This window comes from Stigmatopora nigra, chromosome 12, assembly GCF_051989575.1.
Source record: "Stigmatopora nigra isolate UIUO_SnigA chromosome 12, RoL_Snig_1.1, whole genome shotgun sequence".
NCBI classification, from domain to species: Eukaryota; Metazoa; Chordata; class Actinopteri; order Syngnathiformes; family Syngnathidae; genus Stigmatopora; species Stigmatopora nigra.
Window position 1 is genome coordinate 6,049,952 of NC_135519.1, and position 137,379 is coordinate 6,187,330.

The following is a 137,379-nucleotide window of genomic DNA, read 5'->3' on the forward strand; positions in this document are numbered from 1 at the left end:
GGGTGTTTTTGCGAGGGCATGAAGGAAAGGTCTATAGGGTGACTGCACTTGTCAATAATAAAAAGGAGCCTGACAGACAGAGACTGTGGGAAGGCAGGGGCCATCCGGGGCCTTCATGGCATAACGTGGGGGTCTTTTATGGATTCATCAACTTGCTGACCTGTCATGTCACCCCATGTTCAGGAAGCACACTGACAGATGAATGGAGAGATCACATCAATGAGAATTATACAGCGGTGGGGGTTCATTGGTCATGATGATGAACTTCATGATTTTTGATGGGGATTTATGAAAGCAGTATGACATATAATCTGCCCGAGGGGCCTCTAGTTTGGAATCAGTAGCAAAGTAACTTCAACCATTCTAGCTATGGACTGATCAGTTAAATGTTTAGATTTCCAATTCATCCTCGAAAGGACAGAGCGAGCCTAGATGATGTCAGATGACATCAGCCTTTTTTCCCCCTTCCTCCCACGTAAAAAGTAGGGGCGCACACTAATTTGACTTGCAAATTAAATATTCAAATGTATTCCTTTTTCGTCTCATTACCAATACTTCAAGGATAAGTGCGCAAATTGCCATGTTTTAAATTAACATTTTATCGTGCAAGATTTGACACAGCACAAACACGAGTTCCATTTCGTACAATTTGGTGCAGTGGTCACGGTTTTCCCCCAAAAAGTAAATTTCCAGCGAAAACGTAATTTACAAAGACTCGTAAATGAAAAATATTTGACACCTTTTCCTGTATAGGATGTCATACTTCACGGTCTGGCAAGTGAAACACTGTTTGCACCAATATAAACAGAACATGTATGAGGCATTGAAAGAATGGCAGTAAAATGAGATGGACCAATGAAAAAAAAATGAGGCTGAAGGTTAACAACCGAAGGGAGAGATTTTGACACTAATATTGAGTTGAACCGTTGTCAACGGTTTTAGGAAAGAATGTCCTCCACTGACAGACAAATGATCTTCCATACTAAACTGAGTGTGGTCTGTGCATATCCAATTCCTAACACTGCAGTCAGCATTATCACGCAACGAAAAAAGCCTCCTAATCATAGTCAGACTTTGTGGCTCGTCACCACAAGCGTCTCCATGAATCTTTCGTAACTGTCCTGTCAAACAGCAATGCAACTGTCTACATTAGTCCCTCTTTGTTAGACAACCAAGACAATAGCATTAAACGTTCCTGTGGGGCCAAACAGGCTGCGCACATGTATATGGGGTTGACCTATAGCCTCTATAACTGGTGTTGAGGGCAGTGAAAGTGAGCTACTGAGTCGTGTCTGCATGTGTGTCTATCAAGGTTGTTCTGCTCCAAGATGGCTGTCTGGCCTCTATATGGCCCTTGTACTCTGCATCTGCATGTCTGGGATTGCTCGCTCTGCACTCTCAATTGCATCTAATTTTTATTTATGACTCGACTAGATCTGAGCCCAACTGTCTTAGTCAGAGACGAGGCTAAGCGGCGACATAACCGGCGACGAGTACATTCCTTTGCGCATGGCTGACAAAACAACTTGACGTTATTGGACGACTCTCAAGATTAATTTAACGAAAAGTGCTGATTCAACTGTTGGTTACCCCTTGGGACCCGACAGAGATAGTTAGGCAGGAGACACTCCTGATGCTGTGTCATCAATGTTTTTGCTGTGGACTTGTTTTTCTTCTTGAGTAAAAAATATATACTTGGCAGTAAGCCGCCTTGGTAATTGAGTGCAGAACAAGCAACACCCCCCACCCCCCTTCCAAAATATGAATAGTTACCTGATGCATGAAAAAAAAATTCAGATGAGGCCTAGAGAGAATGTAGAGAGTTAAAAAAAGCTTGCTGTCCATCAATTCTGCAAATTCCCCACAGACCATAAACAGTAAACAATTGTATTATTATAATTTTTATGCAACATAAAACGTATTCATCTTGTGCATTTTTATTCCTGCTAATGTCCTTCATTTGCTGATTATGTATATTGGGCGTGCAAAGGAGAAAAGAAGGATGAGTGTTTCATTGCACATCGTGCACTCGTTTTTAGATGCACTCCTACTTTTTGTGGTTAAATGCTGCGGAAAATTAGATGTCCTGGCAAAGCAGAGGTGGATGTTTTCCCCAAAGCAGAGTGCGGATGGAGCACATTCCAGGGGAAAGCTGTGTAAATCCCTCCATTGATTTGGTGCGAAACCCTCCTGACCTCTGGAATACATTAGCAGATTATCCATGGAGGCCATGTGCACACGGTTTTCCCGGCTCAACCGTCAGCCTATTCAAAAGCTATGGCAAGACTGGCCGTGGCCCCCCAAATACTGAGCCCGGATACCAAGGGCAGATGGGCCCACACCCACTTCTATACTCCAAACCCAATTCCACCTTTGTGTGTGAGTGTGTATTCATTCATGTGCTAGTAGCTTAAAAACATGTTTGTCTCATTCACCACCCATGAGCCACATTCCCTTCTTTTAGTTCCACATTGGTTAACACTTCATTAAAAAGATAATCTTAGCCCTCATAAAATATAAAAGTTTAGTTTTATTAAAACTTGAGGCTGATTTTCTTTTCTAAAAATTACTATTTTAAAAGTGCCACTGACTATAGCTGAACACAAACTTATTTTATTTACTGTTTTACTGCATTGTTGCAGCTGGTGTGTACATTTAGATATTCTCTGTATATCAGTTGAATTGAAATCTTACATTTTATGGTGTGTACTTGCAATTGTGCTCATCTTCCATCTTCACATAGTTTCTGACAATCCACCCTCTTACTAAAAAGTACTTCTGATAATGTTTTTTTTTCTCTACTTTTCTGTTGATGCTGAGATCATTCCATGGATTGTATTCAACCTTTACTCGCTTTACCTTTACTGCGTAGAAAGCTGTGCTTATCTTTACCATGGTATAAAGTAACAAGCCATTGTACGCGTGGTTTTGTGCTGCTATATCATATTCCACATTCCTTCCCCAAATGACGACAGGCAGTTAAATGCAGTTTAAAAACAGGTTGTAATCTCAGCATTGCTCGACAAAGACCGGTTTTATAATTCTACTATGAAGGACTGAGTCTGTGTTTGTAACCATAGCGTATGCATTAATATAACATCATTAAAAAATATTTTCCATGCTCATTTATAAGGAAAAGAACAGTAACAACAAGCATATACATGGAGCGATGATGGGAAAATGGGAAAGTAAGAGGACACAGTATGGAAGTTGACCCACCAGCTTCGTTTTCTCTGAAAACGGATAACACCACACCACTATCACTCACTGCCCTAGTTAATGTTTACACAAATCCACACCGTAGCCAAACAACAAGTGATCACCAGAAATCTTGGAATCAGATTATCTCCTCACTAAGCAGAAGCTGACTATTTTGATTATTGCCTAGAAAGCAATGCAGTGATCCTAGAGGCGTCATGTTCTCAGTCACCTGTGATTTATGCCTCATAGACCAACCAGCAGAGCCTTGGTTCATGTTTCTCATTCTTTTGCTCACCCTCTTTTGCACCATTCCTCCCTCCTCCCCCTTTCCAGGCATCGTTCCTATTTCTTTGCCTATTGGGTAGTCTCCCTTTTGCTACTCCCCCCCCTCACATTTTATTGTCTGCGCAACAAGCAGCCTCTCATGGAATAAGGAATTGCACAAACCCTCCATCCTAACTCTGCATTTGAGAAGGGGCGTGAAACTTAAACAACCCCTTCTCACCCTTATGCTGTCTTTTGTCTGTACCAAGGTGTCAGAGGTCACCAACCCTACTATTTCTCAAACTATCTTCTCCGATGACAGGAACGTATGAATTGTCAGGCTCATTTTTGTTGCTGTCTTTCAGTCTTTCACAATGGCAAATTGCAGCTTGTTTGAAAAGCTGACCTATCAAATTCTTAAGCATACAACAACCATTTTATTTACCATCCAAACTCTATACAACATGTGCATGCATTTATTTGGACTGGGGGGTTTGTAGGTGGCGCAAATAGTCCTATGCTCATGTAGAGGGGCAACAGCGACTAAATCTGGGTTTGCACAAGCAGGAAAGCCACCAGACAAGTGCAGCGGAAGTTTCTGTAAAGGGGATGAGGGGATTGTTTGGGGGGATTGTCTTCTGCCGCCAGAGTTTATCTGGGCAGTGGCAACAGGCGAGGAGTGCTCAGTGTGAACATTGGGATTCTCAGGGATCGACTTACAAGGTGTGTCTCACACTGCGACTTCCACTGTTAAAGTCATTCAAAAGCTGAATTTATACCCAGCAAAGATTTTTTTCCTACATTGCTAATACATTGAAATTATCACAAGCAATGATAGTTTTGGCAAATTGAGGATTTTAGGTGGGATTTATTGGGATTGTATACAGCAGGATTACATTATTCATCCATGCAGCTGTACCCAAGTCACCCCAAAGAGCCAATATGCCATGCTTAGGGCCCGTTACTATTGCTAATAATATTTTTATTTTTAAGTTTTGCACTTTTCAGGAAACTGAAACTCATTGGTTTTCTGCAGATATTGTGGTCTCAACCATTTAAAAAATGGCAATTTGAAGACTAAACATTTCTCACAAGTGTGTGTGTGTGGATTTGTTTGTCTATAACTGGTGGAAAATAAATAAATGAATGACTAAGAGCCAGTCACATACACACAACTCCACAATTTACACTACTTTGTGACACAATTCACAGTTAATCTTACTCACTTTGCTGAGATGTGCTCTTCTGGAACATTTGTGCGTGTTGGCCTAGTCCCATTTTTCCATCTTGACATGACGATGATTGATGGAATCTGCACTAACAGAGTATCCAAACTGCTTATAGTGCTTTGAAACCAAGTGGAGCATTGAACTTGATTAATTTATTTGCCCAGTCCTTTTTAGTTTTTTTTCCAACGAAGACATCCATTAGTCACCACATGTTCCGACATAAATGCCTGTTTACACAAGAGAGATTCCATAGATTTTCCTTGGCATGTTTAAGAGGCTTGTTTAACCTTAATCTTTTATATAAATGACTTGGACAAAAGTGTGTTTGTCTTGAGGTGGATGTATTCAGCTTTTCACAACAGTCTGTCCAGGTGTATCCACTGATGCTACCTAGTTTTCATGCCTGGAGGATATTTTAAAAAGGCATCCTGCTTTGTACGACTTACAGCTTCAGACATTGCTCAGGGCAAGGGGTGGTGGAAATAGAAGCTAGCGAATGCTGAGAGATGCCTTTTTAAGGAGACTACAGAAATCCAGAGCATGATTGGGACTTGCAAGATGTGGGACAGAACAATGTAAATCTGTCAGTCAGAGAAGCTATAGCGGGCGTGTTGGAACCTGAAGCACTACATCAAGTCAACTCACTTACAGTTGAGCCTTGTCAGGAAGTACAGGAAGCCATGTAAACATTAAGTAGAAACTTATAGTGGATTGTTTGGGCTAAGGAACTGTCATGTAGAAATAGAGATTGTCAAGGCATATGTAAGGAGCTAAAATTTCCGTAGAACCTGAAAAAAGAAAAGAAACTGAAATCATTTATCGTCTCAGTTCAACATTTATTGTGTACAACATGCAGAAAGTATTTTCTCTTCTCTCGTTTTAGAAAATACCTTTTTTATGTTTCGATTAATAATTGTATTTATTGTTTGTGTTCTTCGGTCTCAATTACTGGATGTAGTGCAGAGGTAACATGTGTCAAGGGGGTTAAAGGGCAGGGCCCTGGCGAGGGGGTCGTACCTCGGGAGACCGCTCATCTCAAATTAGGTTGTGGATTGGCGTTCACGGTCAAAATAGTTAACCTTAGCTCACCTTGCTATCCCTTAAGAAAACATATGCTTTGCCTCAATACCACACTTTCACTTTAGCCAGGACAAAAGTCTGCACATCCCCTTGGTTGTAATCACTTCAACAGTGCCTTTTTAGTAATTGCAATCGATGTAGGAAACATTGGGGGTGCTGGAGCCTACCCCAGCCAGTGTGAGTAGTCGAGGACCCCCTAAACTGGTTGCCAGTCAGTGTATGAACTAGTTTATTATTGCCTGTATAAATGACTGTTTCTTGTTTTCCTGTTGCTGGATAAGTGTCTATAAAGGTATATGACAATAATAGGCGGAATCTAATGTGTGAGTGGAGATCTGAAAACAGCACACTGCCAAGGTCAAGTCTATAAGTGCCACCCTGCACGGTAATTTAGATGCTGTGACCAGGGGGGCTCGTCCAATCGAGCGCCAGCCCAGTGAGTTAGGGTCTTACGCAGGAGGTGTTGAGAGCGTTGGTGGTAATGACTCGCTGATGACATCAGAACATAGAGCAGAGTCTTTTCCTGGCTGAGAGGTCGAAGGTCAGACAGCCCTTTGGCTGACCTTGTGATTTATTCCCTAGGCCCCCTCGATCTATAAACACAATGAGCGCAATGTGTATGCTGAGAATGTCCGTCTCTCTAAGGTGGCCATGTCAAAATGAACCTAAGTACACAAAGCTTGCTTCCACAAGCCTATTTAGCGCTCATTTTGTCACAAATAGAGTGAAAGATGGACAAACTGAGCTCATTAGCTGAAGGTGAAAAGACTCACAATTGCAAACAGATGCTTTGACGGCCGAGTGAAAACAAATCGCAAAAAACAAATAGTAGCACTTTTATTAGCAATAATGATTTGTCTTGTGAGTTCTCACATCCGTCTACTACACGAGGAGGACGAGCTGGTTTTGTGCTCCATTTAATGTTTAACCTGGCATCCTGCTGATCCCAGGAAAGAACCTCCCGGGACCATTGGAGTCAGCACAAATGTTTAACCGAAGACCCCGGTCCTTCCAAAAATTGACCATTTGGCAAATCACACCAGTTTCTCATAGTAATTTTATACTGCCACGTTTGTATTATGTGATAAACTAATGAGAGTCCATTGTATAACTTTTAAGTCAGCCATTATTTTGACAGTGACTGTAAGATTATTGAATGAAGTCCCAACCATGAATCTTTAGAATTTAGTCATTAGTCGATTAAAGTTACTTGCAATACATTAATTTTAAACCTGTTTATGTTTACATTTGCTTTATTTATCCCTAACCCTTACTGCTCTAGTTTATGAATATGAACTAACAAGACGGTGTCAGCCCAGGCTGACATCATCACAAACTATGAATCATAACCATAATGAGTGACATGTTTTTAACCCTAAATGAGCTGTGTAATGCGCTTATGTGGGTTTCTTTAATATCCCATGTTTACGAACCATAAAAACACACGAGGATAATATGTAGACAATAAAAATACATGGGAAGGATCGAAAATTCATGTTCATATTTCATGATATGAAACATAGAACGTTGCCAGGCCTGCTTTTTTTAGTTTCTCCTGGGAAAAATCCTGCATTACTTTTTAAGGACTCAAGACACACTGCATCAGTTCTCGCTGTTTCTCCAACACACTTTTCTTTTACTTCAACTTTAAACCATACAAATGTTCACTGGTTTACTGGAAACTATTAACTTCCCTCTTTGTGTTGTGTTCAAACTTTTAATGGAGTTGCAGCAGGCATCCCAACTATTTCAAACAATCTGAGCCGGTACTGAGGTGGAAACATTTAAAGAATCTTGAGACTTGACCCTCCTTTTCTCCTCAATCCATTCTTGCTGTCCATACATTCTTTTGCCTGCTGGTTAAAAAAAGGGACCCTCCTTTGCTACATAGAAGATGTTATTACAATAATATTCATTTCCTAATTTGACAGTAGCCTTAATTTGTCAATATAAGAATTAATAGGATAATCAGGAATAGTTCTTAATTTCCATTCCCATTTGTATGACGGTATTTAAATTGTACTTTTCAACAATTATAATAAGGTGTCATTCCCATGACTCATTTTGTCAAAATTTGAATAAGTCACAGATTGCAAATTGCACACTATTTCAGTAAAGACTGCGTTTTGTAGTACCCTTTTTTTCTCGCAAAAAAAACCCATTCTCACCTAAACATTCCCCCTGCAGAGAAGCTATATGGTTCAAATTAAATCCAAGGCATGCGTCTATTTACCTTCTAGTTGCATTTGGCCCATATCCCCTAGCCACACATAGCGCTGTACATTTGTTTCATACTATATTGCACAGGATGTGACTCACTTGTGTTTGATGTTTTAATTATACAGTCAGTGATATCTTAGCAGAGTAGGAAGGGGGTCCACTAAGAATGGGTGTAGTACACTTACAATAACATATTGCTGCCATTCATGATTTAAGAGCAGAACCTCAAGGTGGACAAGCCTGAAAAGGACAAGTGTGCGTTGTATTCTTTGAATATTTCTGTAAGGCCTTCATATAGGAAGACATGTTTTGCTTTTCTGGTTCACTTGATTGAAATAAAGTGGAATGCACCACTGCGGCAAAGGAGCTAACAGTGGTTGATTGGTTCAAATTAGACCACCTATAGTCACTACTTGTGGTTTTTATTGTAAGAGAAGTACAATTATTATTATTTTTTTAATCCTTACAGGGCCGTCATTCTATTAAATGTTAACAGTGTTGACCGGATTGTTGTCACTGAAACATACATGAGCATTCACAGCCAGTTCTTCCAGTTAAAATGGATTAGACGTCTACTGTCTCTACTAGAAGAAGAAAAAACACACACAACTGTAGATGTAATTTGGAATAAAGAATTAGGAATTATGGAAGTAGGAGTGGCACTGAATGTTGTGTTACATAATGTACTATTATACCCCCTTCCATCTCCATTGCTACAGCATCTCATTTTAGGGTGGGAGAAAGACGTCAAGCAGAGTCTCAAGGACTTTTCACTGCACACTACATGGAGTCAATGCCCGGCACTGTGGTATCCATCAACATGTCACTGATGTTCTTGTATAATGTTTTATTTGGTTCTCTTGCTTCCTCAGTCCTGCTGGTCCTCTGTTTGAAACAATGAAAGGCCATGAAAGGGAAAGAACGTGGCAGTGCAATCTGAGCAGCATCTGAGAGCAACACATTGATTCTCTATTATTGCTCCTGTGAGTGATTAATGGAAAACTTCATTGTAAGCATATTGGAAATTGCTTCAATTAAAAAAATTCAGCGCTGCAATACTCATTACTGGTAAGTTCTTTATATGCTATTGAATCATCCCTCCTGTAGCTCCACACATTAAAATGCTGTTTAAGTGAGCTAATCAACAACTAGTCTCTCTCTGTTTTATTTTTTTTGGGTGGAGCTAATTTATCCCCATTAACTTTTTGTTCTTGTTGAGCCAGTGATAATAACTTACTTGGTGCATGCTCTCAGTTTTTTTTTTATTTCAGGAAGTGTCCAACCCCTTTTGCCCATTAATGCCAATGCAAAAAAACAGATTTTAGCTCCCCCACTTCAAATAGATTGTTCAACTACTGCTGTTAATGGCAGCAAATTAGTTATTGACATAACTTTACTCTGAATTGGCCGGATGCCAATCTTTTAGTGTTTTATTATTCTAAAACGATTATGCTTTTGGTTAAGGTACGGTTATAATCTTGTATGCATTATGGCATGATTACATTTTAATGCGTCTTGCTTTGTTTGTGAGGCCATAAAAGCAACTTTTATTTCAAATGATGGCTATGCAGGGAGCAATTTCGTTTAGGCCCAAAACTTAGTCTGAACTTGTGTTGGGGTGCCGGAGCCTATCCCAGCTGACTTCGGGCCAGAGGCGGGGGAATTGCAAGGCATGAGGAGACGGGCAACCATTTAGTCTCCCACTCATACCTAGGGGCAATTTAGTGTCCAATCAGCCTACCATGCATGTTTTTTGAATGTGGGAGGAAACCGGAGTACCCGGACAAAACCCATGCAGGCCTGCGGAGTTCATGCAAACTCCACACAGGTGGACCAACCTGGATTTGAACCCAGAACCCCCAGAGCAAATATTAAAGTTTTCTTTCAATCATTTGAGCGTTATAGTAAATCATATAGTTTTAATTGTGTGTTTGACTCACAGTTTATTTTTTTGCCCTTTGTGTCTTACAGTTAACTCAAGAGTGGGCCAACTATTCCAAAAAGGGCTGCAGTGGGTGCAGGTTTTCATTCCAACTCATAAAGAGGACACCTTCTCATCAAGCTGGTGTCAATCAGTGGATTGCAATCAGGTGATTCTTGTTTTCTACAGAAATCTCATTGGTCAAATTGTCTGTGCTGGATCGGTTAGAATAAAAACCTGCAGCCACAGTGGCTCTCGAGGACAGGTTCCCCACCCCTGGTCTGACTTGTTTTCCAACCCTAGTCTAGTCTGAGTCAAATGGGGACTGTGGTATGACACACTTTGCACGCTAGAGGGCTCTCTAACTGCGGCTCGCGTTTAAAAGCAGTGGTTAGGTCTCTCACTTTGGAGCGAGTTGAATACGGTCACACACGCTTGGGTGCGCGCTTGCTTGCATGGGTGGAGGGAGGCGAGGCCCAAAAGCACTGCGGCCAGGAAGAAGCTCAAATTACAGCGAAAGGGGGGAGCGATCGAGGGAGGGAGGGAGGAGGAGGCCAATGTGTGGAGACGTAAGGAGGAGAAAAAGCGAGTAAACCTGACAAAGCGTCTGCGTAAAACACTGCGAGGAGCGTCAGCAAAGAGTAGAGAAGAGCGCACACGCTGATGGATTTTCACACATTTTGCATCGGACATCTGTGTGATCGTTCCTCTTAATTTCAAATCCACAAGACTTTCTTTTGACTTGTCAAGTGCACAGCTGGATTTTTCTTGCCCCTCTGGAAGAAGAAACTTGCTGGCGAGGACTAAAGTTTCGGGGTTTTTACTTCGCTGGGCTTTTTTTTTAAACTCAACGTTTACGGATAAAACGCGTAAAAAAGGGGGATTTCTTTGCATGGCAAACGAGTCAGGCTTGGAATATACGCTGTGATTTAATCGGAGTTTGGATGAGTTAACTCTAAAAAAGAAAGATTTTCTTTTCGGAGTGTTGAGGAGTTTGGGAGACATTCCTCCGTTTGGATCGAGCCCATGTTCTGTCCTCCTTTATTCCTGCATGCCAAAACACGACTACACGATTTTACTCCACTCTGGTAAGCCTTTTTTGTGTTTGTTTGTGATCCAAACCGGCAGGATAAACTTGTATGACGTGCATCGGTCTTAGTGCGTGTGTGTCATTTTCTGGTTTTCCACCTTTGACACTAATATACACACAGATGTGCATTTCTTATAAAGTTGCGTGTTGATCTCAATTTGAATAATGATAATAAGGATTTCTCCCCAAAAAAGAGAACCTTGTTTGTTTTTAGTGGACAAATGGCCGGCCACACAACACATTGCATCATCACTTTAGATCCCATTAATGTTTGGCCTGGTTATTTATCACTATGCTTAATTTTCTGCACGGTCTTTACTGTGGCAATTATCCCGTGACCGCAGTTGTTGTTTTAGAGCTCCGGTCCCGGGGCCCCTAAATCACTAAGAAGCTCCAAATGGCCCCCCATTGAGGAAAAGCCAACTGATTTGAATTTCAATGGGAATTTAACCCGCGCCTAGCAATTTCATTCAAAGTCTGCTTTAAATGAAGGCAGCACTCATTTTGGAGCTCAAGCAACTGGGTTTGACGTGGTTTTAAAGTGTCAAATGTAATGGAAAAAAATCATTTGTATATATTTGCGTATTTATAATGGGAATTATGGTATGTCCATTTACCCCCTCTTTCATTTTATGTCAATGTGACTGACAAAAAATTGGTACGGAAGAAAAATACAACTACAATGAAAGACTATAACACAAACTTTGGCTTTATGGAGCAATAAAGGCGTGATTGGTTTTAAATTCCTAAAAGTATTATAGTGAATTTGCACAATGGAGCGATGTAAATACACCAAGGTGTTCTGGTGCAAGCAACAGGTTGAGCGCATTCTTTGTATGCACAGCAATTATTAGTACACAGCCTAAAAAGTGTGATACAAACTGCATTTTGCATGGTAAAATTGTTGGTAAAAAGTGTTAGTTGTGTATTTAAAATAAAAGTAATATATTAAAACAAAAAAGTGCAATTTCTCCAAGTAACCATTGTGCTATTCTCTTTTCAGCCCAGGTGATCGGGTGAATTCCAGTGCTTGACAGCCCGACCTGGCAGCAGTTGATGGTTGGGCAGACCCCCGCAGATGGGATCAGTGTCCAGGGGGCGGCGGAGAAGGGGGGCATGGGGAGCATTGGCCCCCTCTAACGGGATGGCCTCGTGGGTCTGGCTGCTGGCTGCCGTCCTGCTTTCCCTGTTGACCGTGAGTGTGGCACGGCCCCCCATCACCACCACCAAGGAAGAGGAGGTCACTTTGGAACCCGAAGGTGAGTTGTCGTAACGGTAGAGTGTGGTTTGTGTGTTCCAAATGGATTTGTTTTTAGAGAGCAGGTGTATATATCAGGCTGGTTGGTGGTCCCAGGGAGGGTGGGACATTGTTTCTACTGGCAGGCTGGCAGTACTTTTGTGTCCTGCTTACTTGCCTGGAATTAAGTGAGATGGAAAAGTGGGGTTGAGGGTTGGAATGGTAGTGTATGCTTTTGTTGGAGTAGAAAAAAATGTGTATTGGATGATTGTATTTGGTTGAACTGTTTAAATGATACTGGTGACCTTTTTAACGCTAATATCAACTACTGTTTTTTTTTCCATCAACTGTGTGTACGTCCATGCTTGTATAAGTGTAGAAATCAGTTCTGGGTTTAGCAGAACAAACCTTTCAAATAACCCAACAGTTACAGATGGAAACCATGCGATCCAGCAATTGATAGTCATACAGTATAGCCTTGCTTCAATTATTTGACTTTGATGCTTGTCTTATTGTTCCATTGTTACTTTGAAGGCTTTTCGTGTCCATTCATGTTGTTTGTAAAGAAAGTGTTGACGTTCATATCTACTCTATAACATTCCAAAGCCCATTGTTGTGCTAAATATTTATCATGCAACTTGTTTGTTTAGCAAACAAATCACCCTTAAAGCCACACTTATAGAGTATTCATCCTACACCTTCTCTTGCCCTTTACTATTGACAAGAGGATGCCTTGCTTTTCTCTAGGGACACAATTTCTACAGATCAGGTGTGTTCTTAGACTTGTGCATATTTGGCTCATTCTCAGAATAACATAGCACAGCACAAAAATCATATGAATCCACTTCTAGAGGCTTTCAGTCATGCACAATTTATACTACCATATTGAAGCCACTGGCGTCTCCAGAAAGGCGTTAATGTTAGGGAGACACAGTGGCTGGTGGTCCCACCCTCTCTGTCCTAATAACACCCCCTTATGGAGATGTTTGGGATTCCCTCCAGCCCGCTCTGCCCTGCAGCAACGCTGTGAGTGCGCGTGGGAGTAAAATAACTTTAGATGCTTGAGATTGCATATCAGTGTAGTCTCACTAGAGCTCGTGTGGCCCTGCGAGTTTGTCTACCTGTAACAGTTATAGCCGAGCCGGTGTGCTAGTTAAGGCTCGACACAACAGAGCCTTTGTTGTCACTGAAGCCGCTGTGGTATCTGTGGGAGCGTGTTTACCTTGTCCAGGCGCACTCCGTTTGCACTCTGACAATGGCGGCAAACACAATCCATTACATTGGTTGACTCTAGTTCATTGGCCTTCTTCGCCTTTGCACATATAGAATAAAAGTGGCACACTGGAAGGCAGCCCATAAGCGAGTGCAGCTGACAAAAGTCAGTTCATGACTTGGCCCTTGTCCTATGCTCTCCCTGCCAAACTTTGTTCTTTAAAAAAACATTTTGCACTGCGTGTAGACCAACTCCAAATAGTTGAGTGGTTAGGTAATTAGAGACAGAAAAGTTGAGTCTCTAATGTGGAAACCGCCACCAGTAACATCGGGACGTTTTTCACGAAGGCGTCTTTGTCTCTTTTGTGTTGAATGCTGAACTTGCGTTCTTGGCACAGACTTGGGATCATTTTACTTTACACTCATTTTCAAAAAGGAACATGCCTGATTCCATAAGGAGTCATGGTCATGGCTGTCCAGTCTGTGAGAAGATATGTTGCTTGTTGGGTGTTTATTACCATTTTGTTACTCTGTGCAATCTCAATGGTAGTAGGGCAGCTGTAGAAGTATAAAAGTGTCAGATGGCTAGCTAATGACATAGAGAATGTGTGTGTTTGAGAGGGGGAGGGTCGTGTTGTTGACAATAGACCTGAACTCCAAACTAACACCTAATGTGTCATTGGTCCACAGCAGGAGGGAGAGATGATGATAGAGGAAAACAATAAGAAATCACTACTTTACAGCTGCGTAAATTACTATCTAATAGAGTTTGCTTTTAACACATACTTAACAATTTCCATGTGATTCATACCCTAAATTAGGATGTGTGATGATCAGCATGCTTAGCCTTCGAAATTTTCTTCAGATAAAATTAGGATGTAATTCAAACCTGAGTGTAATTCAAAATGAATTGATATTTCAATGGAAGTCGATGAGTTATAGGTTTGGACTTTTGATAAGGTTTCAATGCATGTGTTTATCTACCATTCAATTAACTGGTGACCAGTCCAGCATCTATCTGGTCTTGTGCATGATGTTATGAAAAACATAAAGATAAGGTGCATAGAAAATGAATGGAAAGGTAGATCTAATGTTACAACTATTCAGAGAAGTGAATATCACCCTGACCAATTATCTCTGAGCAGCTATGTAAGATAAAAATGAAAAACATTTTTAGGCCGGGCACATTAACCTAAAAAGAGATAAGAGAGAGAGTTAAAAGGGTCGGGAAAGGTTCAGGAAAAACCTTGATTGGGAGAAGAGGAGTGGGGTGGGTGAGGCAAAATGAAGGGGGCTGTTGCCATGGATGTTAGCTGGGGGCCAGTTCACGGAGCCGTTCCTTTGTCATAGCAAAGAAAGCAAAGGAGAGATTTGAATGTCAAAAGAGAAAAAAGAGAAGAAAAAAAAACAACGAGAGGAGAAAAAGGTCCGGGGATTTACCCTCGTGAGCAGGATGCAAAAGGATGAAGAGAGGAAAAAGAAGGGATAAGAGGAGTTGCACAGATAATTTGATTTGCTAATGTGTGTTGCTGTGGGTGCTGAGATGAAATGGCAGTCATTACATTTAGTCAATGAGAGTAGATATAGAAAGGAAGACTTTTAGCTGAATACGCTTTTCCGCACAAATAAAAGCACTACTACACTCTTTGGGTTAAGTTTTTTTTGCAATTTGACAGTTAACTACTTTTAATAGCAGCATTCTTTTAAATGAATCTTTATTTTGGCACGCATCCTTGTAGTGTTTGTGTATGTGTAATAGGAGGCGTCATTATTAACAACCCAAAATTGAAATATAGTTCATAGTTTATTGTAGTTGCTGATGTCATCTCAGTATGTTTCCGGTGTATTGACATACGACGAAGGTTCCCATGAACAGTCGGGTGTGCTGGAGGTGTCAACGGGGTCAGGTCAGCCGGGTCAGGGGTGACAGTGCGGAGGAGGGTGTCGGGGATGGGGGAAGAAGAGGGCAAAATGGAAAATGAGGTGAAAGAGAGAAATAGAGAGGCAGTGGGAGGTGGAGTTGATGGAGAGGGCCAGATGGACACAGCAGAGATAAAGCAAGTGATGAGGGCAGAACTAACACATCTATGCTTTCTTTAATTAAGCTTGCCATTTGGAAGCCCACTTCTCCCTGTTGTTTGTATTTATGTAACACAATCTGGGCCTCGGTAGTCCTTTATTTCAGATTTGTTTGTATTTGAGGGGAAAAAATCCCATTGGAAATCAGAGAAATAAAATCAATGCATCTATTCACAAGATAACTGTCATCAAAGTCACATATTAATACTGGCAGACAATATTAAGGTTGTAAAGAAAGCTAATATTGATAGGCAGTGATTCAGATTGTGTAGAAGCATCCGCTCACTTTTGTGCTTGTTATGATCATTGTACCACATGTTAACATCCAGGTGTTGTGTTACCATGCCAAGGAGGAGTGCCTTGGCAGTCTCAATATCTCCCTCAGAGCCAACAGGCTGGAAGCGTCACATCATAAAAGATCCCATTATATTCAGCCTAGACCCCTTGCTTATCAGACCACCCACAAAACATAGATTGATGAAGTAAGAATTGCTTATGTCCAACTCGTAGGCAAGCAGGAAAGAAAAAAAAAGACAATACAGGAACTGTACCTGTGTGTTTATACGCCCAGTGGGAACGTTTAGAGGCATGCACGCATGCCGTGGCTGCTGGCTCGCTGCAGAATTTCCTTTCCTGTTGAGGCTACAGTGTATACTTCACATTTAACACACACACACATGGCAGGACATCATGTGGGTGCAATGTGTTTGAAAAGATCTGCTTGTTGAGGCACAGGAAAGCTTAGGAGTGCCACAGACTTGGTAATTATACCAATCAACCTGTAACCAATGCTCAAAATATCCATTCATCATTATGCCACACCATTACTGCCATTTTCCACTTTCCCCCTCCCTGTGTGTAGCTTTAAAGACTTTATAACAATGCAGCTGGCTATATTTGAGAGTGTTGAATGTCCACTATTCTGTAGAAGTAGTTTCAACCTTAGAGTTATTGAAAGTTCACCTACTCCCAGGGTAGCTATCCTAGTATAATAAGGTCACGGTACACACACAAGCATTCACTGGCTGGTTTTTGATTTTCCCTTCTATTTGGAACAGAGCAGGGTCTTGATCCTCCTCCCCTGCCAGCTGATATTGTGCAGAAGTTGTAGATCTTCAATGGACAATTTATGGACTAGAATAAAAATGATGGAAGTGGAAAACGGGAGTGTCAGACCACTGCAAGCTAGAGAAAGAAACAAACAAAAAAGACAGAAAAAGTTCCCTTCTGCTTGTCAACTTCTACCATTGGCCTCTATGGCCCGCTGTCCTCTTGGCACAGACAGTTGAGATTTTGGGTTAGTTGTTGTTAACTCTACCTGCCGTGCCTTTAAATGCATGCTCTCCAACCAATAAACACAAGTCACACTGCACACTTATCTTTGTGACTATTTTCCAAGGGCTCTGTTTCAAATGACTCACTGGGATTTTGTTGGAATTTTACTCTGTCTGTATAATTTGATTCAAAGTGCATCCAGTTGGTGGTGTTTTGGTGTTTTTGTTTCTTACACTATGGCTTTTTTCTTCCTCTTTTCCACCTTCCTGTGCACCCCTTTCATCCACTTCATCTCCCCCTTCTTCCTCTGCCTCCTCCTCTTCCACCATTTGCTCTGCAGACGCATCGAATAAATACCAAATTTCTAAGCCCACGGTGTGCTCTGTGCACCCGGGGGAGGTGTTGAAGCTGAGCTGCCCGCTGCCGGCAAAGGGGACCATCACCTGGACCAAAGATGGCAGTTCACTGGGCATCAACAACCGCACTCTGATAGAGCAGGAGGTGCTGCAGATCCGTGATGCCACACCCAAGGATTCGGGGCTGTATGCCTGCACCAGTGTGGGCAAAGACACGGTCTGCTTCATAGTCAATGTAACAGGTGAGTCAGGGACCAGTCAGGATCAGGACAGGGCAGGATGAGGTTTAGCTTTTGGATGTGAATCCAACTAGTGGGGTCCTCTGGAAGTTTGAGTGGCACTGACAATAAGCATAGAGAAACATTTTGTGTTCTGAAGATAAAATTAGTAATCAGCTATCAAAAGTCATTTCGCCCCCAAGTCATGACTTAATACTTGGCACCTATGTACAGATGTGCCTCGCCTTAGAAAGTAGGGGGTTAGTAACCCTAGTTGATGTGTGCAGATGCCATCTCGTCGGGGGATGATGAAGACGATACAGATCGAACAGAAGATGCGGGGGCGGACGGAGAACAACTAAGTGAGTATGGGAGGAATTACCAACTAAAACATGACCCTACCTGAAACCAATAGAACCAGTCAATACTTTAGGGCACAGCAATGTTCATACCACCAAAAAACAGATTCGTCCACTCACATTCCGGTTTAGATCGTGCTTGGGAGTGTGTGTGCGAATTTTCTAGGCTCCAGAGAATACACAGATTCCTAAAATTCCTTCAGCTCGTGTCTTCCAGGTAGCCAAGCCTCATGGAGCCATCCTGCTAGCCATTTAGTCAGCTGGGCTCATCTATTACAAAAGACAAGCATCTGGACTCAGTTACCTACCTGACAGGCATACATGTTTGAGTGTGTCTGAACTATGTGTGCAAAGGGGTGGTTTTACCCAACTAATTCCAAGACTCGTGTCTTTGTGAAACGTATATTCACAGTAGTACACAACTCAAACACCAATCCTTGCTTGAAAACAAAAAATAAAATAGTTAAAAACCCAAGGACAGTCTTTCAAGTTACGCAGAGTTGCATTTTCTATATAACTACAATAAATTAAGGAAAACATAACAGGGAGGAGGATTGCTGCATGAAACTAGCTACTTATTTTGTGGAGCACTGGCCCCCAGCCCATGCCTGGAGCAAGGGAGGGGGAGGTTGTATATAGGCAAGGGTGGGAAAGAGCCAGCCTTTTCATATTCGCTGCTTTGAATAAACACAGAAAATATTGGGCATCAGGAGTGATTTACTTACACTGTTAGGAAGATTGAATGCCTCTGGTTGTTAGAAGGAATGGGCAGTGTGTGTGTGGTTGGCAGTGGTAGCCTAAAAGAGACACAGAAGTCTGTCCTTGTGCGGGAAGCTTTCTTTAAGTGAAGGCTGGGTAACGCTGATGTCATGATGAAGGCAAAGAGCCAAATTTTTGTCACAGTTGTTCTGGTTGACAGCTTTTCCCAGTATGGTTTAAATCACCAGTCACGGTTGACAGAGCTCCATTTCATAGAAACCTCGCAATGTAAGATTGTAAGAAAGAAATCTATCCAAGATGAAACAAAAGTCAACACTGCAGAAGAGTAAAATGGAAAACTTGTATTCATAATTTCAATTTAATATGACCTACGTTTTCACATGTTCAAAGATACAGCACATAATGTTTATTGAAAAAAGTGGAAAAAAATTGACACTGCAGCAGTGACTTGGATCGACGTCTTAATAGATATAGGATGTAACACTACTGGAATTCTAGTTTGGACCAAATGACTTATCTTTCAGGGTGACTATGTATGAGAAAAAAATATATCGTTTAGGAGGATAACCTCTGGTCACTGCAGGCCATCCTCAGATAAGATGCCATGACTGTCAATCCAGATGTGTTGTGCTTCAGAAGTGAAGGGCTTCATGTGGACCACAGCAGTTGGTCACTTCATCCGGAGAGAGGTTGGAGGGTCAACCTGCTTGAAAGCTTGCACCTCCAGATGAAGGGCATGGGAACAGCAATACTCACCTTTCATGACAAAGGCTCATCCTCCATCCTGGCTGCCACTTTGGGGTCAGAGGTTGACTTGGTGAGATGAGCTTGTAAGTGGACAGTCTTCGTCTAATCTGTCCGTGTGAATGCAGGCAAGGAGTGTGAGGGATAAAGATACCAAGGAAAAGGAACATAGATAGCGAGGGAGAAGGTCTATAACTGAAAGGACTAATTATAGTTTGAGAACTCAGTGTACAAATTCCTCCGAAATGAAAGTATGCCTTGTGGTATTGAGCAATAAAGCCAGAATATTGTCATTACTATACACATTTGAAGACAGTTGTGGTCTTATTAGTGGGAACTCCCTCTGTTGTTTGTCAGTTATACAAGAGAGGAAGTGATTGTGTGGAAGACCGTTTAGATCGCTGTTAAAACTTTTTCTTTCCCTCTGAGCTCCATCTGCTTCAGCAATCATGCTCCCAGGTGCAGAGAGAATGGGGCGGGAGGGCTGCTTGGAATTAAAGCTTGCTAGCTGCCTGCTAGGGAGAAATTTAGGGAAACTAGCACAAGGCAGTTTGGGAGGCAGGCGGTTTTTGTAGAGGGACTGGGTTTGGTGAACTAATGACATCTTTTTTTGGTAGCTTCAATTTTTCTATTCTGAAAGCATGTTAATAATAGTAATGGTTTTCCAAGGCTGATAAGCATCTGTGAGCCAGATGCATCTTGCCAAGGGACAACCGGAATAAGAGGGGAGTTTGGGGAATTTGAGGAAGTGGGGAAATAAAAGCTGCTAAGTTAAATGAAATGAAATTGATTGTAATGGTCCAGTTACCCTCTGGGCAAAAAACAAGTGCATCCCCATTAGAACTGAAGATTTTTCCACTCTTGGTACACACTTTTGTGTTTTTTCACATAAATTGACTTTTATTGTCCTGCGTGAGTGTGTCCCTTTGGGTTGGGGCATTTAGGCAACACGTGGATTGGTGTCGTTAAGGTTTTTGTTTGGGATTGTTGCTTTGTTTTTTTGGAGGATTGCCTGATTTTGGCTGTGCTGCATCTACAACAGTGGTTCTTAACTTGGGTTTGGTGAGTTGGTCTCAGGTATGATGGCATTTCTTGTCCAATTAGTGCTGTGACGAATTTATATATCTTAAATTTGAAAAAAAAATCATACTTTAAATTACACTAAAGTAGGATTCTGTGAATGCTCATATGGAACTGGTGGGTTTCGGTTGCTCCAACAAAGTTAAGAATCACTGACGGTTCTAACAGCAGTGAATTAAGACAAAAAAAGATGTTTCACCTAACTGAAAACAACAACCCTTTTGTCTTTGCAGGCGCCCCATACTGGACCTCGGCTGCAAAGATGGAGAAGAAGCTGCATGCAGTACCAGCTGCCAACACAGTCAAGTTCCGCTGTGCCGCGGGGGGCAATCCCCGGCCCAAGCTGCGCTGGCTTAAAAACAGCAGGCCATTCCATCAAGAGGACCGCATGGGTGGTTATAAGGTAGGACAAACAACAATAAATCATACAGTACTTCTGTTGGTATTTAATGTCAGACTTTCTAATATCTGGGCTAAAGTCATTGCAGCTATCCCGATAGAATACTTCAATTTGATTTGTTAATAATACTGAGTGTCCTTTCACCCCGTTTTCACGCTCCAATGAAGACGGAGGTAACGAGGGCATGGTTTCTGGTGCGAAATTGGAATTGCTCATCCTTGAGCATTTTCTCACCAGGATACTTTGCAGAGTCTCTCACTGTAACTCATTAGACCTCAGGCATGGGGCTTGTGGGTCAAATACCCCCACGGACAGTCAAGAAAAATAGTGACAGGATTGAATTGAAATGGGGCTGAGGTAACTCAATCAGGGAAAACATCCCTCTTACTTTGGTTTCTCGTTATTCTGTGGAATTTGCAAGATGATTAATGATTAAACTGGAGCAGGTTTCTGTTGAGATTGTGCATAATACAATTCGGTGTTATGTTTTGAACAGGATAAAATATATTAATCTCTATCTAATTCCACATAAAAAATAGAAAGTAGATGTTTTATTGTTGGTGAGAAACAATAGCCAATGCCTGACAGTTGCCCCACCAGCAGAGTTTAGGGTGGAGATGATGTTATTGTAGCTACTAAAATTGCATCCATTCTGCCTTTAGCAGGTTTGTTACAATACAAACAAAAACAGCCAGGCGAAAATGATACATTCAGCCTATCTGACACAACACCAGCAGCTCATTTCCTTTTTTCGTCAACAAATGTTAGACAAAAGCAGTATCTGAGCCCAACCCTGTAGCATAAGATCGCTTTTGTGGGAAAGGTTGGCTTGTCTTTCTCCAGTCCGTCTGAATATACATAGAAATTGTTAGTATTGTTGATTGTTCATGTGATCCCACACACACAAAGATAAGCCATGATGTACATTGAAATGATACAAATAATAGTCGGTATCTCACCCTAAATTCCAAAGTAATGGACACAATGTATTCTTCTAGTTTGCACAACAGCATTGAGAATATGTTGGCCATAATTTTTCATTTCAGTGACGCATGTTATCTGTAATAATCATGACTTTACTACTGACTATTAGATCCTTTTTCTTGTGTGAATGTCTAATTAATTTACTTGCTTTTAAAGGTACGAAGTCAGCACTGGACCCTCATTATGGAGAGTGTGGTTCCATCGGACAAAGGCAACTACACTTGTTTGGTGGAGAATGAGTTTGGATCCATTAGCCACACCTACACTTTGGATGTTGTCGGTAAGTTACGACACAATGCACAAATCTTAGTTTAGGCAAATTTTACTGCAGTGAATAATGGTGATGGGTAGGGGTCTTTTTCTTCATGAAGTCAATTAAAAGTAACAATTATGCAGTTTATTTTGTCGTATCCTAGTCCTTAAAACAAAGAGAATTAACCCGAAAGAGAGTTTTATATAGTTTCCATTAAAAGTTAATGCTATAAGTAAATGTATCAGATAGATTATAATTTAGTGTCACTTAATCAGAAGCACAAGGATTGCTTGGTCAGCACCACCGCACTCATCAAACTTGGTTAACGCTTTTTAATGACCTTTGGAATACACAACGCTATGTTTTTTTCTGCTGAGCTATCAGAATCAGCATTCAGCAGCAAAGCAGTGGGATAAGAATTCAGGATCAATGTAAGCATATATGTTAACGGTCTAGACTCTCCCTTATTTGGACTTGCTTGAATTGCTTACAAGTGGTAATCACATGGACTCACTTATCTGACCAAAAAGGTCAGAAATCCGCAATAGGACTGATGTTCAGCAGCAGATTTTTAAGGGTCCACTGGTCACTGCTGCGTGCAAATACACCAATGTTTCAAGTCATGTTTATGTCTGTGTTTTATCAAATGTCAATGGAATATCTCAGGGCCAAATGCAAATACTACATACACTCACAAATGTATATATATACTAAGCTCCTCTCCACTGTGCCGCGAAGTAAAGATCTGTTTTACACTGGACATTTCTGTTTTTGTTCAGTTTTATAGCCGAGCAGTAAAGCCTTTAAATGTCTGGCTCCACAGCCACTGCCCCCTGCAACCTCTTGCTTCATTTTACTCTTTTATAGTGTGCTGAACAAAGAGGGTTTGGAATCGAAAAGGGGGGGAACTAGAAAAGACTGCTGTTATCAGTGTTTTTTTTCCAGGATTAGTTGTTAAAACAAAGCAAAACCAGCGATTTCTGGCTCAAACTGGCCTTATGAAGTAAGCGCAGCGGTTGGAAAACCACAAGTGGACACGCGTGATGAGAGGTCACACATGGGGAGCCCAAACAGACGGCGGCACCCAGTGGCCCTTAGTTATTTGGAGCTTCTTTTTGGTATTCTGTTCTGTGCAGTTTTTCCCCCCATGGTAGCTCTAAGGCCTTAGTCTATGCAGAAAGTCTACTTAAACTACTACTCTGTCCAAATTTGCTCCCTTAATAATTAGAACTATTAAGAACTGAATAGAAGAGAGCAGAAGTTTCTCTTTAGATTGGAGTTCATGTCTGAGTTCACGTCCTCCCCTCCTTGACTATTGGTCTCCCGTGTGAGATGGGATGCCTCGCCAATGACTCCTGACAAGATTGTTCCAATATCGCGTACTTCCGAAGAACATTAAATGGTGACAGATTATACTGTTTTGCCAGTTACTTTTTATTGTCACTTGTAGTTTTACGTGAACATTGGGAGATCTAAGATTATAACATAGTTCCCCTTTCTGTGACTATAAAAAATATGCACATTTTGTGTTAGATATAAACCACTAGGAAAATACACAAAGGAGGTTATAGATGCAAGAGGGAAATCAGTCATCTGCAGATTTTCAAAAAAGATTGCAATACAATACTACATTAGCGGCATACTAAAAAAATACTATCGGAACAACAGTTCTCAATATATTTACTCCGTTTCGTTATTTCGGAAGTCAAGTTTTCGATGAACGTCCCCACACTCTGCCAATAGGACGCATGAATGAACCTAAATGAACATGCTCAACCAAAGTCAATTGAATGCTGCACTGCCCTTACCTTTAGGCATTGTTTGAAAAGGCAACGCAGTGCCTCAGGCTGAGTGATGTCATTCCCCGTGAATGTGTGTGTGTGTGTGTCTCATGGCGGCGGGTGGTTGCTGTCAGTGTGGGGGTTGGTGAGGCTCGTCAGTCCGCTTGTGGCGGCCCGGTGCGGTTTGAAAGGGAGCATTGTTCAACAGGTCTCGCTCTGTTTGGATTTGCAGTCCAAATGTTTGCCTGTAGAAGAATGCAGATAGCACGACATGTGGGGGTACTGTGAAAAAGATGTTTCACTTTCCAGGATACATGCAAGCATAAATCTCCAACTCCTATAGAATATAATACCAAATTTTATAGTGGTCTTATCCCTGCTTGAATTAAGAATATATGGCCATGTCTTTGTATTATCTTTGTATTGTGTGAGGACTCCAAAATATCCTGCGATAAGTGGAGACCAGTCATGTTTCTGCCTGTCCAAGTTTGCCGGGAAATCTTTGTAAGCTCAACTCAGAAAGTCCCAGAGATACTGTAATCGTTAAAATGAAATTGATGTTCAAAAGATGTTTACCATGTGGTCTCGAGACATTTGACTTTATGATAGGCATTCACATCAAGTTCAACTGTCCTACTGGCTTGTGTATTCGCTGCAGGCTGTGTAGGTGGGAACACTGACTACATGCGTGTATTTATTGTGACACCATGCCGTACTAGTGCGACACAGTCTAACCAACCCATTAATTATTGAACTAGAATGGTCATGAAAGACAGTTTTATGTTGGGTCTCATGCACTTAGTTCTTCTTTTATTTGTTTATCATGGGAAAACCAACACATTTGGGGATCATTTGGTGATTTAGGGCTTGATAAATAAACTTGACTTGACCTTTGGTTGCATGCGTGATTTTACATCAACCATAAATGAACTGATTTACTGTGGTTGCTCAGATAAAATGGTTCTATAGAGCCACTATTACAACATAGTGTAGATCTCAAACAGGTTGATCTGGGTTTTTTTTTTTAATTCATCAGGGTTAATTAATAAAAATGTCTAGACACTGCGCCAATGCATATATTTCATTTTGATCTGTTCCGAGTGTGGAAAGTGAAAAGAACCTTTTTTTCTGTACAGAACGGTCCCCTCACCGACCCATTCTACAAGCAGGCTTGCCCGCCAACACATCCGTCTACGTCGGGGAAGACGCCCGCTTCGTCTGCAAAGTATACAGTGACGCCCAACCTCATATCCAGTGGCTAAAGCACATAACCGAAAATGGCAGTCGCTTTGGTCCCGATGGGCATCCTTATGTCAAAGTGCTAAAGGTACATCACCTCTCATATTTTCCGAATAGGATTCCAACTATTCTCCCTTTCTTTCTAGTGTTTCCCCAGTGGTTGCAGCTCCATATTTTAATCAATATTTTCTCTACACTTCCATAGAGGGAGAGACCTTTCTGTGTCTTTTCTTTTATCCGTTTCAGACAAGCGGTTTTCATCGTTTTTGCGCATCTGCATGTTTCCCATTTTGATTTTGTCCTGTCATAATATGTGGATTCCAGCGTTCAGGCATTAACAGCTCCGACGTGGAGGTGCTCACCCTCACCAACGTGACACAGGATGATGCTGGGGAGTATATCTGTAAAGTCTCCAATTATATAGGGGAAGCTAACCAGTCGGGCTGGCTGACTGTCATGCCAGGTAACCCCAAGACTTGAGCAACCTTCCCTCCTTTCCCGGTGTGGTTTCCTGGGCTTCAACCCTGACCCGCTGTTTGTGGCGGTCCTAGTGGTGGTTTCTTGGTGGTCCCGGTTCCTCACAAACTTCCCGCCCTTAATGGTTCACCTTTGTGTTTCAGCTGCTGAATGTCTCAGCATTGGAAGCATTGAGCGGAGCTGTCTACCTAAACACTAAAATTGTCACAGCACATATATTTGTCACCTGTATGCCCTTATGCTGTGTCAATATAGTGGATGTAGCTGTTCTCTCGATGCTCTCTGTCTTTGTGTGTTGTTTAATGTCAACTCTGGAGTGGTTTCTAGTTTGTCTCTTTGTATGTATATGTAATGTCTTTGGGCTCTTTATTGGGATTTTGTTTTTTTCCACAACATCTTGGCGTTAGATGGGATTTTAACATTGAACATCACACTCTTACTATATCTTCTTTGGTGTTTTGGGTCTCATTTTTTTTTCTTCTCTTCTCTGTCTTCCCCCATCTTTCCTATATAACCTTGCTTCCAAATCCCCACCCCATGCCCCCTACTCTTATCATCTGCCCTCTCCTTCTTCTTTTCCACCTCCTCCTTCTTCCTCTCTCCAGACCGCGGGTGTAAACACCACAGATAAGGAGATAGAAGTTCTCTACTTGCCCAATGTAACATTTGAACATGCTGGGGAGTATACGTGCTTGGCGGGTAATTCTATTGGGATCTCCTATCACACTGCTTGGTTGACGGTGCTTCCAGGTAAATACACTGTTTGACTGTCCTCTCCATTTCTTCCTTAATCGCAGTCCACTATATTTGGATTGTGTGTGGTTTTATTAGTTTCGAGAAGGCAAGTCCTCCCACTGGAGCGCAAGGCACACTCAAGCTCAAATTTTCGATTACTTAGAGGAACTTACATGGTGTGAACTGAGATACCGTCATGCAAGAGCAACAAGGGGCATATATTTTTTAAGATGATCTGGACCGCAATGCTATTAAAAGCCCAAAGCAGATAAAGGAGGTCATTTGCAGACAAATTATTATAACTCGGGGACGGAAGTGGAGCTCCCAGTGCAGCTTGAGTGTCTCCAGACTCTAAAGGGAGGGGAAGATTTGTCTCTCACCTTCTACTCTGTCACATTTCTCATGTGGCATTTCAGTGCCAAGGATTTTAGACAACCTTTTGTCTCTACACATCTTTTTTTTTGGTTCATTTTCTCACATTTCCGGGCTCTGATAATTGTCATTATCAGTCTTTATTTCTTCTTGGAATAAAGTGGTAAAGATAAAGCTCAATTCATGCATGTAATTGGGCTTTACTTTCTCAATTATCAGAGCCCAAACTAAGCTTTTAACAATTTTATAGGTTTGCTTTCGATAATCTCGCACTTTTGTCATACTATTTTTGTACACTACTAAATGATAGGTCTGTAATTATAAGTACTAGAGGAAAAAACAAGTACTTTTTTATCGGTTTATCCTAGAATCGACGCTTCTTATTTAGATTTAGATGAAAACCTCATTGGCTGCATGTCATGATAATAATTTAATGAATGCCATATTTAGGCTTACTCAACTTTATTTTACAAAAAAAAGCGTATACGTATACTTCAATCACTATGGAGCAGTTCATCATTGAAGCACAAATACATCAAGGAATCCATACCTTGCACTCATTTGTGTGTGAAATCAAGTAAGGCATGTGTTGTCTTTTTCTTGGTGTGCTCACATTAGCTAGTCTCTCACGTGGTGCACTCGGCGTGCTGTAGAGGTCATTTAGTTCAGGGTTTAAAGTTACACCAGTCAGTGTGTCAACTTTGTCTATTTGTATCTTTCCTTTAATCAAACATCTCATAGTTCTTTCTTTATTTGACCAGCGGCAGAGAAAAATGTGGATCCCATTTCTCCCGATTATGTGGAGATCGCCATATACTGCGCGGGGGTCTTCCTCATCGCCTGCATGGTCGGCATCGTGGTGGTTTGCCGAATGAGGAACACGGCCAAGAAACCGGACTTTAGTGGCCAACCTGCAGTTCACAAACTGAGCAAACAGATCCCTCTGCGCCGCCAGGTAACAGAAAGTAGATAAAGAGTTCTAAGACATCTAACACCTCTAGAGGAAACAAAACATGACACAAACATGAGGGTTTTTTTTTTTTAAAGATGCATGGTTTTAAGATTTCAATACACATTAAAATAGTACATATTTAAAATGGTATATATTTTAAAACCATGGACCGCTACTGTAATATGGAGAGCAAGTCAACTCCTTGCAATTGTATGTTTGAGCTTTTCCCTTCAAGTGGAATAAAAACATGCATAAAATCTCAGACGCACGCTGCAAAGAGACTGAATCGTGTTTCGAGATAAGGTGAGGTTGGAAGAAAAAACACACACACACACACACACACACTCACAATGTTGCTTATCGCACATTCTTGGTGTTCATTTCACTGAAATCAACACTGATTCCTATCTGAATAGAAAACAGGAAATTCTGAAATCAGATTGATTAATTTGTTAAATGACTTCAGTCATGTGTGAAGGAACTGCACTAGTGATGTCTTGGAGCTTAGTCAGACGTGTTGCCTTGATAGTGGTGATCAGCCATTTTTTTTGGGTGGTACCTGTAGGTGTCGGCTGATTCCAGTTCATCAATGAATTCCAACACGCCACTTGTACGCATCACCACGCGGCGGAGTTCCGCTCATGATGACCCAATTCCTGAATATGAACTTCCCGAGGATCCACGTTGGGAGTTTTCCAGGGACAGGTGAGCAGACAGTTCATCTTTATCATAATCTTTCCAATAACAATGCTAGGCATGATGATAATTAATTATTGCCCTTCAATGGTTTAAATGAGATTTTATGGAAATTCATTCACTCTAGCTAATTTCATTTCTACATTGTATTAACGACCACATACCTGTAAACAAACAAGAAGGGGCTATTTATCATGACACATACTATTTATTTTCCGTTATATTTTAAGCAAATGAACAAAGAAAGCCTTTTTCGTCAGTCTGAATTAATGTCAGTGTATTTCTGATATACTGTGCTTGTCACCCAATAGTAGAGGATTCATGTCAGAATTCTGAGGAATGCAAACACTTGTGGCCCGTGCGTAGGGGGGAAAAAAATAACATCAATTATGTGTAGCCGTATGGGCTAGAATGGTGGCCATTGAGTGTGGCGAGTGTGTGGAGACAGATAGGGGATTGTGTTACTGTGGAAGGGTGCTGGCCTCAGGTCCTGGGAACTTGTTTCGGCCTGGAGTGAAAGTTTTCCTAACTGAGTTGGTTAAATTTAGAGGTGAGACTAACACTTGTCAATCAGAAAAAATAAGGGAAAAACAAAACAACACAAACAATCAAACACTACTAAAACACAACTAAAAGTAGATGCCCGATGGAGTCATTGAAAGTCTCTGTCAGCACCTCAAAAGCTGCCGTGTGTGCTATACTCCGCCGTGCTATCGTTTACATTTACAATATGGCATACCAAAAAGTTAATTACATTTCCATGTGGAGCTGTAGTTAGTCCCGCCAGTGTGGCAGCACTTTGGCAGCCGTCCACTCGTCACAAGTTAATGTGTCTGGGCTGTGTAATGGAACAACTAAGTGTATATTAGCACGTGCCAAAGCTTGGTAAACAGTTTAGAAGTTAAAGCCTTCAATGTTTTTGATTAGATTTTAACTTACTGGTCCAGTTTGCAGTCAAATCACTGTTTGATAGAAACTAGAACTGATGCAAAATGTAAAAAAGAAACAATGATGCTTTGAGAAAATGAGCATGATTGGGAATAAAAAGGCTTGATTTTCTGACGATTTTGTTTGGCGTCTGCAGGTTGACCCTGGGCAAACCACTCGGTGAAGGCTGCTTCGGCCAAGTTGTCATGGCAGAAGCTCTTGGCGTCGATAAAGACAAACCCAAAGAGGCTGTGACTGTTGCTGTCAAGATGCTGAAAGGTAAGTTGGTAACCCCCATAAAATTCTACAAGGATGCCACTGTGTGCCACTTTGTGGGCAATGAAGTACATTCTACATGTGATGTGATATATATAGTCCAGCGTTAGTTTATTACTAGACAAAGTTGAGCCTGGGGGAGTCATTATTATTTCTTATTGGTGGTTGGTGAATGACGCCTATGGGGACGGTAAGTCGGCTAGGTAAGACTTTAGGAGTGGTCACATAGTTGACCCCAAAGCAGCAGCTGGTTGGAGCTCATTCAGCACCCGCACAAAGACGCGAGTCAAACTGTTGGTATTAATGAAAGTAAGACTTGAGTGAGGAGGAGGGGGGGTTAGGTAGGATCAGGTATAGCAGCAGAAAAACTTTACAAATGGTCCCGTCAGTGAAGGAATTTGGGCAATGTGACCGACTACAGCAATGATAAAAGTGAGCTTGTGTACCAGAATTAATCTTTAAGTCATTCTGTTGCCCTCCCCTCAGCACTGAAAGGGTGCCGCTGCCGTCAGCGCGAGGATTTCCCCTCGGTGCTGTAACTTTATTCGTCCACATTGTCCGTCAGCTGCATTTAATCAAAACGTGCTACAAAACAAGGTGCTGTCTGACTGGTTGACATAGAGCTCTGAGTCAAGGCTTAGACGGATGGTCGGATGTGAGCTTGTTTCTTTTCCCTGAGCAATGTTGGATCATTCTTCTTCTTCTGCTCTCAGATGACGCCACCGAAAAAGACCTGTCTGACCTGGTGTCAGAAATGGAAATGATGAAAATGATCGGCAAACATAAAAACATCATTAATCTGTTGGGGGCCTGCACACAAGATGGTAAGCAAAATGTTTCTATTTGAACTTATTAGTTGCTTTTGATGGTGCTTTTGACTGGGAGGCCTGGTAGTGATTGGTCGCATGAATTAAATCTGTCTGACTTGCATTCCACAATTAACATTTTTTCAAAGCTGACTCAGTTGTATGTGAAAATAAATTACGTATTTATTTATTCAACACCTGCAGAATGAATGCAATCCATATCTATGTGATCTATATGTCATTCGATACATTTTCATTCCTATCAGGTTAATGTAAAATGATGACCTGAATTGATTTGATTCGGTAAGCGCATGACAATGTAGAAGCCAGCTTTAATAAAAAATAACTTGATTGAAAAATCTTTTTTTTTTCATGGATTGGCTCAGACTGCGAGTTGTAATCATAAAATATGGTAGTTATATGCTAAATTCTTCAAGTAATGGCAATCTTTCTTCCGATACAGGGCCTCTGTATGTGATCGTGGAGTATGCCTCCAAAGGTAATCTAAGGGAGTACCTCCGAGCCCGTCGGCCACCTGGGATGGAGTACTCCTACGACATTGCCCGCGTGTCTGACGAACAGCTCACGTTCAAAGATCTGGTCTCATGCACTTATCAAGTGGCACGGGGCATGGAGTACCTTGCATCCCAAAAGGTAAAATGTTTTTCCACCATCTCTGAACAAACGCTATTGTGTTAGATGAAGGAAGGTTTGATTATGGCCGCAACTTGTGAGTCTCTGTGGGAGTTTTATCTAAAAAAAAAAAAAAAACATTGATGTCACCCCCCCATCCAACCCCTTCTTTGTGTCTTATCCCATGACAAAGGCCCCTCTGTGTGGAGGAATTGTATTTTTTTTTCATTTTTTTTCACAATAGTAGTGGAGCAATGTTGTCCAAAGACAGCCTCACGCTCCCGCTCACTGTCGGAATGTGACACTCTCGCTCACACACGCACATTCATGCACATGCGTGATCTACTGAACTGAGCGTGGCTAAAGAGGAATCTGACATTTCTGGACACGTTTACAAAACTTTGTCATATGAGGTTATAAGAGGTAGCGCTACCTGTGTCCAAGAGATCAAAGTTGATTTATTTATAGAGTGACGTAAATGTCTATAATTCTTCTCATGCCCTCATTTTTTCCTCTTTGTGACCCCCCCTTTCCTCTCCCCTTGTATTTCTCACTTTCTCCAACCTAGTGTATACACAGAGACCTGGCAGCCAGGAATGTCCTGGTCACAGAAAGCAACGTCATGAAGATCGCAGACTTCGGTTTGGCCCGCGACGTCCATAACATCGACTACTATAAAAAGACGACCAATGTGAGTCATCGACCTGCGTGGCATCGTGCACTATTAGGCAAGGGGGAGGTGTCTTGAGGAGCAACAAACTGATTTATTTAGCCACCCTTCAAATTCACTCTCTTCCCTCATCTTTGCTTTTCACTCTTTTCTTGGATCTGTGTTTTGGCAGAAGCTTCAGGTTCCCAGGCAGCTTGTGAATGTTGGGATTCTGTAGACTGCCTTGTTTATCCCGCTCCCTTTTAGTTTCATAGGCACTTATACAATTAGCCAGAAAGAGAGACACAGTGAGAGGGGGGGAGCAGTTTAAACATAATTGACAACTGCATAGCGGCGCAGTGGTGTCTTTCTTTCCCACCGCAGAGCAGCCCATCCGCACGCCCTCATTCCGTATGCATGGATGCCTTTTCATCCCATGCGCAATCATGTTGAGAACAAGCTGTCAACAAAAACAATAAGCAGTGAGGTTGAGAGTAATGATCATTAATACAATGAGAGCACACAAACTTACTGGATTGTGATGATAAAATTGTACCACATTTTCCAGGCTATATGTTGCCTCACCCAAAAAAATAGGCATTGAAAAAAAATGTGCACGTTCACTTCACTTAAATAAACATCTAGGCAAAGCCACCAAATGCATATTGATCATATTGATCGTTCCAGTCAGTGCTTTAATAGCATAAAGAGATACATACTACACTATGCATTAACCCTAACCCTGACCTCTATTTCTTTAACCATACAAATGTTCCTTTGGGAATTACTTATCCTCCAGCCACTCTCGAAATTACAATCTCCAGAAATGACAGTCAATTGATCATTCAGTTGGACTTATTTTTTCTTTTCTTGTCCACAGGGTCGCCTCCCTGTGAAGTGGATGGCTCCCGAAGCGCTTTTTGACCGGGTCTACACGCACCAGAGTGATGTGTAAGTAATTCTTAACCTTAAAATATGCCACGCCCTTTGACAATAGGGCTTGTCAAACCATGTTTAGTTCTCACTTTTCATGAAGACAATATCAAGAAGCAAGGGGGAGAGATGGAAACTAGTCTGAGGTGTTTGGTGGGTGGAGCCCTTGCTGCCTATAGGGGGGCCAATGCTGGCCAGTTTGCGGCAAAAGTGAGGATTTCACGCTAGACTTGGAGCCAATGCTGTGTTACTAATCTGAGCAGCTTCAAAGGGCCCTGGAAGGAGCCCAGAAACCACCAGTACCTACTCTCCCACTGATTCTCATTTTAGACCCCACGCCCCCTTTTTTGGGCCCCCGCACTAGTCCAAACCCGACAAAACTGCAGATCTGCATGGCAGTCGTCTTCCTGCTCGAGCCCCTCTGCCTTTACCTCCCTTTGAACACCAGGCTTGTCATTTCGAAGATGCTCAAAATAATCCCTAAAACCTTCTTTCACCCCCCCCCCCCCCCCCCCACTCCTCTTATTTTCATTCATCTGGTATGTGAATTGCTGACCCGTCGGTCTTTTTTTTTTAAGTTCCAAGACCACTCGTTCTAAAAGGAGAACAAAGGCAGTGCATTACTTTCATTTTGGTGTTTGAGTCATATGCAACCTGACAGCGTCGTTTGAAGTTTTTGCTCCAGACGCAGGCGGCAGAGGGTGTATATGGCAATTAGGTAAATGCCTCGCAAGATGGCCGTAAGAAAAGGATTTTGCATCCACATGCACCAGGAGCAATCTCAATATGGAGCTTTTCCAATTCAGTTTCGTTGTGAGATGGCGTCTCTCCATTTTACATCTCCGTGCGCGTGCATGCCCTTGAAAGTAATATCGGCATGTACACATGATGCCATCCATTCATGTTCTGCAGGGGAGCACCAATCAATCATAACTGGAAGCTGCATGTGTGTGCTCGCAAACCTCTTAGTTGGCTCACCGCTAATATCATTTCGTCACTCACTTTCAGTGATTGTTTTCTCCATCACAGAACATGTGAAAGCAAAAGCAAGGCAGCAGTATGAAAAGTGTGTGTGGAGGTTAACTCAAAACAGGCACAGGCATAAGTTTATGACACATGACATGAGGTTAAATGAATAACAATGGAAGTGGTCCCTATTCAAAGTAGACTGGTGCAACTCAATGCTATAAAGATCAGTTCTTGCAGAGGTTGGAGATTGAATAAGATGGAACAAAAAATATACAGGTCTAAAATTTCCTCTCTGGAGAAATGGAACCTGTATATAAGGTGAGGGATAAGGTCACATCTGTGTGTTTGCTTGTTTGGAGAGTCAAGGATGGCCGCACAAATACATGGGGAAATAGGGTGACGCATTGCTGAGAAGCATTTACAAAGTAGCTTGGAAAGGAGAGATGAGTATGTCAACAAGAGGAGACACCAGCATGAGGCTGGTACTGCTTGTGTAAACAGATGGAAGGAACTGATTATTTACTAGTCATACTCCTCACCTGTTGCTTTCTTGATGATAGCTTTGAAAGCCACTGTTTGTAACAAAGATTTTAAAGGCTGACATTGTAAGGATTCAGTTTCAACAATATTCGACAATCGGATGGATCGCTGACTTGTCTATTTTTACAACACGGAAGACATGCAAAGTTAATCAATAAGTCAATTGCTCTTTCCTCATTTCTCTGCCATTTGGGTGGTCTAGTTTGTTTTGGTGTGGCGTAACTAGACAAAGGTGGTCTGTGTATTTTTCACAGAGTGCACAAAAGCCATTGTTGAGATGAGGGCACTGGGAGTGGGTTTGTATCACAAGATGAAAGACGCCATTGACACCAGCAACATGCATGCACGGCCCAATGTAAATAAGACACTGGGTGAAGTCTGGCAATCAGCCCAATGACCTTTGGATCCCGACAGAATATAAAGTTATTCCTCTTTTAGGTCCTGATAGAAGAATGTGCTGAAATGTGTGTCCTTTCGAAGAAAATTAGTGTTGGCTGAGTATGTCTATTGTGAAGGAATTAAAAGGTGGTTGGCAACATTGAGGTCAGGACTACCCACCCAAGTTGAAAGCATAGTATTAATTAAGAGCCATTTGTCCAAAACGTGATGTGAATCGGTGCTACCTTTTTCTTTTTGATCAAGCCTTTGGTGTTCTTCCTTAACAGGTGGTCATTTGGGGTCCTGATGTGGGAGATCTTCACCCTCGGGGGCTCCCCGTACCCCGGCATTCCTGTGGAAGAACTCTTCAAGCTGCTTAAAGAGGGCCATCGCATGGACAAGCCTGGCAACTGCACCAACGAGCTGTAAGAGTTGCCATTTTTTGCACGTAAAAATAGAAATAGAAATGGTCCTACATCAGATCCATGACGTAGAGCTCATCCGTCTCCTTGATTCAATCTGTTAGTGTCTTTTGTCACAAAGCCAACACTGGCTGCTATCAGTGTCTGTCTTTCAATGAAAGGACAATGGCACAGCTTTGTAGGAGTATCTGACTGGATATTGGTAGAGCGATAGCAAAAACCCAGGCAGGATGCAGAAAATGATATCTTGTTTACTCCTTTGTTAAATCAACCAACTGTGACATTGTATTTCTCAGCTATATGATGATGAAAGACTGCTGGCACGCCATATCATCCCATAGACCAACCTTCAAGCAGCTCGTCGAGGATCTGGATCGCATTCTTACACTTAGCACCAATGAGGTTAGTGCAGTATTTGGTTATTGGTTTTCCCCAAAGAATTCCGGGTGGTTTCAAAGCATAATCTTCTCATGTTATGGTTTCCTTTCCAAATGGAAGTCGACCTTTTGAGAAAATAAAATGAAAATATGGGATACATTGTTACGCAGTTCAACACGACTTTTGATCCAAGACAAAGAATACTATCGCCAGTGCAAGCAGGGTTCAGCAGAATGTTGCTGAAAACTTTCAGAGCAAAATTGTTACACCCACCAACTCGCGCACACAAAAAAGCCTCCAAATTATTTGATCCAAGGCCACCAAGGCTCCATAAATATGACGAATTATTACGAGCATGCTCCCTATTGCGAAGTCCATTCCCTTTTGTGTCTTTTGTGGTATCTGTTTGCTGAGAGGGGGGAGATGGAAAGCTGTCAAAACTAAACTCTCGCTCTGGAACGTCATAAGTTGACGCCAAAAAGCCCAACTTTCATTTTGAACTTTTGAAATATAATAAACCCCCCGCACTCCCCACCCTCTCTTCTGTCTGCCCTAAACCATTGGCAGATGTGGAGGTCTTTAGGAATGTGAGCCCTTTCATTTTGAGCTAAGAAAATGGAATCCAGTTCTCTTTTCTAGAAAACACCAGTAAGTAGTCTCCTTCAAAAGTGGAACTACAAAAAAACAACCAAGATCGCCCCCTAAAAAAAACCACAAGACACTTTATTTGACGGCTTTTCAGCTGATTAAATCTTTTTTAATCTTTTTTTAATTCAAATGAATGAATTTGTTAACATATGTACACATAACAGTATAATTTATACATTACGTGCACAAAATAAGTACAAGACTTATGTGAAAATCTGTTTTACGAAGTTAGTAAAGTAGTAGTAGTTCAACAGTTTACAAGAATCTGCTTCTAATTGATAACCTATGCCCACACAGTCATTCAGATATTTTTTTCATAATGCATTGGTGTTTTTTCCTTATTAAAAATGTAACAAAACACTAACTTAAACGCATGTGAACATAATGTCCCCAAGCATAAGTGATTTCACCAAACCCACTGTCTGTGTATTCAGGAGTATCTGGACCTGTGCTCCCCCACCGAGCAGTATTCACCAATCTTCCCCGACACTCGCAGCTCTTGTTCTTCCGGCGACGATTCGGTGTTCTCGCACGAGCCCTTACCAGATGAGCCGTGCCTCCCCAAGTATCAGCACATCAATGGCAATGTCGAAACATGAGCTCCCACCTGCACTCTTTACCGAAACTCCCAAAAGATCACTCGGCAAAGACACCTTGCCCTGAAATCACCCCCATTTTTGCTGGTTCCTTTTTCCACTTTGTGGCTTCCAGCCCATTTATGGACCCCTTTGGGACCCACGCTGGCAGCAGCGTTGTTGCACTGCCTTTTGCATGCACTACATCCTACGTGCCCTCAAGTCTTACAAAGAGCACACGTCAAGCTTTGACAGAAGGGACAAACTGTCATTCTCCAGGGTCCCTATTTCTTATATTTCATTTTAACAGAGACTTTATGTATATATATTCACATATATATAAAATCACTTTGTACACTCAGAGGTTTTGGAATGTAAAAATGTTTGGAGACCTCATTGAAGTGGCTGGCATTCCAAGATTTTTGAATTACTCCTGAAAGGAATGTATGGACCAAAACAAATGGAAAGAAGAGGACTAAAAAATAGGAAAAGGACTAAAGAGACAAAGCTTTGACTAACAAAACCGTGGAAGAGGAGAGTGTACGTAGAAAGTGCTTTCCTGTTTATTTTGTAATATTGACGCTTTTTCTTTTTTTTTCACTTTCTCCGCTTATTCTCGAAAGAAAAAAAATGCACAGTATAATGTGTAGTTCTGGGTATATTTTGTAAATATCTTCAAATATGTATAAAAATATATTATATATTTACAACGAATTATTTTTTGTATGGACTCAGAAATAAAAAAAAAGGTACTTAGCCCACCGTACATCACTCCCCTCTACCCAACTTGGAGTAATAGGCAGGTTTGCACACAGTTTACACTCATAACACACACACACACACACACACACACACACATACACACATTTGCGTACTTAAAAGCCTGTCTCACACTCAGTAACACGGTTAAAAAAATTTGGCTTTCAGGGACTGAGGTAGTAGCATGTTAATTTATTGACTTGTGATGTTTATATGAATTAGTAAATCTGGAAAAAAAGAACAAAATCAATATGATGTTATTAATAATGAACATAATGTCTAAATAATCCTTGAAATGTATGGTAATTTAAAAATGATCTCTGCAGTAATGGGGGGGGAAAAGTGGCTTATTATTAGAAGGTTTTGATAGAACCATGTTTTCTAAGTTTTATATACGAATGTGAATATTAAGTTAAATTTTGGAAATTTGTACATTTTTTTTATAGCAAGCTAATTCTTCTTTTCTTACGTAGAACCTTGATGGCATTCTCTGTCCAGATCGTTAACCTTTTTTGTTAGTTTTATGTTGGGAAATGAACATTTTCTGGTTCAACAGTTCCAGATTTATCGACACTAATCATCTGCTGCCTCTTTTTTTTTTAAGAAACCTAGAATTCCAATTTAACTTGACACAATCGAACACTAGAGTATGGAATCATTCAAGTGGTTTTATTTTCTACTGGACCAACGTTAAGCTGTTCCGTTGCAGATGTTCTTGTCACATTTGCAAATAAATAATTAAAACCAAAATACAATTTTGACTGTGACTTTCTTGCTATTTTTCCAAATAGGAGTTATTACTTTGTAAATATTATACAGCAGTTATTAAAAAACATAGTTTCGGCTTTTACAAATGTCACTTTTGGACAGAAGTGGTAATTTTTTTTAAAGAAAAACTAGTTCCATGCATGTTATTCTTTACCCACTCGTCCAGTTAAGAAAATATAGCACAACCACTTAGTCGATACAATCACTTCAAACGGGGAATACTTGAAAAACTCAAAGCAATTCCAATAATGAAGAAGTACCACAAAAAAAAAAACACCATCATGATACTGTAATGGCTGATCCCCTATCAGACAAAGAGCCATTGTTAGACTCTTGGCAGTCTAATGACTGGCCTGATTAGTTGATTGATTCAGGATTTTTTTTCATTATCAGAACAGATTTAATTCTACAGAGTGAGTCTCTTTATCTGCATTCATTAAAGTTAATCAAAGCTGATTTATTGGCTAGCTCGGCTCGATTCGGGTGCGCACCGGCTCTTCTGTACGTAAGCAGGCCCATTAGAGATTTTTTGTTGTTGGTTTGCAGCCTACAGAGTCAGATTATGGCCCCCATTTTATAACAGTTCTTATTTTTGGGGGGTTTTATTTGTCCTATCATCAGGTGTCATCCCCTGAGCATCAGCATATCCCAACTAGTCTCAAGTCTTCCATTTGGACGTGCCTCCTCATGTCTCCGGAAACTTTAAAACGCTGAAAGGGGAAATTCTCTCTTAAAGCATTCCTCTTATTCTTTTGAATTAGTAAAAGAAGGCAGTGAATGCCCTTAAGGTTTGCCGCAATGAGGGTCTGAAATGTGCAAATAGAGAAAGCTTGCTTACACCTGCATTAAAGTGGGTGGGGGGAAAAAGGCAGCCGGATATCCTTCCACTTTTATTCATGTAAAAACCTTTATTAGACTGACTGTCTATTGTGTATCAGGGTAATGGCACATACACAAATTTGATGGAACCAATGGAAAGAAGCATGCATAACTGCCCACTAGAATAGACGTGGGCAATCCGGTCCTCGAGGGCAAGTGCGGGTGCAGATTTTAGTTCCAACCGATCCAGCACAGACACTTTGACCAATTAGATTTCTGTAGAAAACAAGAAGCACCTGACAGTAATCCACTGATTGCACTTGTAAAATATCAGCTTGGTGGAAAGGTTTCCTATTTTGAGTTGGAACAAATTGCACAGGTATGTACTAAAAGCTCCCAATAAACACACACAACGCAAAGTAGTAGCTGAAATTAGAACCAGTATTTTTGTTTGACCACTTTGTTGTCCACTGTGGTTTGTATTTAATGGAAAAAAATGTAAGTAATACACAAAGATTAGGTTTCGAAAAGTTTGTTATTGGCATTATTTATCTGTCTGGATGCTTTTTTTGCAGTTTCCCCTCCCCACTCGAATTCCCAAGAACTGAGTGTGCAGTGATATTTTTCTTGACCTAATCTGATAAACATGACCCTCCACGGTCACTCAAAGCCTTAAATTACTTTTTCATTTGAAGAGCTTTTGGCTCCATATGCTGGCAAGATTAACCCCTGAACTCTAAATATTAGTTTTGCGTGACATTTGGGGCAGTAGCTGGAACACGTTATTATTTGCTATTTCATTGGCTATTGGTGCTTTGCTCAAACTTCACATGTTTATTTTTTTGTTTTGTTTTTCATTTTTAAAGCCTCCATCATTGTCTCAACATCTTGGGCACTGATGTCACTGTGTTGTTTCTTTCTGTCCCTCATAATCCCTCCTCAATGTCCTTCATCCTTGCCTTGTCCTCCCTTTGCACATCCATCTGGTGTGTTTGCGCAAATCTTGGTCCTGTGGAATGTCAACAAAAGGCTTTGCAGAAAACCAGAGGAGCCCATATCCACAGGAGATAAGACACCCACCCAAAAAAGTCAGGGGGTAGGCTTTAGTGTGATGGACAAGGTGGGAAACTAATTGAAGCCAATGTGATGGTGATATGCCCAACTTAATCCTGCACATGACTACTCCCTGGCGACTTTGAAGTGAGGAAGATCTACCAAACACATAGCTAAAGTTTACTTTTAATTTATCTTAGAGAAATATGTATACCTATTTGAGCTGCAATGGATGAAAGAGTCGACCAAACATGTGTTTGACCTTTTTGTTTTGTTTTCATTTGTTTTTCAGGGAGAAAACTGCAAACAAAAAGCAAGATGGTGAGTGAAGAATTATTGCCACCTAGAAAATTGGAACTCATAGATTTATTATACTTCCTCTGTAATCCTTATTTATCAGATATAGTGAATACTACAACATATAGCAATACAGGGGATGAATGATATGTAGTGCCATGTAGTTTAAGCGCTTGATCATATTCTTTATATGTTGTTATGATAGTTAAGATTGATAGAGATGGGGTCAAATTGCCCTTTATCACAATTTCATCCACCTTTGTTAAACAGCCAGTAATTGCATATTTTTAATACTGCATTACCATACAGCAGTTTTTTTTTTTACATATATATCTGTATATCTTTTTTTAGAAATGCCATCAAGGATATTTTTTTCTTAACACACTCGGCATGAAATCCGACTTTGCATTCCTCTGCACACTTATTTGCATTAGGTAGCAGATAATGATTAGTTCAACCCAAGGTCAGCGTGAGGGACGGACGGGTGTGCTTATGTTTGATTATAGACTGGGAAAGGCATCATGTCTGCTTCTGCATGGAAGGATTACCAAATCGTGTAGAATGTTTATGTTTGGGACTGATGTGCATGTGTGAGTAAGGGTGAATTAGTTTTGTTCCAAACATTGGCAGTTGTGGCTAACACGTCCCTCTTTGACTTAGTTTATAGGCTGACTGTACTACGTCTGAAGGTCTGGGGTAAGGCTACTTGCTGTGTAATCAGTGAGAGAGGAAAAGCAAGAGCTAAATTGTTTGGAGAGAGATAACAAGCCAGAAAGGACTGTCAGGACTCCTTTTGTGCTGACCAGATGAATGGTAATATTAATAATGTGACTCTTTTTTAACAATGTTTATTTACTGCACTCATTATCAGTGCTGATCCAACACACAATACATGTGAGTTTTGATATTCGCTTTAAATGGATGTTGAACCGGTCTAGGAGGGTGCTAGAAATGAGCCTGCGCATAATTTTCCTGCACTGCAAGGCCAATGACAACAACCTCAGCATCATTCCCTTTCGGGTTATGTCCCACGGTGATGATGTCGTAAGTGAAAGTGAGGCATGGGAGTCATGTCTGGCCAATGTGTCAAATCCGAGGTGTATATATTTTTTCAATCATATACACAAACAAAAAGTGAGTAATAATGATTTTGGCTTAATTATCAAACCTGTAAATCAAGTGGGTTCAGAAGAAGGGTTTGACTTTTAACAAATAAAGGAATCTAAATACTGGAAGGGATTTTACATTCACAAAAATCACTTCTGATTACCAGAGTAAAAAAAAAAAAAAAAGGTAACCACTCCAACATCTCGATGAGCTTATATATCTCCCTTAATACTCCATATTTCTAAGATAATAATCAGATAGGGATCACCATAATTGAAGAGCAAACATATTGCAGCATTTATAAAGACTACATTTGATTGAAACAATCCATTTGGAATTTTTATAGAAAGCGATGACATGTAAGAAAACATGTTTTTCTAAATAGTACATGTTGTGTCGCCTGACTTCATTAGACAGATTGGACTTAATTTCTATTGCTGTCATGAGTAAACATGAGCCAAGTCCTTTTAAAAAAAAACACTGTAAAAGCAAAGACTTCTCATAAATGATGTCTAATTAAAACTATGCAGGAGAGCCCTTCGTCAGCGCCATGTTCCCTGGAGTTGTTGCCGAATGAGGGAATGTGCTGAATGCGATGACGGTGTGGATTAAGAGAAAGACTCATAAAGTCACATTCACACCAAGGAAATAAAAAAGATTCGGTACTGAGAATATTAATACAAGTAGTCTAAATGCATGTTTACTTTATTGTACCCCATAGTATTGCTGTAGTGGCAATACAATCCTGAAGGATGAAGCAGTCCAGGCTGAAAATTGTCAAATCTTTCACTCCAAAAATGCTCCAATAAAGTATTTATGGTATAATTTGCCCATTGCACTGCAAAGCCACAAAACAAGCCTCACCCAAATGAATCGATTACGATTCATATCACCCCCGCAGAGTAAAAACAAGGTGCCTTTTCCTCTTTATCATTTGTAAAAAGTAATTCAATTAAAGTGTTTTTAAGACTTCTCCCTTTTAAGGCCTTACTTAGCATGCTTCTCTGCTCACGAACAAAAACAGGCTTGTCTATCCTGCCCAGGCAAGAAGGGATAATTATAGCACTTAATCACTTCAAAGACGATTTTTTAGTACCTCTATCCAAATCATGCACTCTGGTTGCTGCCACCTGCCATGTTCAATGTTGCATTATTATTAATTTACATTTTTCTTTCTAGACAAGGGAGGGTCTGTGTGAGAAGTAGTTGGTACATGTACAGAGACGCTAACAGTTTTAAATACTGCGTACTGTGGAATCAGGCACTTTGGGAGTATTGGGTTCACTTGCAGGTTAGCGCCTGTCATCTCTACATAGAACACACACATAGAATATATGTGCGTACAGATATGCAATGTAAAAAGTGGGTGCAAATATCTGTTTTTTATCTGATTCACTTGGCAACTGATGAATGCAAAGGTTGAACCCACGCCTATTTTTTGTGGTGAATACTTTCCATCGCAGTCTCCGCGAGGTGCTTCACCCCTAGCTGTGCTGCAAGAGGGAGGCCCAAGCAGTAAGGGCCCCTGAATAAGGAGCTTTGTGCTGATTCGGGAGGGCTTGAGGCTTTCGTCTGTCAGGAGTTGTGGTTCTAGGACGGCAGCCAGGCATTCAGACGCGCTCGCTGGCAGAGAGGGAATTTTACCATCTGGAGTGACGGCTTCTTCCTGCGTGTCTTCGTGAGCTGCCTAAAACCTAGGCTGGTTCGTGAAGCCAGCCTGAGACTAACCAAAGGGTTGCAAAAACAAACTTTCAGTGCTTTGGTTTAATTCTTGAGCTTTGAGTCCATTTTTTTTTTAATTTCCCGAGGGGAAATAACATCCACACCCTTGGAGGAGATGAAATGACACCACTTGAATTGCAAGAGGATTTTTTAATAAATGTGGCAGTGATGCATGTTTGTTTTAGCTGATGAATAGAAGACAAAATATGATATAAGGTATCACTCATCAACGATGAAATTAGGTTTAGAAGAAAGACAAAATTACATCTCTTTTTATCTTCTATGTGGTCATGGCCTAAAGATTTCTCCTTGGCACTCCTGATTTACAATCTTTGACTGGCTCAAACAGGTTTGATATGATATTTTTAACTTGCAAATGAATGAGTGGGTTGAATTGAGAGCTTTTTGAGAGTCTTTTAAACTTTTCCTGAACAACACATTTGTGTTTGACATTTCTAATGTCAATAAATCCTGTGCTTGACTACTTCTGTCAGGTAAAAACATTCCTACTTTACTAGCCAAGAGTCCAAAAGTCCAGACCTTGCGAAAAAAGACACATTTCTGATATCTTTTATGCATTTCAACCCCCTAAAAATGATGATAAAGGTTCTTTACTAAAGTGGGTGCCTATAATTCTGCCAACATTTTGACTAATCTTTAGAGACCACCCTCAATGGTTGCGTCGCCCACCTTTCACCTCGTGATTTTGAGTGGCTCTACTTGGTGTGAACCACTCAAATGGTCCTGTTGTTTACTGTAGTGTTAAGTGCATGCCCCTCTAGGATCGGTCAGAGCCATAATCCCCTCTTCATTCCCACTGAGGCCCAAAGTGTGTTTAAGTGGACATGGGTGATGGCAGACAGGGAACGGCTCGCCAGCCCACCCATCCGTTTTAACCCCGAAGCTTCAAACACATGATAGAGCCTTATTTAGTCTCTCATTTGTACCGATTGCTCTATTTATTGCATTGCTGATTACTATATTGAATTATTATCCACTTGAACAAATAATATCTTAAAAAACTGAAAATATAATGATTGGTCCTTGTATGAGATTTTGCAGTGGTGGACTGTTAGAGCCTGCACAGCCTTCTCTGCTGGCCTAAAAATATCTGAATTACAGACTGATTTTAATTATATTTTGCACATGAATAATGAAAGAATTCCTTCCAGATGTGTGTTTTCATGTTTACATTCACGTTTAAACCATTATTTGTTACCAGGGTCAGAAATCGACCTGTACCCAGAGACCTCCATCATCATTTTTGCAGGCCCTGCATCATAAAATAAGTGTTGATGAAGCTGTGGCTTTAACCAATCAGATTTCGAGTTGGCGACACGGATGCTTTCTCCGAGGGGAGGGTTACATCATCGCTTTCACAAACAAGCAAATACGTATACTATATTGTTGTGTTGATTTAATTGCGGTTATGGCTAAATTAAAAATTATTTTTGGTGAGTAAAATGTGGCGATATTTCTAAATAATATTTCAGGTGTATTAGGCTATTATTGATGCTTTTTGTATGTGTCGAAACTGTAGCTGCAGTAAATGTTTTATAGCCATAAAATAGTTATTGAGTTGGGGTGGCCAAGTCCGGTCTTCAAGAGCCCTAATCCAGTCTATTTTTCACATAACTCCCCTCTACCACACCCAAATCAAATAATGAGCTCATCAGCAAACTGTCTAGAAGTGCCATACTGATCCCGATTATTTGTTTCAGGTGTGTTGTTGGAGAGAGACACGGAAAACAGAGACTGGATAGTGACTCTCGAGAACTGGACTTGGCAACCCTTGTTATTGAGGGTTGAATTGATTCAGACGTAGCAATATTGAAAATGTGAAATGCACAAAAAAATAGACACAAGAAAATTTTCTCATAATACCATGTATTAGTCCAATGCACGTTATTATGAAAAAATGTGTTTCTTTTTCGTGTCTATTTTCAGTACGCATCACTGAGGTCAGAGTTCAATTGGGCGGTGACAAGCTTCAAAATGGCGGATGAGGCAGGAATCAGTGCTCTAGTAGACTCCACAACAGCTCAGACGTGACGATTTGCCGGAGAAAGCCCTGATAAAGTTCTTGCAGGACAACGCAGTGCATTCGGTACGTTGTCATTTGGCGATTTCGAAGCCCCAATTCTCATTTCAAGAGTGATTTTTGACGCGAGCATGCTTCGTTCGCGTGATGTAGCCCAACGTCGATGCAAACAGAAAAATGTTTGCAAACATTGGCCGCATTGCGTTACGTTCTAGCTCCCTATGTTTAAAAAGATGTCATTGCATTGTGTTTCAGTTCCTCAACGAGAACAAACTGCTGGGAAACATCAAGAATGTGACCGGAACGGCGAAAAATGTGCAGATTGTCGACGCCATAACGAGCTGGTTGTCAGCAAAGTAAGTCTTTTTTATACTACTTTTTATTTTCGCTGTCATCAGTGGAGTTGTACGGAACAACCAGTACACTTATTGAATAACTTTACCCTCGTTTTTCCCCCCATCACTTTATTTAAAGGAAGACCTCAGGGTTTCGACCTTTTCATTTTTACTTTTAACAAAACCTAAGAGACATTGATTCAATGATAGTGCTGAGGTCATTTTTTGCCTCAAGTTTTGACATGTTAAAATAACACCTTTTCCTCAGTGTATGTGGGAAAAAAAAACAAAGCAATGATGACTCTTTGGAATATTTATTTTTAAAAAATGAATAGATTTGAAATGGTTGATTGGAAAAACTTGCAGGATAAAATAACATGGGAAGTGAATGTGGGTCACTTGTGCATCAAGATAGTTAAATGTGCAATTATGTAATCGTGTTTTGTATAGGTTTAAAGCCACGGAGTTGGTGGAAAAAGCTGTCAAAATCGACGAGGACCAAAGAAGTCAAGGCAGAAGTTGTGGATGAGGTTGGACTCAAATGTTTCATGTTATTTCTTATTTTTATGTGATGTGTGCTAAACCTCATTTTGTATCTTCTCTTTAGGGTCCACCTGAGTAGACCAAATCAACACTAAAAGGGTGATGGTGAGCTGCTGCTATGGGGGCATTGCAGGATGGCAGTCTTTAACAACAAACATCCCCTCAGGGTCTCACACTGTTCTTTGAAGGCACCTGTCCAGTATGTTTTCCATATCTCCAACCACATCTGAATCAAAATCCTGATTTGATTTAGCTGTTTTGGTGGAGAACATGGAAAATAGACTGGATAGGGCCCCTGAAAATGGACTGCAGTTGGAGATCCGTTATAAAGACTCGGATCTATAAGCCAGAGGTATGTCTAATATTTTCATTTTTCCCTCCTGTAGGTATAATTGTTTGCTAATGATTTTTTTTTAGATTATTCACTTAACTAATTTCCATTCTATTTGTGTTGGACTTAGACTTATGCCTTGACTCTCTTTTTTTTTTTCCAGAATTCCAGCCAAGAGGAAGATTTTACCACGACAAACCATCATAACTGCAAAATAAAAGTTCTAAAAATGTATCTTTGCTTCACTTATTACTTGCATCCTTTTTGCTAGATAATTGTTATACTTAAAAAATCACTCTTAAAAATAATAAACATGACATACAATTTTACTTTGGCAGAATTTATTCAAGAAAAACACTTAGTCATTTTTTTCCTCCAAAATACATATAAAAAAACAGGCAGTATATACTTATTAAAAATACTTTATTTATAGAAAATATATTCAAAAAGAACTTATATTTAAAAAAAAAAAAAGGAAAAAAAGACCATTGAAGTCTTTGGGGGTCTTTTTTTTCCATAAGTATAAAAAAAAAAATTAAAAAATACAATTACTACTCAAATCTACTTTACAAAAAAATAAATAAATCATTAAAAAGATGAATCTTCTGTCTTCTCATTTTGCCACCATGAGCCAGTGAACTCTGGACTTTACCTAGAAGGGAGGAAAGAAACAAGATTATAAACAATTAATTTAGATGAATACTTGGATATTCAACAATGAACTTACCTCTGCAGACTGCCAGAGTTCAGAGGCATATTCTTCAAGTGGGCAATTTGGGAAGATCACTTAATCCTTCAGAGTCTGGACATAGGCCTGATGCATGAAACAAAAGAGCAAAAGTTGTCATATACAAAGACTGGAGATTCAACAGATAGGTTTAAGTATTATTTTTTTAAACTAGTTTTACCTTAATCTGGCCCAGTAACTTCAAGGGTGTGACTGTTCTGGTGACGCAGGAAGAGCTGTGTGTAAATGGGGAAAACCTGCAACCACAAAAAAAAAAAAACTCAGAAGTTATCATATAGAGAGAGGAGAGAAACAATTATTACAGGAAAGGAGAGATCCAACAAACTAAATAATCAAGATAAAAATGAAAATAAGTTAGAGTACTCTGCACTACTTTCCCTTACCAGACAAGGCGATTAACTATAAAGACTGAGGTTAATAGTTAGGTGAAAGTTGACTTAATTTTTGTATAAACGATTTGTTTTTGTGAAAACAGAACAATTACAAATTGGAAATGGGTGTTTACCACTTGCAGTGAAAATCATTTCATGCAACACACCAGGAACTAAGCCATGCCTCTGGATGTCAATTTTGAGTGAGCCCATACCCAGAAAACTGTCAGTTGATGTCGCGGCTTTGTTAGATTACATTAAATGTATTTCTACTCCACTCAATAATGGAGAGAAAACGGAGTCAAATCGGAGACGTTGTCGTGACGCAAACGCTAAGCTAACCAGTCACATACAACACACGGTGGGGAAAAGAAGCCCAAACTTCAGTTGTCGACGGCGTGTTCAACTTGGCATTAAACTAACAGAATTGTTGGCGTTTTGGGCTCAATTGATTCCTAAAAAACGTGGCTAAAACGCACTTAGCAGAGTAAATTGCTCACCACCTCACCTGGTAGGTGTGCGTCCACCATCATCGAAAGGCTGTCTGAAAGGGCGCGTTGCTGCGCATGTGCGTAATTTACGGAAGTGCGTCAATGATCGACGTAACCACGCCCAAATTATCCCGGCATATTTAATATGGAAATGATGGTGGTTTGACCTCCAAATTCAATGTCTATGTTTTGAAGATGACATGATTTTTGTGGTCTTGATGCTATAAAATAACATGTGTCTCATATCATTTTCTAAACCACTTTATCCTCACTTGGGTACAGGGGGTGCTGGAGCCTATCCCTAGGGGTAATTTAGAGTGTCCAATCAACCTACCATGCATGTCTTTGGAAAGTCACCCGGAGAAAACCCACACAGGCCTCAGGAGACCATGCAAACTCCACAGATTTACATCTTGTGACTTCAATTTGACACCTATTCATATATACCACAGAGATTTTTACTGAATAGTTTCTTTTCCCAACTGGAACGGACTTGCCCCTTTCTCTCTCTCTCTCTTTTTTTTTTTTTTTTTATGTCATGTCACCTTGTAAAAGCCTTTACGGTCTTTCCAGGTCTCACGACTACCAGTAGAGTTCAAGACAAGGCTTGGGAGCAGTTCAGAACTCATCTGGGATTGTTTTTAACCACTTTTCTTCTATTTTGGATGATATCCTCCTCAGCTCACCCTGCTGCGACTCATCATGGTAGATGTCCAATCCGCTTGAGGGGAATGTCAGCAGACACCATATAAAGAAACCTAGAGAGAATACTAAAAAGTCACTCCAATCAATCACATCAGTATTAATTATCCATACTTGAAATCCTTATAACTTTCACTCATCCATAAATGCAAATTCACTCAAGATAGGAATATTAAGTGGAGAGGAATGCCCCCTCTACACTGACATATTTCAACAGCATTTCATGAATTATAGTGTCATCAATAACAGTGGATGTAGATATCCATTTGGACTGGCCATATTTTATTGACTGCATCAGTTTGATGGAGATAGTGGCCTCAAGTCATCCATCAAGCGAATGCCCCTCCTCAGATATGATAACCTATTATTAAAAAAAAAAAAAGATAAATCACTCACAACATGTTGCCTTCAGCTTCTAAGGTTCATTTACACTACATGATGTCAATATGAAGCCATAGAATGGAAAATTGTTTTGGATAAATTGTTAACAAAACTGCATTTGAGAAGCACATAAGGTGTATTTTATACAAGATAGATAGGTCAGTACAATGGTTTTCTTTTGGAGTCATTGCAACCCAAGAATATGTTTGTATGCTGCATGCATGTACTTTAAAATGATTTCCTTCATGGTATTTATAGGCTCCATGTTGTGTTTTTTTGCAGGGAAATTTACGATGGAGAAGTTTTGGTCTTGCTACGGCTCGGGGGCAGGAAATATTGTGAAATATCTTTCAGCAATAAAACAGACCAGAATGTTGTGCTAACACACACTAACATGCAGACAGACGCATACAGTATGTGCACATAAGCACTATTCTTGGGAGTATATAGAATTGTGAGTGTCTGGGATCCTTGGTATTGCTTTCATAACTTACATTTGAATATATATATATCGAAAACACTGAGATTTCCCGTTATGTGCCTGTGTTTGTGTTTTTTCAGGTGCTTATGTTTGAAAAATGAACGGACTATAAGCATGCGCAAACAAGCTCTCTCCTTGTTGAGGGGGAAACAGCAAAGACTCTGTTGCACATTGTAAAAGTCACCAATCCTGCGAAATCCACATTAAATGATATGATCGGATGTTGATCTACATTTACAATTTCTCGTTCCTATAAGACTGTAATTAAACCTAGCTGCAGCTGCAGACTTTTTCCTGCCTAAAAGTGATAGATTTCCTTCTATTTGAGTTGAATAGCCTTTGGATTGTGGTTGTACCTCTAAAAGCATGCAGGAATGCTGACCCGCACTGAAATAATATGCAGTATTTGGCAGCATGTGAGTTCAGGAAGGCTACTTAAATGTTTAAATGGGCCTTTTGGAACTATCACTCCACCTCCCTTTCTCCACACAGCCAATGTCTCCACAATGTGGCATACAGTAAAATTACGGCCTAATTAAGTTGGGGGTCGACGGGGTGGAGGCGTGCTTAGATTTCAGGGTCTAACTGCTGCTACAGCTCTTGGAGCGATGCTATCTGCTCTGGTTCAGGGGAGCTCAGTGAAACATTTAGTCTTCACCAACCCCCTCCCTTCGACAATCTATGGAGGCAGACTTTTTGGTGCCGTTACGTCCGAAAACAGTCACCGACTGAGGAGAGAATAATGAGCCCTTTAGTATAAAATGAGCTGAAGTTTGGAATCATTTGTTACTTGGGTTGCAGGATGGTGGTTAAATTTGACAGGGTCTATCATTCTTTTTTTGAAAAGCACATGAATCCCCTTAAAATATGTATTGAGTGCTTTGTTTCTTGCAGTAAGTGAGGTGGAATAAATGAATTGATATAAACCAAATGAGGAGAAGTTGAGTGTTTAGCTTGCAGCTGCTTGCAAATTGGCCACATAAGTATTGCTAAGAGTTGAGGCAAGCAATGTTTTTCAATATCGCTCCCAGTCAATGGGTGTCGTTCCACAAGCCTAAACAAATCAATCCGTTTGTGACAGCGTCATGATGAATTACAAACGTTCTTTGCAGTGTCAAGACCAACGAAAGCCAAGTGGTCTTAAAAACAAGGATGAACACAACTAACAGCTCACTCCTAACCATATGGTGGCACTTAACGAAACCCCTGTGTCAGCATTCGATTGTTTAATTTCAGATATGCCTTCCTAAGAAAGGGATATGGCACAGTTGATTCTCAGACACACAATTGGGAACTGTACAGTGGATAAATATTTACCAGTAAGATAAACAAATGAGATTAATGAGGGTCCTCTGGATGAGAAGAGCGAGAGAACTGTTGGTGCACTTTTTTAAACAATACGCCTCATGAAAGGTGTTTATATTTTAAGCTGATGTCATTGTGTCCTGTTGCTTTCCATTAGTAGAAGCATCACCCTAAGTGTTGCAACATTTGAAACATAAACTAAACTGTGACATCCAGCTTAGTTTCCAGGCTGAAAAACCTCTATAAAGGTGGGTTTTAAAAGTATGGTACGCGGGTCACTGGTGGTACACTTTTTTTTTTAATTGTTTGAATTATTACATCATTTATTGAATCAAAGAAACAACCTATTTTAATCCATGAGAGTGCATTTTATAACCGTTTCTCTTATAAATTTGTATCCTGTAAAAACAAGTTGACAGAACTTGAAACTTCAACTCACCCAAATTCCTTTTGAATGTTCACATTTGAAAGGAAAACCTAAAGAGAAAAACTTATAGGTTTAAACACAGCCTTTATAGTAAACTATTTTAGTTAATACGCTGGTATAATACATTGCTCTATAGTATAACCAAAGTATATCAATATTTTTTGAGCGCAAAGTTAATACTTGAACTGTGGTTTATAACATTTTGTCTTAGTACATAGCTGCAGACCTTCCCAGTCAAAATGGAATGCAGAATAAGACAAGTATCCTTTAAGATAGTACTTGCTATAATACCATAGGTATATCAACAGTATTATGGAAACAAGTAGAGGTCTGATGAACCCGGAGCTCGACTGCCATATATGAGGTTAGTCTAAAGTTACCAAGTGGATGATTTGCCACTCATCTAACAGCAGGTCGATTCATTGAGGGGGTAAAAGGTGATCAATGGTCCGTTGCATCAGATAAGCACCTGGCTTGGTGGCTGGAGAGATCCCCTGACACGGCTCCAATGTAAACAAAGCGGTCTTGGAGTCACGCGATGGCATTGAAAATGAAGAAACAAGCACTCCTTGTGAGGAGAGCCGACCAGTTGGATACGGGTCAGCGAGACTACGGAGGCAATATTATGTCATTAACATACAAATTAAGTGGTTGAAAGATGATGTTGTATTGATACCATTGACTGCAGTGGAGACTTTAAGGCACAAGTGTTGCATTAAGGGGGAAAAACAGACACTGTTTGGCAGTATTGTTGATGGATGAAAGGATAATGGTTTACAGATTGTAGGCAGAGAGCAACTTGCAAGTGAGCTTCAGCACCTGTCATCATCATTGGTCTGGATGTGGGATGATAGCACGATAGGAAAAATACTTTGCAATGTTAGGGATAAATCTTATTATGGAGAAAATGTTATTGTTGCATGCAACATGCTTGTGTTCAATCTGGAGATGTTCTTTTTCTTCACATAGTTTCCTGCATGAAAGTATGTCATATAGTTTTTCCAAGTTTTTGTTTGTTTGTTTTGTACATGGAGAGCAAAAATGGGGGTAGGTCTTACACATAGCCTTAAAAAAAACAATTAAAGAATATATTTACTGTGATCCAAATGTGGTGTTGCATTTATTATTTGAGATATGAGCTCATTTTGCAGTTCACTATGATGTACTTTTTCTTTAAACAGGTCTTTTGGTGAAAATAGCTATGTGTAAAATTAATTCCACGTGGGTGCTTGTGTTTACATTGTTCCCATATGCACTTCTGGTATTATGGCTGTAGTAATGATAGGGATGAGTAATTTTAACAATGAAATCAATTTCACTTTCAAACTCCCTAGTGGCAATCACTTTGTGCTTTAAAATAGCCAGTGAACAATCCATTAATTCCCTGTTAATACTTGTGCAAAAATATATATATAAATATAAATACAGTATTGCATGCCATGCATTCTGGATTGTGAATTGTCAATACTTCCGTGTGAGTCAGAGTATTGCTCCAGAGGGAAAGGTAACGCTAACTGAGCCATGCCTGATATATGTCGCAGCACCAATTTACAATAACGGAAATGCAGATACAGTATGTGATAGGCTGCATTTAGTTCAGCCGTCCTTCCGTGTATGCATGACAGTAAAGATTCAAGGGTACCTCGATGATGATACTAACAGAGCACAGGAAGGAAAAGAGGTTCAGTTTGTGAAAGAAAATATGTGAGGACGAAAGCCAGAAAAACATTTAGTTGACCTGCGCAGTAGATCATTCTCACTCTAAGGTGCAGTAAGGCTAAAGCATCCTCCTAAATTGACTAGTAAAGCAAGAAAAACTAGATAGATGTGTCAAAGTCAAAGTAAAATTAAAGATGAAGGGGATAAATATTCATTGAGGTGGTAAAACATATTTTTAGAGCAGAAATATGAATTGCAATTGACTCGGTGTATTTCAAAATAGATCATGGCGAACAGCTTTTGTGAACAGATATGTGATAACAAAGATAGTCGACATTCGAGCTACAAGCAGACAGTTGCTAGTCCGACCACCTTTGACAAGTTCTTCCAGATGACTGGACAAACATTTCCAGACCCGCTTGAAAGTTTTCACCCCAAATTTTTCCTAGAAGCTGTAAGCTACACAGACTGTCATTATTTTCGCCCATTTTCACCTTTCGTTCTAATGTCCAGGTGTTAAAGTACTTTTTCTTTTCTTTTGCCCACTTCTGCCAGTTATCACAATGACTAGTACAGAACAATTTTCTCTACTTTCTACTTATATTGCCTCAGAGCTTTCAAGACTGTTTGAATCAATTTTATTTTACTTTCATGATCTTGGGGGGAGCTACTGCACAACATGTCACAAATGCACTGTATAGTCTCGATTTTAAATGGTGGAAAACTAATAAAAAAACTGAGAATGCCGTCTGGTACTGAGCACATGTTGAGTCATTTTTACCACCCTCAAATTCAATGATGAGGGTTGTTTCTGAAATAACGGATTTGTTTGCCACAGTAAAACAGCTTCTGCAGTCGCTGCGTTATTAAAAATTGGTGATAGGTGTTCCTTAACTCCCATTTGGCCCATTTTAGTCCTAACATAACAATACGCAGATAAAGTGTTCTAACCAAGTTGAAAATGAAGAAATCATGAAAAGCACAGTGCCTGAAAATAAACTAGTAAACTCCATCTTGATTGTTTTGAAATACATTTTTACAGCCAATGACTCAGACTGAAGTCATTCTGCAAGACGATATTCAGTAAGTAAGCTGTCCAACCAAGAAACCCTTCTGCCAGAAAAGCAACACTCTTAGTGACACTTAATTTCTCAAAGGGAGTTTAATATCCAGAACTGTTAAGATTTGTTTGTCATTCTGGAAGCATTACAATGCTTAGTCACAGTTTTAAAGGAGTAGAATTGAAGGCGTCATCTTTCTATCCCCAAAGTCTGAATTTCTGACGCCACTATAACGAGATCAGCACACCCAGAGGCTATGTAACCTATTACCCTCGAGGTTTTGGTAGCTTCAAATTAGAATTATTTGAATTTTAATCAGTTTTGATTATTTATAGCATTCTGTATCAACCAATATCTCTTCCTTTGATTTTGAGTGATTCTTAGGGAAACAAATGAACAGGGGAGAGTAAATGAAGGAGACAAATTTACTGGACAAAACCACACAATGCATTCACACAGAGAATACATGAGAAACTTTGGCAGGCATCAAACAAGCCATATTATTTGTTTGTAGTCAAGGATGGTCATAAATTAGACCCGTGATCATTATTTTTCCACACTAAACTTAATTCATACCACATATTTGGTCTTCTGTAGTTTTAATTCATTACAAAGTGCTGGATCAGCAACTTTATTTTATTAAGCATGTCATGTTTACTTCTTGGACTAACAGGGACTTTTTAGGAAAGTACACATGTTATATGGACTTTTTAGTTTAGTTTTGTTTGCAATAAAATGAATTTTTGAAATCTAATGTTATTGTTCTTATAGAATGTGCATTTATTTGGTCTGGAAATACATATATATATATATATATGTATGACCGTATTTTAAAATCTATAATTTTCTTGAGAAAAGCAGCAATATTAATGAGCAGAGAGACACAAAACTGAAATTTCCTCAAGCTTTGTTTCACTTCCTCACCAGCATCTTTTGTCCTGCAAATGTCATTTTCTTTGCTTGAATTTTCATCTGGTGGGATGCAGCACTGTCCATCGTTTGGCAAAAAAAAAAGAAGTTAAGATTTCAGGCCACGAGGACAAATCCTCACACATGTAATCGACATTTGGCTGGCAATATGTAGCAGGGAACCTGTCAGGAGTATATCAAAGTTGACAGACTTTGGCACAGTGGGCCAATGTTGCAAGGTGAATCAGAGTATCAAGCAGATTTCTGCACCAGATATCAGTTCAAATCCATGCTTGTTCAGATCATCAATTTAAAGTTGTCATATGAAGACCGAAATAGGTTGGAGTTTTCAGCCGGAGTGTTTTTATAGTTTGTGGTATAATATCCTGAAAGCTTCTACTTTTTTTTAGGACATTTCAGTTTGACAGCTGTAATTTTGTGTTTGAAATTATAGTACAAACTCACTAATGATTATGTTTAAGAATTAAAGGTTGCTCGCAGGTTCTGACCTCTAAAAATAAAGGTGTTAATTTTAGATAGTCATTTAAAATATATAAATAGACAAAATGATGTTGATGTACAGCTACACTGCACAATAGGGCATATATAAATGAATATAATTGGCATCAATTTTGGAAAAAAAATCTCAAAATAGCCACAAAACCTTAAAACAAGTCAATCCGCACGATAGATTTGGCAGACAGGATTTCTGGCCAAATAACTTTCCTGACGCGATCCATGGCCTCCACAATAGCAGCGGGGTACTCTGACCACTGAGCAACCACCCGGTTTCACAATAACCTTAATAGATTCCAGAATAAAGATAATTATCCCAACCAATAAATCCAAACATTGCTATTGGCAAGTAATGTAATGTGCTTCAGATTCCATAGAACACAATGTAAAGAAACCTAGTAGTAACCTCTACAAATCCAACACAACCACCTTAGGATATCTCTTAAGACTATGCAGTAACATTATAGTTTGTATACATGTCAAGCTGGTCAACATAGTCTTTCACCAGAAAAACACAATGTTGTAACATTAGAACATGTATGAACTGTATATGAGTGCATAGTGTTAAGCTGCTCTTTTGGGAAAACGTGTTTCTCAATCAGCAGCAGGAATCTGAGAGTTGAGCTCAGTGATCACAAGGGCAGTTAGCTGCGAGGGAAAGGCTGCCATTGGTTTGGAGTGCAAAGGAATCCTACAGCAGTAGCTCAGGTGACAGTGTACAGTTCTACTTTGACACAGTTGAACGGTCTGCTTCCATGCACTCAATGTGTTTTGGAAATGTCTGGTAATTGCAAACATGTGTACACATGCATCTTGCAGTGGAGTTTTCCACTTGAAAACAGCACTTAGTAGTCATTATAAGTCAACCCTAGGTGTTTTCGCCAGTGCACCTTTGGGCTTATGCTTGTTTACGCGTGCTACGGGTGTAACTGGAACCCTGTGTCTGGGATCGGAGCAGGTTAAAGCTGCTAGGCCAGCCTTATGTGGGCTACCAGGGCAGAACGGGAAAGTCGATCCACCTGAGAACTCTTCGGGGAATTGTGGATCTTTGTATTGAGGAGAAAGGCAAAGGCCCTAAAGCGTGTGTCTACTGAATGAGAGCCACTTGTGTATTTTGCACCACGCACAATAATGCCACCACGGAATAAAGCAATAGGATCAACGTGCTATTGTTTACCACTGTGCTCTGACCTTGTATGCCAACACCAGCAATTATCACTTCCCAAACCATTCTCAGCTGACGGGTAGACAACAGCGGGGTAGAATGTGAACAGTAAATACCGGAACATACTAACACACCTAAACTAAAAGTGACATTTAACGGCAGTTAGTGATTACACATTAATTACTAACAATGACTAACTGCCACGCCTAGCTCTCAGAATGAGGGCACTGGATTCTTTCTGAGAGCTCGCTCAGTCCTGCAAAACCTGAATCTGATATAAATAATATATCACTTTAAATATAGAAAGTGCAATATTTTCGGATTGTTTCTGATGGAAGAAAATCAGGTTATCGTCATAAAATTCCTGTTTGATGCCGCACACTACACCCCTGTAAAATACAACCACATTATTAAACATAGTTAGGTAACATCTCTGTGTTGTCAATCAAGGTAGAGAATTAATAAGCCTGTCATGAGACGTGAATAATTTTGTTACTGTTTAGTAGGCATCGCAGGTGTATTTAATGTTAGGGCCGGAGGGCGGGCATTGCCTTATCGCTTTACTAGTTTTATTCATAAATGCCACACTTGCATCTGTAGTTTGTCATGTCAAGACGCTTGCAGGAGGAATGCTTAGTGGGAGGATGACTGATGACACATGACAGGTAGACCCTATGAGGGCTTTAGCATAAGAGAGTAAAAAGGGGCATTGGGAAGAAGGTGGGGGGTGTCAAGGGCAGGACCAGACACATGTGGCTGGAGGTGAAAATCAGTCATAGTAAAATCTTTGTGGAGTTGCCAAAACAGTATCTCACAAAAGTCATTGCGACCTAAAGGCATTTGTAATTATTTAACATTTACTGTAGATTACAACTAGCCAAAACACACTATTTTCTTTTTGAGGCAAAGTTGGTCATGCATTTAAAACCTTTTTTTGGCTTAGGGGTATTCAAATATAGTGACCTTGGATTCTCGTCTCTACCTGGTTAAAATGCCTGACAGTCACCAGACACAACAGAAAGTAAAAGAATGAAGGAGGAGGGGCGCCTGTCAAGCTCCCCTTTGACCTCTTCAGCACATTCCATCCCTTCTCTGCGTATTAGTCATTTATTAGCTTTTCCATTTATCTATGCTTCCCCCTGACGGCCTGCGTGTTGTTATAAGGTCGGTATGAAGCCCCGCGTGAAACCAGAAGAGAGGCGGGCACAAAGGTGGCTTTGTTTTTCCAGACGCAAGGCAACCGTGCAAACTGAAGCGTCAGTTCAGCCCGTGACAGCCAAAATGGATTCAAAGTAGAGCAAGCGTGCATATATGCGTGTGTGTGGAGTGGCACTGTACATATGTGGAAGAGTGTGTGTATATGTGTGAGCTGCAACACTCTCAACAGTCTGTACAACCTTTCTAGCCAACACCTGAAGCATATTAAACATAAATCTCCGCTGCGCCATCGATGTAACTTGAAACCCATATTGCCTTTTGGAGGGGGGGCTTCATAAATCTTTTTTTTTTCTCCCCTCCTGAGTTTTCGGCATTTCTGATATTTTCTACAGAATGTAGGTCCGGAATGGGGGAAAAACGGGGGTTTGCACGTTGACACATAGCTCAATAGTTGGTGTGCTAAGCAGATCTAATAATATAAACACAGAGTTGTGTGATATCTAATTCTATAAAAGTTCTTTTTTCCATGAAATGGAAGCAAAGGTTAGTAAAATGTAAAGGCGTAAGGCTGTGCACATGGAAAAAAAATGAAAGTTTTGATGGAATGCGACCAATCCATTTTGAATGGAAGACCAAGCAATGACCATTCACGTTTCCGGTCAAAGTGGATTGAAGAGTGACTGACAAAATGTTAAGGATCATTAATGAATACTAAAATTATCTTCAATTTTGCTAAAAGGAAATAATAAAATATAAAGGAAAAGTATTATTTTGCATTGCCATAAAATATTTCTGACACGTGCATGGTTGGGGGTATTTGCTTTATCTTTGAGATGACTATACCAGTGGGGAAAAGCCGAAAATATGATCCGACGACTTGCGAGTACACCAAAGCCCTATAATATATCTGAACATCTGGGTGCTATTCCCATCCAAGCAAAAAGACACAGCGGCAGGATGTCTCGGAATGGCGGGGAGGGAGCGCGGGGGCCCTGGTTTGAATTTGCGGCCGCATCACGAGCTGCCACTGCCAGAGCTCTGGGCTTAGAGCCGCAGAGTTCACGACACGCTTCCCTCCCTGGAAAGAATGACTGCAGTAAAAAGCATCATAAAAAAAGGGCAGTAGAGTGATGTGTGTAAATACGTGGAATGTGTGCGTGTGCAAATGTGTCAGTGGACAAAGCGGTGGAAAGTGAGAGTGGAGTCCTGCTACAGAAGTGTGGCGGTGTTATGATCCGGGGGATGTGCACAAAAGACCCTCTGTTGTAGGGGCAACCCCTTGTGTTGGTCACTTGCTCTCAATACAAATACGAACATACGCAAGTCTACCTAAAATTCCCTTTGGGAGATCACATAAATAATGTGACAAATATAAATAAGGAGCTTTTACAATAGGAAAGGACAGATTCATTATGCACATGGATTTCTTTTTGCAGCAACAATGTCCGATTGTTTCTTAGAGGTGGGGATGGCCGAAACCGCAGAAATTGAAGAATGTGTGGCTCTATTTTATTACCCTCACCTTTTTTTCTCTTGTTAAAACATCCCTCGGAATAATAGTTGTGCTCACGAACGTAAGGTCAAAAGTGATTTCTATTAGTGAGTGCACCATTGATGACATCTAGCCCCAAGAGGGGAAACAGATATAGTGGCCTTTCTTCAACTAAAATATTACAAGTTGTTGCTGTTCATATGATTTTGGAAGTCTGAATTCAACTGTTAATTGTCAAAAAAGGTCATAAAGTGAAATGTTATCTCTGTGCAAAACATACATTAGACATATTTGATGGATTCGATGAACTAAAAATATTTACAAAGGTAAAAAAATATATATAAACTGAACCCTTTTGCAATCTTGATTATTTGTTTAGTGTATCCAGTCACTCCACCTGTTTGCTTTGTTTAATTTGAGCCACTTTACGCAAATATAACGCATATTTAAGAGGTATCAGAAACCCTGACTATTAAGCTTATTTTAAAAGAAACCTCCAACTCCTCTGAAAAAAGAAAATAAAACAAAGGAGAGTGGGAAGCAACCAAGTCCTCTAAATCCGCTTGTCAGGTCTTTCTAAGCCTTTCCTGCAGACAATTTTCCATATGAAGCTCTGTTAACCATAAATAAAGATTAACTATCCGAGTCTATCATGAGAATCCACACAATGATGGGAAACATACGAGAGAGGTGATATTAGTGGAACATATTCCAAAGCCAGCCAAAATCTGAGCGGACTACATTAAGGATCCCAGAGCTCCTCTGTGTCCTCAAAATGCTTCTGATAGAGGCAGTGATGCAGATATTCAATCAGAAATACATGCATGTTAAGGCTAATCTTGCCTCTCTCAAAACATAGTCTACCCTAAAACTCAGGAATGAAACTAAATGCCTAATTTAAAAAATATATATAAATATCCCCCCTGGCTAGGTCAAGAATGAGCCAAACAGCTCATTTTAGAGTCCCTGTGGTTGACATAAACAGAGGAGACAGAGAGAATATAGTTCCTTGCAGGGGGAATGTTTTCACATTTCGGAGTGGCAATTCGGCAGCTGCCTGTTCGAGTTGACGCATGTCCTTTCTACCTACAATAATTTCCTTTTGCTGGCAGGAAGCAAGATGTGATGTTGACGTGCTTGTGCTGCCTTTTTACTAAGTGCTTCTCTAAAGGCGAGATACTGACAAAGTCCAGACAAGTAAGATATAATCAAGCCAAGGTCTGCAAGTTGAATGTTATCAGGTACTGAATTTAATCCACAAGCAAGGCTTTATCCAAAATGAGCAAACATAGTCACTGACTCTTTAAAACGGTTAAAGTCCTAATAGTTAACATAATTTTTTTTGCGTGAGGTATATCAAGAAAAAGCCAGTCAGCAGACCACAAGGTCCTGACAGGATAATAAAATGACATAAAATCTATTGAGCATGCAGGAAACTGTAAAGTGTAATATTGTATTCAATCTTAAAATGCACAGGGAGCCATAGTAGTAGATACAACATAATTTTGCATGGCCTCAAGTTCACAGTGTGTTTTAAAGACATGCCTTTCTGAAATTACTGTAATTGTTCTCTACAATAACACCCGACATGTTTGTCCTGGCTTGGAATGATATGTGCGAAAACGGGGCCCTTTATTTTCTTTTGGTATCTCGCTGCACTGTAGACTGCCAAGACCATTAAGGGCAGAGGGAGTGGAATGGAAATACAGTATGTGTAAGGCATTGCTACATTGAAGCACTTTTTTTCCCACTGTCGTGGATTCGCTGTGTCAAGCAGTGGCCAACACGTACTGTTCACTGACCCGCTCCCTTTTCCACTCTAGGATGTGGTGACGTCACAGTCGACTCACTTAGGTGTTTGTTTTGGGGGTTAAAAGGTGCCTCAGGCGAGCATACAGGAGCTTAAACTTTTGATTGGCAGCTAGCTTAAACCTGGCCCCAAAGGTGGTCCAGGTGTGAAAACGGAGTTCAAGTCTGCCAAGAAGACCAAATAAGGAGTTTTAAGATTACCGAGTCATGATTTTGTTATCGTGAGAGAAGTTATAAGATAGAAGGGTAGCTCAGCGTATAATTGGCACACACATTTGGCCACATTCTCCAAATAAAATAGTCTTACATTTGAACTAATATTGTTCAAAGGTTGGGTGATATTACAGATATATTTTTTTTAATTCTAAAAGCAACAATAATTTTATCCTAACACAATACAGCTGCAGTCTTATTGAATAGCATCAGGCTTGAAGCGTTCTTAAGTACTTTGCGTGTGTATGTGTGTGTGTTTCGCTTCAGCCAAGCTTGAATTCCCAGGCATCCACTTTCACCTAGCCTTACTGAACATCTAGGGACCCCGCTGCCCGCCGTCCAAATGGCTCAATTATCTGCAATTTGTGCTCCGGCAAAACGTCTCACGTCCACAGTAAATGAAATCTCTCTGAAGAAAAGCAATTAGTGACACCTTAACATAAAGTCATGCTATGTGTATGTTTAGGTATTCCAATTTTCTGTTCAAAAAAATTCTAAGGTTTCTGTGGAGAAGCAAAACAAATAAAAAACATTGTTATGCCAAACTTAATGTTTCATTCATCACACTGAGATCAGCAGTAATGAGTGATGAGAAACACTAAACAATGCAAGGCCAGTGTGTCGCCTTTTCAAATGTTACATTAATCATTCCAATGAGTCTGGACCAGATGTGCCAAAAAAATCATCTATTGTTCCTGCTTTCCCTTGTCGTTCGGCTGTAGTTATTTCCGAACGCCTACGTAATTTACAGATATTATGCCAGAACCTACTTTATCCATCTGAAATGTTAACTCTACCTTTGAGACATCGGGATGAATGAGGGTTGATCCAGACGCGGAAACACAACTTCTGGTGCGTCATGTAAGACAGAGGACAAAGCAAGAGAGGACGATATCTGTCCAAGAACTGGGAACATCGTTGGGGACAGTGTTTAGACAAGCACTTAAGTCAGTTTCCCGCTATAACTCTCTGCTTTGTATCCTTTCTCCAGCAGCTCCAGGAACTGGAAGTGATGATGCCGGAGACAGAGAAATGAAATACTAAACACTTAAAAGTGTTAGAGATAAGCAGATGCACATCATCTGTTAAAAGAAATCTAACAACCATTACATCACAATCAGCAAATGTCCTCTGTAAATACAATTCAAACCAAATGAAAACTTGTTTAATATAATTTTCTGAGCTATAAATTATGGCTAGTGAGTCATCGGCTGAAAGAAATTACCAATGGTTTGGGTGAGAATTCCTTTCGTATTAAAGATTAATGGGACAAGAAAAAAATTAACTTCAATAATTGATTTAATCAGACCGACCATTTAAGTTAAATAAATGGTGCTAAAACTGGAACCAAAGTACACATTAATGAATACAATAATAAATACGGAGAAAATATAACAACTACATACATCATAACAGCATGTCTCTACTAACCCAAGTTATGTGAGCCACAAAAACAAAGGTCCTCAGACTTGGGGCCCTGAGTCCATTTACTCAGTGGTGCAATGTTTGTGCTTTCATAAGCCACATGGCAGCCCTTATCGGAGTCGGTCTTACTATGGCCCGCAAAAGGTTGTGGCTATGCCACACTATCTACCATGACAAGCTTCAAACAAAGGAGAAAGAGTCAGATTTGAGGAGTTACAGTGCGGGACGAATAACAGAGGATTGTTGTTCCTGGATCTTTGGGTAATTTCCATAAAAGGGCCCTTATGGAGAAAAAGAGAAGTGGGTGGAGGTATAAATCTATCATCATACCCTAGAGGGGCGGTGGTTTTGACTGAGGAATGGTTGAATAAAGCAAGCCTAAGACCCTGCAGACACGCACAGCTTGACTGGCTATTGCTGGACAGGTCTAGCCTCTAAAAAGAAGTAAGGGTGTTTGAAGCAGATCAAAAACTGGACTGATCTCAAGATGATTGCAGATGTTCTTAAATTTTAGTCATTATTGCATGGAAAGCACGGAAATCCTAGCGCAAAAATGATTTTGTAGTAACTGAGCCAAACTATTCCAGCCTCTTCTCATAGGATCTAATTTCACTGCTGTTCTTTACTTTTTTAACCATCATGTAAAAATTATAATTGGTATTTACAACTTCCTTTATTGTCACTATTCATCTCACACCCAATTGTAAAAGGAACCTCTCAACAAATGTAAAATAGATTTCCATTGTGTACAAGCCATTATCCAAAATGCAATCAATATTTCCTAAGAAAGATTAGCCTTTGGTTAGTGCCAACATTGGTTTTGGAAATATTCCCAAACCCTGTTCAAGAATATTGTTCCAGCACCCACTTTGTAACCAAAATGCCTTCGTTCCAACCCACATTGACTCTGGTTTTCCCCCAAAACCGAAAGAAAAATAGGATGCAGGCTAACCAAACCCATAAAGAGGATACGTAGACGGATTAATTGCTCATTTTAGTCTCCAAGTGTCAAAAGATGTTAAGAATATTCCTTCACACAGATTCCGGTTGATGTGCCAAAAGAACCCATACTGATCCAAACAGCCTCGTGCTTCCTTGACATTACCCATAACTTTTCCATAAATATTTTTCCCTGACAATGACCCCTGCCTTGATCCCAGCACACCGACCGCTGCTTTGGAAGCGGTCGCTGAATAAAAAAACAAAATGATGCTTACACAGCTTGTGTAGTTAACCATTATAGAAACATTAAAACAATATTATGATCACTAATAAACGTTTTACATTCTGGCCACCTTTGAGATAAATGTAAAAGTGATGGTGGTCCAATACACTAGGTGATTGGTTGAGGCCAGGGGGCCTATGCCAGCTAACTAGAGGCATTAAGTGGGAGACTCCATGAACTGGGGGCCAGCAAGTACATGTATAGTTGGTTTAATAAAAAATAAAAACTATCAGTTCCAGTCATTTCCTAAAAAATCGAACAACTCAATCAATCATATATGTTTAGTTTTGAAATCTAAAAGCATGCAGTGCAGAAAAATCCTCAAGTTGAGTGTGTATACTCAGGGAGGGTGCAAAACCTGCAGAACTACAGCTTGCTTTGGGTTTCCAGGAAGGCCACCTGAGCTGCAGAGAGCTTGCACACCTGTTCTCTGTTTGTCCAACAGTGCAATCATGCCGCGGTCATACGGTCCAACACTATCGCTGACAATCTGGAGAGCAATAAGGCACTTATCTCTTATTGGCTCACATAGCAGTCATTGAGGCCAATTAGAAGCACACCCTTCTGTTGTGACAGCGTTCTCTCGCTAGACGGCTGCTGTAGTTCCTGGAACAGGACGAGCCAAGCGGGAATTAAAGTTTTAAGCAAACACCACAGGACATAAATTCGCATGTAAAGATGTGTTTGCAGAGAGGAATAAGAAGGTGGGGGTGCTGCTCTTACTACCTGCTAACCATATCCCCATCCATTAAGTTAAATGGAGAATTTCATGGATGGTTCGTCAGCTGTGCATCAAGGCTAAAGTGAAAAGGATATCTTAACTGATTGGGATCCACATGATCGACTCAGTGTGCAAAAAGGCCATTGTTAATAGTAAAGCACTTCTGAAGTCATTATTACTAAGCACATTGGCTATTAAAAAGTAATTTAAGTTTCCTGTTTAATTGAAAGGTATTCACAAATGTCTATGGCTTTTACATTCCCATGCAAATGTAAGGCATAGTGAACTCATAAGTACAAATTTTGTCGTTTGATCATCGCAGTGGTGATGGTTGCCAGCCTGATCATTAACATTAAGAAAACACAGTTACTTATTATTGAATGTCTTGGAATATTTAGGCACTATTTTTATAGTAACCCATAATCTGAACGTGTATCATTCTGATGTAAATCTTGCAACAGCTGAAACCAAGCGCACATTCTGGCTGGACTGCTGAGTGAGAAAATCAATTTTAAAACTAATAAATGTCATATGTTTTTGGCACTTAACCCAATATTCAGCGCATCCTCATATATGTCAAAGTATTGGCTTGCATATTCCTGGGATCAACACTGGTATAACACACCTGAAGTCTAGAATCCTGTCTATGTTAACATCACTAACATTGACACATTCTTCTAACATAAATAATATTGACCATTATATCGAAGGTATGGTTCAGAAATAGTGGAACAGTGAGTCAAATTTCACATTTTATACACTAACATTCAACCTAAAAGAATGACAATGTGATTTACGGTAAATGTGGAGGGATACACATAAAATATGAGAAATATACTAAAATGATACACATTACTTCACTTTCTGATCTCAAGATATATTAGAACCATGGGATAATCCCAACTACTACTGTATAACCATTATATCATACTCATGTTGAATACTTTAAGTCCTTTGCATTTTGTAACTGACAGAAATCCAGAGACTTTGGACATGAGCTTTTCTCTTCAAAGGGTCTTTGCTATGATAGTCGGTTTAGGACCCTCATCCATCTGCATCGTAAAGCTCCATCCTTTGAGCTGTGCAGTATTATGTTGAAAGAACGCAGGAGTGGAGCCCTTTACGTCTCACAATTCATCTTTAGGTGAAGGCCTGGTGACATTTGGTGATGTCCACAGACTCCAGACTTTCACACACTTTAAATTGTAAATGCTCAACCCCCATACTGTAGTTGATCTCTCAGTGAGAGATGCAAGGAATAAAAATGGAATCAATGACTTACACATGTTAGAAAGTGTACTATGATTTTTTTTTCACGATAGATCTTATTCTCTACTTGAGAAAATTGCTAATTGAGGGGTAGCCAAACCACGCTGCAACCACTAAAAATCAAACACAAAGGACACGGTCCATCTGAAAGTCTTTACGGACTTTGGTCTTCGTTTCATGTGAGTCTTCCTCAGTCATCCTGCTCTCGTCATCCTCAGGGCTGTGTAAGCTCTGTGGTTTTGACTTTCCAGCACACACACACACACACACATCTCCGTGGTTCTTCCTTGTGCGGAGATCCACTTTTCCACTCGCAAACGGCTACAGTTCACAGATCAGTTATCGTAATTATCATTTCACCACAGGGAGTGATGATACCAAGCAGCTGCCACGGAGTTTATAGTGTCGGCTCGGTTCGCATGATATGTTTGGATTCGGCAGTGGCTGTCTTTAATTTGGATGTTGTTCCCATGTGCATCAGAAAAAGTAAAACAAATTGATTGATGACATATAAACAGAGATACCTGCAATTAAGCTGTTTTAACCTGTTTCCCCACCCACATTTATGCATGTATCTTTTTTGCAGCCTTCTTTAATATATGCTTTTTGTAATACTATACAGTAGTTATGTTTAAGATTGTTTTAATTGACAGAGCAAAAATGTAAATTTCCCCCCCCCCCCCCAAAGCATCTTTCTAGAGATACTATTATTATTATTTTCACATTTCAGTTTTAATCTTCTCTGATGTAAAAATCTTCTCCAGTACAGATTCAATGAATTTCATTGGATGTTGACACTATAAATTAAAATGATACATCAACAAATTACTTCCTATGTTATGGCTTTGTGCACCACACAATCCCAAACTTCTTCTGCCTGATTTAACAGCAGTCAGATAAACTTTGGATGTTAATTTTGGCCTGAAATTTAGCCTTCATGTTAAGGAGTACTTTACAGTGATTGCATATTAAAACTAAATCTAACAACTTCCGTCGAACCCAAACCCATGTAAAAAAAATGATGTTATTCTTGGTGAACCCAAAGCATTTTCTCCATTGACATTAAGCTACAAGTTCTTAGAGCATGCTGTTCCAATAAGGTTCATTTATCACCATTAAAAGCTAAAACCTGGTACAAAAACACCATCAGGTGGCTGAACTATGCGGAAAGGAAATTATTTGCATCTTGAAAAAGATAGATGAATTTACTGCATGCTTGAGTTTAAGTAAAAAAAACATCAATATCGTGAAGCAAAAATGAGCATGTAATGGCTTTTCTCATTGCAGATCTTGTCACAACTGAAAATGTTTAAAAATGAGCCTGCTTTCCATTTAAACGTTTCATGTAACTACTTAATGGCTGCTGAACTACTTAATGGGCCAAGAAAACAAATCCACTAGCCTCATTTATTTCCAGGTGTTAAACCCAATGCAGATTTTCAGGTTTTGTTGACATGTCAGTACTCAAATGTCAAGCCTCGTAATATCAAAAGCTCATGTCACAATTCATTTCAATCTGTCTGGCAAAGCCAATTTCACTGTTCACTCTGATTAATTTTCATTGAGTAGGTCTGTTGAAAAGCACTAAAAGGTGTTGTGACATCTTAGCAGAAAAACAGCATGTCTGCGTCCGTCAAAATCTTTTAACTAGCTCCGAGGCTGAATGCAAAGAATTCACCTTCAGCAAAATTAATATCCAAAGAGCCATCTTGGTGGTAAATGTCAACCAGGTGCACGGTACACAAATGAAGATGTGCTGAAAATTAGGGGGGCTTCAGGGCTACTTTGTTTCCCCAGAAAATGCTGTCTTGCTGCTGTTGACTGATCCACCCTTCCCCAAATGTTCAAGCAGCCATGTAATGAAGTCTTAATGAGCCTGTCACTCCGACTGTCACACCTCTGACACCAAGTACAATAGAATGTGCTGCTGGTTGCAAAGGTCTAATGTAAAGTAAATAAAAATAAATCTAGCATTCAATAAGGGCCAGAGGAGTCAACACAAGGTATGACATGTATAAAAGATCATATTTAAAGACCAAGTGAGTTACATTTGAGCTTATATTATTTTTAATACTTTCGAAAATTGTATTTTTCTCTAGAATGTTAACTACATTTTATAATAGAATCATTGTTTAACCCTTTAAAAGCCCAAACCAGTAAACAATTGACATTTTACTAATTTAGAGCCTTAAATAATTCCCGGGGGGAAAATGTGAGAGATGAGATAAATCTGTTGTGTAATGTAATATTGTGCAAAATGTATGTACTAATCTCTATTATAATACATAATCCCCATTCAGAATGGATGATCCATAGAAACTTAATCCATGGTCAAACATTTACTAATTCCATCATTATTTCTACATACAATGCAATTTAATTGTCCTTTCCATGCATGTTGCTAATTTAAACCATAACGCATAAGGTTTAGTCCAGTGGAGAACCTAATCTAGGTGTATCCTCAAACAGATTGTGTGTATTAGTGGCAGAAAAGGTGGTACATTCAGATCACCATATTCAACAGAAGTAGGAAGTGATGGTACTAGAAGTGGAAGACAAACTTCATTTTACTCAAAGGAACCATGTGGGTAAAAACATTGAATGTGGGAGTCTGCAGGTGCCACAAGATCAATAAATGCTTAATTGAAGAATTTGTAGAATTTATAGCCAAGTTTATCAGATGAGAAAGCTGTGATTAACATGGATAAAATGTCCTTGTTAACTGCACGTGATGAATGCGTGGAATACAAGCGGGCTGCGTACTGCTTTATGGAGACAGAGAGCCTTTCTCCACCAACAGACAGAGAGAAAATGCTTTCATTAAAGAAAAGTGGTGCAAAGGAAGGAGTAAGGTGGGGAAAAAAGGGGTACTGTTGTGTGCAGAATAGCTGATTAAAAGCATGTGCAAAGCCCCACTTTCATGCTCTAACAGAAAGACTAATGCATAGAGGCAAACCTGAACAAACATCCAATGAACATCTAAAAATAACAGATGTGAAAATGAGACTATTTATTTGTCCCAAAGCAGAAAGTCAAAGCCAGAACAGCAATGTGTGAGCGAAATGATAATGATGTAGAAAAGCTGTTAAAGCAGTGATTTAGAAAAATAAAAATATTTACAGGCTAAGCGAAACACATGGAACTTTTAAAAGGTGATGTGGGAGTGGGCCATTCCAATTTGAAGAAAGTTTTCATACTTTCCTCCGTGAAGTTACTACAATTGGCTCCGATTTGAAAATTCCGAATAACAATACAACTAGTAGACGTGTTAGAGAAATTCCGACCTCCGTGCTATTCTTTTATAGATGCTGGCTCTCATTGTCACGGTAAACCTTCCGTTTAAACCAACTTTAGGGATAAAAAAATGTGTGTGTAGATGTTTGAGAGTATGTCCCGAGTATAAGAGTGTCCCTGGTTTATGATGCAAGACAGAATAAAAAGACAACCAGAAGCAGATTAAGTTAAAAATGACGTTGTTTAAACACAATAGACACTTATGCTTTCTCCCTGTTTTGGATGGACATATCTGGATCTGAATGGGATTGAATCGGTCACAACTTGAGGACTCCGTGTATTGTTTTCCTAGTGATTTTTATGCTGTCAAAGCATTCGAACTGAGACTGAAGAAAACACAAAGCATAACGCAGTGAATTCGTCCCACTACATTTTTCCAGTTATTCTGTTCCACTTTGATTGTGTGGCTCTAACTGTGGAATATCAAATATTTATCCAATCCTCAAAACACATTGCTTCATCTTTTCTCACTGGTGTGGGTTTCAAAAACACACTTGCCGACAAGTTTATTTCTAACAAAACATTTTTTAAGGGAGGTTGCGGGGGTGGAATTTGTGTAAAAACACATCCATCTTTGTATGTCAGCACAGCCTTGACACAATGGGGATTCTGAATGGCACAAAACATTTGCAGTCACCACCAACATGGGCACTAAATATTCATTTCTCTACCAGGAAAATGCCACCTACAAGTTTCACCTACCAGTACATGGGCACAGCACAATGGGCAAAACCAAATGGGCAAACACAGTCAACCAGCTAGAGCATGTAGTTAACCCTAACTCTTAAACTTGCTGTGAAAACATTGTGTAAAAATGATATGGAATAGGAGGAGAGGAGACAGTTTTTAACATAAGTGGGTGGTAAATCTTCCTCCAAATATTTTCCCTCATAGCTGCAGCAAACGTGTACATATGGCTATTGTAAACATTCAGGGATTGCTTGTATTATGATGCTGTTCTTCCGCTTTGCAGGATGTGAAAGCTAAGTGCAAAGTCTTAGTCAATCCTCTTTTTGTAAACGTAGCATTTGGCTGCGTGGGATGAGCCAGCTCACCTGTCACAACTTGAATTGTTAGGAAATATCACACTTTGGAACAGTTTGGCGTTACTATGAATAAATAAGGGATGTGGTGTGTTGCTAAGCAGGTCGTTTTTGGAGCAAAACAGTCATTTCAACTGGTGTTTGAAATAAATAAAACATGTGTCACCATATTTCCTGAAGAAAACCTCCAGTCATGCCCAGCGTAACATAAAAACCACATAATCAGCCCTAATACACATTATTTATATAAACTGTATCCATTTATGATCATTTGCATCTTCCCAACAGAATTAAAGCACAATTCATCATTCAGCCACTGTAAATCCCAGGCATCCATGTGTAAAGACAGCGTTGTGCGTCATATTTGACAAGATGAGTGCAAATAGAATGCTGCTCAAACACCATTAAAAGGACATTAGCATATACTTTGACCTTATCTGCTAAAACCAGGGTGGAGTTATACAGTAGACGAGTGGTCATACTCATTTATGATAACCCAAAACCAACAAACCCATTGGCCTCCATCTCTGTGATAACAAGATGGAGCCCCAGCTGATATCACACAACACACGAGTGATTCTGAGAGAAACAACGTCTGTTAAGAAGATAAAAGTCTTGCTAAAGCAGAGCTCTTTCGTTGTAATGGACTCTGCCCCCACGCTGCTACACTACCCAGTTGCCCCCTCCTAGAAAAGGCTTGCCTGGGGAGACCACCACTCTATCCAGAGGCCCTAGTGTTATACCGCCGCCAGTGTCAAGTTGATGGAGAGAGGTTATCACCTCTTACACCTCCCCTCTTCCAAAGAATGGTCTGGGAAAGGATAGGAGGCCACATAGATTGTGGAGGGCATATAGTGAAATATTAAAGTATTCTACCATGCAGATCAAGTGTAATTTTGAAGAACTGCTGTTCTAAATAATGCATTTTTACTGAAATTGGTAGAAGGAAAAGTATTTTTTCTGGACAGTACCTATTTTCTATACAGTGATTCAAAACAGTAGGTTCAGTTCACTTGCTTGCGTTCCATTTTAAGATATTTGTTGTGTTTATTATAGTTTAAGGCTCCAAAAAAAATCTACTAAAATGTGAAGAATGAGCGAAAATGATGCAAAATAGTTAACTGATTCATTGCCATGGACAGTGATATACATCAATTCCATTAGAACTGGGAAGGCTAGTATTGAATGACCATGTGGAAAACTATTGGCGTTCAATTAGGTCGGACGTCTGGCGCCGTCATGGGCAGGGGGGGGGGGCAAGGATATTAACCACACATGTACTCTGGGTTGATGCTGATGTTTTATGAAATGGAATTTAAAAAAGTGCTATACTGAATCCATAATTTAATAATAATAGAATGGTGTATTTGCATTACCACTACTGTAATAGATGGTCTGTTTGGATAACCAAATTAAGATATGTGACTACACAAGTGTGCAAGCCAGCCCGGCATGTGAAAAGCAGCCAAAATACATTAAACTAATTTATTTGATCTTTCTATTTATTGATCATGAAGACTTCAAACACTTCGAAACTGAAGCCACAACCATGGCCAATGCAATTTACCCTGATAGACGGGAGGGGGTTGGGGGTGTATGGTATAAAGTTTGACTCCTCACACACAAAAAAACCAAAACGATTCTTCCTTGATGGCGACCCACTGAGAGGACTGAAAGATGAGACACATTCTTTGTGAGCCCCAAGCCAGCTACCTAGTTTATTAGTTTGCGTCTCTATTACAAATCTTCATTACTCTGTCACACACCTACCAAGCTGACTATGTTGTATTACTAACTGAGAAGGGAGATGCCATTCCAGGGCACAAAAGTGACGATACATCAGGTTGAGAGCCATCACTCATGTCAGCGGCACCTGATGGACTTGGACTGAGTTTATCTGAACATGCAGTCCTGGCCCTATAAAGATTTTTTGAAAGTAACTGTAAGTAAACTCACGTACTTGTAGGAAAGCTATGCAAGTAATACTCCAAAACTTCACACAGGAAAGTCAAACCTATAATCACATAACTGTGAGGCAACCGTGCTGGGCACAAAAGATATTTGCTCGCCTTGTTTCTCTTTCTTCTAAGGATTTCTAAATATTAACAAAAAAAGAAAGCACTTGGCAGAACACAGACCTCCATCAAAGTGGAAAGAATTTGGTCTGCATATAAACAATGGACTACTGGCAATGATCCCTTTAAATTATAATACTGTCTTAGATGCCAACCACTCTAACTTATCATCATTGGTGTTTTTTTAGAATAATATTTTGGAATGTTTTGAAATTGGCAATATGCAGTAGTTGGTGATTCATGTAAACAACAAAATGCTGTATTTGATTAAATTCTTATGTTGCACTACACACAACATAAATAAAATACAGCTTTTTGTACTGGGACATGATGTCTAACAATAGAAAGTTTCTTAATAGGGTCTCCTCTGGAGCTCACTTTCGCTGAGGGTCGCTTCACAAGGCAGGAATGTGACCCACTAAAGATCTCCAACAAGGTTTGGAGACCCTCTCAAGTCCAGCTGGGCTTTACTAAAGCGTCTATGCCTCCGAAGGGCTATCAGGTTACGTGGATTATGGGTCAACGAAGCCCTCCTGGTTCCACTTTGAGACCAACGTTTCATTATTTTAGATTTATCACTGCCATATTTGCCTGTTGCCGTGTTTTCCTTACATATGTGCGTCTGCCTGTGTGTAATTCATCGGGTCTAATAATGAGCAAAGCAAGTGATTTGAAGCTCGGGGCTGTTCCCATGCTGCCAGGATTATGAGCTGCGAGGGGGGCTTTGGGTGAAAAAAAGGGGGTGAACTTATCCTTAGCAAAAGGATGTGCTCAGTGGAATGAACACGACTGCGTATCTATTCGATCTTTACTTGATGGACTGACAGGGACCCGCACCCTGCTTCCAGCAACTCCCCAGGGGGAGTGCACACTTGCCAAAATTGTGTCATGGATGATTTGCAAATCTCTTTAAATCTAGAATGCCATTATGTGATTGTTTACCTTGGTTAGGGAGAACATCATTAGGGTATCATTAATGGTGGCATTTGAAGAAGTGGCCTTGGCTTAAGGGAAAAGGAAGATTAACCCCTTGGGGCACCTTTATAAGTCTTTGGAAAATGCTTGCAGAGGTTGTTAGGACCAACACACAGCAGAAGGAGGTGCAAAAAATAAACTACAAATACTGATATCGTGCTAAAATATATTTTTCAGGTTACAGTACTGGAGTATTTAGTTATATGATGACTTTTTCCAGTTCAAGGTTAAAAAAACCCCAGCAACTAAGGATGGACACTGTGTAATATACATAAGTCGCAAAGTGTGAGTACTGAAAGTAGCTCTACAATGAAGGCATGCTTGGGCAGAGTATCCTAAGCTCAAAAGAAGGGATGACTTCCTCTTCAACATAGTTAATCGTACCTGCTCCGTATCTATTACTCAACATCTATTGCCTCCTTTTTCCATCATTCACAGTGGCACATATCTCTACAGTCTACACGTACCCAGAGGGCCATTATTTCAACCTCTGAGACAGCCACAAAGCTGAAGGTTATACGATATGAAGCAAAGCGGTGTAAAAATGAAGTTTTCGCGCACAGTGGCTGAGTCGGGTGTCAACCGTGATTCAGTACGCGAAGCGGTGTCAGATTGTCAACGTGGCGGCGGATACTTGGCGCCAATGTGCATAAACATAGCAAGGTGTTATGAAATGGACCTGAAAGCATTGGTCGACGCTCACGGGCAACGAGGCATACCACTCAGTCAGTCAGAACACACCTAGCACGCAGACTGTGGAATGTGGAGCTTTTCGTTAGGAAATCAGGCAGCGAACCTCTGGTTAAGCATGCACTTCGAGGACAGAAATGGATCAAATGTAGACTGGAAAAATAAGACTACAAAAATTTAGTTTGATGAAAGTTTTAACTTAGAAAGTATGATTTAAACAAAAGTACCCTTGCATTTCATTGCAATAGTTGCTTTGAGTATATGATACTTTTTACATAGGCACACCTCTTGAGTAAGTATCTTGTTATGGATTATTTTTGATGATCTTGGTAAATGTAGTAGTAGTAGTGGGCGTAGTACTGTGACTTTACGGTTAAATAAGTGTACTACTACCTTAAAACAATCTAGGTCCTTTGCTGCTCTCTGCTGGATCATTTTATTTCTAGGCATGCCAGATACTATGTGCTATAGTTCACCAAAGGCAGTAGTATAAGTAGTAAGCCAAAGAAAGCCTTTAAAATATACTACAACTGCCAAATTTCACACACAAAACAAAATATTAAATCTCTTTTTAGTTCTGATTTCCCTGAAATAGTTTTTTTTTGGAAGGATAAGAACTGAATAGGGCATCTTTAGGTCAGTGCATGCCCTTAGAGAGTGTTCTGTTTACTGTGACTGAACAGAGCTAGGGCTGCTTCTATTTTGGCAGCGCAACACGTGCGTATCCTCAGGAGTCTCCGCACGCATGGGCTGCCGGTAAACAGATCCCAGTACTGAGCCTCCAACTTGGCTCCCCCCTTTTCACCACCCAGTGTGTCCGGTTGTATGCGGCGGAAAGGAAACGCATATACTCTGCTCGACTAGAAACAAAAACATTCAAATCCATCAGGGACACAGCAGGAAGGTGGCCAGGCCAATGAATGTGGATAACTAACTGTACATTGTATGGAGAACATTTTCATTAGGACAGGTACACATACCATATGTGCACATCTACACAACTATCTACACAGGAAATAGTTCAAGTGAAGAAGGTATCCTTTACTTCCTCCACTGGCTATCAGTGAAAGGGAATACTTTGTTTCTTCTGAACAGGGCCCCAGTTAGTCCAACCTGTAAGAGGCCATTTCCTTCACAGTTATCCCTGATTTCCTTATTTATAATATCCCAAAGCACACTGACAGTCAGCCAAAGGAAGACCTAATCCATCTAGGGAATCAGTGGCATGCATATATTGGGTTTTGATACCCTGTCAATTTCAGAACTAAGAAAATCGCTCTTCCTATTTTATGTGCCGATATTATCTACACTCAATACTGTCAACCCTAGGCCTCTTTTTCATGAAAACCCTCAACTGCAATGTACACACGTGGAAGCCACAAAGAGAAGATCACAATCTTTAGGGGGGAAAAAAAAGATTACCTTGAGCAGAACTCATTACTTAAGAGTCGATAAGCGCTTGTCAAGGAATAGTAATGTTCCGGAGTTCCTGTTGTGCCCCTATGCAGCCATAGTCTAGACTTGAGTTCCACACCTCTCTTTCTCTCCCTCGATGCTTCCTTGAATCAGAGCAGTGTGGTGTTGTGGTGAGTTGAAACCATGGTCTACTGGCATTCATCTAAATGGATCAGATAAAACTGAAGGTCTAAATACCTTTTAAAACGCAAAACATAGTCTGCTGCTGCCTCAGTAGGGTCGCTGCCTGGAGGGTAGATTCTGCATAAGGAGGACCGTTGAGATAAAGCCGCAAACCATAGAGGAGGGAAGAAACTCATTTGACATCAAGCCGCATCAGATCAGATTCATTTGAGTGACTTCTTCTCCTCAGCTTGCCTGCCTGGTGCTGAAAAAAAAAACATTCGAAATAGATGACAGAAGAATACCATTCTGTAAAAGTCAGCTATGGACCAAAACAAAAGGATGACACTACAGTAAAGATAATAAGTATTAATTATCACCATACAATGAATCAATGGGCGACCACTTTTCACTGTCGAGGGCCTCCCTATGTCAAATGCTCCAGGGAAAATGGGGTATTAGCTCAAGGTTAACCCACAGCATGGAGGCTATCGGAAAACAAGCTCACACCTGCCCACCTTTTATGGACATGAAGCGATCTGTCTGTCAGCACCACACGATAAAACACTCATGAGAACGGAGTGACCTGCTGCTCATGTTTTTTTTTCTCTCCCCGCATGGTGTCGCATACAAAGGGCTGCTTAATACACTTACTATTCAAAACATGAGGTACACTTTAACTATCTAATGCAGGGGAGGCCAAACTGATCCTCGAGGGCTTTGCTGTGGGTGCAGGTTTCTGTTCCATCCCATCCGGCATGGACACTTTGACCAATGAGATTTCTGCAGAGAACAAGAAACACATGACTCCAATCGACTGATTGCACTTGAAGGACACCAGATTGGTGAAAGGGTGTCCTCTTGATGAGTTTGAATGAAAACTCGAACCCACTGCAGCCCTTTGTGGAATAGTTAGGACACCCTTGATCTTGTAAGAACCATGTGGTTACCAATTTTTCAAGGATTGGAAAAACAAATGAAAAATGTGTCTTTGCTATATGTATAAACTGAAGTACCAGATAGCTAGTACTCTGTATTGGTAAATCCTCAAAATCTGGTGAAAAATAAATATGCAAATGGGACAACCCGAGTATAAATTGCGGGAATAGCCAAATTATAAAAATAAAATGTGGTACTTCTAGGATACATCTAATATAATACAAGTAGTACTGTATTAGGAAGTCAACCAATATATTCAGGAAAAAAAATCACATTTCTTGAATGTAATAATCTCACATGGTAAAGCTTTGACTTCTTTTATAAGAGTATCAAATGGAAACAAACCACAGTGAAGGAGGAAGGGTCCAGAATGAACAAATGTTTGGCACAGGGTTTCCAAGTAAGCCTAAGAAGAGAAGAAGACGGAAGTTAGAGGGGTTGTATGTGAGCCAGCTGACTGGGTGGTGGGCAGCAAGTTCAAGAAGAAACATAAATGCAAAGTAGAACACTGAATACTGATGACCAGGTTGTAGCAGCTGGATGGGGTCCTCGGTAGTTATTCATGGGGCCATTACAAAAGAAACACAATCAAGTCATTTGTGTGTCCTTCTGTTTCACACTGCTTTTATTCTCTTTGAGCTCTGAGGAACAAAGAACATAATGCATGTTGCTGAATGAATAAATAAATGTGAGGCAAAGAAGGAGCCAGCTGTTGGCGCTCCTTTGGGGCTGAGAAGTAATGAACGGCGGAAACGGTTTGTTCAAGGCCTGTTTCACTTCAAGACAGTTTTACGATGGGGTGTGAAGAAATAAAATAACTGCAGATAGGACACAATATAGTTGGGCTTCAGCTAAGTGCACGCTCCTGACTTGTAAAATCCAGCAAGAAAGTCCGAGTCTGCCCTCTTGTGCGCATATTTGAAAGTATCTCAATGATAATTCTGTAAATAATCATGGTATCATCACTTTGTATAGGGGTATTTTATTCAACAGTAATTTACGGATAGCCTAAAGTACTGTGTAACCATCAACAATGAAAAAATATTTTGTTTACAATGATTGTTTGCAATAAAAGACTACTCTTGCTAGACACTGCAACGTTGCACGTTATTTTTCCTGCATATATACAAACAAAAACACCAGGTAGGTAGAGGATAATAATGATGAGATAGTACTCTGTCTTCCATCACAATACTATCTGCATACATCCACATCTACAAGACAATACATGTGCGGTGCTGACTGTATAGTAGTTCTTCAACATGCGATGGATATAAAAAGTCGTTACATTAAGGAGAAAGTATCGTAGGATAGCGTGGGATTCTAACAGTGTAGACATTTTACCTCCACTATAGGAGTGGGATGTAGTTTGACACTGCTTGGATACAAAGTAGGCACCAGCACTGACGTGTTTATGAAACACAGCAACACACTGATGGCCCCAGAGAAGATGCTTCTTTCTGTATGACTGTGGGGCATGCTGACACGCAACAGGGCAAATAAGAATAAACAAACTTCCAATTGCTGTATATATGCTTCTAATTTGTATGTGTGTGTGTGTGGGTACATTAACAGGAGAAAAACAATTTGTGAGTAAAAAGGAGCACACCAATGCCAAAAAATAAGTTTGGTTGAGCTAAGCATACTGTATGGAAGGTCATTGGTAATGATAAAAACATTTTTAGTCTTTTTTTTGGAAGAAACAAGATCTTTGTACTTACCTTATAAATCCTAGAGCTTTACAACTAGCTATATTTATGTATTTATGTATATGAATGTGTATGTGCATATGTATATATTGTTGTATATATATATATATATATATATATATATATATATATATATATATATATATATATATATATATATATATATATATATATATATATATATATATATATATATATATATATATATATATATATATATATATATATTTATTAATATTATTTTTTTACCCTTCTGTAAGTGAAAGCATATCCATTAAGCAAATGCTAATTTGAATTCCAAATTGGGCTCGGTTATGTTGGGGTCCATTATACCATTTCGTGTCTAACAGGAATGGATTGCGTGTATAAATGGTATTTGGTCACTTTACATTAAACTATTGGAATGGTCCTGCAAATTATATATATTTTTAAGGGTGAATCCAAAGTGCAATGTTTGGGAATTCAGTGCTGGAATAGGTTAATAGTGAGGGTAACCCATCAAGATAGGCTAAGGAATTCTGGCAATTCATTGCTGAATTTCGCCAAAGCAGCAGCGCAGCTAAATTAATTTAAAACAAAAAACAAGCACATGCATTTACTCAAAACAACCATACTAAAACGAATTTAACAGTTAAGTAGTAAACAACAATGTGCATTACTTCACTTGTTGGGGGAATGAATGCTTCTTTTGAAGCAACAACATGCAAACAGCTGCCAACGAACACCACCACTATTACAACAAAAACATGACGTAACGTCAAAATCGCCATAGCCACAGATGCAGGTATACTATAAATGAACCCAAATAATACGCTAGAGCCTCTTTTTCTCTTGCTATTCGGTCTTGGCAAAGAGTTAATGACCACATTTCCAATGTAGATGTGAATTCTTAAATCTCTTCAACTTCCAGAGTCTGTCACTGACTTGGCTTCGTTACTGTCAAGCAGGACCTCGGGCCCTCCTCCCTCGCCCTTGAATAGCTCTTCCATCAGCTGCTCGCCGACGGTGCCGGCTCGTGACGCCCACAGAGCGGCTCCTTCTCGCAGGCCTAGTGAGCGCAGAAGCCGTGCATACTCCAGAAATGAGGTTTCTATGAGTTTATGTAGAAATATAAGTCAAGGAGAACTTGTGGGTGTCTATCCGTGGGGGGTACAGTGACTGGTCACGACAAAAAGTCATTTAGACCTAGTGCAAGTGAACCTCTCTATGACAATACATCTATTGTGTTCATTATAACACATTTTTATGTGACTCTTCATCTGGGTGTATATGTTGTATAAACATTGTTATACAGGACTACAAAATATCGAAGATAGGCATGCTTATTTTTGCAGATTCCCTTATGTAAGCTGCATGTATTGACTGAAATACATTCACAATTCATACAGTAATAATTTACTGTTAGCCACAAATGAGTTATTTTGTTGGCTGAAATGTCAGTTCTGCAGAAGTAGCAACAGTAAGTCCATCAATGACCCTTTTGAGCGGCCTGATGGGTTTTCAAAAAGGATATTAGAGGAGTCGTTGGCCTCCATGACCCCGTATTTCAGGCAGGCTTCGATAAAGAGAGCGGCGCAGTCAAAGTGCCTCATACTGCAAAGACACACGCGGTTGTCCAAAAACAGCACGGTGTTGAATTTAATGGGATTGAATAACCTTACAAGCGTACACCACAATGCCTTCTGAAGGCAAATATTTCAAAATGAGACTCCCAGGAAAGAGTCGACTAGTAGACTAATTAAGGGACTAAAGTTTTGGTGTGCTTTAACATTGGGGAACAATAACGTGACCAAAGTAAAACTCCATATAAAGGCAATTTTGTCAAACCTGTGCAGCATCTCTCCCACTTTATAAAAGCAGCCCAGGGAAAGTAGCACCAGGATGGCTTTGGACTTCTGGTTGACTTGTGGGGAGCACAGATGCTCTGCCCACCGCTTTAGTACTTCTGAACCCTCCGCTGGGCTGAGGCGAACCTGCCAGAAGAACAATGTATAAACACGCAATATTGTGACATATCCTTGTCAGCTCACATCACGATGATGTAGCGACTGGTCCCATCTGCAACAGTTGTGATAAAATATGAGCCAGCACAAAATTGCAAACCTTTATAGATATCACTTTCCTACATTACAATGCATGCATTATTCAGCGATGAGTTTAGGAACATGTGCAAAGATGCCCATGCAACAAAATTTTAATGAGTACTCACTCCCTTGGCCCGAGATCCCTTTTTCATAAGACTGTGTGTGTGTGATTTTGCCCATGAAATCAAAAGCCAAGGAAAACACCCCAGGAAGCAAACAGTAGCTGACTTTTAGCCACTCACATGGAAAAAGTGAGTCACCATAGCAGACACAGCTTTACTCCAAGCACTTTGTGTAACCTTTGGAACTGTTGTTTAAGAAAAGTGCTATATAAAGTTTTAATGAATACAAGCAACCATTTCTATTTGCACCACAAAGCCTGTTCAGGTAAAAATGGGAAAAAGCTGAGAGGTCAAGTAAGTTGTTATTCAAGGTAGGGCTCAATTGCTCGAATAGCTAGTTATATATAGCTAGGTAATAGTCAATTAAATAAAAAATCCTCTCTGACAGCATTAAATTGTACTGTAAAACTATCCTGCCTCCTTACTGTCAGTGTTATTCGGATAAGGTTACAGTTGTGGAGATTTGACAACTACTCTTCAATCTCAGAGGACCATCCAATGCACCACAAAGATGGATCAACTCAAGCACAGAAACAGGGGACTTATTTTGCCTGCATCTATCCAGAAGCACATTCTTTCATTCATTATTCATTTTTTGGCATTGCGATAAAACTGGGATAGAAAGCTTCCATGTTGTTGGTACGCACCCAAACTACGAATTACTGGTACTATCTAGTACTATCAGCTTGCTGAAATCACCAACACACCGAAAATACAAAATGCCATTAATATATAAGATTAAATCTGAATATATCCAGTGAACAAAAGTTAAAGAGACAACATGATTTAAATAGGATGGGGAGAAATAAAGGAGGGCCCAGAGGAGGAGATTCTGAGGGTGTCTGACAGCTCTTGCTAGGAAATATGATGAAGCTGACATAGTGCTCGGCTTCACATTGAATAACGTGGGTGACCAGGAAGATACTGTTTTTATTTTGCATATAGCAGCAGAATGCATAAAGCCAAATAAATCAATCTAGTACTTTATTCCACCTTATTCATGCTTGTAAGCAGCTTAACTTTTTCAACAGAACACCTCAATATTGCCAATGATGTCATTATTTAAGTACTAGTATCAATATTCAAGCCATTTATGACTTCCTACCTCCAACATATAAAGGAGCATACCGACCCCAACCACAACTCCACACAAGTATATGATGCTTCTTTTTGATGAAAACATTTCTGCTTAGTTACCTTAGCAAGCCAGGCGGCACGATTCCATTCCCCGTAGGTCTGCAGGTAGCGGCAAGCATCTGCAGCCTTGTCTATCAAACACAGCAGCTGCACGCCCTCTGGTAACATCAGATGAAAAGTTGTAAGGTGTTAACGAGAGATGATGGCCCACTCTGGTTTATTTCATTGCTGTAAACCTGCCACGCTCTCATACAGTACTTGGATAGGATCCAAAAACTAATTTTTGTGTGGCTGTTCTGTGTGAGTGTTTACGATGCGATGCCACCACGGTGACAAATTACATTAAAAATGCATCTCATTCAATTACCAGACTAGAAAATTTCATGATTCAATTGAATCTATATAAGACGTTGGTAAGTAAAAAAAGGTAGCAATGAGATGTCAAGCCTTACCTGCTAACTTGCCATTGGCGATCATGTTAGTGGCCACCAGTTTGATGGTGGACTGGGAGGGACCAGATGACGTGATGGTGGTCACCAAACAGGCTTTGAGAGAATCACAGTAGTAGCTCGGATTGTCTGCACTCGTTTCTAACAGTAATTGGACAGCACGATCCGTCTGAAAAGAGTGAAATGGAACGTAATGGTATGAAGTATGTCTGAAGGTAACGATAGACACTGAAAAGCGGGGAGTAATGGACAAAATATGGTGGGTATATTTATTATCCCTTTTTATCTGGTGGCGATAATGACTTTGTGCTGGTGTCAGGGCTGAATGACCTCTGTCTGTCTAGATAGGTACGGCTCATCCAATACAAAGGCTGCTGATTGCAGCCTGTGATTAGAGAGGGAACAGTGACATTGGAGGCGACTACAATTCCCATAGCATGAAATCCTACAGAGGATGGAAGGGGCAGTTATCATCCATCTTGCTTCATTTAGCCTACAACGTAAACAAGGATATGAGCCACAAATGGACAGCCACACTACCATGGCAACAGTAACCCACTTTGGCCAGCGGCAATAGTATGTATGTACAGCAATATATTACACAGACCTTCAGGTGGCACATTTAAAATAAAAGGAGAATAAATGTTCTTAAGAACTTCCATGATTATGCTATATAATTAAACAGTAATCCAAATTATAGCTGCAATAATAAAATGTAAAGGCTTTGATTGGAGAGATGTGAGTGGACTGTCATTCTTCCCAAAATGACATTTGTATACTTGCTTTCTTTGCTGGAAGTACTGAAATGTTGCACCTATTTTCTGTCATATTTCTTTAGAGTATGTATATGCTGATTAATACTGTACAAGACTTTAAGTCGGAGTTTAGGACTTACCTGGCCCAGAAGAAGAAGCTGGTCAGCACATTTCTTAGTATGCTCATAATTGGAGCGCTTGACTTCCTGCAAGTGGACACGATCTAACTGGAATTTCTGTGGAGAAATCAAGAATAGAGAGATGTCAGCAAGGCATTGCAAGGCTGGAAAAATGATCAAACAATACATGACATCCAAATTGAGAAAAAGAAATATATATTTATTTAATATTGAGGCATTTCCCTTTGAAAATGGGCACATTGTTCCTTTTATAACACAAGGCGCACAGATTGGGGATATGGTATCTTTATTAGCACAGTGAAACAATGAAAATTCAAAGTGGAAAGTGTGTTAATTAGGTGGGAACTCTAGGAAACAGAGGGATACATATATTAAAAAAAAGTCTGTGTATGCAGCAATGTGCCTATGTGTATAAACTGACAGTCACTTTTATTTCGATTATATAATTTTTACATGGATAGTTAGACTTGCATTCAATTCTTCAGTGAGTCACAGTTCTGGTCAGAAATCAAATACGCTTAGAAGCTTTGGAACTGTGTGCTCACTGTTGGAGTCTTACATATTAGTAATTACAGTCCGGCTTCTGCCACCACCGCAGCTGTTTTATGACACCACAAGTCCAAAACAGCTACAGACTATTTGGGCAGTTCTTTGAAATTCTTCTATTTATGCTTCTATTTGTGTTGACCCTAGCAAAGCTTCAGGCAAACATTCATTAAAATAAAATATATATATATATATATATATATATATATATTTTTAAGAATCAGTGAGTGGGTAGTGTGGAGTCAGAAAAAGAGCAGTTCTAATTGGAATTTGTCACACAGCATTTATATTATTCAATGGCATTTGAAGGACAGTTCTTTTAATTTGTTAATTTTATGGGCGAGGGTATCTATGGACCCACGCTTAATCATGTAAAGGGAATATAAATTATGTTGTTTTTGTCTGTCTTTGTTCATTGTTACACATGGCATGAAAAGTCAATTGCTAAAATTTTGAGCCTAATGTATCTAGCATGAAAACAATCTTTTATGGAGTCTTGAAAGTACTGAACTGCTCAGTTAATTTGAGAATCAATACAAGCCATTATTCAATAAGAATGGTGGTTGTAACACAACCTAGGAATGAACTGTCATATTCTAAAGAACATTTTATTCATGTGTGTTAGTTTTTACTAAATTCCTCAAGCTTGAAAGTGGCAAGAAACAGAAATTTGGATATTGGCAATACACCCTCAAACCCCACACCCTAATTTATTTCTTAGTTAGACATATTGATGGATTTTTCATCCATTTTTCAAATGATGTACTGTACATATGTGAGTGCAGCTGGAAGTTTGTTTATCAGTATAAGGTGCCATCTGTTCTCCCTAAGAACCTCTGAGCACTTTTACCATAGTATCAGTCATAACGCCAGCTGAGGATCTGTCAGTTTCTGGGCAAAGATCACCTCAAGATACTTAGATAAGTTAGCATATTCCAACATAAACTAGATACAAATTGAATATTCCGGATCTAATTTCATCAAAAGGCTTTGAAGGCCTTTAAGGATAAATAAACCATGTCACAAATTACAGAACAATATGTAAACATGCATCTACCAATGCATCCAATTAAAAAAATAATAATTCAAACTAAATATAAAGACTCTTCCGTCTTATACTGACCTGGAAATAAGAGCTCTCACACAGCATGTCATGACAGATGTCTAGGTGATTCTGAGGGGACTGCTGGGCTGATTCACTTGGAACCTGATTGGTCGTCGTGGCCACACTGAGCTGACGAGCCTGAGCAAACGACTGGAGATAGTGTGAAGCCACTGTCCAAAAGTGAAGGTCAGACTCGTCCCCAAACAGCCTGTGGTTTGCAACATGTCTACAGTCAAAATCTACACATTCAGCTGTCTTTTTTAATTTTTCAGATTTCTAATGGGGAGACTACAGCCTCTAACAGCATATATTTTTTCCCCCATCTTGCAACAGCATTTTTTTTCTTCCCATTTACTGCTCTTAGTGTCTTCCACCAATCCTGCACTGACACACAGCTGTTGCCAGGTTACCAAGCCACATTAACAATGCCGTACTCGGATAGCCAGATGCAGAGGTATTACAGATTCATGAGCTCTCTGAAAGATTCGGATTATTTGCAAGCCAAAAGTTTCCTTCTTTCACGGCGAGTAATTTTCACGCCAAATTGTTTCGATTTGTCTGAGAAAAATTGCAACGAACTAGAGCAAAGGTGACGACAAACACATACTGGTAGTGAATAATGTTGGGAGACACAAATTTCAAAATGTTGAAATCTGACTGGATTTCTGGAGGCAAAATCCCCTGTGGGTAAATTTATAATTGAAATAATTTGATCCTGGCATCCTTTCCTAGAACTACAGATTTATTATGGGCTATAGCTCAAGACGAGAGCACAGTGTATATTGACTACAACTCACCTTGAGACCAGGAGGCAGCGCTGCAGCAGGCTGAGCTCGGGGTCTTGCAGCACACTTTTCATGTCACTGGGGAACCATCACAGATATACAATGGCAGAATACATTAAGCAGAGCATGCAATGTTCAAAACAATAGTTCTTGTATTTCTCATAACCTTATTAAAAGATCATCTGTAGGACACATATTGACTGCTTTCAAAGATAAACCTACTTTGACAAAGAATTGAGCTGCTCTTGGATCAGACCTTTAATCTCATCTTTCTCAGTGTAGTCTCTGAAAAGAAAGTCACAATCACAATGTCAGAGGGCTCCTTCTCAATAACACAGCTTGAGCTGGCTCCATCTCCATTCTTTGTGCGTAAATATTGATTTTTCTAATCTTGTAGATCGAGAGGTTCAATGTTAGAGGAGTAACCATCTGAATAGTGATTTTATGGACCCGGCGCCTCAGTCAAAAGACAAAAAAAAATCACATGTTTATTAGCATTTTAAAGTCTTTTCTTTTCTAAGTGCCACAGTTCAACAATGAATGGATAGAAGTCTCATTTTTTTAGGAGAAAAAGCAAGCTCTTTTCTTGCTGGAGATACACATATATAACGCAATACCAAGAAGGACTTGGACTTACACTTGTGTTATGTCCATGGTGAAGGTCCCCGACCATGGCTGGAGAAGAAGGAATGCTTTAAGAGTAAGGGCAGCTCGAGGTAAAAGCAGGTAGGGGCACCACACTGAATCTAGACAGACAGAAAACAATGTTTGGGAGAGCAGAACTAAAACATGCATATAGGCATACTATGTGTTTCTTTTGTCTTCATTCTTTTCACTTTCTACTTTCACTAGGCAGCTTACCACTGAGATCCTGTTCATCCATGCGATAACTCGCAGACTTCATGGCCATTTCCAACACACGAATACAGCCGTCATCTGAAGCCAGGACGACTTTGTCCGAGGTGCACCAGTCAATGTCCAAGACGCGATAGTTTACGTTGCGACCAATGCGCATGCTGCTGACCATTTGGACCTGCAGGAGGTTGAGAACCAATGAAGATCAAATGAGTTATGTTATTAGACAGGAACATTACTTCAATGCTGCCCAAACAGTAAACTGCCATATGGTCGAAGTAGCTTAGGGAAGAAAAAAAAAACATCTTAAATCATGCTGAAAAAAAAACAAAATGTGGGATGCAGAAGGGAAGACAGGAAAAAAACATTGTCAAAGGGGTGCAAAAAGCTCTCTGGCTTTTAATATGCAGAAGCGTTGAAGGCAGTTGCAGTCAGCAGTGCAGTAAAGATTTTGGGAGCTTTTTCCGGCTCCTCCCTTGCTTCTAAGAATGCTCCCTTCTGTAACTTGATCAATCTACTGTCTGACTTTTACGATTGAGGACTGAGCAGTAGATCCTATCTCAGTTACTATAAAGATTCACCTTTCTTCCTGCAGCCTACACTGGTAAATACGCTCAAGAAAATAAACCTGGGTGTACCTTTGCAGATGGGAAAAAAAAGCGAGAGTGACTTACTCTTGCAGTCAAATGTAGTTGTGTAAAAATCCACATATTGATGATGGTAATAAATATCTCTTTCTTAAGTGAGTAACAAGGCAGAAGTGTGTGTTAAAGAGCAAAAGTAATGATCACCCCATTGCTGTTTTACAATTTAAAGTAAGCAACTAACAAGCTCTGTCACATAAATTTATTGCTGTAATTTCAATTTGTTTGGTGGAATAGCACTGCAACATTTAGAAAGAAAAAAAGAAAAAGTTCTTAGCAGATGGCTACACTTATTTTTATACCTCTTTGGTGTCCCAGACTTCTGCTCCATCGGTATACATAACCAAGAGTTTCTGGTTGCCTTTTCCTGGTGCAAAGCGAATTTTCTTCACCCATCCACGGTGAGTTGGTATTGCCCTAGGAATCAAAATCATTGGTTCAGTCAGTCATCCTAAAACTAGTGTTACTGCAAGTATACTGCAAATTTCCCAGTGTGCTCAGTGAATGAATAGATATAATTTATTCATCTACTAGGAATGCATAAAAAATATTTAAAGTCAATGCATTGAAATATGATTTAGTATTCAAAAAGGGTATATCTAACAAAGTAACAGCTGGCTGTATTTGTTTGATTATCTGCAATGTGACAGCTACAATATGAGTTGCCTTGATAGTTATAATACATGAATCAGACCGACATTGAAAGCATGCACTTGTAATTATAATCATTGCAGAGCATGGTTTAAAGAAAAATACTTCAAAAACAATATTGCATTCATCTCAAATTCCAAATTGAAGCTGATGTTATTTAAATGATTAATTCTAACAACCTCAATGAATTATGCCAGTTAATATCATAAAATACCAGTGCAAAATTGAAAACTCAAATTACCTGGATAAACGTGCTTTAAGGTCCCAGAAGTTAAGATTTCCATCTACATCACCAAGCACCAAAGTATCACCTTTCCACGCAATGCAGGCAATACTACCCATACTTCCCTGCAACATATTCAATAAGCAGAAGAATATGACAGGTCCATATTCCCAAACCTTTTATTGCATAACTCTATCATTGACACTTGTGTTCTGGATGTGTATGATAACTGGAAGAAGTATATTAATATTTATGAAAGCCAGGCGGTAAACATATGGGTGAGTTAAAGTTAGATTATGTCAATAGACAACAATGGTGCTTTGGAGTCAAAGCATGCGTCTTATCTCCAGCTGTGTGGGGTGGGTGAAGGGGATAAAACCTTTTAGGAGAGTCTCTGTCAGTTCACTGACAGAGATATGAAGGCTGCAAAGCCTTTGGGGTATGCAAATGTTTGTAAAATCAAACTGCATCAGTCACATAGAAGCCTCAAAGGAGGTAAAATCCCTGGGTAGCCCTCTGGTCTCTAAAATAATAGTGTGAAAAGATGCAGGCACTGTGAGAGGGGTAAAATACTCTGCTTAAGAATAAAATGTGTGGCTTAGAAAACACAATGATACTTGATTGTGATTTCCCATGAGGAAAAAAAAGTGCAAGTCAACATACATGATCCCCTGAAAGGATTAACTGAGAAGCTAATAGGATAACACAAACATTGTTAACTGATTCACTGCCATTGACAGGATTAGATCTAAATATCATGAATGGAATTTTGTAATTATCACTATTAGGTGCTATTATAAGCCTTTCTTTAAAATACTTTAAAGCAGAGTGTATAGATAGGCCCAATCTTTAAATACTAAACAGAATAAAGTCATTTTATCTGTGTCCTTAATGGGTTTCTATTGTGTTTTTCTATTAGTAATAAAGGCAAGTTACTATGTGGTCAATGGAAAAACTGCTCATTTTAAAAGCTGGTTCTTCTATCCCTGTCAATGGCAGCCAATGCATTTAAGAAATATATGTACATATAATTTGGACTTACATCAGGAGGAATACGGGCTCCATCTTTGACGGTGTTGCCTTCTACAGTGATATGGTAGACTTGGCCGTCTGTGTCAGTAAACACAAAATGTTCCCTGGCAGATATGGCCTGGCTGGTCTCTGACTTGCTTTCTGCATCCTGTAGCAGACTAATGTAGGGACAAAACTAAAAAAGTCAATTTTCTTACTTTACATACTGATCATTTGAAGAAAAACAGTTTGACAGATAAGTGTTCCATTATTTTTTTAGCGCTGACCTGATAACTGAGGATTCAACAGTATTTTGCTCAGTGTCTGACACTGTTTGCCGGGCCATGGCCTCCCTTGCTGCAATCTGCTTCTTCTTCAGACTCTTCAAATTGTGTGACGGAGACCATTCCTTAAGACACACAAAAAAATGCAATTAGAAGGCTTGACCAAAACACAGACAGATCACAGCAAAATTGTTGTTGAGGTAAATTGACGTAGTTTTCCGCTTAGGAAAAGCAAACAAGAGTTAATCCTCAACCTTACTCCTTAGTAGTAACTACTTAGAGCACTGTAGCAGTGGTTTCGGATATCTTGTTTACAATCAAGATGGGAATAAGACGGCAATATGGTACTAAGGAAGGTCAGCATGTATTATTAAAGCTATCGTTGGTTTTATTCGCGCTGTAGAAAATTTTACAGCCCCACTGTAAGGTTTCTCCTACATAACTCTTGTTTTATGTGCATAGCTGGCCAAAGGATGCACTGTGTCTTGCTGAGAAGGGATATTTTGTGGGGGAAAATATTTCCAATTGCCCACATGAGCTCAAGGAGGTGCAGAACACAAAAAGAATGTTGAAAATTAGTAAAAGGCTATGTCAACAACTGTTATAGCTTACCACTTGATTATAATATTGGACAAAATTGGACACAGTAGACACTATACACATGCATTTTTCACTTTTTGATAACTGCAGATGGTGAAAATCCCATCATGCAAAACATCAGAAAAATAGTGTAGAAAACAAACTATACAAAAGCAAAGTGCTTTATCTATGTACCAGGGCTGTAACTGTAGGGAAGTTCTTTGCCATCTCTCGAAGAAGGGTTCCCGTCCTGATATCCCACAACTCCAGTGGTTTGTCTCTGAACACCACGACCAGGTACTGCCTGAGGCCAAAAGCATGACACTTTTTTCATTTGTCTATAATCCCTTTTTACACATAAACATCTTATGTTACGTTTTGTTGGTGAGTGGAGGCAAATGGTAATCCAACATAACACAAGGCAGTCACGGTAACAAGGGAGACTGGATAATACTCCCAAAATGACGTCACAAAAAAACAAAACTCACTTAAGATGTGAAACTTTTATCATCTCTATGGGTGGCTCATCATTTCCTCGCTCACCTCTGAATGCAAAAATTCGTCCTGCCAAATACAAACATGAACAAAACTAACGTGAGAGAGATAACACATCAAATGCACTCAAAAGACGGATTCGTACAAATTCACTTTAGTGCCGGTACCTCAGTGTATTAACCCACTTTCACAGAGTTAAAGGAGGAAACGACAACTTCAGCATACTAATGTGATACACTATTTTGCTCGGAATTAGCAGATCAGCTTTAAGTTTTGTTGAACTGACCCCTAGAGTTTGCCCTCATTTTTACACACATGATCCTTGAGTAAATCACCCCCTTGAGGGTTTTCTCACCAGTAGGCATGTCAATGTACTGCAGCTCATTCCGAACCAGGCCCATGTTGTTAGGAGAAGAAGTGGCAAAAGACAGAAAACTGGTCAGGCTCACCCACTCAATACCTCTGCAGAAAGAACACATGAAAAATGTCAAAATTGCACAAATGAACATTAATTCAAACCAGCCAAGGGTGCAAAATGACATTTTTTTAGAACAGTGGAAGCAGAAACTACTATAATAAGATGTTAAGGACAAATTGGTGAATTAGTCCATTTCCCCTGTATATGTAAATGAGATGCTAAAAAGTTGAAACACCTTGCCCTTATAGGGGCATATGATTTCTCGACTTTTGTGCATTAAGGCTTTCTTTCCACCTCTACAAATATTCATCTAGTACACTTTATAGTACTACCCTGTAAATGATGGAGTCATCTTACAAGGAGGAACTTTGGTGATGAAAAAAAAAACTAAATTAAATACAGATTTTATTGAAAAATACTGCAAAAATGATGGAAAAGAAAGAAAATCTAGAATATTAATTTATAATATATTAACATTACTTTGTTAGTTTTTCCACAAATTTATTTCTTGAATATTTTTCAAATGTTTTAACCTGTTAATCTGTTATGAAAACATTTGTATCGGTAGTAGTAAGTGGCTTGAATACCATTTATATAGGAATCGCCTATTTCATGCTTCTGGTAAATATTGTCGTTTGTCCAACTCTTAATTTTCTTATTTTCAATGGCTAATCCCAGAGAGGAAGCATAAATATTTAAATATCCACAACGGTAATGAGTTAAGAGTCAGAAAAAGATCAAATAATAAACCCCCGCCTGGCAGTGAGTAATATTCAGACTTCAAGAATGACATACTTATTGCTGCTCCTGGAGGAAAGGCTTCTAACATGACTGCTCAATCACAGTTTACTCATAACAGGAATGAGCAGATCATACCTTACTTCACAGGAATGGACACTCAGCTCTTTGTGGAGAAGACCGCTGGTGAGGTTGTAGACAAGCACAGACCCATTACTCGTGCCTGTGAAAAGACAACATAAATTGAAGAAGAAAAAAAAGGAAAGCTGTGACAAACAAGTGTGCTGCCTGTTATTTTCCAAACTGAACTGTATTACATACATTTTATATACGGAGTGCTGCAAAATAAGTCCAAGATGCTACAATAAAGTGTTAATATGAATACACATGTAGTATATTTATGCCACTAGTATATTATTGTTTTATTTTTCTCCTTTAAAGGTCAAATGTAGGAGTAATAATTCAGAATCCGCGATGAAGGTTTTGCATAATTTTATTTCCCTGTGAATTGTGTCCAATCAAGGTCAAAATTAAAAAGCTGTTGGAGGAGGACAACTATCGACACTTTACTGTGGAAAAAGAAAGACTAAATTATCACGACTGTCTATAGCCGAACAAAACAAAGTGCTTTGGTGGCCCTTCATTAATAGTGAGTTCTCCTGTTTTGACATTTTTAACAGTCATTATGGAAATGATAGCAACTAATTTGAGCCAGCCAGCTCAGCAGGCAATCATGCATAACATTCAACCACTTAAAATGTGTTTTTCCATCCAGGAATTAAATTTATTATGCTTATTATAATTGCTCAAGAGGAAATTCAATTTACACTCTGCTGTATATTTTGTGTTCCACACCACAGAAAGAAACTCGAACACAGCAAGCTCCCAAACTGAATACTAAAGCTTTAGTTAGTAACAAAATTAAGCCTTATAAATAAAAAAGATAGATCTTAAAATAATCATGAAATAAATTCCCACAATTCTCAGTGACTAAGACTTTTCTCTCCTGTATAAATGCAATGAATAATGTTCAAATTTGTAGCTTGATGAAAACTATACTCCCACTCTATTCAAAGAAAAGTGAGTCTTTTCCCTGGATGGAGCATTTTTCATAAAACTTCAAAGGTTTGCTTAATGAGAACCATTGCACACTGGCTGCAGTGGGGTGGGGTGGGGAGATTGGGGTCTTTTGAGTTCTTCCTCCATTCTACATTCTCTAATTTACTCAACAGTTTTAATCAGAGTGAAAATATGATCCATAAGTGTGTTTTCAAGATAACATACCAATAGCCAGCATAGGTTGGTAATGGTTGAAGTTTTTGGTGGTCAAAGGCGGACACATACGGAGGGCAAAAGGTGGCAGTGGCAAACCAGAGAGAAGGCCAGTCAATAGAAACTTTAGCTGGACTTCTTGCTGATTGGAGGATGCAAGAGGGGCTTCACCAGCTACCAAAGTTTGACCTTCACAGAAAAAATAATACACCTTACATTATTGCTTTTTATTATAAGCTTTTGTAGGCATCCCTGGTGTAAATGATGGAAGCGGTCATACCGATCATGTTGTTGAGTGATAGATTCTGAATATGTTTCTGGTTTGGAGCCAAAGGAGCTCCACAAAAAGACACTGGGGAGTAGAGTGGAGACAGCCCTGAACTGCAACAAACAAAGTAAGAGGAAAAATATTTATTCAGTATCTAGTATCTTGCAAATACAGCATGCATGAATTAAAAAAAATACCACAATTAATTGCCAGGATTTAACATTGCAAAAAAAGACAAATATTGGTGCACATCTTATCTAGTTAATATCCAGACTAAGCTAAGCCAGTTGTCATTTACAATTACAATATTGCAAAGATAACTAAATTATCAACATGTTCAGCCTAAGGATAATGTATAATTAAGTCACAGGTAAACACAAGTAGCATTTCAGCAATGTGAAACTGAGATATATTTAAGCAAATTAATTAAAACTAGGCAAAGCTACCACCGAAAATGACACATAGTATCTATCATATATGCATATTTTATGTTGCTGAGGCCTATTTGCCAACGTATATTAACAAATAGGCAATGAGCTAAAAAGGAGAATTACAGTTGTGTCTCCTGAATATGCGCTTAGGAATTTCCCATCAAAGGAAAGTGAGATAGCTTAAGTCCTACCTATGAAAGTCGCTAAGAAGCTCAAATTTAGGTCAGAGAATTATACCGTTTTCAAGAAAGTTTATTTAAGGTGACTGATAAAGCAGTGTGACTCTCACCCTTACCTAGCTTTTCAAAGCTGTTTCTACCAAATTATCACCGGAATATGAAGCAATGTGTGTGTTCTTGTGTACCTTGGATTGACAGAAGCTTTTCCTGTAATTGCTTTAAGCTCCCACAGCATAACTCTGCCATCGCTGACCATCAGAGCAGCATTGTTTTCAGAGACGGGGCAAATAATCATGCGATATGGCCGGACAGTCTTTGTGACACGGATAGCGTCACACTGAGAACGCAGGTCATAAACAAGCTCTTGGGAAGTCTGTTCAGGGTCTGAGGAATAAAAATGAAACAAACCACATAGGTGTCACTCTAAATTGGACGATGATGGAGAGCACAAATCGACAGATCGAGGGAGGGCATAGGAAGAAAACAGGACAAGTTTGAGATAAGGCATTGAGGAGTTGTTAATCACATAAAATAGCAATGCGAAGATGAATTGGAGGAGATTGCGGAAAAGGTATGCGTGAGGGGAAATGAGAGTGGGACAATAAAGTGAGAGGATTTAAGGAGATAAGCGCCTGGAATAGAAATAAACGTATAAATGAGCGTGTGAGAGACTCATAAAAGAAAATGTCAGAGAAGCAAGAAAAGAAGCTGAAGAGAGCAGCAGGGAATAACTACAAAGACAGAAACATTTGCTGAGACAATATAGTCCCACTGGCCAATAAACACTAAGCCAAAGATAAACGAGATGGTAAGAGTCTGAAAGTCCACTGGGGCAAACTGATACGCTTCAGGCTATGACCGTGCGTGCTATGCTTCAGCTAAATAAAAGAAGCGGAGACGGCGTCAGGTTATCAATGAGCTTAGTAAATACAAAGGACGCCATTTTATTGGACTTCTACGCTATGTAAGCTGTTGTTGTTGTTTACCTGTTACTCCCGATCCTTCTTCAAGAGCTGTAGTGGAACGGCACACACGAAGTGTGATGCATCCGTTTTCGTGGAGGCAGTATAGGGCATCCCTCTGGGCACAGGGAATCACCTGAGACAAAAAAAGATGGGTGATGTAATCGGTTAGTAATCTCCTCCTCCTTGATATTGTTGCAAAATAAATGTTGGAATGTTCATAAGATCACTGCTCGCATAATATTGCCCGCTTTTCACTTAACAAACCAAACTAAACAAAAATCTAAGAGCGAGTTAAATGTAGACCTTGAAAAATCCAGAGTATAATTGAAAATCTGAACAAATGTCTCTTTTAAAGTTAAGTCAGTCTAATTTGTAAAGGCTTACATGCATAAAACCTCCCTGAAACAAGTTTTAGACTTTGAATTTGTCAATCGTCACCTGGATGAAGGGGACTCCAGACCGCTCAATAGCAACAACTCCCACAGTCTGGCTGAGCTCTAAGTCCAGGATGAGGATTTCTCTGGGATAAAGCAGCAACATGTGGTTCCGTTTGGACGGCAGGTAAGACAACTGCAGGCAGTCATTCAACGTCACTGCCTCAGCGCTACAAATCACAAAAATGGCAAAGTAAGAAACAAGTTTGGGAGATTTTTTTTAAAAGGATCCCTTGTTTCACATTCAATACCTGTTGTAATAGCATTGTATTTCATTAGTTTTGTCTGAATACTCAGCATACACTTGAGATAATGATACAAAATTAATCATTTTAATAATAATTGATTAAAAAAGTCTAAATACTATAAGAATTAATGAGATATTATATGAGTGTGAGCGACATGATTTCCCAAAACAAAGGCAGGCACTAAGATTCCCTTGCCAGGAACAAATAGGTGCCAAAGTGTGATTACCACAGGGCCAACTCCATTGTTTTACGTTATAATCAAACAGAGTAGGAACAGACAAACATTTGTGAGAAGTTAAAAGGAAAGCCTGAAAGAGAAAAATGACTCGTTGATTAGCATCTCATTGATGTGGGCCGGGAAAGCATTTGAAGCCAGAAATGTCTGACATCCAAAAGAATCATAAAAAAAAAAAGAAACCATTAAAGACTTCCAAGTCTTTCATGCAATGACAACAACAACACATCTAAAAATCAAAGAAAAATCCCAATGTCAGTGACTGCTCACATTTACTTTGGAAATGATATTATACCTTCAACAGATGTGAAACAAGGGCTAGATTAACTCATTCACTACCATACATCATATATCAGAATAAGGACAGTTTAGGAGGATCTAGCCAAGTCAGATGATCTTTAGACCCTCCAGACTACTGAGGGACTGTCCGTTAACCTCTGTCTCAGTCTGCAGAATGTCCCTGACCTACCTTGTGGACTTCCGGTGTGTGGCTCTAGTTTTTTTAACTAGGTCTACAATGTCTGCTGTGTCTGTCTTGCTACTGCAACCAAGGAATTGTCCCAAATACGGGATGAAATAAAGTTCTAACCTAACCAAAATATTTGTTTCCATACTTCAGAACAGAATTTATAAATGAAATAGTTTTAGTGTATAATGTGTTCATTTTTTTATCAAATAAAGCTGTCAAAATGGGTAAAATCTTTAGCTCTTACGTGGGTTTTTCATTGGTGATTAGCACTTTAACCTTGTTGAGTGCCTTCTTGGCACCGGTTGGAGCTGGAGGGGCGGTAGGTGCAGGCTTGGTATGCGCAGGACTTGCATGCGGGCTAGCAATGTAAACCTTTTTGCCCGCACTCCCTGGTGGTTTGGAGTGGGAAAAGTCTGTGATGAAGACTATCCCTTCGCTTGTCAGTACTGTTGAGAAAATTAAAGAAAGAAAAGAAAATGACTTACATGTACTTGTTTTCATAAGATTAGATTAGATAATTATTTCATTGCATATTTAATGCAGTTATTTTCTACATACAAGCCATGTTGGATGGGTCGAATGGGTCAAAGGAAAAAGACAGGATGTTTTCAGCATAGCTCTTCTTCCATAACTTAGTTCCTGTGTCTCCATTCCATAAAATGATGTAATTAGGTGGGTGCACAGCCAACAACAGATCACGGGACACATCTTGATTCCATAACCACTCCAAATCTGAAAGAAAGGAAACAGAAATGAATGAGAAAGATATACAGTTTGGTGTTTGCAGCAGGAGCAATAAAGTGACGGCAATAGCAATGTAATGAAAACAAATCTCACACTCTTTAAGAGCGACTTGACAGAATGAATTGTTTTCTTTGGTGGGTAAAGAATCAATTTAAGATACAAGACAAAGGTTCTTTCTTACCCTGTATAGGTTTGGAGTGCTCTTGTATCTCACAATGGGCAGTGCCACTAACGACATCCCATACAATTATCTTTCCAGAGCTATCTCCAGAGGCAAGTCGCAAACAGTAAGGCGAGCTCAAATTATGATAGTAATTCTCTCTCGACCACTTCACCTGGAGAAGACACATCAGGTTATATTTTGCTCATGCTTATTGGGAAATTGTGAAAGGGTTCATTTTGTATGAGTCATGTGCCACAAAAATCTGTACTTTTGTATACATATGTACAGAAGGTTTTGGTGCGCATATAATATAAAGATTGCCAATTCATACTAGGTTTAAAAGGCATGTGCCAACACATTACATAACAATAATAATAACATAATCATGGTATCAAATATAAATTAACTTGCAATGGTATAGCATGCCCGCCTTTATTTTAGGGGAACAGTCATTATTGCATGTTTGTAACAAAGCAATTTTGGATGTGCTGACCTTGACCACACTGGCTTTGTGTTTTTCCAGTACTTGGATTGTCTGTGATGTCTTTGGATCAATAATAAGAATGCTTGAATGACATCCTTGAGCAATCAGTCCTTGCCAGCCCCTACAAAACAACAAGAAGGCAGTAAGAAAAGATGTTTGTAGGTAAACACATGCTGTGCAGAAAAATGAGACATCAAAACTATATCAAAAAGTGCAGAAACTGAGTATACCACAAACATGTATATTATATAACAAAAAAAAAACCAGGGTAACAATCAAGATGCACATGCAGGATGAGTAAGTAGCTGCAGAATATTGGATTTGCTAGTACAACTGGGTTCCTCATCCATCCATTGACTTGCACATTGTGTCCTGCTCAGGATTATGGGCTGATGAATGCTTTCACATGTGACTTTGGGTGAAAGGTGGACAACAGCCTGAACTAGTTGTCAGACCGTCTCAGGGCACATACAGAGACGGATAACATCCAGACTCATATATGCAACTTCATCAGCATCAAAGTAAGGAATATGTATTGACTCCACATACCAGTCAACTGGTACGTTCTCGCCGTAATTGGTACAACTGAAAGCCCATTTTTATATTGGTACGCTGTACACATGAAAATGGTACGCTAAACGGTGATTTTGAGAAAAAAAAATAAATTAAGGCACTTTCTAGCCATTTTTCACCATCCGCCATTGTTTCTTCCCGGAAACGCATGTCTGCCAAGTGATATATGTACCGGCGCCTCTGATTGGCTAAAAAAAAAAGATCATGATAAACATTTCGTTTTGTAACACTTTCACCATGTGATTTCCGTTTCCTGTTCCCTTGTTTATGTTTACTTTCATTTGATCAGCTGTTTCTGGCATTTTCTACTTGTTGTTCGTGATTTTTTACAAAAAAGTAAAGTGGTAAGATTTTCCATGTATTTATACATATATGTAAGGGCGAAAACAAAATTTGGTAAGATCACAAATGGTTCGAGGTTGACAGGTATGACTCCATCATATGTCAATGTCCATCAGGGTTGCAACAAAGCATATGCATTGACAAAAAGTCAATTTCTCATGGAAAAATTAATCAAAAAATAAAATATTCAGACTTTTACAGATAATTAATGCAATACTAATAGTTGATGAGCAATTTTGGATAGATAGTCAATATCTAACAATAAATGAATTTGACATCTTGTTGGGTTTTAATTGTATTGCGTTGAGATCCTGAAAAAAAATCAATAATTAGATTCGATCGAATCGAGGTGATCTCTATTTAGTACCATGTATGCAAAAATAAAGGAAAAACAAGGACAGTGACTCAAAAATCACAGGCCCAATACAATACATGTCACATGACAGGATGCAATCCACGTTTTTTCAACATCTTTGACTACATACAAAAACACAATGATGAAGAATAAATACACCTTATTATACGATTAAAATGGGACCAATAAATCAATCTGAAACCACCCTTAAAGCAAAACGATGAGTGAAAACAAATGTAGACACCGTCGTTCCCAATGCATGCTAAAGAAATGCTGCAGAACTCACCAATCTACTGCAGTTTTATTCTGCAAATTAAGCGTGCCAGTCAATGTTCGGGCAGCAAGTTTGATGTTGACAGTGTATGGAATCATAATTATTGATTAACGCTTGCAGATCGTTCACATTTGGGTCGTCGAAAGCAGTTACAGTTTGATAGCTTCCGAGGCTCTTCTCTGTTTTGGACGGTAGTAGGAAGTGAAAAGGTGTTGTTCTATAACAGCGTCGTGTAGGAACCAATCCAAACCTCTCTGCTGTTCCGTATGTAAATTTAAAACTCGGTGAAATGAAATCTATACAGGATTTGGAAATTATATTGCAATTCTGCACAGTAAAGCAATGCAAAAGCATTTTCCCCTGTGCATTATGTGCATTACCAGCAACAGAAAATAAGACACTAAGTATTTTCATCCATTCATTTTCAGATGCGCTTATCCTCACAAGGTTTACAGGGGGTGCTGTAGCCCATCCCAGCAGACTTGGCCAGAAGTGGGGGACACCCTGAATTGGTGGCCAGCCAATCACAGAGCACAAAGAGACAGGCAATCATTCACAATCACACTCATACCCAGGGGCAATTTAAAATGTTCAACCAGCCTATCCTGCATGTTTTTTGGGATGTGGGAGGAAACCAGAGTACCTGAAAAAACCCCACACGAGCCCAGAGTGAACATGCAAACTCCACACGATCAGGACCAACCTGGGATCAAACCCCCGACTCCAGAACGGTGAGGCCGACACACTAACCGCAAAATAAAAAATGATGATGAATTGATATCCTGTGTATTCAATGAAGGTATTGAACTAAAATGTAAGCCTCCTCCTAATAAATCCACGCATTCATGCTTACCTTCAACGAAAAATTCAGCTCTACTGATTTATGACAGCGTCCATCACCGTCCTGTCCTGGACAAACCAGATTGCCCCGTTCCATATAAGTGATAGTAAACAGAGAAATGAGAGTGGTTGTGGAGAATGGTCAGAGGTCTAAAAGAGCATGACATCCCACAAAAACCACTGCCTGTGTAAGCGCTAGGGGCCTTTTAGTGGAAACTTGTGGAATTGTGATTTACTGCTAAGGATAAATATGCATAAAAGCTCTTGTTTATGTTCCATATAATCCAAGAGAACCTAAAATAAGGATGCTCACATGAAATGTCATCATTATCCATGCCAGACATAGTTCTCAGATCTAATGAATAAATCCAGCCATTGTGTTTAATGCATCTGTGAAAAGAGATCTAATGAAAAAAATGCAGAATGATTCCCCCTTTGCTTTTTGTGGTCCTATTGGTCTCCAGGCTCTCATTTCTGCCATTGCTGAAAGCCATCATCTTGATCTTTATTTGAAATGAATATCCCTGCTGTGAACAGCAGGCTAAATAAAAAAGATAGAGACCAAAGAACAAACAAACTACTGCAAATACACTCAGATTTACACCAATTGATCGTTTTCCGACATTTCCCATGTTGCCTAACTTTGAGATGACTATGAAAACATATTTGGCTTTTCCAGTTATCCAATACTTTTTTTTGGGGGGGTAGATGACAGAATGAATTATGATCTGCTTGGTTTGTTCTTATCATCTAAGCAATTATTGAACATCTGCCACATCTTAAGTTATTATTAATAAAGCCTAAATGAGATGTGGAGTAAAGGAAGCATCAGCTGTGTAGTTGACAGCACTGCTTTAATTCCATTTGTAGCTATCAAGGATTCTAAATTGTTAGTTTGTAATATGAAAAAGAGTCATTATACACATACCGATCAATTATTTCAAAGTAGAAAGTGATGGATTATGGGGAAACACTTACTTAGCTTAGACGTGTTAGAATGGATAATGGGAGTGTGGAACATATGCTGTTATAAATTGGTATAAATAGTGTTCATGTATAAACAAGAATTGCAATTACTGTACTCACACCTTGGTGCTGCCTAACAGATCCACGTAACATACTATATTCGAACAGAATATCTGTCTGAAATGACCCAGAGTGCAAAGAAAACACTTATTTTGTGTATTATAAAAGTATCAGTCTTTGAATGTCACAGCATTTGATATTAAAAGCAAACATGTAAAAAGAGATCAAATGATCAGAATGAGGAATCCCAAGGTGAGGTTTCTTTTAGCCGTTTTCTTTTACCACCTCTAAAGAAAATGTTTTGGATACACTATGAAAATGTTGAAAGAGAATTCATGTTTTCAACACTCAAGAAAAGCCTGATGATTCACAAAAGATGGTCGCAATTGGGAAATCGTATTTATTAGCTGTCTTAGTGACTCACTACTTTCACTTGGGAGAAAACCAGATTAAAGTGGATTTGAAGTATTGCTTCACAATTTGAGTCTGTACAAAACACTTTCAGTTTGTTGATTGGTCACAGACTTTGCGTAAAAAGCATATCAACTGATATTCTAATAAATGCAGACTCAGATAATTTTCTCTGTTAACTCCAAAAACATGAATGTATATTCAAATTTAATTGGATGAAAACTCTGCATAAAGCAGATAATGAAAGCCAAAAACAAGCCGGATATCTGCATAAAAACAATCTAGGGAAAACTAAGATGATCTGATACATTTCCGGCTAAACACGCTGACACTGAACTTTCTTTGTCTTCATTCTCCCCTTAAGTGTTTACTCTGTGCCTTGTTGTCCTCGAATTGTAAAAAAAAAACTACTAATACACAGTTGATTCGATGTGTGTGTGCAGGGACTTTCAATTACTAGGGAATTCAATGCCTCATTGAGATTATCTGGCACTTGGGAAGCAGAGTTGTAATTTGTTCAAGGAAGAATCATGCTGAGAGGAGTTACAAGATGATATGTATACAGCCATCGTCCTTATTTGAGCCTCTGGCAAATAGCATGGATCAATGCTTGTGCTGGGGAATGAACATTGATGGCAGTGTATCAATAAATGAGATCGATTTCTGTCATGAGCTGGTAATTAAATATTATAGTTTCTTTTGGTCATGAGGTCTGCATAAAAGTGTGAAGAAGGAGAGAGAAAGTACTACAGTAAGTAAAACGAATAGGTCTTAGGATCATATAATAGAGCAGTTGGTTAACAGAGTGGATATTATGAGTAATTTTGATCATGTTCTCAGCATGTCTTTCTATTTGGAGAGAAAAGTTTGAAGGGCATACTTCAGGAGATGTCATTATAGATCAAACTCTCTTGCGTATTATCATAAAAGAAAATTTATATCCTCCAATCTTTTTTTGATTTCCATTTTAAATCTCCCGATGAGTTGACTATGTACCGTTTGATTTGTGAGCAATTGAGGCTACAGCCAACCTTTTCTAAAATGTGGAATGGAAGATGGATGGATTTTAAGATCTTTTTTGAAGGATTGAGTTAAAATGTGATAAGATGACCTTTCAGGAGGGTTTTGAATTCTAAATGGGGGCATTCATTTCACACACACACCATCTAAATCTAGACCAGTGTGTGTGTGTGTGTGTGTGTGTGTGTGTGTGTGTGTGTGTGTGTGTGTGTGTGTGTGTGTGTGTGTGTGTGTGTGTGTGTGTGTGTGTGTGTGTGTGTGTGTGTGTGAGAGCCAAGCAAAGGGATGTTTTAAATAAAGTTCTGGTAGTTTTAGATTGCTATTTAAATGTGCATGTTAAAAGAAAAAGTGAAACAAAAACATTCATAATGACAGTTTTTTCTTTATGTGTTAAAGACTGTGTGTGTGTGCCTGTTAAAGTTAGGGATTGAAAAATAAAGTCCTTCACATTAAATTTCATTGGGACCTCATTTTAGTCATATCAATTAGCCATTATGAACAAAATAAGTGACCTTTTCTGGCTCAATAAGGATCAGATACAAAATGTTACTTCATAGCAATGACTTTTGAAAAGGTAACTAAGATATTTTTTCGTTTGCTTCATGAGCAATCAAATATCACGTATATTGATCTAATCCAGGTGTGTAATTTATCAAGACTAATCATATTGGAAATGGAAATATGGCATACAGTACATATAGAGGTTAAAAACATGGATGACTTGCTTAGTGAATTAGAGTTCAAGATTAAAATGCACAAGGCGAAATCAAGTAATTTAACTGCAGCATAGGATTGATGTTCTTCACATGTGAACTGAGTAATTTCTGTTTGTTAACTTTAATATTTGGGCTAAAAAAATGCACAAAAGGCCATAGCTTTTAGAAGAGGTTGGTGGTTTTGCACCCACACAGTACTTATTGCAAAAGGGCCTAATACAGAGTGTTAGATATACTAGAACATACTTTGGTAAAGTAGTACTAGCTTAAAAAATGTGTCATACTAAGCATGAAAATGGTTTAGTGATGTGCTAGACAGAATAAAATGCTGCCAAAATGCACTGCCTTGCTCTTCAACCATCTGCACTGCTATTTGGCTTTTTATGTGTCTCTGTGGTACATTCCGTAATGGAGACTCCTAATGCTCTGACTTAATAGTAGAGCTATTTCCCCATATATAGAGGGAAGGAGCAGGATGGACCAACAACATAGTGAGTCCACAAATCCTATAATGAGCAGCAATTCCGCCACCGGACCAAGTCAAGCACAACAAAGGAAATTAACTAACGAAACTTTGTGCTTCTGTGGCCGAATAGAACACAAAGGTGATGAAGGCAGAGGTTATTTCTCCGCATCTGTAATCACGTACTTCTTTTCCTGAGGTTTTGTTCAACAATTCAATTGAAAAAGAATCCAGCCACAGCCTATAAAGGACTATTTTGATTTATTTTGAGGTCATTTTTTTGGTTTGATTTCACTAGCTCACTGTGCCTTGATCTGTAAGCCTAAACAGATCTCTGTTGTAACTTGGAATTCATTTAATTACAGTATTTCAGGCTTCCAAGAGCATGTTTTTTTTTTTCATTTTAATAAGCATGACAAAAGCTCGTTTCTATTCTTGGAAAACACTCATTAAGAGGAATGGGGAATAAATATCCTAATTTTTTCTCAGCAATAAATTGGAGAAAAATGAACGGTGGAAAACAAGATCAGTACAGGTCGAGTAATGTTTCTATATAACAAATATATGAAGAAATAGGTGAGAAGCGTAATTGTTCTCTCGGGCCAAAATCAGAGCACAATAAACTCCTTGAAATGTGTGACTCGCAATCCTATTGAATTTTAATCTCGCTGAGTCAAACTAGTAATTCCAATGGAGTAAAAATTCCTAATAATACTCTATCGGTTACATCATATGCAGGGTTCCCTAAGGGGGCTTGATAATGATATGGGGGAGGGTGACAATTTATTCTGGGTTCCCTTTGGGGAAATATAGGATGGGATGGCATGGGGATCCAACAGATGGTATTGATTACTCTTTTTTTCCGCTTCTCTTGACCGTACCTTCCTCTATTTTTAAAACAGTACACATACTCATCTATGGGAGCGAGCGTAATAGGGCACCAGGTCAGAGAGGCTATGCCTCGTTGCTGACCTTATGCCTGCCTCAACCATTTTTATAACTTATATTGCAGCACATTAAGTACTGTATACATTTTCGGGTGGTTGCATTTCCCTTTGCGTCTTGAGCAGCGAAGAATATCCATAAATCATGTATTTGATAGTCAGAAGAACAGACTGTATCTGTCTGCTGTTTTTGTCTTAATTCTATTTATTGATGATTTACAGTTTTTGAAGAATAAGCGAATGAAAAACGTCATGTAATGAAAACACAAACTGTACTGAAACTATATCTTTTATAAATAAACTATAACTTAAATTGTGAATTTTCTAAGAGTCCTAAACAATCGTTTAAAGGAATGTTACCTTTTTAGTTTTTCCAAGTACTTTGAAATAAGTATCTGGATACTACTTTACAAATCTGTGATTAAAAGATAAGAATAACAACTTGTACCTTCAGGCGCTCCCAAGAAAATGGAGCGCAAGGGAATGAGCAGTTGTAAACCCACATGTTTATTTAATTTATCAGCAGTCTGGTAATCCATCTTGTTCTGAAATAATAAGATTTAGAAAACAAAAGCAATAAGTAAGAAAAAATGTTGGTGCTTCTATGGTCCTGAACCCTTTTCTTCCATCCACAGCATTTTGATCAGGGAATTAATACTGCATGATGGAAAGGGTCCTGTTGGAGAAGAATTTATTCATTCCCTAACTCCATTCTTTGACCTTGAAGTTTTAGGATCTATCTTAATTTGTGTCTATATATAGTTATTGAACATTTATGCTAATTGAACCAAATGATAACATACCTGTCAACTGGTACGTTCTCGCCGTAATTGGTACAACTGAAAGCCCATTTTTATATTGGTACGCTGTACACATGAAAATGGTACGCTAAACGGTGATTTTGAGAAAAAAAAATAAATTAAGGCACTTTCTAGCCATTTTTCACCATCCGCCATTGTTTCTTCCCGGAAACGCATGTCTGCCAAGTGATATATGTACCGGCGCCTCTGATTGGCTAAAAAAAAAAGATCATGATAAACATTTCGTTTTGTAACACTTTCACCATGTGATTTCCGTTTCCTGTTCCCTTGACATTTTTTACAAAAAAGTAAAGTGGTAAGATTTTCCATGTATTTATACATATATGTAAGGGCGAAAACAAAATTTGGTAAGATCACAAATGGTTCGAGGTTGACAGGTATGTGATAAAAACTATGTCGACATTAACAGAAATGCATCTTTCCTTTTGTACAGGAAAATTCCCACTGCACACAAAGCAGTCATTGTAAGAAATGGACCGAAGTGGGCAGATGGAATTCATTTAGTGCAAAGTTAGATTTTTTACACCACAGTAACCTTCTTAAAGGTTAACCACAAAGAATTGGCCTTTGAGCAATGAATGCACCCCCCCCCCCCCATAGTATATCAGAAAATGTGAAGTTGATGGAGTATTACTGTTGTGTGGCTGCCACCAGGTTTGCAACTAACAAGCTTTTTTTTTTTCATTCTGTGATTAACTCACTTGACTGGCCTTGGCAGTGACAGGCATCAAATCCATTCAACTGGGATGGTTGGCATTCTGTGATCATGTTTCAACACCCTTGATGAGGCTGTAGGTCGAATCCAAGTTGAAATGAATAGGACGTCAAGCACTTTCGTCAATGGAAGTCAGTCAACTCTCACTGTTCAGTCTGCAAAGACACCCAAATTTTCCCTACTGAGCAGCAATTGAGTTAAGCAAGAAAAATGCTGAACTGAAACTTATAAGAAAAAAATGGTGCCAAAATGAGTCAAGTCTGACATTAAGGAAGTTTTTTCTATTTTTTTTTTTGTACTGCAACACATATGTGCCAAAATTTTCATGCCAATTTTGGGAAGATGTTGGCTTGTTAAGAGCCCTGACCCACTATAAAAAAAGATATCCTAACTTTGCCGTTGAAATCCATTACAATTTATTCTCTGAAATTGCCAATTAAACAGGAGATTTCTGGGCCAATTGAACAACACGTGCCAGAAAGTCAGAGTAGTCCCATTTGAGCAATATTCTGTGTTTAGTGTTACATTTTGGTGCCCTGTCACTGATATTTCTTAAGTTCACTTTTTCATTTATTCAAAAAGTGTGCGTTTCCTTTCAGTGACAGAATATCAGTAAGAGGAAGTTGTCTGTCTGTATATGTGGCCTGTGATTCATTGTTAATCCACTCCAGGGTGTAACCTGACTTTTGTCAAAAGCTAGCTGGGATCGGTTCCAGCTCCCCAGAACTCTGAACGAAATAACCATTAAGAAGTAATGAAAATGGAATGATGCAGGAAGACTGAAACGAGGCAGCCAAACTAGGCAATTATCTTGGGTCATAGAGACAGGTGAGACAGTTTGCTCTATATCACTGACAAAGCATTACTTCAGACAATGCAATGACATGTAACTGTCAGGAATTCTCCACACAGGGCCAATTCTTGCTATTTCTGGAATGTGGCTTGTAGGGAACCCTGGGAGACAACAGTGATTGGTTCATATTATGACACAAATGCAATGAGACACACCAATGACTTGTCAGCTTTAGAGAATCTCCCAGGGGTCCCTCTACTCGACTCACTTGCAGGCCAGCTGTAAACAGTGTAAAAAACAAATGAAAATCGCCCGGGGCATATACACAAGTGGAAGTGTTCTAAGTGATTTAAAAAAAAATATATTTTTTTTTTTACACTGATGATGAATATTACAGTAGACCCTCGTATTTTGCAGGGTTTAGGGACTGACCATTGTCGCGAAAATGACCAAAAACATTATATAAAATCTCCTAAAAACTGCCCAAAGTTGAACTCACTGCTGTTATCTACAGTTAAATTTATCTTGAAAGCAAATTGAATATGATTTTAGGCTTGATAATGCATCAGACAAAATATTAACATGAATTATAGAAGCTGACGTTCAAGCAATTGTTCATCAGTGCCGCTTTATTCAGATAGTTCAAACAACAAGGTAGACGCTTATTCAGACATGCTTGGCATACAGGATAAGCAGCCATACAATCACACAATACACATTCAATTCAGGTTAAGAAAAAGCTACTAACTGTAGATGATAAATCAAATAACCATATATTTAAACTGAGCGAGGTTAAATAAAATTAAAATTGTTATTTTGCTGTATCTTTTGAAGAAGGTGGTTCAATTGCATTACATATTTAACATTTAAGAAGGCAAAAATATGTGAAGGCCCGAAGCAATTTGAAATGTAACGTGATCTGGGGCGTGCAGTGATTGATGTTCAGGGCTGATGGGTATTGGCAGCAATACTACTTGGCCAGATCAGGAGAGGACAAGCAGGGAACGGGGACCACAGCTGGCCTGAATAAGATTTGCAATCACCAGTGACAGGAACCTGGTTTCAAGGGACTAAACACTGCAGAAGGGTAGCCAGTACCACATGTGCTGGTGTGAGCTTATGAATAAAATATGATATTTTGCATCAACGAAACAAGGTAATGTTCCCATACGGAGAAACAATAAACCTGTATGATGTTGAGAGATTATGGCTGTAGTTTAACTGGTTAAATAAACCATGTTGTTTTCTTATTCTGCCTCTTATGTGTTACAGACTCTATGGACAAAAGGATTTGGAGCTGTGTGGGCAAAAAAAAAGATTTTAGATTGCCATTTCATTGAGCACATGTCAGTCATGGATCCCTAGACACCTTTCTTCCCCTTGTAGCAGACAACTTGGTATTATTAATCAATTTCCGACACGCAACTGTTGTTTTGTAGGTGATTGTGGTGTTTAGTTTATAGCCATGATGACACGTCACTAAATAAAAAGTTACTATCAAAACAGAGAGCTTCAAAATTAAGCCGTTTATATTCCCTGTCTCATCTGAGAGACCTGATCATTTCAATACGGGGTGTTTATCACTTCTGGAGTGAGGAAGATTGTGTGTCTGTCAGCCCTCGGCGCTATGGGGTTGGTTGGCAGGCTGTCATTTTTGGGGGACTATTTTAGTGAGATCAATCAGACAGGAGGAAACAAGGTTAGTCACTTCACATTCATGTATGTATTGTTTTTTTCATTTATATGTTTGTCTACATGTGCCATGCAATTGGCTGGCGACCAATTTAGGGTATACATAGGCTATTGCACCCCCGTGACCCTTGTGGGGATAATCAGCATGGAACTAGAATGAATTAACAATAAGTAGGAATCTAAATTACATGTAAATTATATTAGTTATCTTCTTGGATAAACAAAGAAGGATAGATGAATAAATCAACTTATCATGATAGATGAATAAGTCAATTCATGAATGAGTAAATAAATGAGTCTATATTTGGGTTTAAACTGTTAATTGCGGACCGACTTTTAAATTCTGATTTTTTAAAAATACATTTAATTTAACTGTGGGCATATTGTGCTCCTTTATGACAGATTTATTTCAAAAACGTTTAATTACAAATGATCTAATAGTGGATTTGTGCTGCAGGAGTGCCTATTTCAGAAGAGATGAATAAACGGGAACAATACAAACCTTTAATTATTATATCACTTATGGCAGAAATGATGGAGTAATTTGCAGTTAAGCCACCTAATATAAAATAGTGTTTGTAATACACAGACCAGGAAGACTAAAGTAATAAAAAAATAAATTCCTATGTTGCACCCTTGTTTTGTTTCAAATATATCATTCCCCTTATACTATATTAGTATCACATTTGTATATGATAAATATGAATTATCATAATGTTACTCATGACTTGGCAATGTCAGCCCTTTATCAAGGGATCTGCTTCACATAGTAGAGATTAATTAATTGGGGGACTGGGTAATTTCCTTCAAAAAGGGAACCAGACATTTTTCTTTCAAGCAAATAAAAAAGGGGCACAGGTACAATCCGCCCCAAGATGTTACATTAAAGCTTCAAGGTTAATTGCACCCCCAAGGATACAAAATGCCAAAATGTCAGAATATCCCAGACAGATGTAAGCATAACATACACCACGTTATATTATACTGTTTCTGAGTGGGAGGCAAAAGCTAAATGTTAACATTTCCATCTCAAAGTAGTATCTTTTTATTATGTTGTTTATGCACTTAGTGAGTTTAGTCCCTGCACTTATCATCCAAATTTACATATGTATATTGTCCCAAAGTGCTTAGTTATATAATATTCATTATTGTACTTTTTTTTATTTTGGTGCAACTAAACTAGATGAGCAGCACTGCTTCAGTTTTATATTAAGATGAAAGACTATTACCGCAAGTATAAGATGTCATAGTACTGGGGACCATGTAGAGGTGTGATACGCTAATCCATCATATGTATGATTTATGTATATGATTTTGTAAAGTCAGGCTGGGAAAAAACTAATCAAGTCGGAGTCAACATCACTCTGGCATGCTTCGTAAAATTTAAAGGCAGCAGAATGATACACGTGAACTGTGAATATATAGCTGAGATCAACCAATCTGTCTATGTGGCCTCATAGTATTTGATCTGTTTGGACTGACAAAGTTCAATGAAAAAATATTTGGGGGGGGGGGGTGGATTGGATGGGGATGCTTTTATATGCTGGTGGTTTGACTTTGCAGATATCTGCTGTGTAGAATTTTATTTCCATTTTTTTACATATATTCACACTTATTGGTTTATCGTTGTTCTATTTTTGTCTTGCAAGCATATGCATAGAAGTGGCTGTCCTCTTTCCTGTTTTTATCAGGTCATTCACTGTTTATGCTGGGACATTTTAGGCCACGTCCTGCTAACCCATCATTCTAAATAAAATTAAATGGCAGTCACTATCATGGTGAAATTTGAAATTAAAATAACCAATTGAAACGATCACCTTTTTCTGACTAGACTAGACTCAATTCAGCCAGTAACTTTTGTCCTTTGGAAACTTTAAACTCACAAAGTAAACGAAGAAACTTATCCTTTGTGGTCTGTGACTAAGAAAAATCAAAATCTCGGTGACACACAGAGGCACAATTGCACGCAACAACAATCTAAGAAAGCACCCTTGAGGGTTTGTGGTGGGTTTGGCTCTTTGGCAAGTTTGCCGTTTGTGCATTAATGAGGCAGATATGACAGAAATTACTAGGTTGCAATGTGGCACAGTACTCGGTGGAATTGACAGGAGCATGAGAGGTACATCTTCAGCTGTCTTATTGTTGCTATTGATCTATTATGAATGTCAATTTCCACTTAGGTAGTGATTCATGCCGAGCTGCTGGGTGCAACGTGCCCGTATACAAAATGTTTTTGTTATGTAAAATGTTGCTGTAACAGACTCTTCAAATATGAATTCGATCCTACATAGGTACCAAGTTAGTGGGACTCTACTTTTAATAAATTGTGTTAAAATGGTAATATAGAGTGGCTTCTTTACAATAATGACATGCTATTTTTCGATATTTTTCTAGAGCGGGTCTGGAATCCATGCCCTCTTTACAGATGACCTACTGCAACCACGTCAAAGTGAGGTATATTGTGGACCAACATGAAAAAAAAACTGAAAAGATGTTTGCTCATGACCTAATCCAACTTTTCTTCAAGAAATCCACTAATAACATTTTTACGTTTGCAGCATGGTGAGTAATGTGTTCTGACATATTTAGAGGACAGCTTATCCATCTGAGAAAAAAGAACATATCCACTTGCAAACTCTAATATATGAAAAAGGTCTGCAGAAATCTAATACATTTCTTGACTGCGATATTAATTAGAATCCAATATGGTGACTCTTTTAACTTTTCCTCTAAAGAGTCTCAGTTTATAAATTTTTCAGATATGCCAGCGGTCCTTATTTCTAGGTAAGAATACATTGAAAGAAAGTGAAAGATTTACATTATTAAAATCCCATACTGCTTGTTATAGAGAAAATCAAGAGTTTAATACTTTATTAAGTGACATATTTCTCTACTTTTTTAAGAGTATAGACACTAATAACAATAGCAACAAGTAATACAAATAGACTTAATTTATAATAAAAATGAGTTCTGTAACATTAAAAGATTTTAAATAAACTGCCATTGTTGGTGCATGACGTCCAATCTGATTGGATGGGGATATTCATTCATTCATTTTCAGCAAAAGCAATGGCGCTTAAATGTAATATGTAAAATAATAAGATTGCAAAAAGAAACTTTCGATGTGGTGTTAGAAAAAAAGGTGTTTTTTTTTTAAATCCGATTTCTTCCTAGACAAAGGTAAGCGAATCAAATTGATTTTTTAAAATGCCAGCCTCTGATTTGTAATACAGTACTGCAATCAGATTCCCATGGCAAGAGTTTCATTTCCACGCCATCATTCTGACATCCCTCTTTGCCTCCCCCTGTGCAGTGGTCTTCTTCTTCATGTGATGTAATACTTGCAACTCAATATCTCAAGCAGAGTAAAAACTGAATTTTCCTTTAGGGATTCCAATTAGAATAACACATTTAATTGACTTAAAAATATCAGCCTGCACATGCTTTCTGTCTGATCAAATTATCAAACCCATCATAGAAAAGAGCTCTAAAAAAATCCCTTTGAGAGATGTTCAATTATATCAACAAAGGGCTTGGAGTTCTTTTTAAATCACATCACACACATCAACATTGTTTGAAAATGACGCATACAACCATTGCCAACCATTGAAATTTTCTGTGGGGTCTTGTTGTGGGTTTTTCTCAGTTAAACGATAATAATCGTCCGTATCTGTTTGCTCCAAATGAATCAACGTCTGGATTTAATAGTCATATCATGCTTCATCTTTAGCGTGACCCTTACCTTTAGATAACTCCCAAGAAAATGAGTTTGTGAATATTGAGTGACTAAATTATGTTTCCTTAAGGATTTGGCAAGTCAAACGCCTCAGGCTGTAAATTTCACATCAAGAGAACCAAGTTAAGGAAGCTCTTTCACCTATAATTGGGGCAATAAAAATATGTCCGAAGACCCCCTGAGGGCATAGAATCCATTTTAGATATACCTAGGAAAAGATGTAATATTCTCTTTGGTAAAGAAATATCTTTGTGACAATATAGTCAATATTTCCAATAAATCTAGTAGTAAAAATAAAATAAAATTGACAGCTGGATAGTATAAATATAAGAAGCCTTTATTGTCAATGAATTAAACTTCACATTTTGTTTACTCTTGCTTTGGAAAGGCTGTATGACTAAAAACACTTCCTAACATTTCTTTTCTTCATAGACATATTTCACAAAGTTGCAGTCCTCTATTATACACACAGTATTGAAATGTCAGATCAAGGCAAGGCATGCTTTTTCTTTACAAGAAAAAGAATCAATTGTATTTTCTTACAAATCAAACTAGCATGCCATGAACAACAAGTCCTAGATCCTACACACACATTTATTCTTCTGACGTTTTTACCATGAAGCAGATAATATAACTCATTGAACTTCAATTACTTTCTCCGTCCCTTGAGTCCACTGTGTAGTCAAGTGGGAAGAACAAGTAGCATAAATTAGCATTTAATTAAAAACAAAACAAAAAAACACACACACACAAAAGAAGTTATCCATTTCTTTACCCAACTGGTGATGTTTTGACATGCTTTTTTTTTTAACCGGACCATTATGTCTCTTAAATCCTTAGATGGTGCCATAATAAAAACAAACAAAAATACCTAAAAAAAAAACTATGGAAATATATTTTCTTTTTAAACAACACAAATGCAAATATCAGGACACCAAATCGAGCAATGTCACATTTAGTGACATTTTCAAAGCTCACATTTTTTTGACTCTTAATAAAACCTGTGGAGAGAAATCTTTTCCAGATTCCTTTGCTGTTGCACCTGTGTTTGATTTCATATTCTTTCTTTAAAGCACACATGCATGCATTTGAGCGCGCGCACACACACACACACACACACACACACACACACACACAAGCGAATATGTTAGAAGAATTTGGAGGTAAGATATTGAGACTAAAAATGCCATTACATTTTAAGTGGTGGTTTATGGAAAATAACCATAAGAAACTATTAAAACAGGAGTTTGTTTTTTGTTTAAAGAAACCTCCGTGCCCAAGGAAGAACTGCAGACTGAAGTTTTAACCAATGATGTGACTATCATAGCATAATCATGCTTACTTTGAGGTAATTATAGTCATATCCACCTCTGGAAAAATTCTAAAATCCAAGTCATTGCAAAACTACTTGTTATGTAATTAGTTCCTACAAAGACAAACTTTGTGTGACATTGGCTTACAAAGTTTGTTTTAAAATGAAGAAAAATAGGAAGTAATCTACACAAAATCAAATATGAAGTCACTTTTTTTCTGGTTGAACAGCCTCAATTCACACTGATGATTTTTTTTCTTGTTTGACTGAAGCTATTTTGGTGTTTAGATGTGTATTACAGGGATGCTGCATTGTATATTCATTCATAAGATTACAGCCTGCAATACATGCTGATTTGCAGTTCTAGGCTTCTGTTTTGGAGGCTCATTTATTGGCGGTGCCCTCATTAAATGGAAGTTGCAGTGACCCCACGTAATGAGGATTAATTCAGGAACAGTTTGGACTTTCAGTGAAGATAAACTTCCACCCTGCCGTCCCTTCCTGTCTCCTATTGATTTAGTGGGAATTTGTTAAGCCAAGTTAGATCATGAGACAACGCAGAATGGTAAGGAAGGTAATGTGGTGGGGAAGATTGGATTTAAAAATAATAATAATATTCAATTTTCCGGATTTGTAGATTTTGGTAGACTTTGACTGCAGTATCCATAAAATGTATTAGTTCTACATTCATTCTTAAGTTTCTATAGTGACTTAGGCAATACTGCAGCATCAGAATTCAGTCTATTTTTAATTTCAGACAACATATTGCCGGAATTTCCCAAAGCAGCATCCAGGGTTAAAGGTAAATTGAAAGCCCATTCCACTCAACTCCAACAGTGGAAAACCACTTGTGTGTGCGCCTCTCATCTGAGACATGAACAGAAAAAAAAAACATTGTGTGTGGGTTGTGCTGTCAAAGTATTTTTTGGGTGGATGGAAATGAATGCTACTTTTTAACGCTCCGGAAATGATTGATTACTTGAAATGTTCCAGCAAACTGACTAAGGGTCAAACTTCATTAAATCATGCCTATCCATAGTTAAGGATGCTCTCACGGTTCCTTAATAACTAAAAACGATACGAATTTATGAGGATAAGTGGCGTAACAGTTTCATCAATCCTTCATTTTATGAACAATGAACAATTCAGAGTGCATAAATTTCATCAGTCTGTATTATTGTGCAATAAAAAGATAAATTAATTTTTTAATTATTTTCCAGACATTCCCACTGGTAGCGGTATGATTGTGAGTGCGAATGGTCGTCTACCTTTCTGTGTGCTTTACTGCTGATTGGTGACCAGTCTAGGGTGTAGTATTCCTTTCACTCAAAGTTAGTTGGGATAGAATTCAGCGAACCTCGCAACCCTTACGAGGATGCGTGGCATAGAAGAGGATGAATGATATTGGTTGGGCTAAAATAAGTAGGGTGATCTTGCCTGGATAAAACAGGGAATCATACTACATTGGTGTATGTCCTACAGCCAATCACATTGCAGTAGGGCCTGTTCCATCTTGAACCTTATTGGGATTCTTATCAAAGTCTGATGGGAGCTTAACATCAAGCTACCCTGGGGAAAAAGATGGTTTGATGGAAGTTACTAGCTTTGGGATGTGTTAGATATAGCACCATAAGATCACAAACATAAATACACAGTAAAGTCAGGGCTATCCCTTTTTCATTACACCTAAGGATGCAAAATACTTTCATGTGTTTATAACCCCGCTGCCAAAGATTGCCTCTTTAAGGATTCATTTCTAAACAGGGAATTTCAAGTAACAACAAAAACTATCAATTTAGCCCGTTTCCAGTTGCAATTGTAATGTTTCATATTCTTAAGATCTTGACATAGACGATATCAACATCAAGACTTTCACAGCTGCTAAGCAAGAATAGTATAAAACAGGTTCACGGAAAAAAAGAAAGTAGTCAAGACTGAGACGGAACAAAAGTGAATGGAGTGGCTTACTTGTCCACTGGAATGTACACGAGCCAACAGGTCACTGGGAATGTGGAGGTGGGCTGATTGGCTCATTTGGGGTGTTGATGTTGATGGTAGTCTCAGAGGTGGCCACTAGTCATAGTGGTGCTTCAGTCAAGCCCTCCAGGGGGAGGGAAGTGGCATTGTCAGTTGGCTGCTGATCCTCCTGAGGATGCGTTGATGTGTGAGTGCTGGCAGCCAGGCTGGCGTAGGCAAGGTGACAGTCCGAGTGCAGGAAAGGGGGGTAGTACTGGCGGTAGCTGATGTAAGCGAACAATAGTCCGATCACTCCTCCCACAAAGGCATCTGTGCAGTCACAGGAGGGCATATCATTTAAAAACAGTTCATTTTAAGTCTGATAACAATTCATTTTTCCGACCGCTTATGCTCATGTGGCCTATCCCAGTAGACAATAGGCAGTATACCCTAAATTCATGGCCAGTCAATCACAGTATAAAACAGAGTGCAACGGAATGCATTATTCTGCCTCAGGGTGTATATTCTTTGGAAAATCATGAAGATTAACTGGAAATTGAAAAGTTTTCTTTTTTTTACATATTACCGTCCATACATCACATCTGTTGGATTAGTATGGTGACTATAAAAAGACAGATTCTGAAGGAGTCACTTCCACGTTATGCAAAAAATATAGGCTCTTAGGTCCCATTAAAACTCTTAATTTTATTCTCCATCTGGCGGAAAAGAAAGATTTCAATTCTCAGGATTCAGAATCTATATAATGCATGAGCATGTTCAATGAATGTTTCATTGACTCCTGTCAAATATATTTAACAATCTAAGTTTTTATGCTATCAATTAATATGATAGCCTCTGAATGACAGTAACTGGAAGGCATAGCTGAGCCTCAAAAGACCGAGCTCACATAAAAAGTGTAGGTGGGGTGATTAGTATTTATCAAGCACACCTCAGCTGCCAGCCTAATGGTGTTTCCCAGCTTGTGTTTACACTGAGTGCAGACTGAGGCCCCTTAGGTTTAATGGGCTGCACCGTTGCTGCATATGGTGCTGGAAGAGGAAGGGGATAGCTTTTGTGAGAGGAACAAACAAATGGCAATGGGGCTTAGAATGGACAGTTTTTTTTATTTTTATTTAAAGACTGTCTTCTTTGGCACTTGAACTTGTGGCTGTCCTTTAGTTCATTAGGTAGTTTTGTTTTCAATTCCTCAGGGAAGCCCGAGTCTAGTTTCCTTCCTCTCTTATGTTCACACAATCTTTAGTTCTTTAGTGAAATGTATGTTTGATTAACACAGGGGTCATGCTATTATTTTTTTTTTTAGCTGATAAATATCATTTGAAATGCTGTCAACATAGAGTAGAACATCAGGGTTTTGCATTCACCGTTTTCTCTTTCATATTTAATGGGTGGAAATGCAAGTCTTTCTAGACAATGTACTAATGATTCCTACAAGCCGCTTAATCAAATACCCACTCACTTTCAGAGGATCAGTTTTATACTCCGAAGCAATTATCCTTGCCGCCCAGTAAAAAAAAAAATGCATGCTGTCACATATATATGACAAATCTGTTGGAAGGATTTCGGATTTTCCACGAGTCATTTTAATTCCTGTTCTGCTATACATCAGCTTGACATACCCGGGCATAAATTTTGTTTGTGTTGAGCATGTTGATGTTGGTTCTGTTTATTTTAACTTTTATGTCTGGCAGAATCCAAAGCAGAGTTGCTTTTATTTAACCCCTTGTTTTGTAAATAAACATAGTTTCTATTTTCCAACAAAGGTATCCATTAAAATAAATAACCTACTTAGGGGTTGAATTTAAACATAACTAATCCCAGATGAGTTTTTCTTTTCATCTCATGAATACGGTTGTGATTTTTATGTATATTTTTAATGGAACTAATAATGCACTGCTTTAAATCATGGATATTTGCAATCAGAACACAACCTAAAATTCCCATCCCATTTTTGGGGGTGTTTGACTGACCTTGCCAGTGGTGCTTGTAGTCACAGGTCCTGGATAAAGCAATCATCATGGCGCTGTAGAGGGGCAGTACCATGGCACAGAGGCGCCAGCTACGACCTCGACCCTGATCGGTAAAGCACTGCAGTTTGCCCGCTAGGTAGAAAGAAGTGAATCCAAGTCCAGAGAATGCAACTGCAACAGTAAACATGAACAGAGGCCAAGGTTCAAATACAATTGCTGTATTCAGTTTGTATCCATCCTTGTGCGATCAGTATTTTTGATACAACATTTCAATTTGTACCAGCATAGATGATTTCACCTTGGGATATAACAAGATCAATTTAACATTGGTTGTTATTTGGATGGACAGCCTTTGCTGTCAATGCAGGGTGCAAAACAAAGATCATTGCAATAGTACAAAGAATTAAGGTGGCGCCATCATACAAACAAAAGGCGTGAATTTTTCTTCAGTTCCCTAGGTGACTGTATGAGACACGGGATGGGGGTAGAGTTTGTCCTTCAAATTTGTAAGCTTCAAACTCATTATAAATGACATAACAGAGCCGTGTGAATGAGAATAGCAAAAGCTGGGTCAAGGATTTGTAGTTTAGCACTGAAGAAATATGGGCACATAGCATGATTTTGGATAAGAATGGCTTAAAGAAGCAGAACTGAAAAGCAGAAAATGATAAGGAATAGAAGAGAATAGTCCTTTATTCACCCATTCGATGGTGTAGTGGTTCATTCGTCTGACTATAGTGAAAGCAGCGTGGGATCAATTCGCAAATGGTTATGGTTTGATTGTGAATGCAAATGGATGTTTGTCTCTTTGTGTGCTCTATGATTGACTGGCGACCTGTCTAGGTAATTCATTTTAAGTCACCCACCTGGAACAGGTTAAAAAAACAAATAAAAAAAACATCTTTTATTAAATTTATGTGCACAAATTTCCATTCATAATTCAATTACATTAAGTTTTCCCAGGGATGTAATTTGCTTAAACAGACGACCAAGAAATATAATTCCTTATTGTGTGTTAACAATGCATAGACTTTAATTCCCATGTCAGTCTTTATACCAGACTCAATAGACATTACGCCTCCAGTAGAAGATGTACTTTTTACATTATAATAAATTTAAACTATTCAGGTCATTGAGGCTAAAATGGACCAATACCAATATACTGGGCTAATGGAAGACATCATCTCTCCATGCAATACATTTGACTGCCTCCAGACTTTGGCAACCCTTGGAATTGATTACTTTCCATGGCAAGGTGAAGACTGAACAGTTTTGGCAGAGCAACAATTTTTACATTCGACTCACAAACAAAAGGTCCGTTGTGGAAACTGTTAGTTATCTAAAGAGTTATTGCTGTGCAGTCTTTTCTCAGAACACACCACCTTGAAACATACAGAGCTGTTTGGAAGGTTATAAAAGCAGCCAAAGATAGATGCTCACAAGCTCTTTTGTCTTTTACAGGTAATCTATACCAGCAGCAGGGCATCTAGATTCCTAAATTATTTATCACCCGATGAAACTACTTTTCTTTTCATGCACACATTTCAGTCAGACAGCTTTGGGGAATAATCGGCAAACAAACACAAAGACATTGGAAAATAGTTTGTATTCAAAAGGATAGAAGTGCAAGGTTGACTTTCATCAACGCACTATTGTAGCTAACTCATCTCTGCCGCTTAGTTATAGTAGTTTTTTTCTCCCTGAAGAACTGTAATTTATTCATTCATTCATCTACCATAATGTGAACCCTCATGAGAGTTGCCAAAATCTGTCCAAGCCAACTTCGGGTGAAAGGCAGACTGTATCCGAGACTGGTCGCCACTCAGCCATAGGGCACACAGAGAGACAAATGACCATTCACACTCAATCATATTACCACTAGCGGGAATCAAGCCCATGCCTGCCCACACTAAAGTCAGGCAAGTGAAGCACTGCACCATTAAATATGAGTGTGTACACATGTGTGTGATTTGGCTGCTACTCACAAGAAGAATGGCTGCTGGGAAAACTCTTACGGCCCTCTAAGACAAGATGTGGCTCGCCAGTGCACTGCATCTTTGCATTCACTTGTCCATCTGGGAAGCATCGCTGGAAGTAATCAGGCCTTGGTCTGGGAGTCAAGTGCAATCATTAGACTGTGTTTTTCCATACACATTCATGCCCTGTATTTACCCACCCAAAAAAATTGGAACTCTGAGTGTTAGTACAATTTTCCACACTAAGGCGATAATTCTGTGTTGGACCTCCACATATATGAGTGGGGGAGCCCATCCAAGCTATTTTGGGACAAGAGGCAGCTGGTGCACTCTAGCCTTGTTGATACCCAATTGTAGACATAAAGTATCTTTGTTTGATTAACTGGACAATTACATGCCATCTTGCTAGCCTGCTTTTTCTATAGTGCATAAAAGGTAAAAGTATAGTACGCGAGGGATCATAACATTCCTAGCATTGTGATTATTTTTTTTACATCTTAGTTTTATTATTTCACTTTCTGTCTTTTTAATTTTCTAGAAATGTTAAACTCCAAACAGATGAAGACTTTAAAACAATTATTATGCATTTGGGGTGAATTTGGAAGAAGTTCATTCGCAACTAGCCCCAAATGAACATTACCCTGTTTTCAGTAATTCTGCAGGGCTTTTTTAACTGGAATATTTTTTCTTTACTTTTAAAAATGCTAAAATATGTATTGCAATATCATTTTTTTTATTATCACATTGTGAATAGTATTATTGGGTTGGCTTTTTTAATGTATAACACAAACAATGCATACTAAGCTGTGCTATAAATTGGGTTAGCAGTAGCTCCATCTGATCTGTCTGCATTATGTACATAAATCAATTTTTAAATCCTGCATTAAAACCCAGTTTGCATACCTTCCAACAATCAACTTGATAGTGTTGGTGAAAACACCGTTCAGGGCAAGAGCCAGCGACACTGCTGCAGGAGGGAACAATGCAAAGACACTGAAATATACATCTTATTGATATAGATCATTATTTCAAATCATACTTGTCCGTAAGAAACTGTAAAACATAGTAATCATCCACTAAGGTCTAAAATTGGTTTCACTTTCTCAGATAATGTTGCGCAAAAAAGAGAATTGATAATTAGTCGCAGGCCCAGGCAAAATATGAAAATAGTTTGATTTAAAGTCCAAAAAATACAGTAATAGTTACGTTTTTTTAGGGTACAGTTTACAGGCAAATGTAGCAATTCCCCAACAAATGAATCTGATGGCATTGCTGCTTCATTTTAACTTTGATAATGATGACAAAGAGCCCCTGTTGGTTAATCATGAGTGGAGATATAATCTCTAACTAATTAATATAAACTGTTTATATGTCAATTCAATTCAACCCATGTAGCCAGTAAAAAAATGTGTAAATGTTTCAGAAAAACTTGCTAATTTGGACAAACTGCTCAAATGAGGCATAATGTATCCGATGGGTTGTTAAAGTGAACAACTCCCATTTTGGCAGTGACTCTCATGCCACATGCCTTGTGTCATATTGAGCCCAGTTTGCTAATTATCATTGGGATGTTAGTACGTGTGTACTGGCACTATCCATAAAAAGACTGAGACAGTGTGGTGTACTAGTCTACTTTATAACTTCAACTTGGCATGAATAAAGTCATTTTTATAGTACCATCTAACCTCTGGTCAATTACCCATTGAAATTTTTGTTACTATGTTGTAAAGGAACCATAAAATCAAATGGAAAAAACTCAGTTTAATTTTACTCATCAAGTACATTCCAGATGTGTCGGTATTAGACTCAAATCTACTAAAATTGCAATGGCCTATATTCTGAAATATTACAATCATCTGAACAGTCTGAAAGTATACAATCATCGCATACAATTTTAGCATAAAAGGGGAAGGGACGAAGCTTTTAGTTAGATGATGAAATTTGCTCAAAATAATCAACTCCACTTACCTAAGCATGCTTCTTTAATTTCCGTCTTGTCTGTCCTCTGAATTATCTTCACCACAAATATCACCGCCAGTGGAGTCAGGAAAGAGATGGCCTGAAATAAATCAAGATGAATGGTGCACTGTTATTACATTGGCATTAGTCACATTGCTTGTTAAAATGAACAATATGAAATTACATCTGCCTCAGGGTATAATCTCCATCTATACTATATTCAATATTTAATTTTCAACCTGACACCTTAAGCAGGAAAAGCAATTCCTTTCATTGCATAGACCATTATTTTGACATTCGATTTTTTTCTTTGAAAACGGTTGCATTATTATAACCAAAAAAAGCATTTTATTATCATTTGTCATTGTTATTTTGTTTTCTTATGCATCCTTTCTATTCGGCAGTATGGTGTCAAGTGGTTACCACGTCTTCGTCACAGTTCCAAGATTAAGGGTTTAATTAATTTTAATTGGTAGGCTGATTGTAGATTGTGTGTGTGTGAATGTTTGTTTGTCTCATTGTCCCCAACGCCTATTTCCCAAAGTCCCCATGGAAATGTTCCAGCACTCCCTCAATGCTGTTGAGTGAATGAATGCATGTATTTTTTATTCCATTTATTTTTTGTGGCGTCAGGCAGAAGTAGTAGTAGTCCAAGATGGACATTTGCTTGTATCCATGGACTTGTTCTTTCTCAGGATTATAGAGGAGAGTGTAAATATAGATAGGGTTTTAAATTGAGGGTGTCACCTCAAGGTCCAGGTCCTTCTTCACCTTGACAGGATGATTCAGAGTCCAGATCACAACAGATACATCAACGTAGACACAACAATGGTCTACCTTTCTTTTGCTTAGCATTCTTTTGTAACTTTCAAATCACTCCATTTTTCTTGGACAGCAAAGTGTTGGAAAATGGGCCTTAATAACTTGGCTTCTGCTCATGATAACCACACGACTGTCTTAGCACATATGTTTATTAAAGCAACAGATTTTGAGTCAATGTGGGTCTTTTTAAGAAGAGATTTCAGAAGGAAATCTACAAAAAAAACCATTCGCTTTTATCTGTAACGCTAGTAAAACTTAAGGCGCTGTTATCATTCTGCTGTTTCCGTGCAAGGACAACCTAAGAGATGATTTATAGTGTGATGTAGGGCTTGTAAATAAACCAGATGGGTCTCAATTTATGTGGTCAGGGAACTACATTTAACTCCACTGTATCTGAGCACTAGTGTAGTGTACTTAATTGTATTTTACAGTACTAAATTGTTATGTACAGTATAATGGTATCACTAAAGGTCTGCATATTATGTTCAATGTGCATTAAAATGAAAAGTGTTACTAATTGGGTTAACCTTTTTAGGGAAAGTGACCACTATTTTTAACAGGTATTCAAAACTTGACTCTTAAGACCTTTTCCCCTTTATAAAGCAATTGACTATTTTTTTTCTTGTTGTCCAAGACGTATTATTTTGCTCTTTCAGAGTTAAAAAGACATCATTGGCGCAAGATGAAGATAAAAACTAAATACAAACCTTGTATATCACAACGGAAACTTCATGTTTATCTTCTCGGATGCGTGCATTCTAGTCAAAAACATTTTCTTTGCCCTCTGTGGCTCCCAAAAGTGTCGTCTCTTCCTAATCAATTGTTTCTCACCTCAATTTATGTGACAAAAAGCCCTTTCCATGTTTTTATAGTTTATATGTTCTGAGCTGTGCCCAATCTGCCAGAACTAAAGCTGTTAATTGGATATCCGGCGGAAAACAAGCAAACAAACAGGCTGTTGTTGCACATGAAATACATCATCCTGCCTTACCATCTTTTCTTTTGTCGGTGACTTGAAATTATGATTTTACGAACTTCTCCTTTGATTACAATTACAAGTCTGTTCTTACGTCACTTGATTTAGTTATATTTAATGCCTATTTAGTGTAAAACTATTAAAAAAATCTTATTGTGCTCTTTTTACTTGCATTCATTATTCATAGTGAGCTTTCTCATCCCCCATTTGAGCATTATGTTCAAACCTGATTTGAAATCAGTATTGTTTCTAGCCTGGAATGGGTTTTTTGTTTTGTTTTGTTTTCTTCAGGCAATATATATACGCACATAGCAAAGAAAAACACACAGTAAAATATTTTCAGCCAAGTGTAGCTCGAAGTATACAATTGCTTAATGAAATAATGCAAGAAAATATATAATTATAAAAAGAAAAAAAAAGAAACAGTATGCAGTATTTTAAATTGCATCAACATTTGTGCTCTTGACCAAAGGCTGCATAATACCTGCTGGTTCCCTGCATTCAAGCTGTTCTTCTCTTAAACCAATCTACTGCTACTTTTCTTCCCACTTGCCCTGCAGGTTTCTATCACACCAGTTCTATTACCAATCCCTCTTATCGCCACATGTTCACTGTTCCAGACTATAGTTCTATATAGCATATTAGTTGTTTAATATTGGCCCTGGCTTTTAGATGGCAATACATGGCAGAACGACTATTGGAAACATTCCATTTATTCATTCATTCTGGCCTGGGATCGAACCCTCTATCCATGACATGTGACCCAACGCGCTAACCACTCCTCCTCTAAACCTCAAGATTCCATTTAGTGAAGCTATAATCCCAATTGCGACATTTTGAAATTTCAAGGGGGCTTGAGTCAAAGTAAATTGGTGTCTTCCATGGAAACATGTTTACTATTAATATGTATGAATAAAACAAGTGTTATGGGAAAATAAATAAGGCTCTTGGCCAATATTTTCCATTACAAGCATATGTAGCACTTCAGTCTATAATGGGAAAAAGGATAATGTCTCCAACTCTCTGGGGAAAAGGATTTTCTCATGTTTAGGGTATTGTATTATAGTTGTCAGCTGACACATTATTGAGTTCAGGCCTTATAATAATCTTTCTAGACATCTTCCAAGCTTAGGCTTTTCCCATTTACACCACCAATATTAATCATTTCAAGCCATCCTTATCTTAAATACTAAGAGATGAGAATTCATAGCATTCATCATCCCAAATGAAGGCTTTTACCACTGCACAAATTAGTGAGAATTAAAAAGAAAAAAAAAGAAAGTGTTTCAGATAGAGAGAAATAATGATCAGTTCTATGGCTGCTAGCAATTCCACATTAAAAGGGAATTTATAATTACATAGCCGGTACTTACGAACATGACCCTTTTGGGAATGTGATCAGACTCAACTAGCGGATTCTTGTAGAGCCAAAGTTCTTCAGGCTGGATGACTCTTTCGAAGGGCTCCAAAAATTCCGTAAACCTGCAACAAAGATGACATATAAAGATTTTAAAGTATTAAAGATAGAGGTTAAAAATAATGAATGCCCCTTTTACTTTTAGGGCTCGTAATGTGTGTTACAAGGTGATTAAATTGAGGTCTTGAACAACAACAAAAAACACAGAGGCTTCACTACAGATCAGCGTCACTACAGCACCCTGCTGTCTCGTGCTCTCACAAGGGGGACAAATGAGCAGGACACTCCTGAGCCACCCATCGATATGTCAAAGTCGACCTTACTCACTGTCATCTCTGTAAAGGTTTGTTGTCATCTCATTTCAAGACAGTAATTTATTACACTCTTCTACATGTGATGTGTGAGGTGTTGTTTTAAAGTATTTAATTCAATTAAACCAGATCTACTGATGATGAGAAGATCAATGTGATTTATCACCTGTGAAAAGATTTTGAAATGTGGTAAAAAACATAAAATGTAGCTTTTTTTCCCCCCACGTACACTAATATTACGGATAACTTTTAGCACATTTATGCATGTTTTTTTGTAATTTAGTGCTGTTGATCATAACTGATAGTGAACTTCTTAATATAAAAATGTTTTTTTAGTAATACAGCACATTAAAAGTGTTGCCAAACTTTTTGTCTAGCTGTCACAGATGAAAAATGACTTAACAGAATAGCGACTAATGGTAAATTTGGTCATATCGTTGCCTTTTTTTAAAACTAATTCAACAATGTATAAAAGATTAAGATGAAATGCATTGCAGAGACAATGTGTGGCTTGGGAATTCACCTGAAAAATACCCATTCTTTGAAAATACCAAATAAGAGGCATCAAAAAGTGCACAAAATGGTTGTGTAATAACTCCCTAAGTAAAGTCAAGTAACTATGTTGGCCCGTCACTCCATTAGTGACACACAGCACGCGTCATTAATTACTCCATTTCCAAGATTGTGCTTTCAACAGCAGCTTTGTTCAGACATTAGTGGGCGGGAACATTATCAAGGTGCAAAAGTTGAAAACACAGATACACAGTAGCCCACACACCATTTAGCTTATGAAATAGTGACTTGGGTCCACCTGTCATTCTTTTAAGCTTTATCTCAAATTCAGTAGGTGGTGCTTCAGTGAGTTTGTTAACAACTCCCTCATGAGAAAGAAAAGAGATTTAAAAAAAAAAAAAACTTCACCAGCATAATGCTTGAACAAACGTAGTTCAAAAGGACTGAGAAAAATAAATAATTGGTAAATATATTGATCATTTACTCTCATCAACAGCTAGAACATTATCAGTACTATGGTGGCAATGTATGAATTATTTTCTTATTATCGTCTGTTAATTCCGTTTATAAGAATTTAAAGAAGCCATGGTGATTAAATTTGTTCCCCCACAGGATATTTTGTATGTGGTTATTTGTATATGACAATCACTTAATAATATTTTGAATGATGGATTGATATTGTCATGATTTAGGTTTGCATGGATTAATATGAGACAGGCTCATTAATCTTCATTGATTGCAAACAACATGATGCTAATGGCATCATAACTAATTGACTCAAACATTTTGTCTGAAATTCGGAGAAAGACGCATTCCATCAGATCAATTTCTGAAAACTTGACTTGACACTAACTGGAATTACCTTGTATTGTAATATTTCTATTGATGTTAATTAAATTCCATTCTGTTCAGGTTATTATCAGCAACCAACCTCGCTCACCCTTCATTCTTCGAATTTGTACCCAATTATCCTTGACGAAACCAAACCAGTCTAAGAGGAGTTCCCTTGGCTAGAGATTCAATTTTAGATCAAGCCTCATTTATCCTTCTTAACAAGAAAAATTAAAATAAAGACTTGAATACAATCTACACCTTCTCGCATATGAAAAAATGACTCCACCATTGTTATATTTTGCAAGCTTTCTTGAAAGCAGACGGCTTTTCCCACAAGACGGTCAAGCGTGGACATTAATGAATACAATAATGACGCTTATTTTTTATAGTGACACATAGATAGACATGATAGACTGCAAGCTTGACCTGCTGTGAAATAATTGGAACTACCCAGCGAGAACAAGAAAGTGTTTGGGCTTTGTAAAAATTGTGTACTATGCTACATATACAATAATCAGTGGTACAGTGATGTACTTCATCCTTACATAGTTGAGAAACGGGATCCCCAAGATGGCTACAAAGACCAAGAGGCCTTAACTCATCTCTAGATGCTGGCTACCTGGGGCGCACTTTGTCCTTGTGTATCAGCATTTGTTTGTTTTGTATACAGAGGAAAGCCTAATGACTTCTCCAAGCTCCACAACGTCATAAATCATGCCGTTAAAAGTTTTCATGTAAAAGTGAAGTTGTTTGAAAAGCTTAAATGCAAGTTTTGTTTTCTTAAAACACTTTTCCTCCACAAAACTAGTGTATGACGTTGTTTCTTTGTCATATTACATCCAGCCTTTGTTGAACCTATTCCAGAAAAAAGAATGATGATCAAAAACATGACGGATAAGAATATAACACTGTAAAATGACTTCAATTATGAGCAAAAATTGGGAGTGTTGCAATTTTTGTGATACCAGGACTGTTTATTCCGGTTTTATTTTTTAACCCGCCACCTATTGTGGTTAATCAGCAAACCAGTAGACGTGAGACGAACAAAACATTACAAAAGATCAAAATTGCTATGTATGAAAATTACTGGCACTTATTTTATCCTTTTAGTGTGAGCAACTGTCCTTATGGACCGCTGTGGTAATGGCCATAACCCTATTTTACTATCATTATACATCATTAAAGTAGTTGGTTGTTGCCATGGCAATGAGAGAAATGCAACATCCTTATTACAAGACAGTGAATCCAAATAATTTGAAAAATGGACCTGATAAATGATAGTTATGCCAGCATGATATCCCATACTGTATATCTCAATTAATTTCAACCAATTTCCGAAGCAAGGTAATTCAGTTGCTGTGACCTTTTCACACCCAGAAGTCTCTCTACATTTCCTGTTCATCTTCATTAGAGTCCTGCAAATAGGTCATTTTATCTTGGTTAGCCAATTTTCAAATCTACTCGATAGTCCACAATAGAGGAGAATGATTTCTCAAGATTTCTATCCCCGCCCGCGGGCCGATACAAATTTGTTCAATTTACCGGAACTCATTATCAAGAATACATTTTCAAAAGGTTGACAATGCACAGCGGACACGCGTCGATCTGAAATCAGCGTGTCTACGCTGGGGTGCAATCAAATGTCTCGAGCTCTTATTAAAAATCTGTCAGCTAGTTTAATCAACAAGCTCAATGAGGATAAGGGATTACACAATGGTCCAAAAGTCACCCTGAGAAGTTGTCAGATTAAATGTATTACCATAGACTTAGCATTTGTGGGTTCAATCATTGTTACACTCTGCTGACATATTCACAATTATGTGGATACATGACACATTTGATTACACCTCATGAGGGAAAATCAGTTTTAGGGAAATTGACTGAGCTGACCATCTGTTTCATTAGGGTTGGAAAGGACTTTTCTCATAGGCAAATATTTCTCTATGTCCATCACTATGTATAGATAGATATGAACTAAGTTATTGCATTTATTGTAGGCACTTTTGGGTGCTTTAACAGATATAAAAGACAATGATAAATTATGTTCATCAACTTCATGTTTTTCATTAAAATTACTTTTCTGGCATTTAGAGAAAATCTATTCGATCATTTTATAAACTTGTAAGAAAATTGATGAAGTTAATATCATTTATTGTCAATATACATATATAGCTGCAAATGATCCCATTGTGAGTTATTTTTATAATTGTTTTGTTATATCACAGCTGGTGTTACATGCTGTGTGACCATCTGTTTTGCCAATAATGGAACATTCTGTGGCTGATCATTACAGCATTTATGAAAAGAATAACAAGTTTATGCAATGCAATGTTAAGGAAAAAGAGAAATTGGAAGGTAACGTTTCATTTTAATCATTTATGTCCAACACTGTCAAATTTTTGGAATTTATTGGTTTCTCACCCATGACCGACATATGAAAGCAATATTTGGAATCTTTCAAAATGTGGTCTAAAACGCTCCATTGCATAGGAAAATGCAATCAAATCTACATTCTATGAAGGTTTAGGAGTAATAAAGGCATTTTCAAAGAGAATATGGACTTCCAGGTTCTATTTATAGAGGGAGTTGTGAGACAAGTGTGTATGTAATTGGATGGAGCCTCTTTCATCAACTCCAGATCTCACTTTGCACAGATAAGAGCAATGGGATGGATAAGAGACAAAGACAGGAATGACAGTGATATAATGAGAGTTGGGGGGTATGTACTTTGAAAGCATCTATGTGTACGTGTGTATTTTCCACAGTAGAAGAGAGAGAATTAGAATGACATTTCTGATTTTGATCGGAGAAAGATGCTTCCTCCTTGACAGAAAATGGGTGACCTACCAAATTTCTAGGTTATGCAAGTCTAGGCGAATGGACAAAGTACAATTCTACCAAGAAATACACAAGTGCATTCATTTTTACTTCCACTCACATTCACCTGATGAATGTAGAGGCTACATTGGATAACAGCTTATTCAAAAAGCAAGCTGATTGTGTTGCTCAAGGACTTATTTCTGGAGGATTAGCACAAAAAAAGCAGACATAAAGATGCCAAAAACATGGAGTGTCTTTGTAGCTTGGATAAGATTCATCATAATTGTAGCCAGGTTTCAAAGTTACCTTGTTATTTTACATCTCCACGAATATTAAACAAAATTCCAATTTTACTGAGGTTGTTCTGTGATTGGCTGGCTACCAATTGACGATAAGTGGTTGAGAAAAAGAATGAATGAAACTTTACTGAAGTAACAAAATATCCTGTTTCTCTTAAGTAATCCCAATAAAGTCAGATAAAATCAGACCAACGGTGTAAATGCACTTTAAATTATTTGATTCTTCTCTTAAAAGCTCCCATAATGACAAAGACTGAATAATTTAGAATGTGAACACCATGAAGAGCTCGATAAATAATGCAAGAACATTATTAAATGTACTCAACAAGCATAGTCTTATCTAGTAAAAATCAGAGCTGAATCAAGAAATAACTTTTGATTGACGCAATTAGCGTAGTTTTATTTAACAATGCTTTGGTTTAAATGTAATGGTGTTTCTAGCTGTGTTATTTCAAACTGTAATTCTGGCCTGCAATTTACAATATGTTGCATTCCATCTTGTTTGTAATCTTCAAACAAAGCTAATTAAAATGGTTATTCAACATTGCCATAAATTCAAGTGGTGTTAGGGCTCACTGCTATATCACAGAAAAATCAATACATGATCGCAGCTGGGGGTCACATCTGTCGCACGATTGTCTTCTTCTGTAAATGTATGTTTAGAGATAACTCGTACATTGTCCCCGCAAAACCAAGATTGGATGCCATCCAATTTTGTTTCTTGTATGCCAGCTGCCAGAATAATAAATCCTAAAATATGTTGCATCATGAAATAAGAGCAACAAAAAATAAGATGACTACAGTGATATATAAAATTCAAATTATTATGTTCAAATTTAGTTCAAAATGTATTGATCGTTAAAGGGACAGTATTTATGAAGCTTGTCTTTTTGTTTTTTTTTTGTTGTCATGTTTTGTTCTGACAACAATAAAACTCATCTATATTGAATTTATATGAAAAATAAAGTATATCTGATATAGTTTTTATGTCATCTTTCTAATTTTTTGCTCTAAACGCAATACATTCAGTAACTTCAGTAACCCTTATTGTTAGCAAAAATGGATCGATTCTATTTTAATGCTATCTGTAGCACATTTAAGTTTGCAATGATTTTGGCCCCCCCATTTCATTTGCTGCTATCCCCTCACCAAGCACTAACCTATAAAACATGAAATCCATGAGCTAACCTAACTGCAAACAACCTCAATTTTAACTGTCCCCTTTCTTTTCTCCATGCATTCATTGTCTATATTGAGACTTTCAAGAATGAACTAAAATACACAGCAAAAAATACAAATACTTTCTTAGCTGTTATCTTTGAAAGCTTTCAGATATGAATGTATTTCCATTTAGATGGGATGATTTTATGACACTGAAATTATGTTTGGCTCCTCAGGTGCTTCGCAAGTTGGTCCGACAAATGAGGATCATGCGCAATCTCTGTCACTGAAAGCATTGCATGGCCTGAAGTCAAGGCAAACCAAACCTAATATACCTCAAATGAAAAAAATCTTGTCTAACAAAAGTGGAGTGTATGGCAATCATTACTCTCAGGCTACAAATGGCACTGACTTTTCAAGAGCATAAAGACACTAATATGATATCCACTCAAGCCCACATTATATCTACACAGTACAGGGAAACACTGCATAATTGTAGTCCGACAGTCAATAAATTTACAATGTATTTATTAGCAAGGCGCAAGAGGAAGTCACGGGAGTTCACCCAAGTCCACATGGGTTTTGGAGAAAGCGTTCAACCATGTTCCTTTTACTTCTGCTGTTGCACTCAGGAGAGAAAATGTGGCGAAAAACCCAATTCAAAAATCAAGACCTTAGCTGCACCCTTGAGGCGGATTTCAGGTCTCCAAATGATTATGATCGTGCTGTCTTCATATGGCTTTAAACCGTGACACACCACAGCAAATCAGACACCAATGTGAATCGCGCAGAGGGAACAAAACAGGCTCATCGCGACACTTGAGCGGAATAGCAGAATGAATTCCCTCTGACATATTCCATTACTCAAGACCACTGTGAATGCACCACATAAGGCTGTTGGCTGTGTAATCCTTTTAGCAGGGAGACAGATCACCTAGCCCAAGGACACGTTTTAACAAATTCAATATTAGGGGAGCGTATTTTGGACTTTTTGCCATTATCAAACTATCCATCAATTCATTTTCATAAACGGCATGTCTTAATTAGTGTCATGGGTGTACTGTTGGATGTCTTTGATCAAGACTGGGTACGTTTTTAACTGCTAACCACCAAGTTCCAAGGCATATTGGCACACACAACCCATTCCAATTAACTATGTGCAATTTCAAGTGATATTTTACATGATTTTGCAATGTGGCATCCCCAGAGAAATCTTGCAAACTCTACATAGAAAGACTTGGCAGATATATTCAGAACTGCCCACTCGCCATCTATTGAAGAAGAAAATAATTGAAATTTGGCTTTCTGCCATTGCTTGCAAACCCAGTCTGAGATCGAAGAAGAAGTAGCTTTCAGGGATTCCTCTACCATGTTAGAGACAACAACTAAGGTCTTGCACTTGTACATAGCATTCAAGATTCGGATATCCATGAGAGTCAGTGTTATAGTGTAACAGTACATTTGACTGTGGTATGAATATCAGTGTATTGTCTGTTTTGATATGTACTCTGTGTTTAACTGGTGACCAATCCTTGGGGTTATCTGCCATTCCTACCAAGTCTAATGGAAGAGGCTTTCCACTGCTGTGTACAGAATAACACACACTGGATGGGTGTTTGTGTATGAAGAAAACAGCATTAACATTACTGACTGATTTCGATTATGCCCCAGGTCAAGTCTCTTTCATTCCACCAGGGCATCCAATTACTCACGTAAACGTGCATGTTGGACAGCTTCCTCAAATTATATTCAATTAAATTAAAGCCTGCCTGCCTTACTGGTTTCCAGAAGGTATATGCGTATACCTATGTATATTTTAAGAATAACTGGTATTTTACATTTTATATTATTTGTCCTCCTCATTTTCTGCAATATTTTTCGATTTTCTTTTTGCAACCTGTTTGCTTCTCGCATGGGGTCCTGAAATTGCTGTCCATGGTTCTGAAGTGATAGAGAGCGCCTCTTGGTGGTGTAAATTGATCAATACAGCACACGGGAGTCTAACACATGCAGTTGACGCCTCGAAGTACCTAAGTAAAAGCATCTTTCAAAAGATATGATTTGACATTGGTGAAAAAAATGTAGTTTACTTACGCAAAAACTCCAAAGAGCATAACTCGTACACCAATCTCCAGTGCCAGGTCACGCACGGTTTTCCTTCTGTCTGGCGATGGCACATTCATGGTTCTGTCTCAACACGTCAAGTGTGGCGAATAAAAGGTGGTGGTGGTGGTGGTGGTTCTACGTCCACCTTTCAATGTTTACGTTTGTAATCCACCAGTGGGTTGAAGAAAAATGACAGTTGTTCCAATCACACGCAGTGAGCTTCCATCACGACACCTGAAGTCCTTTTTTTTTGTCTTTGTTCTATCCTTCAAGTCCTTCAAGCTCCCTCCTACTTGTCCTCTCCGGGGATTCTTTTGATTGGAAATGTGATTGTGACTGCCACCAGTTGGCCAACTTCAACTCTTCTTTTATCTTCCACTCGTTGAAGATCACACATACCCAGTTAGGGAGGAGGAGAATGAGTCTCATCTCTCTCTCCCTCCCATCCCCTCCTTCCCTCCATTCCTCCCTTCCTCTCTCTCTCCCTCCCTCCCTTTCTCTCTCTCTCGCTCTCACTCTCGCTCTCACTCTCGCTCTCTCTCTCTCCCCCTCTCTCTCACCCTCCCTTTCTCTCACCCTCCCTTTCTCTCTCTCTCCCTTCCTCTCTCGCCCTCTCCTCTCCCTCTCTCTCCCTCTCTCTCTCTCTCCCTCTCTCTCTCCCTCCCTCTCTCTCTCCCTCTCTCTTTTCCCTCCCTCTCTCTCTCCCTCTCTCTCTCCCTCTCTCTCCCCCTCTCTCCCTCTCTCTCCCTCTCTCTCTCTCCCTCTCGCTCTCCCTCTCTCTCTCCCTCTCTCTCTCCCTCTCTCTCTCATAAACTTCAATTCTTCACACATAAGACTATTAAACGAGTTGAAAACAAAAAACACAATATTATGTGATACATATGCTTGAGTTATCACTAAAAGATATTATACATTACATACAACAAATATTTTCTGGTCTTTTCTGTTATGTGAATGTATTTTAATCAATTCCATCCAAAAATATATTTTTTTCTGTAGACTTTAGTCTTACTGAGCCTAAAGATTTGATGAGGATTCCCCCCTGTTTTGACTAATGGATGAAAGGAATAGATAAATGTGTCCAGTTAAGCAATTCAACTGTACTTGTCTGAATCATTCATGATAGTGTGGCCACTTCCAAAAAAAATAAAAAATTGGATAGCCTGTTTGGTGCACCTCGCGCCTACTTCTTATCTCATCAGGGTCTGTTAAGCTGGACTTTGATAAAGGAACACTGCCAGTTTACCTACAAGCCATGGGCCCTTGCCAGTACTTTGTGGACATGCATGAATATTTGATAAGCCATAAAACTTGTTTTCCAGATGCTATTGCCAACATTGACATGTATACCCATTTACATTAACATAAAAAAATCTGTGAGGCCTTAAGCACTTTTTCATCATTAAATTTTTGGAGATGTGTGATGTGTTTATTTGCTACATTGATTCTTCCCAGAACCTAATTTGTTTCACAATACGTGTCTTTTTGAAGTATACAGTTGTGTCCTCCAACAAAAGTATATTAACCTGAATACCTCACATAATTCCTTCTAGAATTAAGTTTGACATGTGTTACATATTTCAGCAAATTAAAGTTAAAGTGAAAGTACTTGTAATATCCTCAATGCCAAAGTGACTCATCATTCTGCAGGGGGATTAATTCAATAGAATCCCTTTGTTCATTATACATAGGCAAGTTGACTCTAGAGAGCATTTCTCACACTCGCTATTTTTAAATCCGTTCCACACTTAAAATTTGTATAGCCATAAATGAATTAATCGACTTGTAAAACTCATCCACCTGAAACGTTGAAGGTATATTAGAATCATACAAAACAATGATATGCTTCATATGATATGTTGCTTGTTACATTCCACAAATTTCGGAGGGAAGACATTACAAAATGTCTACAATTTGCAATCTAATATGTCTCATTAAGTTGGTAATGCTATCAACCTCAATTGCAGGTTAATATTGTCAAAGACTTGTCATTATTGATCAAGACAAGATTATGGGTCTTCAAGCTTGGGATAGAGACTAAAGTTAATGTTATTGCAGTGAAATTGATGACTCGTCTGACTTTAATGACACAGTTAACACACCAAAGTGTCAATACAGTAACTGATCGGCTTCTGTTCAGGTTTTAATTTGGCCTTTCTCTGTGTGAAGTTGTGTATTAACCTTTTTTTTCTTTGCTATAATAGTGTCTCTTGGCCCTCTAAAGCAAGTTGCTGGGAATGTTTTGTGCAAGCTGTTTTATGACTATGATAAATAACTGGTCCTGGCCCTGAAGCAGTGTTAAAATAAATGCACATCCATAATACAAATTGCATCCCAGGTGAGGTGCATTTGAAACGTAGACTTAATAAAAATATATTTCTTGTGGTCAGTGTCTCAATTATTGCATATACCAGCAAACTATTCTGTATATATTTACACTCATAAAACAGTTTTTTTTGTTCTACCTCATCCTACATAGTAGTTTCCAAAAAAATAAGAATACTGTATTTATTCAAAGCAAATTGAGTATGAGTTTTAATGATTAACATTTAAAGGATAATGGACAGCTTTGCACGACAATTTAAAATCAAAAGTGTGTGTAAGGCTTTGTCTGCTATGCAAAAAAATCCTTGTGGAGAAATGATTAGACACACAACTATGGAATATATCAAAGTATCCCAATGGGATGAAACAAACAAACAAGTGTGTAACATGCTGTTATTTTACATCAAACAACCAAGACCTAATGACATCTTACAGTGGAATTTAGATAATGGCAAGAGGCACTCTAACAGTTGAATGTGGATTATGCTTTTGATAGTCGTTTAGCAATAAAATAAATGACAAAACGCTGTAGTGGTGCCAGTTTTTGTCGCCTGAACTCTTCTCAGCTTGCAGGGCCTTCCACATGACAGCTGCTTGGTCATTAGAACTTAACTGCACTGCTATGGCCCTCTTTCACTTTGTGCATAAAACTGCAGCTGTTCAATGTTGAAACAGGTGTTACATATCCATAATATGAACACGGTTAAACAATATATTTCATAATGTATTTTGTGAAATCTGAGGTTGAGTTAATAAGACTCATCTTTAAATTTGTCATGTATTTTCTTACGGTGAGATTCATTAATAGTAGCAACTAATACTATAAGAATCAGAAAAATGGCCTCGACAAAAAAGGAACAACAAACGATATAGTAAGCTTTCACATTCTTTGAGAATATGATAAAATATTGTGTAGTAGAGGTCAATTTTAAGAGTAAGATTAGTTTCTTTTAGCAAATATTTCACAGGGGAATAAAAACAAGGGTCCCTTGGTCATAGGTAAATCCTTTTCCTAGAATAAGATCACTTTTATTCATAGAATTGTGACTATAGTAGTCTGATAACAGCCAGTTTTTGCAGTAAATTTATTAACCACTAGAGGGAAGCACGATACAAAATAAATCCATGGAAGGATTATCCAATTTATAATCTCCATTAAAAAAAAATGCAACGACTTTTTGTCAATATTAAGAAACTTACCACTTAAAAAACATCAAATCAAAACAAATATACACCTGTTATAATTTTTTGTTTTTGTTAATTTTAATTAATTATAAGTCTAATGTTTAAAAAAACAACACATAAAAATGTCATATTTTTCATTTCCAAGAATTTGCATTTTCAATGAATTAGAAAATGCAATCTAAAAGGTGGTAAATTCCCCAGTACTTTTTTAATTTTTAACTTTGAAGACCCATGAGAAGCACACAGTACCTGCACCCATGTATTTCCTTGCAGTTCTTTTGCAGCACGGCGGGGTGCACAATGGGTGATGACCAGGGTGAGGTGCGCGATGATCAAGGCAAGGTGGTGGGAGAGATAGTGTAGGGAGGCAGGGAGGGAGAGAGGGAGGAAAATAGGGGAGCACATTCTTGGTGAGGCATCACAGCGGGACAAGAGATCCAATCTAGAGGTTGTCAGCCGGAGAAGCACCCGGACAAGGAAGGTAGGAGAACACTTTCATTATCCTCCCCCCTGCTGTGCTGATTAGTTAATTGATTCCCCATTGTGAATGGCGGGATGAGCCAATTGCATTGAACCATTTTTTTAATGTATTTAATTCACTACTTTACTTATATACATTCATCTTCAATTAATCTCATGTTTATTCCAGATTTTACACCACTATTGAACAATTAGGGTTTGTTTAAGAAGTTGGTGGTTGAATTATAAATACATGTTTTTAATTGTTTGTTGAAATGGCTTTTTAAGGTTAAAGTAGTTCAATGGGATGACAAAGTACATTCAAGTTTTTTCCAACAACTTCTATTAGTAACAGTGTGTTTTATGGGCCTGATCAAGTGGCGAGTGGATGTTTGATACGGCGCATGCGTGGCAAAAGGTGTCAGGTGAACACTCTTATCTCAGGTAGCTGCCCTGTGACTTCATACTAGCCTGCTGTGGAGCGCCTTGCATGCATTACTTATTTATGTATCTGGAACTCAATGCGGCATAGGTTTAATGCTGTAGTGACCCCACAGTTTTTAATTGACTTTTTACTCATTTAATTTGACCTATTATTTATAGTCAAGACATGTTTCTCTAATGGAGAAATAGAATCATATTGCCATATGCATGTTTTGACATGTGCACTAGTGGTACAGTAGATGACAGCAGACTCCCTCAGAGCAATCTTTTTGGAGATATTCTTGAATATTTATTAAAAAAGAGCACTGCCTTTTGGTATTTCTTCATCAGAAATTCAACCTTTCCATGCAACTTAATTAGAAAATCCACCTGTAGTTTGTAGAAGCACATTCAAATTTGCTGTTTAAAGAAAAATACTATTCTTAACATGTGTTTTCTTGGAGTTTTCCTTCAAAGTATGAAGCAAATATGTAGACTGTCTAAAAAAATGTTTATATCAAGTGTTATTCCATTTTTATTTGAAGAAAATATGTTTTATGATTGTGATATGCTATATCTGCAGCCTTTCCTTATTTCTAATGTGAGGAGTGTGCATGTGACACTTGGCCTCTTTGAGTGTCACTCACATCGAGCGTCACGCTCATAAAATTCATTCAGAATAGGGCAAGAAGAAATCTCGAATGGAGAGCCCATATCTGACATGGTGACTGACAGACTCAAATGGAACACAATATATAGAGGAGAGAGGACTGTGCGTTATGAGGTCTTGGAGAGGAGGCACAGCAATGTGAGCTTCAGGAAGGACTTCAGTATGATCAAATTGAAAGAAGCGTCAACGGCTTGAGTGGGGAGGAAAGGGAGCCAAGATCATGTATGATGTGGAAAAACTTGTTTATTTTCTAGAGGTGTTGCTGGCATGGTGCCTGTAATAATTCTTGTAGTGTTGCCATGTTGAAGTTGTGATGAGC

At 38.8% G+C, this 137,379-nt stretch overlaps 3 protein-coding genes and 3 long non-coding RNA genes across 21 annotated transcripts; 2 read left to right on the top strand and 4 right to left on the bottom strand.

Moving 5' to 3' along the window:
* The first annotated feature begins 10,474 nt into the window (after positions 1 to 10,474).
* fgfr2 (fibroblast growth factor receptor 2) lies at positions 10,475 to 37,402 on the top strand. 12 transcript variants are annotated; one of them, XM_077729196.1, is made up of 18 exons: positions 10,475 to 11,003; positions 12,009 to 12,264; positions 17,149 to 17,406; positions 17,670 to 17,744; positions 20,519 to 20,688; positions 21,826 to 21,949; positions 24,840 to 25,030; positions 25,267 to 25,405; positions 27,288 to 27,487; positions 28,044 to 28,183; positions 29,259 to 29,380; positions 30,091 to 30,201; positions 30,647 to 30,837; positions 31,385 to 31,507; positions 32,346 to 32,416; positions 34,573 to 34,710; positions 35,004 to 35,109; positions 36,168 to 37,402. In XM_077729196.1, the coding sequence occupies exons 2-18, from the start codon at positions 12,084 to 12,086 to the stop codon at positions 36,330 to 36,332; spliced, it is 2,505 nt and encodes an 834-aa protein (XP_077585322.1). In that variant the 5' UTR covers positions 10,475 to 11,003; positions 12,009 to 12,083; the 3' UTR covers positions 36,333 to 37,402. The 12 variants fall into 12 exon arrangements, with proteins under 12 accessions (XP_077585322.1, XP_077585323.1, XP_077585327.1 ...); XM_077729197.1 differs by having other exon boundaries at positions 27,288 to 27,481; XM_077729195.1 differs by lacking the exon at positions 25,267 to 25,405 and adding an exon at positions 26,025 to 26,169 and having other exon boundaries at positions 10,476 to 11,003; positions 27,288 to 27,481.
* A 1,589-nt stretch (positions 37,403 to 38,991) lies between these two features.
* Positions 38,992 to 46,317, top strand: LOC144205477 (uncharacterized). 4 transcript variants are annotated; one of them, XR_013328108.1, is made up of 11 exons: positions 38,992 to 39,033; positions 39,684 to 39,854; positions 40,000 to 40,028; positions 40,356 to 40,594; positions 40,665 to 40,700; positions 44,781 to 44,940; positions 45,130 to 45,230; positions 45,660 to 45,739; positions 45,817 to 45,919; positions 46,006 to 46,104; positions 46,247 to 46,317. It is a non-coding gene; the product is annotated as an uncharacterized LOC144205477 (long non-coding RNA). The 4 variants fall into 4 exon arrangements; XR_013328105.1 differs by having other exon boundaries at positions 38,995 to 39,033; positions 45,817 to 46,104; XR_013328106.1 differs by lacking the exon at positions 40,356 to 40,594 and having other exon boundaries at positions 39,004 to 39,033; positions 45,817 to 46,104.
* Positions 46,318 to 46,559: 242 nt separating this feature from the next.
* On the bottom strand, positions 46,560 to 48,180 carry LOC144205775 (uncharacterized). The gene is made up of 4 exons (XR_013328226.1): positions 47,711 to 48,180; positions 46,992 to 47,067; positions 46,811 to 46,897; positions 46,560 to 46,735 (listed from the first exon to the last, which is right to left on the bottom strand). It is a non-coding gene; the product is annotated as an uncharacterized LOC144205775 (long non-coding RNA).
* An 81-nt stretch (positions 48,181 to 48,261) lies between these two features.
* Positions 48,262 to 78,011, bottom strand: LOC144205776 (uncharacterized). Its single transcript, XR_013328227.1, has 3 exons — positions 75,342 to 78,011; positions 75,111 to 75,247; positions 48,262 to 48,756 (listed from the first exon to the last, which is right to left on the bottom strand). It is a non-coding gene; the product is annotated as an uncharacterized LOC144205776 (long non-coding RNA).
* A 90-nt stretch (positions 78,012 to 78,101) lies between these two features.
* Positions 78,102 to 98,577, bottom strand: wdr11 (WD repeat domain 11). Its single transcript, XM_077730277.1, has 29 exons — positions 98,384 to 98,577; positions 96,837 to 96,948; positions 96,362 to 96,515; positions 95,995 to 96,168; positions 95,681 to 95,882; positions 94,489 to 94,654; positions 94,072 to 94,183; positions 93,271 to 93,469; positions 92,488 to 92,588; positions 92,220 to 92,396; positions 91,074 to 91,158; positions 90,135 to 90,241; positions 89,773 to 89,848; positions 89,480 to 89,588; positions 88,709 to 88,830; positions 88,453 to 88,600; positions 87,429 to 87,535; positions 86,839 to 86,953; positions 85,899 to 86,070; positions 85,675 to 85,783; positions 85,260 to 85,322; positions 85,050 to 85,115; positions 84,271 to 84,460; positions 82,602 to 82,697; positions 81,710 to 81,875; positions 81,318 to 81,415; positions 79,742 to 79,887; positions 79,425 to 79,507; positions 78,102 to 79,013 (listed from the first exon to the last, which is right to left on the bottom strand). Exons 1-29 carry the CDS (start codon positions 98,467 to 98,469, stop codon positions 78,814 to 78,816), a joined length of 3,741 nt encoding a protein of 1,246 aa, XP_077586403.1. The 5' UTR covers positions 98,470 to 98,577; the 3' UTR covers positions 78,102 to 78,813.
* Positions 98,578 to 113,937: 15,360 nt separating this feature from the next.
* plpp4 (phospholipid phosphatase 4) lies at positions 113,938 to 135,969 on the bottom strand. 2 transcript variants are annotated; one of them, XM_077729671.1, is made up of 7 exons: positions 135,758 to 135,969; positions 123,911 to 124,019; positions 120,749 to 120,839; positions 119,684 to 119,747; positions 118,790 to 118,914; positions 116,805 to 116,975; positions 113,938 to 115,146 (listed from the first exon to the last, which is right to left on the bottom strand). In XM_077729671.1, the coding sequence occupies exons 2-7, from the start codon at positions 123,914 to 123,916 to the stop codon at positions 114,938 to 114,940; spliced, it is 666 nt and encodes a 221-aa protein (XP_077585797.1). In that variant the 5' UTR covers positions 123,917 to 124,019; positions 135,758 to 135,969; the 3' UTR covers positions 113,938 to 114,937. The 2 variants fall into 2 exon arrangements, with proteins under 2 accessions (XP_077585797.1, XP_077585796.1); XM_077729670.1 differs by lacking the exon at positions 135,758 to 135,969 and adding an exon at positions 131,987 to 132,436.
* Between the last annotated feature and the right edge of the window lie 1,410 nt (positions 135,970 to 137,379).

Coding starts and splice junctions, on each gene's coding strand:
- wdr11 (XM_077730277.1), bottom strand. CDS start 98,469: ATGATTCCATACACTGTCAACATCAAACTTGCTGCCCGAACATTGACT. Junction 94,655..95,680: donor ATCACCAATGAAAAACCCAC/GTAAGAGCTAAA, acceptor TGTGATTTGTAG/CGCTGAGGCAGTGACGTTGA. Junction 88,831..89,479: donor TCCCTACAGTTACAGCCCTG/GTACATAGATAA, acceptor GTGTGTCTTAAG/GAATGGTCTCCGTCACACAA.
- fgfr2 (XM_077729194.1), top strand. CDS start 12,084: ATGGGATCAGTGTCCAGGGGGCGGCGGAGAAGGGGGGCATGGGGAGCA. Junction 12,265..17,148: donor GGTCACTTTGGAACCCGAAG/GTGAGTTGTCGT, acceptor TTTGCTCTGCAG/ACGCATCGAATAAATACCAA. Junction 35,110..36,167: donor TTACACTTAGCACCAATGAG/GTTAGTGCAGTA, acceptor CTGTGTATTCAG/GAGTATCTGGACCTGTGCTC.
- plpp4 (XM_077729670.1), bottom strand. CDS start 132,075: ATGAATGTGCCATCGCCAGACAGAAGGAAAACCGTGCGTGACCTGGCA. Junction 124,020..131,986: donor ATGCTCTTTGGAGTTTTTGC/GTAAGTAAACTA, acceptor TCTTTGTTGCAG/GTTTACGGAATTTTTGGAGC. Junction 120,840..123,910: donor TTCCCAAAAGGGTCATGTTC/GTAAGTACCGGC, acceptor GATTTATTTCAG/GCCATCTCTTTCCTGACTCC.